Source organism: Columba livia, chromosome 2, assembly GCF_036013475.1.
Source record: "Columba livia isolate bColLiv1 breed racing homer chromosome 2, bColLiv1.pat.W.v2, whole genome shotgun sequence".
Classification (NCBI taxonomy): Eukaryota; Metazoa; Chordata; class Aves; order Columbiformes; family Columbidae; genus Columba; species Columba livia.
The window spans coordinates 112,236,475-112,376,332 of NC_088603.1; the positions used below are offsets into that span (position 1 = coordinate 112,236,475).

Consider the following 139,858-nt stretch of genomic DNA (forward strand, 5'->3'; position numbering starts at 1 on the left):
AGACCATTGAAATCTTCTGTGTCTCTGCCTCAGACTTTCTCTTTTCCTCAACTGTGGTGACACAAGTGTTTTCTTTGCCATTAGCTCACTATGTGGGAATTGGTGGCTTAACATGCATAACAGTACAGCTAAAATTTAGAATATGCTACAAAGCTTAATGACAAAAATATGTGTAGAATCAAATAAATCAAAATCTTACTCTTGGACTCGGTTTTGTGGGAAGAAGTTTGTTCTTGCATTTCATTTTAAAGCCTTCATTCATTCCTGTAATAGTAAGCTATCTGTTTTGCTTCTAATTTGGTCATTTCAAAAAGCTGTTCACATGTAACAGTCGATAAAAGGCAAAAACTACACTAACCATTAGATAATTGATAGATAAGACACCTCTTTACTATCTTGTTGCTTTATCCTGGATCTTTTTTAAAAGTATGTGATGTTTACAGTTGGACAGCAAGTAAAGTCTCTTACTCATCTTAGAGGGCTTAGCACCAGGGGGCCCCATCAAATGGGTGTCTCTTAATCACACAGCCAAGCCGCTAAGATGAAAAATATGATTCTTTTTAACATAAACTCACAAAAATATGTCTTGTAGAGGCCTCCTAATATGATGTCATACTAAAAAAATATAAACATGAGAATAATTCAGTGAAGTTTTGCAATCTTGACAAACTATTCATTATAAGATGGATGTTTTTCCTGAGAGGGAAAGTTAATCTTAGCATCAGAACAGAACCACTGTCAAACTAAAATAAGTGAAAAGGGGGCTGTATTTGTTCACAAGTAGCTCAAATTTGTATAGACCTTGAAAATGTTGCAAACAAAGAAAATCTGTTGAATTTTGCATCAACATGTAGAGAACTGCAGTAGAAACAGTAGGACTGGTATGAATGGAGCCCGAGTGGGAAAGTCAGGACGTGGAACCACTTGAAGAATCATCGCGAGGAGGTTTATGAGCACAACAGCTACTGGAGGTTCCTGGATTAGCAGCTCACGGAGACCTCAGCTGATGTGTGCGTGGCTTCCCAGGACACCCAGACTGGGAGACACAGAGGTGGGACAGACTGAAGTAACTGGAGTAATGACTCTCAACTCCTAGATGGTACAAAAGAGGCACATATAAGTCTCCAACTTAAGAAGAAACCAGGAGATGTGGAGAGGAGTTCATAGGTGGCATCCTTTGCCAGAGAGTCCCAACCAGACCACCTGGGTATTCACATCTGCATGCTTGAATGCAGCCATTTGGGTATATACCCCTCCTGGTGCTTGTCAGCATCAACGTATGGGCACAAGAGTGTGAATATGAGTGAAATTTCCTGAGTTTTTCAATAAAATCACCTCAGCCTTTGCCTTTATCTTTGTTAGGTCATTGCTAGTGTTGTAACATTATTTCCTACAGGTGCATGGGAAATTCTGGCTTTCTAATGACTTCGTGTGGTGCTATGAATCCGTGATCATTCTGCCACTCACTTGCAATGAGCACCGGCAGGCTGCAGCACAATTTGCTTCTAATATGGATACAAAGAGGAGTTACATATCCAAACCCATCATATGCTTGTTTAACTGTATTGGATTTGCACAGCTTTCCTTTCTCCCAATAAAATATGGGGGGGGTGCAAAAAAAAGGTAACCCTCTCAACATGAAGTTAAATCCTGGCTTCAACAAGACCAGTGTCAGATATCCCATGGACTTCAGAAGGGCCAAGATTTCAGTGACAGCTTCTGGTCTTCCAAGATGCTGAATGTGAAGGTTTTAAGATAAGGATGTCTGTAAAGGTGCCACCTTGTCAGACTCTCTAGAGCTAGCACCATCAGAAAGAGCAAAAGTAGGTAAAAGTGCTCTAAAGAGTGTCTCCCAAGAGCAGCTGAAGTTCAAGCAGATATTTAATAGCTTTTCAAGAACTAAACAATACCCACCACTATAAGAGATGAAAAGTAAATAAGATATTTTCTGTGGACTTTAATGGTAGCTCAGCCCACCTCTCAGGAAGTAAGCAGCAATATCTACATCCACATCTGCATATGTCCTTGAAATATATTAATTTCCTTCATACATAGGTTTTAATAAACTGCCATCCTGTCTTAGAACAGTACTTAAAATATTGGCAGACTTTTCCATCAAAATATTTTCCAATGCAATAGTGGTCTTTTCATCAAAAACAAACCATTTCAAAATAAGTTTATATAAATGAACTCCACCCCCAAAGGCTTTCAGCACAAATGTTGACTATTCCAGAAAACAGAATTCATCATACTTCATGAAACTTCATTTCGGCTTTCTGAAATTACATTCCTATTTGTCTTGTATTCATTTTAAAATCATTTCTATAACTTATGGCATGTTATACACTACTGCAGTTGGCATAATACAGCATAGTATAATATAATGCAGACTAACATCATAGCTGAAATACTTCATTCCCTTACTGGGTGGTAATGTCTTTTAAAATCATTACTGTGTGCTGCTATCTAAGACTGAATGAAACCTCTTTCCTTGATCACGGTGTCTCCTGTTATTTTTGCAAAGAACTGCTATATCACTCCTGCCCAAGTATTTCCTGTTTGTATTGGAACTGAACAGTCTGATAAACTGTTTCCACTCAATAGAAACAGTGGACAGTTACATTGAGAAGAAAAAATGCTTTAATGACTAATAAACAGAAGCCAAACTTAATGATTTTTTAAAATCATAGAATAAAATATAGTCCCTCTGAAGTCATAAACTGATTCCAAAATACTAAAACTAGCATAAAGTGATATCAATATAAAAATGTAAAAACATAAAATAAGAAATACTTCAAGCAGTTAAAAATCTTAGACCAAAATTTCAAACTAAAAAAAACATACAATTTTCTAAATAGACAGTTTAAAAAAAAAAAAAAATCTGTATCATGGGGTGTAGGGAAAATAGGTTCAAATGTAATTTCTCTTTTGATTCAGAAATTAAAAAAAAAAAAAATCAATGAAAAAAATCCCTGAACACATAAATTCTGTGTTTTGATCAGGACTAGTATTTACACAAACAAGTTAGAAGAAAATTCCTCTTTCCAAAAAGCATCACATGGCTATAAAACAGCATGAGTTCGAGCAAGTATTTAATAAAAACTGTTTAAATTCAGAATGGTATTAATAAACCATGAAGGAATTCAGTCATTGTTCCAATATCAATTCATACATCATCACCATGTAGAGTGTAAGTTTATATACAGATTTCTTAATAGCCAAAAATGCTGCCCATCAGCATAATCAGGAAGCACAAGTTGAAGTAAAGCCACGTGATTATATACAAACCATTTCAGTTCACTCTTGCCAAGAAAAACATTAACAAAAGTATTGGCTGCATGACCAATTAATGCCTGCAGAAGACTTAGCACATCAGACCATGACCGAGGCTCTTCACCTGCAATCCCTGAGGTTCCCAGCCCCACGCTGGCTGTGCATCTGTCCAGTCTTGGGTGTAAATGAGATCAGACATCAGTTGCTGATAGTTTATAGGGCAGTTAAAGACACTCAGTTGTCAGAAAACCCACGATCACAGACTATCAACAGGAGGAGAGAGTAGCTCTGAAGTCATTCAGTTGATTCGGTAACGCCAGGGTCTGCAACCAAGTGAATAGGCCTAAATATATCAGTTGTAAGGGTGTTTTGCATGACCAGCATAAAGTTGCCATAAAACTAGCAACAAGAGAGGCTATAATCTATAACTGAAAATGCAACAAAACAATCTACTCAATAGGGTTCACCTGGACACATACAGGTTATGAACTTTCAGCTTTCACATTCATTCTTTGCAGTTCTTAGTTGCAGTCTTGTTTTCACAAGACTCTTCAGATTCAGAGTCACCTTTTGGTAAGAACAACCCATTATGAGAACTGCCACCACCCTGAGAAAAGCTTCCAGTGGTATAAAATGCTGCGACCTACTTTGTTAGCAGAGCAGATCATATCCCAACGCTGCATTCTCCACATTTTGACCCCACCATATAAGAAATCCATTTCGAGATTTATAGTTTGGTGATCAGACGCCCACATAGCTACGTCAGTGGATGAGTTCATCTCCTGCATTATCACCTCCTACAACAGTTGTGTTTCTGGGGCAACTACCAAAGTCAGCAAAGAAGCTCCAAAGTTTAGAAAATGGAGGGCTCACAGGAGGAGTCTGCTTCTCGCTCCATGAAAGAAGTTGGGTCATGGCCGTGGCACGTAACTCAGGACTATGTATTGTACCTGGTGCCAGTGCAGGGACGATTTTCATATTCTATGGACTTAAAGTTGAATTGAGACTGGAATTCATTCTGAGAAGATATAAACAGCGTTACAGACTCCATATTTTTCCAAATAACTTATGCAAAACTCATGTTTGTGATTCAGCTTAGCCCCAACAGTTCCTCACAAGCACCTAGTGTGCACAGCAAATGCATTGCAATCAGTGGAAATTGGGCTGTTACTGACTTCAGTGGGACCAAGATGAATACCTCACCCAAATGAATACCTCAAACACTATAACAAGATAATTCATTTTGAATAAATATAAAAGTGAGGATTTACTGTATTTCCTTTTTTTTAAGCTTGGAGCCAAGATGTTAAGGAAGTGGGCACATGGGCAAGCCCAGATGAGGACCCAACTGTAGAGCAAAAAAGACTGACTTTAGGGTCCCATTGTTAATTGGGACATTTGTCAAAACAAGAACTGCTCTCCAAATGCTTATGCATGTTTAGAACTTGGCCATCCATCAATTCATCACAGTTGTCACTTTGAGAAGATGTTGAACTCTTCTTCTGAAATTGGAGGTTGCACTTTCATGTCCCTTTTCTTCACCCCAAAGGCTGTGAAAAGGTCTGAGGCATTGTGAAGAATTACCAGAAATCGCTGTTAGTCAGAAGGAACTCACTCCCTGCAGGAGGGGGAAGTGAGAGGTGGCTGCAGCTCAGCCAAGGCTCTGCTCACTGACTCGATTTGCTGGCAGCAGCTCTGTTCCTCTCAGGCAAGGTAATGTTTGTCCCTGTAGCCAGCAAATACAGCCAGTTCTCACCCTCATCCCGGGAGGCACCGAGCTGCTGCTGAATCAGGGTTACACCAAGATGAATGAGCCCAAAGGGAAGAGGCAGGGAAGCAGAGACAGCTCACACTCATAAAACGAGAAACACAGAGTTAGAAGAATTACAGAAACTATAAAATCCGTCTACACTTTGGAAGGTCCTTCTATCAGCAGAGCCTGGGAAGTCCTTCCCCCTCCAGTAATTCCTCTTCTATATCATCCAAACCTCAAATTCCTCTCTGGAAATGAATGTGGATGGGGCTATATTTCCCTGTGGTTATTGCTGTATTACTCAAAACTTTTCCTTCCCTTTTTCCTGTGGGACTAAGAGGCTACAACAACCACCAGCAAAATTTTGCATTCTGTGTTTCAGCTCTGTGAAAGAAGTAGCACCTGGGTCAACAGTGCATGAAAAAGGCTTTCTTTAATTGCAAACACAAGTATTAGCAATATGTAAAATAAAATACGATAACATAAAGTTAAGCTCTTTGACTGGGTTAAGGGAGGCTTGCAGGGGTAAACAGAAAGTGTATGGCTCCATAGCAGATCAGTTTAGATGTCCTGCATTTACCACAACATTTACTATTGCTTCTATGAGCTGGGCCAAAGCAAACTGCTTCAAAGCACCCTTGCTATATTGCCACAAACACCCCACACGTAATGTATGTTAACCTGGGGATGTTTCCAGTAGGTTCTTCTTACAAGTTGTCTGGTTAGGTCAAGGGAGATAAGACCACTGTCAGGACCGCCTTATAGTCTCCAAGCTGGACTCACTGCTGAATGTAGTAGTGTCAGCAGATGCAAGGCTGAGCAATGACTTCGTTGCCTTGGTCTTCACCAACAAGGTCTCTCAGGTCTTTGTGCCTAGCAGCAATGGTCAGAGAGAGGGAAAACTCAAAAAAGAGGCAAAGAATTGACTCTAGTTTCTTGGGAAACCTTGATGCACGCAAGTCCATGGAACTAGTTACCGTTTGTCCAAAAGTCCCAAAAGAGCTTCCTTATGTCACTGTAATATGTCATCACAAGTCTTCTTTGTCATCTCTGAAAGGTCATGGAGATCAGGGGAGGTTACCAGTGACTGGAGAAAGACAACTGTTGCACCAGTCTTCAAAAAGGGCGAGAAAGACAATTTGGGAAACTGCAGGCCAGTATGCCTCATTTCAGTCTCTGGGAAAATCCTTAAGCAGGTCTCATTGGCTTCCAGGCAGTTGAAGCAGAAGGTGGTGACTGGGGACCAAGGGTAAATAGTGCCTGACCAAACTCAGTGACCTGTGATGAAATGACTGGACCCAAGGATGAGGGGGCAGCGGTGGATGTCACCTCAATTTTAGGAATTCTTTTGATGCAGTCTCCCACAATATATTTGGATTTGAATGCAAGACAGGCACTTATGGTCAAGATGGGTGGACTATCAGATGGATAAAGAACTGGCTGGATCATCAGGCTCAAAGGGTAGTGGTTAATCATTCCCTCCTGCCTTGTCTGAAGACTAGTTACAAGTGAGATCAATCCTATTTTATACCTTTATTACTGACCTGAAGGAGATGATGTGCTGCACTTTCATTAAGCCTGTAGATGAAAACAAACTGAGGAATATATTCACTGTGCTTGGGAGCAGTGCTAGTACCTAGGCAGGCTGGGGGAATGGGCCAACAGAAATGTTTTGAAATTCAAGAACAAGTACAATTTTCTGCTTCTGGGATGGGCTAACCTACTGCAATGGGACAGGCTGGAAGCCAGCAGTGCTCCACAGCAGCTTGGCAGGTGAGAGCAGCTTCCCATGGGGAGGTGAGGCAGAAGATGGAGCTGGGCTTTTCACCGTGGTCCATGGTGGGTGGATGAGAGACAACAGGCATGAGTTGAAACAACAGAGGTTCAGACAGGATATAAGAAACATTTTCAGTCCGAGTACGTCCAGGCAGGTGCACAGGTTACCCAGGGAGACTGTGCAGTCTCCGTCCCTGGAGGTTTTCAAGACCCAATTGGGCAAAGCTCTGCACAGCTGACCCTACTTGGAAGAGGAGGCTGGACCAGAGACCTCCTGAGGTTCCCTCCAGCATAAATGACTGTGTGTTGTACTTTGCTATCCAAGTGGTTTTTGTCCTCTGATACTTCTGCATATATTTGGATATTTGTTTCTGTGCAAGTACTTTGACAACATCCATTTAATAAATAGAAGAATGGAACTTTATTACATAGACACTTGTCTCAAGGAGAAAGAAAGCATATTAGGAGCAGACTAGCTGCCTGTAACCAATTTTAAAGTATACTTTCTAAAGTCTAATGCAATGCAAAACTAGCAGCCCTCCTAAACTTAGGCAATTAAATGGCAACAGAAGAATCAAATCCTTCCATACTTAAACCTATAGACAGTCCCCAGGAACAGGTGGTGACTCTGATGCCTTTTCTTGTTTTCCTGACCCTGGGAATTGTTTCTTGCTTGCATGGCATATGGTACATGGGCTGAACACCGTGTCTACTGGTGCTCTGTGTTTCATACTCCTCCCTGCTCTTGTGGTTTTCCACTACCCAAGAAACCCCAGAGATCTTCCACATCATAAGGGAAAACTTTGAATGAACAGATTTTCATATACTTCTTTCATGGTTCATGCTGATTCTGACAGGTTTTGACCAAAAATTTCTCTGTCAACAAGCATACCTGGTTTCTTCCCATGAAGAAAACAGTATTACAAGTGACAGCATGAAAACTCTACACTTCAAAGCATTATTTTATAAATATCTAGCAGAACCTTTCCTTCTCTATCCCAGCTGTCCCTGCAGTAACAAGAGAGCTGGTGAGTAATATGGAGCTTTTGCTCTGTGCTTGGGCCTCTCTTGGAGGCAGAGAGCTGGCAGCCCCACTATGCTCTGTAGCAGCAGCAGATGTGCTGTTGCTGGAGCATAAGGGAGTTTTTTCAATCCTAATACTCCACTGTAGCACCTGCATTGAAATGGGTTAGTAACAGCGCTTGTTTGCTGAACGTGAAACTGGAGTGCCTGGAATATCCTTTACACATGACTCTGCAAAACAGCTGCACACTGAGCAGTCATCTTCCAAGTCAAGAAAAAGATGGTCTACATTCTGCCTGGGGACATCTGAGTGGCTGATGCTGAGCTTGGAAACACCAGCTGAAGGCTGTAACTCATTTCTCAGGTAGGATTGTTGGTAATTTTACGTGGAGCTCAGAAAGATATGGATGCACGTATGTCATTTCTCATAAATTTCTCAAGTAGAGAAAACTGAATTTTCTATTGAGGGAGAAAGCTTTGTAGGGCTTTTAGAAGACCTGACAGCCTGGAGTGACAAAAGAAAGGTCAAAACCAGTTTGTTCTCTTGTGTTCCCTCCATAGATATCTCCAAATACATTTTGGGTTATATCTTCCCTTTACAGGGCTGCATGATAGATGGAAGATAAAAATCACTGGCCACCATGGTAATTCTTTCTTCATTCCTCAACTGGTTTTGGCCTTTCACTAAAATTACCCAATACTTTCCATTATAAGGACCTTATAGCTTTGCCAAAGTTCAGTCATTCTAGCTGTAATTTGTCCTGTTGGCTGGATGCCTCTGGCTGATTTTGTTTGGACTTCTTTTGACATTTTTTTTGGAAAATTTTCAGTCATTTCCAAGAAAGAACCTAGGGGAAAATGTATATATTGTTGTCTCTGTCAAAAAACTTGTAGATGTTTTCTTTCAAAAACTCTCATTTCCCAGACTTTGGAGCACAGTCCTGAATTCTGGTGGGTAGATGATATTTGTGCCTGGAATGGCCTTTTCTCTTTCCAAGTGGAAATCTGCACAACATAGAAGCAAGATGTCAACCACAAATTTGTATAGTGAAGAAAATTTCAAGTCTTTTAAGATTTCTGCCTCACTTTTATAAAGGTCAGAGAAGAGGCTGGGGGATGGGGTGGGGCGGGAAGAAGTTCTTATTTTCAAAGCTAGTGGCTTCGGTGATAGATAACAAGACTCTGCCTATGTGATGTGAGCAACTGCGCTGGGTCTGGTTGAGTGGAGGTCATTTTCTTTGCATCAGTCTGGATGGTGCTATGGTTTAGATTTGTGACTAAGCCAGTGTTGATGACACACCAGTGTTTTTGCAGTTGCTGAGCAGTGCTTCCACAGCATCAAGGTCTTCTCTGTTTCTAACTCTGCTGCCCCAAGTAGTAGGCTGGGAGTAGGTAAGAGGCTGGGAGGGGACAGCTGACCCAAACTGACCAGAGAGATATTCCACACCATATACATCACACTCAGTAATATAAAACATGGACTTTTTTTACCTTTTTTTCCAAAGTAGCTGCTGCTCAGAGACTGGCTGGGCATCAGTCTGCTGGTAGGAGGTGATGAGTGGTTGCCTTTGCACCAGTATGGATTTTTTTATTATTTTGGGTTGGTTCTTTTTTCCTGTTCACTCATTAAACTGCCTTCATCTTGACCCATGCATTTTTGTCACTTTTGGCCTTCCAATTCTCTCCTTCATCCATCTGAGGGAAAGTGAGTGAGCAACTGGGTGGGGGCTGAGCTGCCACCGGCTGTCCTCAACCCACCCCAGCAACTCACCAACATCCAGCTCATCCTAGTTTATCACTACCTATGTTTTTTAATCAACAGTCCCGACAGGAACTCTAGAGTATCATTTGCAGAAGGGCTAGGTACTCACCCCTGCCATGGAAGTCAACGATATCTAGCCATCAAACATGTAAAATACCATGCATGACCACAGCTGGATCAATGGGTTTGTGCTACCAGCAGCACAGCAAATGTCCTGATCTATCACCCACATGAGGGATTTGGCTCAGAGGATGCCAGGGTTGCTTTTGCAGGTTTCATACACGTGGAAAGCAGAGAGAGGAAAGGCAGAGGCAGCATTGTATGCAAGCTGAGCCTTGTGGGGCTGTGACTAGGACTTTCAGCCAGGTTTGCAAAGTGGAAGGTACCCTTGGGTATGCAGTGCAAAGATCAGCTGTAACACTGGGTACCCTGAGAAATCATAGCACTCCGAGTGATTCACTTCTCAGGAGATGATAACTTTTAACCTTAATCTTCCTGTGTCTCAGTCCCATAAAATTTAGGTAATAATACTCCTTATGGCTTGCAAAGTTTAATTAACATTTGTGAAACATATAAATGCTGCCCTGATGACAGGCATAGAGGAAATGAATAATTTTGTCTTCAGAGCAGGGCATGAATGTTGCAGTGAATGGGACCTAGAGGAACAATGAAGAAAAGATAAAATATTGAATCGGTACTCACTAAATGAGTCCAGTCCCTTCTCTGTACTGGAGAAATGGAGTTACTGGAGAAAAATTAATACACTGTTATAAACTAAAATCCATATAAATATTTTTCTCAGTAGGGACAAATATGTTTTGTCAATAACTCCAAACATATGCAGTTGTGGGAAATCTTTCTCCTGGCATTTTCTAGCTTGTGAGTGCTCAATTTCACCACCTCAGTAAGGTTCTTTGACAACAATTATTTGTGTGTGGTATTTATGAAGTCTGACAAGATGAAAAAGACATGGGATGCCTCCAGAGCTTTCATTAATATTTGCAGTGAAAATCTAATGTCCTGTAATCTACCTGAAAGAAGATAGAAATTCTGCATCAGAAGCAACTGTTAATAATATCATATCAGAAGCAATATACAAGGGACTATTTATCACTACGTGTCTTTTGGTTCATTTGTTCCTTTTCAAGTCTGTTTACCATAAATGCAAAACCAATGTAAACCTGATAAATATGACTAAAAATACTTATTAGAGTGGCTATCCCTTATGGTCATTATAACCCAACAAGCAAAACTTCAAAGGTTCAACTTTCTCCATGAACGGTAATTTACATAAATTACAGATATGCTCTACATAGTGAGCAAAATACTTTACAATTGCAATCATGATGTTCTCTGATTTTCAAAGTTTTTTCTTCTGTACTTTTTGGGCCAAATTCAGAGCTGAAGACTTGTAATTTAATATTCCCCTGGACCTACTTACACCCACTTGTTGAAGCGTCAGGGAGTCCTGATGGGTGTAACTCACAGGCTGGAGAGCCAAAATATATTGCAATAATGTTAACTTAATCTAGGGAGGATTCATTTTCTTTTTACTTTATTTTCTGGCTGTGCCTTTCTCCTGTGGCCAAGCAGTATACACACCATACTCAGTCTCTGACTCTTAGGTCTATACTGCAAGGCAAGAGGTCAAGAAGACCATGTATGATGCATTTGGGCTTATCATGTGGATCTATAGTGCCATAACCAGCAAATTTGGGGAGCGGACACACCTGAACCAAGCCATGTCGGTGATATATATAGCACAGCATTGCCAGCCGGGCGACGGAGGTGATTGCCCCACTCTGCTCTGCACTGGTGCGGCCTCACCTGGAGCACTGGGTGCAGTTCTGGGCAACACAGGATAAAAAGGATATAAAGCTACTGCAGTGTGTCCAGAAGAGGACTGCAAAGGTGGTGAAGGGTTTGGAGGGGAAGCCGTATGAAAAGCGGCTGAAGTCACTTCGTTTGTTCAGCCTGGAGGAGACTGAGGGGAGACCTTATTGCTGTCTACAGCTTCCTCACAATGGGGAGAGAAGGGGCAGGTGCTGATCTCTTCCCTCTGTTGACCAACGACAGAACTCGAGGGAATGACAGGAAGATGAGCCAAGGAAGCTTCAGGTTGGACATTAGGGAAAGCTTCTTCACCCAGAGGGTGGTGCAGCACTGAAACAGGGTCCCCAGGGAGGTGTTACGGCCCCAAGCCTGACAGTGTTCAAGAAGAGACTGGACAACACCCTCAGACACATGGTGTGAACTGTGGGGTTGTCCTGTGCAGGGCCAGGAGTTGGACTCGGTGATCCTTGTGGGTCACTTCCAACTCAGGACATTCTGTGATTCTATGATTAGATTACACCAGCTTCCACTCCCTCTAGTGCCAGGTGGCCTTACAGAAACACGTCTGTGCATCACCTTAGACCTCAAGGAATTAACACAGGCACGCACAGAACATATCCAGTTGACTCTGAACTGGAGATGAAATGTCTGGCATGTAACAACAGCTAGAAGATGCACCTCTGGGCTGACAAAGCCCAGTTCTGGGTTCCTGCTTGCTGGCTCCTACTGAAGACAACTGGAAGTCGAACATCCTTTGCATTTGAACAGTCTCAAAACATGACAACATCTTGACTTCCTTCAATCAACATGAACCAAACCATCACCAGGATTGTTCTGATAGCACTCCAGCCAAAGAGCTGACATGGTTACACCTCCAGCAAGCAGAAATGATTTATGAGGAAATCAGAATTATTTTACTCTCTGTGTTGAAAGAAACACACACTATGAACAAACAAAACATTATTACTAATGTATAAAAATCTACTTCTGCAAGCATTCTAATAAAATCTGGCACTAACTATTTGATCTTGGTTTTGCTGTTTTCAACATTTAAGCACTCTAGCAGTAATAGAATAAGTTTTCATTATGTGATATTTTCATGTACAAAAGGTGAGTATTTTATTGGTTTAAAAATCAGCAGATGCAACAGCTACAGTTATTTTCAGTAATTTTGACAAAACATTGTGCAAGGAAATTGGTCTATAAATTGCTAGAATAAAAATTTCCAAACTTTCTGAACTTGAAATAATTGCCCTTTGTTCGAAATAAGAATAAAACCTATAATGATGTGTTTCATCAAGTACCAAAAACATAAAAGTGGTCCCTAAATATCATCTGCAGGTAATTGTAATAGCTGTTCTTTTAATTGCATTCCAGCATTTTGCTTTTCCTTAAATTTAGGGCTATTCTATAGTTGTCTCGTGTTATCCTTCCAAGAAATCCAGGTTCTCAGAGAAGAATGTCACAGCAATTGAAAGACAAGAGAACTGGTGCATGGGCCTTTGCATGATCAACATCCAAACCAGAGCTAGAACAATTCTGTATCTCTGAGTAACTCTGGTATGCTGAAAAGATAGCCAGCTGTTTTGCTGCCTTCAGAATTTCCTTCAGTTTCCCAGTTAATCAAAAAACAGGAAAGGAAAAACAAAACCCAAACTCATTTGTAAGAAGTAAGTCTAGATAGCTAAATAACTTCAAATTATAATGCTAATTACCCAGATGAAGAAAAAACTCATTGTGGATTTAACAAAATTATTAGTAAATAACTTCACCATTTGTTCAGGATCATTTACAAACTCATTACCCAGATCCAAGGATAATGTATTCTCTCTGGGCAGAGATCCAAAATGGTCATTAACAACAATATGAAATTGTTGTGGAGAAAAAGATTTATCATTAAAATATGTTATAATACTCAACTCTTACTTTTCAAATGTACATTTTGTATTGAACCCAAATGGTGCTTACTTCAGACAAGTGATCTCCCACATCTGGTTCCCATGTCACATGCAGTTCTCCTCAATGATGCATGCAATTCTTTTTCAGATTTTTTTAGATTTAATCATTGCCCTTTGTATCACATCTGGGCTCAGGCAATGAAAAGGCTGCCAGTCACAAGAGAATGCCATGCATACCTACCTCCATGTGCACGGGCTAAGGCTTCCTCCAGCATTGCTCTAAGACTCGCCAAATCACCGAATAGCTTTTGGTTGGAGAAGAGAGGAGCGACGCTGACACAATTTTGTAGGTTAAGATGTGGGAAAGAGCCAAGTGAGGGTAATGGTCCATTGTCAAGTTGAATCAAAGTGAACAGGAACTGTGCACATTACCTCTGTTTTCAGATCACTTCAGCAAAGTGCATCTAGGGAGATTAAATCTGCAACTTTTTCTTTTGGATTACTGCCGAATTTGAACGTGTTTTGCAGATTAAAAGTAAGTGTGAACCATTATAAATGAACTTCCTTCTTCAAGAGAAGACTGTAGCAAGGAAAAAATGAACAACACACACGGCTGGTAAGTGCTTAAAGTCACACTATGGCAGAGCAACAGCAAAGCGCTCACTTTGGTTCCTTATTTCAGCATTTGATGAATAAATGGTAATAGTTCCACATAAACAAGCCATATTAAGCCAATACATAAACATTTATAATCAACGATGTTTTGTTTGGATCCCATAGACCTTCTCTTAGCCTGAATCTGTCTGCAATGTGGCATCACTTTGTGACAGGCAGCACATCACAGTAGCAAAATGTTGTCATACAATTATTATTGGATAAAAAAAGGCCTCATAATGTATGTCCTGAACTAGACTAACAAAAAATTCTGCAAAATGAAGTTTGTCAGTGAAATTAGATTTCTCTAAAACACAATTTAAATTTTCCTAAAAATAAAAGAATATGAAAATATGCTTGAAGCTTTTTCTGAGATCTGTGGTTTTAACCAGAGAGGCAGTGTAATTGTGTTTGGCAAATCTCACTGCAGCCTTAAATGAAACTTGAAAAAATATAAAAAGTTCAAGCTCGTGAAGGTCCAGGACCTGGCATGTTAGGTGTATGTTGCACCCTGTGTTACGTCTTGTATTGCACCTTAAGTATGTATGTACTTTGTGGTTTGCCTGGCTAGTAGGAATATCTCTTGATCCCCATGTAGTAAGAAATGGAGATAAAGCTTAAGGTCCAAGTTTGGGGGGAGCTTGCATCTAAGCAGAAATAAGAGGAGAAGTCTGCAAGTAGCATCCCATTCAGATGTTCAGGGTTAGTATTTGTCTGAAACCCAGGCAATAGAAGGGTACTGGAGAGAGGCTGCTCTTGTTAGCTGAAATAAAGTATGCTGGGGTATCTGCACAGTAGGTAGGGCCAAAATTTGGGAGAACTGTGCTCAATTGCTTTTCAGGTCACAGGTTGTGTCTCTGGGTGGCTCCCAGTGTTCTTGTGCCCGAGTATTCTTGTGGGCAGAGCTCAAAGGGCACGAGAGGAGAAAGGGAAAGATGCCCAGATCGCAGGACAACTACACCATCTAGCTCTGAGCTGTCCCAGTAAAGCAATCTGGTTTCACCCAGAACAATAAATGGTTCAGACCTTGGGACCTGTGTCGCCACTTCCTCCAAAATCAGCCTGGAGAAGAGAAGGCTCCTGGGAGACCTTATTGCAGCCTTTCAGTACCTAAAAGGTGCCGGTAAGAAAGATGGGGACAGACTTTTTAGCAGGGCCTGTTGTGACAGGACAAGGGGTAATTTTTACAATGAGGGTGGTGAAACACTGGCCCAGGTTGCCCAGAGAGGTGGCAGATGCCCCATCCCTGGAGACATTGAAGGCCAGGCTGGACGGGGCTCTGAGCAACCTGATCTAGTTGAAGATGTCTCTGCTCATTGCAGGGGGGTTGGACTAGATGACCTTTGAAGGTCCCTTCCAGCCCAAATTATTCTATGATTCTAAAATACTCCTGGAAGGTTGGCTGGAAAAAGTGACACAGGAACTGCCGTGTCTCTGTTGTTATCACCCGCTCCAGTACTGTTCCCCCATACCTCCACCGTAACCTGCCCCAGGGACACACCAGCAGCATTTTGACTGCACCCCACAATCCACCTCCTGCAGGTAGGATGGCCTGTCAGAAACCAGGCTAAACATAAGGCAAGTCTCTCGATGTAGTGGCTCAAAACATCATTTGCAGAGCACTAATCAAACAAGAGCTGGAAATTTGGGGAGCTGTTCATACAGGCAATTGAAACAGAGGCAATGGAAAGAAGATTGGAGGGCTGGATCTATTTATGGATGGGAAGGGACACACTCTCACTGATTTTTAAAGCAAATATTTCTAAACTGTGCCACTCAGTGGTAGGGGTAGGAGGTGGGGGAGGGAGGATCTAGAATTCTCTTGTTCAATCAAACTCTTTTTGATGAAGACAGCATATGCTCCATAATATCAATAATCCGCTGATGTTCAGCTCATTAAATATGCTTGCTCAATTAACCTATGTCCATGAATCACCAACAATCTGTCTTTCCCTTCATTAATCCCAGGTTTGATAAGGGTGGTGACAGTGTTTAACAGCTATATTTTCATCTGGTGGATGGAGATGGCTCAGTGAGAAGAAGAAAGGAACACTTACTTCAGACACCAAAACATAAAATACTTGGTTTTAGAGGAAAGATTGAACACATGAAACAGTTCATGAGTTTCCTGAATTTCTTTAATAACACTAGATTTTTTAAGTAGTACTATTAGAAGCTCATCAGCCATTTAAATATATAATGTATTTATAAGAAATCTGATTGGAATACAACTTACATAATTAAAAGAAAATATAGAAGCTTACTTTGGAAATATGAAGTGTCTCACTAGATCCACAAATTAATAAATATTTTAAATTCACAAGAATGGAGGTAGATTTCAGGCCTAATGAATCGATCATAAACTGTATGAATTCAAAATACTAACTATCTTTCTTTCAATTAGTAAGGAACATGTTTTCCTTAGAGACAGCAGTTCACTCATCAGTATCTGCAATTTTTGGATACTAGCCTTCATTTCACTAAGGTTACTGACTGAAGAATTAGGAAAGTGTTATCAGTTACTCCTTTTGAGGAATTTTCTTAATTCCTGCAGAGGCGTGCTACTTACACATTCCCTGATGATGCAGGTTTAAAGTAATATTCTTCTTTCTTCTTCCTTTTTAAAGCATTCTTTCAGCATTGTGCTTTCAAACAGAAATACTTCTTCTTTGGAGAAATGGAGCTTCATTATTCATTTTGTCCAGTCTATGAGAATTAATGGAAAGATTTCTTCTTGAAAACATACTCATGGGCCTTGGATCAGAGTCTAGACAGTTTTCAGTTTGGGCAACTGAATGATATTGATTCTTCAAAACAAAAATTTTGAGTTAATTTAGGATTAAAAATAAACCACACAACTAAGCATTAATCCATTTTATAAACACTGCAAGAGCTGTTGTCCTAATCCAACACAACACTACAGGACATCCATAATTACCTGATGACTGTATTCAGATTTAAGTGTTTTACAATATTAACAACTTGTACCAAAAAAAAAAAACTATTCCAGCCAACTACCAGAGCGTAAACTAAAAGCTGAGTCAAGTCTCTTTGATATCTGAGCCCTCCTTTAAAGCAGCAAATGGCTACTGCAGCTGGTGTTCAAGTATTTTGGGTAATCCCACACTGAAGGTACTGCCTCCAAGTCAGCAAAACTCGCTCAAGCGGATGTCAACTCAAGTCATCAGACCAACTGAAGGAATTCCAGTTTCTGTTTTTTAACGTTTGCTCTACTATGGTTACTTTTTTTGTGGATTTAGACCTCCATTCCTTGCTCTGGTGTGATTGTACCTGACAGGTTTCCAAAGCTTTTTGTCTTGGTGTTAAACTAATGCCGTGATAGTGTGCCACGACCTTTGTGGTATTTTATGATCCTTATCAGAGCTGTAGGCCCCCTGTGTAGCATAACAATTTCACATAATAATTCAACAGACTGTGATACCAATAACTGCAAAGACAAAATCGTCTAAATCTCCTCTCTGTGATGGGACTTCCTGGTGCCTCTGCTACCTTGTTGGCCCCCAGAATGAATTGGTGCACATTGTATTAGCTCTGCTTAATCAGCACTGAAGTCAAGTCTGGGCACAAACAGTCATCACCGTCTTCAGTAGCCTTAAAGATGGGCAATTTGCAGGAAATTAAAGTGCGCCTTTCATGAAAAGAAGAGCTTGGAAATGTTTTCATTATTCCTGACAACATCCAGAACTAGAGAAATAGAAGACGACTGGCCTGTATCTCCCTAACCCCACAAATATTTATACACGTTCTTCAGTGGGTCCACTGCGCGCAATCCCATTGAATCCCACGGGCCTGCTCGGGGTTCTTCGTTCCACGCCACGGTGAACTTCGCATATCCTGCAGTCTCTTCCCATCTGACCGACACGCACTCAGAGCTGCGGGATCTGTCGCTCGGCAGACCGGGCTGTGAGACACGCTGCCCTGGCGAGCCCGGGCGGTGCGACACTCACGACGACAGCTTTAGCCGAACTCCCCCCCGTCCCGGGTGCCTGCCATGTGCGTGGGGAGGGCAGGGAGAGAACCGTTCTCCCTCCCGGCAACACCAGGTCCCACTCAAGCTCCCCGGTCACTGCGGGGTGCCCTGCGAGTCCTGTCCTGAGCTGCTCCCCACGGGCAGACCCTGCTGCCCACGGTCCCGCGGGACGCGGGGCAGCGCAGTGAGACTCCCACAGCCCCAGCCGCCGGCGGGGCCCCAAGCCCGCCCCCCCAGCCCGGCCCCGGCCGCGGCCCCTTCCCCGGGGCGGAGGGAGGGAGGCGGGGCCGGGCCGCGGCTCCGCGGGGCCGGGCCGGGCCGCACGGGGCTGGCGGCAAGAGCGCGGTGCCACCGGTGGCCGAGGAGCGACGGCGAGCGGCGGCAGCGGCAGCGGCCGGGGGTGCGCAGCAGGGCCCGCGGCGGGGGCGCGCCCGGCCCCGGCATGGCCCGGCAGTAGGCAGAGAGCACCGCCCGCCCGCCGCGCCCCGACCGTCCTATGCGACCCGCCCCGGCGCCAAGATGAAAGGTAGGGACGGCAGCGGGACGCCCGCTCCGCTGCCCGCACACGTGCACCGCCGGCACCGGGCGCCGGCAGGGCTGGGTGTGGGCAGGGCTGGGTGCTGGCGGGGTGGGCAGGGTGCGGGCAGGGTGCGGGCAGGGTGCGGGAAGGGAGCAGGCAGGTCACTATGCGGGCAGGATGCAGGGAGAGGAGATTTCGGGCAGGGCGCAGGCAGGACAGTATGTGGGTAGGGTGCAAGCGGGCTAAGCCGGCTGCAGGCAGGGTGCTGGCAGGGCACCGTGCAGGCAGGTTGCAGGCAGGGCAAGCCGGGGTGCGGGCAGAACAGGAGCGGGGCGCGGGCAGCTCGTGCCGGGAGAGGCAGAACGTGCATCTTTCCGGGACCCCGGGACGGACATGGGGCAGCCCCGGCCCCGCGCACGGGGATCTGCGCCGCCGCTTCGGTTGGTTCGTGTTGGTCAGTGCCGGTCCGGGGAGTGGAGTGTCCGGGTGTACGTGTCCCTGTCATTTGCGCGCTCCTCAGCACATTTTCTCTTGGCACCCAACTTCCCCCTCCCCGGCGTCCCAAGAAACAGACTTTTATTTCTCCCTAATTGTTTATTTTTTGCCAGCGTTTTGCGATGTTCTTGGTGTTGCTTCTAGACATCTGGCAGTGATTAGGTGCCAGTAGAGGCTTAACTGGCTTGTGAAACGTATTTGGCATATTTGTCCTCAACATCCACCGACTGGAAAATATTTGGTCTTTGCTTTGCATCTGTTAAAGCTGAAACCTTATTGCTTTTTTTCTCTCCCCCCCCCCACTTTGTTTTAAATGGGTGAAACATGCCACTTCTACTGGTTGACCATGTCCTACAAAGTTGTCACAGAGAGGTACTAGATAATACACTTTTAAAACCAAATAAAGAAGCAGATTGCTAAATTGCTACACTGTAACCTAGTAAATACCTATTGGGGGCGGGGGGGTGTTGCAAGAAAGCCTTCCATTTATGAAAATTGATAGCCTTACAGCAAAAGGCAGAGAATTTCCACACTGGGTAATAGTTACAATGAAAACATCAAACGACATGAGGGAAACTTTAGGAAGTAGTTGGGAGTTTGTGAGAGTCAAATCTAGCTTTACTTTAGAGGCAAAAATAAACTTGAAGGGTGGGAAGAAAAAAACCATACACACAAGAAAATTGCTTTTGGGCACCAGTGTGCCTGCGCTTGGATTGCAGAGTTTGGTTCCAGATGCCAGGAGGTCAGTAAACACCATGACAGTTACTCTTAGTTTCCAGAGTCTGGGACACCAAATGATGTGATTATTTATTCACTTGCCAGAGTAGCTGTCTGAAGGGAGGATAAGTTTTTTGGGGAGTTTTGTTCTTGCAAGCCCACACACACTATTTAAGTTACTTCTGGCACTGTGACATGGTGTATCTACAGAGCCATGCAACATATTAAAAATAATGTATTTACAATGTTCTTTATTTATAGGGTGCTCATGCCAAAAGTTTTGTCATCAGCTTGTCATTATCAGCTTAAGTGTAATGTGAGGAACAAACCAAAACAATGGGAATCCGGTAATATAAATCCATGCGTGTTATCACTGAAAGCCTTACACTCTATTTTTGTTGGGTCTGTGGCTGCACCAGTTTTGGGGGGAGAAGGGATGCAAAGGATAGAGGACGGCAACAACATATAATGCAACTTGCATCTCCTGTTCTGCCTCCATCACTTTTCTTTGCAAAGTGAGTAAGTGGCATTTGGAGGGAAGATGTTACTCCTGCTGGGAGCACATGTTGGTGCCCCACACTCCAGTGAGAGGGAGATGATTCACTCTGGTTGCAAGTCCTTACTATTCGGTTTCCCTAAGAGATATCACAGCCATCTTATTCCTTTCCCCCGCAGAGTTACGGAAATTGGTAATAAAACACGCAATGAAGAACCCTTCAATGACTGTGCTAATAACAAGCAAAAAGAGAGACTTTAAACAAATCATCACATCAAGTGCCATTGCCAGTGTTATGGAAGTTAAGAGAGCCAAACCAAATTTTGACTCTATGTTTTCCTTTTCTGGGTACAGACTTATTTTTTGATATTTTCTCTTTAAATTTGATGGTGGTGATGACTGTAGGACTTAGAACTCAGTGTAGTTACACATTTTTCTCAATAGCAACAAAATGATCTGTTGATTGCAGCTGTCTCTGTATCTGCCCTCTCTGGAGAATGGAGGAATATCTAAATAATTACATCACTAAATATCTGTAAGGAATAAATTATATTTTCCGTTGCTGCTATTTGTAATGTGTTATGTTTTAAATCAGTAAAACAAATTGAAGTTCATGTTTAAGATGCTAGCAGTTTTATTTCCAGCAAACTACACTGAGCTCACAAACTTTATGATACTTTTTAGTAATAATTCATGTGATTTATAAAGGGACTTGACTGCTTTAGGATCAGATATATCTTCATCAAATGATACTTCTAAGTTGTAGTTGTTTATTGGGTATGAAGCAGTATTTGTTGCCTGGGAAACAAATGAAAACAGCTTCCTCATAGTCAAACACCACCACATGTTCAAAAACATTGGCCCTAGTTTAAGACAGGGACAAGTGTTGTTAAAACTGAGAATTTATTTCTATATATCTGTGATATCTTTTGTAGTTATTATTTTAAACTGTATCTGTAATCACCACTGTCTCGGCAGTTCTGGTGATAAGTATTTTCAACTGAAATGTGGATATTGTTTGGGTAACGACTTCATACTAATGCCCAAAATCAGGCAATGACAAAGTCAAGGTGGTCACTTTGGGACAGTTGCTCCAGGATGACAGAGGAGCTCTGCATCACGATGCCCAAGGTAGCTCAGCTACTTCTTTCTACTGATCCTCCTCGTCCTTCTCCCTTTCTGCTGTCACAGGCACCTTGCTATGTACCACCTGTACAGCGATGGCGCCAGAGGATGAAATGTCTGGTGTTTTGTGCTTGAGGACTGGAATGTGACCAAATACCCTGTCCCATGCATTTCTTCTCATTTAATAAAAAAAGATGCTGAGAGTGAAGCAGTGGGACAGATTCATCCTTGAGTGTGCTCCACTGAAATCAGTGAAGCCGGCACTGCCTCAGGAATGGTCTAGTCTCAATGCCAGCTTTCTTAGTCAACCAGTTTGCCTCAAAGGCAGCTCTACATGCTTTGTACACAGAGTTTTCAGTACACAGAGTACATTGAGCTTTCATGGGATATGCCAGTTTACCTCGTTTGCTGTGCACACTTTAACAGACAATTAATGATGTATCACTTGCATTTCTAAAATCATCCATTCTGTGTTTTAACTTGGACATGTAATCTGCAGGTATAGCCTTTTTTGCAAGAGTTGAGTGTGCATGCAAATTCAGTTGCTCTTTCTTAGCTGTGTTGAAAAAGTCTTAAAATAAGTAATCTATTTATGTGATGTCTACCTTCTTAACAGATTTCATCTTTCTAACCATTTTGATGCCAGCCACCACTGTTTTTAAAGGATAAAAGATTAAACATTCTAATTTTCTAATAGTAGAGAAAAATTTCTCTATTTCTATCTTCATGTGCACAAAATCAAATTAATAGCCATCTGCAAATAGGTCTTTCCTGGATAGAAACTTCAAACTGCAAATTTAGAAAAATCCAGTCCATAGCAGAAGCCAGAAAGCATCCGAAAACCAAGGATTAGAAGTGGAGTGGTCCAGTAACCTTTACTTAGTCCAGTTATAACAGAGTTTATATGAATATAGTGACATAAACATGAAACACATGCAGGAGATCTGAGTAGTGTGTGTTGGACATGTCACAGGACCCTACTGCAGAAGTTCAAAGGAACGAGCAGTTATAATAAATGTGTGATACAACGCAGAACAAATCCCAAGCAATGCTACTATACTGTCAGTGTGTATCCTGAATTGGTAGCAAAGAGGATTTTAAACATATGGATGAGAAAGATGATTATGCATGCATATGTCAAAGGATATTCTTATTAACAATAAAGAGGAAAGCAGAGTGTTAAAAGCTGTGAAAACAAAAGAGAAATCTGTTATTGCACAGATCAAAATGTTACTGTACAGCTGTAGAGGATATTGAGCAGAATTAGCATATAAGCTATTTATGGCAGAAGCATTTTTGGTAAGAAGTTGTAATTGTTCGTCTTCACTTTCAATATTCTACTTTTCCCAGCCACATAGGACTAAGAATAGCATTGGTGAGCCTAGCCCTGTGAAGATGGGAGTTGTTTCAAATCTCTTGTGGCTCTTTCTTCTCCTACTTTGGATAACATATATTTATTCTAGACTGATTTCACTACAGATGAGAGCTGAACAGAGCCCTTTTTTGTCACAACCACTGAACAGTTTGCTTAGATATGCAAAGACTATTCTGCCCAGAGGTTCAAACACCTTTGCCTGCTAGGATAAGGAGGGAAAGGTAATCTTGACAGAGATAGAGCTGATCAGGCCTTGTAGAGCAAAACCAGAGTAAAATGAAGAGAGAGAGCTGGAAGAAGTGTCAAGGATGAAAGCAATTCAGTGCTGCGAAGGATGCGTGCCCAGTTATCTTCAGCTTCACAAAACATTCCTTATCCTGAGGTTCTGTGTGTCAAAACAGAAATTCCCCTCTTCCAGCCCTCCCCTTGGAAAGGAAAATAAAGACGCTTTTTACCAGGCACTGAAAGTGAACCTGATCCTCCTCATAATGTGAGTGTGGTCTGTACAAGTGATGGATCAAGCTAAGATGATTTGTCTTTAAAGGAGTTTCACTGCTTCCACCTAAAACTGCAGTCCCTTCTGTGCATAAATTTGAGGTGAGGACTGGGACGTCACTGGGGAACAGAGTGAATGAGTTATGGGACGTAATAGAGACATGTGTTGTTAGGAATGCATATGCCATTTTAATGCTGTTGTTAATTGCCTCCTCTAACATTTTTCAGTGCCCTAATGAGAACAGATCTGTTTGCTCTTAAATCATTACACTGAAATACGATATGATTTAAACTTTTAACTTCTAAGGGTGACCCTCTGTACCATGCAGCTGGTCCTGACCCCAGTGCTGTAGCACTGCTCTGCAGCACTTATGGGCAAACAAGTTTTGTTCAAGATACACCCTTATTTACTGTCTTCATTTTGTGCCTAAAAAGCAAAACTAGAGCTGTCATTCTTATAGCTCTGAATTTCTTAATCTCCTGTCTATTTTTTTTTTTTTTTGTGCATTCTTAATGTGAGCTTTCACATTTTTCAGGCATAGCAGTGGGGAAGTAGATCAAAACTGGAATATTAAAACGCACCCATTTGTCAAGATTCTTTGTTTTGTTTTATTCGCGTGTTAGGTGATGAGAGACACAATCCAAGTGTAAGATTATAAGTGTCAGGAGAGGATCTCCATTCTGAGGCCTTGCCTCCTGCTTTCTTGCAATACTGAAAGCAGATAAATTCCCTGATTAGGGGCCTTAAGGACAGAGGTGGGGAAAAGCCTCAGTCTTGTTGTCAGAATCCAGGCTCAAACAATATCCCAAAGGATGCTTCAGGACGCGGGGAGGTGGGCTCCCTTTCAGAATTGCCTCAGCTGAACTTCTGCCACAGCTTCCCTAAAGACCAGGTACTCCGTAAATGCAGAATTCGTGTAATTCCCATCCAAAGGAGCTTACTGCATGAAAAGTTGGACAAAGGACCAGGTGGAAAATATGGGTACAACACACAGAGCCAGCAACAGTGACATTGTGTGATGTGTCAGCTTGGGATCTCATCAATAGGGGAGGGGTTTAAGTATGGGGTAGGTTTTTATGAGGGAGGGCTTATCAAAATAGAAGCAGAGAGAAAGACTTGAATATGAAAAGGAGCTGTAAAGAAAAAGTAGCAGAGAAAGGCAGAAGAAGAATAAGACAAGTGAAACAAAGCATCTGTGAAGAGAGAGGGGAATGAACAGCCTGTTAGCACAAGTAGGAGTCTGTCCAGAATAAAAGCTATGAAAACCAGTGGAAACCAATTAGACTGATGAAGTCATCAACATCTGAAGGCCACAGCTGCTTGCTGTGCTTCTGCTGGCTCAGTTTCACCTCTAGGTCAGCACTTTGAATGTAGACCCAGTTAATGGTGACCAGAAATGCATATAAACCTGGTGGCTGCTCAAAAAGCTTTTGAAATGTGATATGAGAAAGATATTGGTGTTCACTGTTCTCATCTGTCTGAACAGTTGTTAATATTACAGAAACCTCACAAGTTGACAAGTTTGGCCTTTCCCTGAGAGGGCTGAGATGTAGAGAGGAGGCAGAAATCACTTTTTGACACTGCAGGTGGTCCCTCTGGCCAGATCCTGGATGCACTTGTTACATGGTCTGAACAGAGTTCTGCATCCATGCTGGCTTATGGATTAAAGAGACGAATATCATAACTTTCAACTAATGGGCACAGTGTCTTTTCAAATGGTACCAAAAAAAAAAATCTGTTCTTGATAATATTAAAATGAATTTTACAGAGTTGCACTGGGATGCAACTATATAGTTCCCACTAAGTCAGTGTCCTAAGGCAGGGTCCTAACGGTTACAGCTCTTTGAGAGAGAGATTTGTTTTAAAGGAAACTTTTACACTGGATGTCTTTGTTACTACAAATTAGTCTCATAGTCCTGAGTTACTCAGGGGTAAGTTCTCAAGTACTGTAAATTCAGTTTGCAGGGGGATTATAAAGTAGCTTCTAAAACCTGAGTTGAAACTCAGCATGGCAATTTTTAGTCTAGATGCCTCATTCTCTCCTGAAGCAGATTTTCATAGATTTTGAAATGCAGTATAGAATATTGATGTCTTTTATTAATTCAAGACTTCAAACAGTGTCTTTAAACAAAGACTTTAAATCCAGTTGACTGCACACCAAAGGTCTAGAAAGGATTGGATACTATGTGTCTGCAGCCACCATAGGACCAAACATCTCCAGTGGTTCTGAGGTCTGGTTCGCTTCATTAGTTAATTATGTTTAAGTGGCTGAGCGGGCTGTACCATTAAAAGGTGACAGCTGGACATGTACCTTAGCGGCTTTCTGTAACACCTTCTGTATACCAACAATGACACACAAAAAAAGGAAGGGGACAAAATGGAAACAATTTCCCAAAAATCACCTTGCACCAAAGGCTCCTCGGATCTGATGCTGTTCCAGCAAAGGGACTGAACAGTGTGGTGGTGATAGGTCCTATATAGTCCCAGGGCAGCTTTGGCATCCTTTGTGGCTTCAGGCCAGCTCTTTCTTACTTGACCTCAGACTGACTCTTAAGTGGTCCATGATTAATTTATTTAAGATTTAAGAACAAGAACTAGAAATTACACAGTTCTACTCCACAGATTTTTGCTTTGCCTCTAGCAAATTAATCAAATGAGAGTCTAATTTGTTTTAGATGAAATGAATTCCCTCTGTTCGCTGTGTTAATCCCCAGCTGAACAGCCTTTTTATAATTTCCACTCTCTTGAAGCATTGTACTATAACTTATTTAACTCTACAACTGTATTTATTAGAGGTGTTGCAGTAAAAAATTGTAACTGGAGGGCAAGCAGAATTTGGCATAGGTACTTGGTGGGGTGTGGATATTTGGATATTGCCAAAATATCTCAAAGGCTATAGCTAACCACTTGTTTTTAGTGGTTTGCTGTAAGCTCCACGTGACAATCCGTTGTAGCCTCCAAGGAGACTCTTGTGGTTACTCTTGTAAACCTGATGAAACGGGAAATCTCTGGTGGTCCTTCCCCTACATGGTTAAATACAATTGGTTGCTCACATGTGTTTCTGTTCTGCCCAAAGTTCACCTTTTTTATGGACCTTCCTTCTGCCAGAGCTCAGTAGAAGTCAGTGAAATAAGAAATTACATTTTAACCAGCTTTTCATGTTTCTTCATCTTTCTTATTCTAGATTTCCTCTCTTTTGGCACACAGCTGAGAGCTCAGTAGAGCAGTTCATAACTAAATTATACCTGTCTTTCCACAAGCACTAAAGAGTTAATTGCTCCAGCTGGGATGTAGTGGATTCTGCTTTATTATCTGCTTCAAGGATGAGTCTTCTCTTCATATTTTTCATCCAAGAAAATAAGCCTTGCCTATATGAAATAAGCCTTGCCTATATAGAAATGTATATGTATGTAACAGAAATATTGCATTAATTCCAGTCCTTTTTGTAAGTGAGAAGGGTCAGATTTAAACTGAAGAAAAATATTTCTAACTTACGGCTTTCATAATGTCAAACAAACTGCTCTTATGCCAGTTGTATCCCTGCTCAAGTGTATGGGCACCACTGATGTAAAAATACAAAATTTCCCTTTGTAATATCAGCCATGGTGCTCAAAACTCGTGAGTTTCTTCCACTCCAATTTCTGATGCTGCCTTTAAAAGTATAAGGCATAAAAACATGCTGGAGGTTTTCTTACTATTTGCTTTCCTACTTGGAGTGTATTTTCTTCTGTAATTCATCACAGATCAAATTTTCATCGTTTTCTCTAGAAAAGCTGTTTCCTTTTTGATGAAAACTTAAGTTGTCCTGTATTTTCATGATTCAAAGATATCACAAAGCTTTGAAATTTTTGTAAAATTTGTGACAAAACTTCATTCTTTTCAGCACTGGAAGGGGGAGCTGAGGGCCAAGTTTCTGTCGCCTCCGGTGAGCACAATACTGCCCAAAAAGCATGGGCGGAGCAGGCAGGGGCACATGGCATTGCCTTGGGACTTAAATTTATAGGCTTGTTTGTCAGCTGCACTTTTAATATTCCAAACACAGATTTCTTTTGAAGTAGGACTTTCAGCCCATCCTAATCTCTTTTTTTCTGAAGGACACAGTTCTGTTCATTTCTGAGCATTTAGTTTATATCTTGTTTTATTCATTTTTTTCTTCCCATCTTTATTTTCCTTAAACTTGTAACATTACCATTAATATTGTAAAATATTTGCACATGATTGGAGAAAAGTGCCTAGTGGCAATTGTGACTGAAAGACGGCCGAACTTAGTATGTTAAATAATTTTAATAGATCTCCCCTGGAATACTTTGCTGCCTGTTGATATATTGGCTCACAGTGATTTAAAAAAAGTTTGATCTGATGTTTTAGATTTTAGTGAACATGGAGCCAGGTCATCTGTTGACAAAAGTGCCCTTGCTTGTCTCCACTTCCTTTTTTGAATGCCACAAGCACTCTTCAAAATTAGGAGGTTAATGAATAGTTACAAAGTATTCACAAAATCACAGAATGTCAGGGATTGGAAGGGACCTCGGAAGATCATCCAGTCCAATCCCCCCGCCAGAGCAGGAACACCTAGATGTGGTTACACAGGAAGGCGTCCAGGCGGGTTTTGAATGTCTCCAGAGTAGGATACTCCACAACCTCCCTGAGCAGCCTGTTCCAGTGCTCTGTCACCCTCACTGAGAAGTTTCTTCTCATATTTAAGTGGAACCTCCTGTGTTCCAGTTTGTACCCATTACCCCTTGTCTTATCATTGGTTGTCACTGAGAAGAGCCTGGCTTCATCCTCGTGACACTCACCCTTTACATATTTATAAACATTCATGAGGTCACCCCTCAGTCTCCTCTTCTCTGAGCTAAAGAGACCCAGCTCCCTCAGCCTTTCCTCATAAGGGAGATGATCCACTCCCTTAATCATCTTTGTGGCTCTAAAAAAAGAGCTTAAAATAAAAGCTTAAAAAATCATCCCTAGCAAGCACAGCATGCACTGTTGCAAATATTAAAAAGGATATATATATTTTAAAAGTATACAAGTGTGTATATAAATATATAAATTTTATATATATGTATATAAAACATATGTATGTATATATATATATATATTTATATATATATATATAAAAGTCAAAAGAAACAGAAACATGACTATAAATACATGGCCAGAGGGCAATGCCATTGGGCTAAGTGTGAAAAAACAAACAACTTGAGAAGAGGCTGGGAGCCCAGGAAGAAGGTCTTGGAGATGTGGCGTAGGATGAACCTGCAAGATTTAAGCATGACCATGCTGCATACATCACATATGGATCAGATAAGCCAGGTTACAGCTCCTGAGAAACAAAGGAGGCGATTGTGTTACACCCCGATAGCAGGAGAGGGCAGGAAGCAGAGGGCTCTGGAGCTGATATCTCTTCTTGTGCAGCATTTTATCTTTTGTGCAAGAAGGGAAGATTTTTCCTGAGTAGCGCACTGCTGGGATGAGCAGCTCAGTTGTTGATTGTTTATGGTTCATCAGTATTTGCCATGTTTTGGCGGGTGACCTTGTCTTCAGATAACATTTGGTACAATTGTGAGGATTTATTTGTATTTTTTTTTTAAATTATTCTTTCAGCCTTCAAAATTAGCATGTTCTTGTTCTGCCTAATGAGCGTCCACTGGTTCCTCCATTTTTTAAAGTGCACTTCTGAATTTTGGGTCTAGCTTAAGATATGGACAGGAGTGCCTCTGGCTGTTTGCAAAATATATGTTACCCAGGGAAGAATTTGAGTTTTGAGCTGTTTTATCAAAAGTGCTGTGAGAGTAAAGAGTGACATTCTGAAAAATTATGCATTTCATGGACTCCTTTGCTTCTTCAAGGTGACTTCTCCCTCAGACTTCCATGTGTGGCACCTTGCAGGTTGGAAGGAGCAGGTCACGTTTGTTGCTAGATGTAAACTCAAATAATTTAGACTTTGTTGAGCCTGGATGAGGACCATATCTTTACTTCACTTTTGAAATGAAGGCTTTGTTGTGGCCTGAGATTGGTGCAGCACCAGTGAGCCCAGTCTTATGACACAGAGCAGCCTGTTCACACACGGTAAGTCTGTGGACAACAAATGTCTAACTGAGCACAGGCTTCACTCCATCAGATCTGTTTGTCTGCTTTAAGCATGCTTTTCCACCACTGCCCATTCAGTGTTCCCTTCTGGTAAACCCCTTGATTGGCTTTTGAGCTTGTTTCCTTCTCCCCTCATGCCACTGAAAGGTCTGGATTGAGAGGATGCAAGTGAGCGAGCTTCCTCAGCATCCCGTGCTGGAAGGGTGGCACAAGCAGCCACTGAAGTTCCCTGAGGTGCTGAGTCTGCCTCCCACCACTGCAATGCAAATGAAAGCCTGAGAGTACACAGGTTTTGGGGACGAGTGATTGCCATCAGTCCCTGGCAGTGTTTATCACAGCATGGAGGCAGGCTTACCCTTCCGCTTCTTCTTGGAAACACGGCAAAGGCAACATGATTCCCCAGCACAGTGGTGGCTGCGCACCACCAGCTGCCACTTGGGAAGCCGTATCCAAGGTCCTCTTTAAAGAGAGCCCTGTGGGGGCTTCCCCCTATGTGAAATGGTGCTTGTGGGAGGGGAACCAGGTCTCCTCTGGGGAAGCAGGAGATGGGCAGCCTGGGCTGTGCTGCCTTCATGGCCCCAAGCCTGACAGTGTTCAAGAAGAGACTGGACAATGCCCTCAGACACATGGTGTGAACTGTGGGATTGTCCTATGCAGGGTCAGGAGTTGGACTCTATGATCCTCATGGGTCCCTTCCAACTCAGGACATTCTATGATTCTGTGATTCCCTGGTGTGGAGGCTGGTGCTGTTGGAGAGGCAGGGCTCTCGCCTTCCCTGACTCAGCAGAAAGAGGAGTTATGTTGGTAGAAAGAGGCTGAACACACAAAAAAAACCATATCCTTTTCTAAAAAAAAAAAAAATCAAAAAAGTCGTGTATGTGTGTGTTTCTTCTGCTGATGCCAGCCTTTTCCTTTGCTGCTGGAAGGAAGTGGAGAGAAATTAGGCTTCCGACAAAATACATTTGTGCATATTAGCATTTTACTCCTTGCTACGTGGTGAAGTTGAGAACAAAAGGACTTAAATGGCTTTTATTTTTCTCATCTGTTTGAGATCCTCAGTTCCGTTTCTCACTCTTTAATCGGTTCTTGCCTCTTCAGGCCTAGCTAGGCCTGTGGGAGGTGGTGGGTGGACAGCCATCCCCTCTGACTCCTCTCGTTACTTGGCATAGCTACACATAGCACTTTGTGCAAAGAACCCAGCTGATGCGTGTATAACCTGAGCCTGACCACCCACACAGTGCAGGCAGAGGGTTGGAGTGAGTGCCATGGTCTGGGTGAGCCTGCCCAAGCAGCACAATGGTGATGATCATGGGCATCATTGTGATGAGGGACATGTCTGCTCCGTTCTATACTTTGGTGGCCAAGCAAGCCCCAAGACAGCTGCCAGGTGATAGAGTAGTCTGTATTTCTTCTGGTGATACTCGTCTTGGGGAAAGGCTCTGAACCGCTTTTTCTACCCAGGGACAGAGGTGGGATATGAGCAATGGAGAGGAAGAATCAGTAACATGCCTTACAAACTCATTCAACTTTCAAGTACATTAATTTAAGAACAAGCACCTATAAAAACTTCTCGTATTTTTCCAGTGGTAGTAGTAATATGTTCCTCTGTCTTTCTTTCTCCAGACGATTTTGCAGAGGAGGAGGAGGTGCAGTCCTTTGGCTACAAGAGGTTTGGTAAGTGGCAGCAGGTCTTTCAGCTTGCTATTGCATAGTGCTTTGGGTAAGTCAAACATTTGCTATGAAATTCTCTCTTGCCGGCAGCTTCAAAACATACAGGTACAGTCCCTTTATCCACTTTAGTCTAATATCTGCCCAGAGAAAGGTGTGATTTTTAGACTTGGTTTATTTTCTTGGCAAATTTAATGCTTCAGAAAGAGCCACAATCAGAAACAAGAAGTAGTTGATTTCATTACTTGGTCATTTTCTTTATTAAAATGAAGCCTCAACAGAAATGAATGTGCTGACTGTTAAAAAGGGTCCACGCCTCTTACACGTCCTTTACCCAGCTGGGCTTTCCTTTGGCCCACAGACCAATGTGCAGTGAGGTTTATAGGTACTCCCAAGAGTGGTGGCATGGGACGTCCTGCAGACTCACAGAAGTTGTACTGACAGCTGAGCCAGGACATATGTCATACACTCCCCTCAAAAAGAAAAATTAATACAAGGTTGGTCACTTTCTTGCCATTTTTTTCAACTTTCTTTCCCTTTTTGATGTTTGTTCACTGAAAATGCCCTTTTCATGGGCAGAAGACACTGCCACACATGGCACTGCATGGAGCGCAGCAGCTTTCAGGCTCTTTTCAAGGCCCTTGTGCTCTCTTTCCCTCGGGGAAGAGTTTCAGCCTCTGCAGCTGATGGCTTTGGGGCAGGCTGACTGCTGTCCCTCCAGCCATGAGGAGGTGACATGGTGGCCTCAGAGCTCCCACAGCACTGACTCTGTCTTGGTGTAGCCAAACAGGTTCATCATCCAAGCCACTAGCTGCCTTTACAACTGTAAGCGATCGGGATAAAAGTTCACCTTGTTTTTTCTCTCCTGGGAAAGTGGCTGAAACAAGAGTCACCTTCAACAACCCCGCTTGGCAAACAGATAGGAAAGTCAGGCTGAAAATAAAAAATAAGTCAACAATTCCATCCATCCCAAAAGGAGGAGGGGGAGCAGCGTAAGAAGATGCAGCGTCCGGGAGGTGGGGATCACATTCGCATGACCTCTTCTACCCCCTGAACTACTCCACCGCTCCCTGCTGTTGCGCTTTATTTTGGATAGGTCAGCCAGCCACAGAGCCAGCATCTGTGGCTTGGAAAGTCCTGCCACAAGGCTGCACATAGGGTTTTTTCCTACTCCTTTTTTTTTTTTTTTCCCCTTTTCTGGATTAGGCCCTGGAATAGCAAAAAAAGAAAAAAAAATCTTGAGAAATGGGAAGAAATGCTAGCTCTTCATTTCTGTCACCTCCAGCTGAATAAAAAATATTAAGATTTATTAACACCTATAGAATAGCTTCCCTCTGTGTTGTCCCCTACCTAGCTATCTCTGGTCAGTATGCTCTTGCAGTGAACTGCAAAAAGTTTTAGCAAGGAGTTGGTACCCCACTGTTGCTACTATCCCAATAGTAAGTGCACTGTTGTCACACAATGGGATTTTTGCATGTTAACTTGCTTTAATTTCTCTCCTTCTCTTGGGTAATGTGGTGTTACCAATGTGAGTCATGTCTCCCCTTAAAAATGCAAGTTTTATCTGAGGTTTTTCAGAAATGCTTGTGCTCTTGTACTTCATGGGGTGGTGAGAAGGGAGGAGAGGGCCAGCAGTTTGATGGTGGCAGGAGGAGGAAATTTCACCACAAAATGAGGAGGCAGTGTAGTTCTGCCCTTAGGCAACAACCATAACCCCCATGCTCCTTCATGAAAACAACATCACTGTGGTGAGGGAGGTGTCCCAGATGTCTGTAATACTTGAGAGTTAAACTCCAAATCATTCCAAACCCTTCCTTCCTTTGCAAGAGCCTCATCAAAAGGGGGAATGGGACCATGAAGCCATAGCAATGGCACTGGTGAGAGTTGTGGAATTCAGTAGTGTCTTGATCCCAGAAGCCTTCTTTGTCTGCACCACTTTTAAGCCCGAACTTCCTCGCATACCCCTCTCCTCATCCTTAGGGCAGCACAAGGAGGAGCTGACCTGACCTGGTTTCCATATGTTCCTTCACCAGCGCCCGTGCTGTTTGTGGCTTTTGTGGCCCCCTGAAGGGGTTATTTCCCCTTCTTCAGAAAACCCAACTTGGTGTGTTCCTGTTTCCACAGTTCTCGCTGCATTTCCAGGCAACCTCTGAGCAACCTCTGGAGGGAGTGGGAGCCACGTGCCTTCAGCAGCACTGGCTACTTCACCTGGCAGCAGGCTCCTCCATTCAGGAAGGTGACATACACGTCTTTGCAAAACCACAAATTCACTGGCCAGCGAGGCTGGCATTTCCAGTGAAGAACCAGAGATTGCTCTTGGGGCTGAAGTGCAGCTGAGTATTTCAAGCTCCTGCCTGACCGGTAGGAAATGTTATGCCTGGTGGTCCCTCTTTGCCCTGTGTCCTCACTGGTGAGAGAAGGCAATATGGGGGAAACCCAAGGTGAGAACCAAGTTTTGTTATACAAAGCCTTGATGAAAGGTCATTTTGAAAGGACTCTTGTCCTGTCTGCTGGCTGGCGCTATGGAACTCCCAGCACTGTTCATGTACAGCCTGCTGGAGTGGGCAACGATAACAGCAGCAGTGGGTTTTTTGTTTCAGGAGCCATGGTGTAAGAGCAGTTGTGTTAATATATTGCGCCCAGAACAGTCCCTGTATGCCCTGTTGAGATGAGACATGGTAGGAGGACCATGACTCAAGTGCCTTCGGCTCCATGGTTTGGAAATGGGAGTCTCTGTTTGGAGTAAAACGTGCTAAAGTACGACTGGTTTGTAAAAAACATGGCTTATGGTGAGTCACTGCTGGCAGCTGGGAACATGTGTTGGTCAGCACTTGGCAGGCAAAGCCTTGACCAAACTGCTTTCCTAGAGTTCAGCTGAAGAGTTTATTATTAGTTTCCTTGTTGCTGGAGCCTGTAGTTTGGTTCAAGGAAGGAAGAGATCTGCAGAGGGAGGGAAGGAGTCTTTCTCCAACAATTCTCATTTTGGGGAAGAAGCTTTTGAAAAGAGGACTGAATACGTGCTTTCCTACACCACTTCCCCTTTTTCGGAATCTTTCTGTCTCTCCTCCTCAGATAAGCTGATTTCAGAGAATGTATCATGCTACTTTATTTTTTAGTCAGCAGAAAATTAACTGGTCATATTAAGCCAAACACACTAAGCATATCACACTAACATATTAAATAACAATGAATACAGATGCAGAGAACTCCAAGATGCTAGCAAAAATACACACCAGCATTTTTTCTCTTTTGAGCTTGGGACAAATTTGCTGCAGGGGATCAGGAAGGCTGAGGAAAAAGTTCGTTCCAGCTGACTGATGCTGTTTACTTCATCTCAGTGGATGCTACAGATGTGCAGAGCCGCTGCCAGAGTTGGGATGCTCAGCTGCAATGCCTCCAGATCGCTGCAGTGAGAAAGCATGTGAGGAAGCGTGTTTCTTATCACCATTACTTCATGATTAGTCACTGCTCAGGCTGCTTTGAAGTTATCTGCTCCAGATAACAAGCTGTGCCTCTCCACTGGTTTTCCTCTACTGGATTGCCACTGATGTTAACTCTTTCGTCAATCAGTGTCATTGGTCTGCGCTACTGCACATACACCCCACTTTGGGAAAGAATGAATGAGAAAAAAGCAAAACTTGCTTTTCAATATTACACAGTTTTGGGATGCTAAATTCCAGCCTTGAGAGCTCAGACTGGTTTCTAGGTGGTAGATAGCAGAATGAGATCTCTTCATCACAGGGTTTTGACTCTCAGATCTGGGCTCCAGGTGTAGCTGCAGGTAAAGGAACTGAAGGGAACTAATGGACTCTGAGGTGGCAGTTCTGGTCTTTCTAGCTTGTGGCACTCCTGGGTAATACATATAGAGAGCATGGTGAAATTTGTTTCTTTATGTTAATGTTCTAGAACTTAAAACCTGCACTTTACTGAATAGTGTGTTTAATGTAGGAATTTCAGTGTGAAGTTATTCATTGCGTAGTTTGAAGCTATGGCACAATATGGAACAGCTGAAAGGAAAGGGGATGGTCGTTGAATGGTTGCCAAGCACATTTGTGTTGTTTTAGAAAATAGGCTTCCAAGAAATGAGCTGAAAGCCCTGCTGATGAAGAGAAACCTCCCAAGGAATCAAAAGATAGGGCCAGTACACTACAGATAAGTAGGAGACTAAACAGCTTGTATAGGATAATTACCCTTTGCCCTTGGCAGACACAGCCAGAATTCGAGGCTGTAAGCCTGTCCTCTGTAGTACAACCTGTCTCGGTCACCCCCCTGCTCTAGATCATGAGTCAGGATCCTCCCCACCTTCACCTTCCCACTGCCACGGAGCTGAGCCATCAATAGGGTATGGTCCCTCATGTCCCCAGGTATCTCCAGTGCGCACCAAGGCAGTGGTTCTCTGGCCTTCCCCACACCATGTAGGTCAACAACTGACAGGAGGGGGAGAGATGAAAGTTACTTTGGGGACCTCTCAAGTAAGGTAGGTACTTTATTAGGTCTCTTCCATAGGGTATGCAAGAGATGCCTAGGTCAGGATGTCACTTCTGTGCGCTTGTGAACAACCTAGCTCCTGAGCATCATTCCAGGTGTAAGGATTACACCTAGGTGTTTCTGGGCCAAAAACAGACAAATCATCCTGCCGTGCAGCAATGAAATCTGCTATACTAAAAGGAGGTGGGGGAAAAAAAGTACTGGTTTCAAAACATATTTGGAAAATATGATTTTTTTTCCCCTGATGAGTGTTTTGGTAGCAGTTGAACTTGATACATTTAATAACTGTTTTCTCACTATATATAATTTGTAGTATTTTATACAGTGACAAGCTATATGTTTTGTCTTCACCTTTGATAGGCTGCAACTGGGAAGTTTTAGGAGTGTAACAGTTGATAAAAGCTTTATGAATGGTTTACAGTGAAAAATGAAAACTCTGAGATATAAAAGGGTTTAAAAAAATACATTCTTTTTCTGCCCATAAATAACAATTCAAACACGATCATGGTAAGCTCTTCTTAAAACCCATGGCCTGGCATTTTGTGATAGTTTATGAATAGTGTTTATTGATTAACACTGCAAAGATAGAATAATTTTAGTCCTCATCTCTGGATAAATCCAGGCCATTATTCACATCTATAATAACACACACACAAAAAATGTCTGGCATCAGTCTGGTGTTGTGCTATATCCACACAAACCTTAAGCTCTTAATAAGAAAAATAGAAAAAAATTCTAAGCTTTAGAAATTTGTGAACTTTTCTTTATGGTCTGTAAATGACCAGTGAGGGATTTCAGATGCCACATGCCACATCCCTCCCTGGGCATTCTTTCACATGTATGCCTGCAGCATGTAATTGTACAGCTCAATAAAAAGTCACAAGGTCACCAATACTCACAAAGCCAGAGGAGAGTCAGGCACATTGCTTCCAGTTCACTGGCCTGGCTGTATTTATCAGATGAGGATATTGTCTGCTGGCATCCTGGGGTAATTAAATCCACACTGAATGGCGGTGCCTGTGTGGCTGTTCATTTTAAGCTGAGAAATTTCATCTGGAGTGACTCTTTAATTGCAGTGGTCAGTAAGGTGGAAGGGGGCCGAGCCAGTCCCCTCCTGAGGTGAGCCCTGAGCAGTGGAGATTGCCCAGCACCCTCGGGGTTTGTGTTGGGGCTTCAGTCCCATATGTCAGGGGCTGCATGTGGAGGCACTGCCTATGTAAGGGTTTATCTTTGTTATCTTTTATTTTCCAGTACATATTCAGAGTACTGAGGCAATTGGCAGGGAACTGAAGTCTTAATAAATAAATAAACACTGACATGCGTGCAGTTGTTGCCATTGCAGAGGAGCGTCAAGGTGCTCACAAGCTGTCAAGGTGCCTGCGTGCCACCGGCTGTGTCCCTCCTCTGTCAGTAGCTTCTGTCTCTTGTGATGTAAAAGGCATGGGTGATAAATGGATTATTGCTGATACATCCAAAACACAAATTTAAAACCACCAGTCTTCCTAAAGATGGAAAATAGTTGGTGCACCCTGATAAATCGATCAACGTCAGCAGTAATAGCGAGATCCCAAAAGTTGACAGATCTGTGTGTCCTGTGCTAACTTAGGAGCTGTAAGAGCCCTTCAGGTCTGTGGGTTTGGAGCTGCCCCTCTCCAACCTGTCCTGCTGTGCCTGGCTAAAGGCACTTTTCATTCTAATCCAAACCCAGAAATAGGCCTCTTAGCAGTGCTGTGCAGACTAAAGTCATTCCAGCTGTGTGCTCTTATGTAGGCAATCTATTTTCTCTTAGTTATGGGTTTTTCCTATCTAGTACAATTAAAATTCTTGACATGTTTCTTCATATATTGCATTTGCACGCTTGGAGCAATACCTGTTTGATCAATCTCAGTCTTTTATAGCAGTGCATTGAAAGGTGGTATGGTCACCATTATGTGTAGATTTTGCTCTCTATTTTTCATTAGAGCTATAAAATAGGTGTGTGGGCTGAACAGTGTGTTGTATTTACTAATGGAATGAAAATTATTGGCCACACTGTAAGCAACATCTGGGGATTTTGTATTTATTTCCCTGTACACAAGCTGCACAAATAATGATGTTTGGTAAGGTCAGCTTGTTGCCAAAACACCTAAGCTGCCTTATGGGCTGTTTGACATCATAGCAACATTACCTGTGAAACTGATGTTTTGGAAGGAAACTTAAGTGTTGTATTTTCAGCGCTTGTTACTATTACGTTTCCATGCAAAGAAGTAACACAGGAAAACTGTGAGAGAAATGAAAATTTCAGATAAGAAGCCATCACAAGAAGGAAGAAAAAATAGTTGGAAATACCTGTGAGCAGACTCTCCCTCACTGCTGTGAGATTGTGACACACATCAGCATTACTCCTGAGCTCCTCTTCAGCTTTATTCAAAATACAAGTCTGCATCTGTAGCCAGCTGCTACTATACTCTGCTCTTTACTGCATGCTGTTAACTCTAAGGCTGCAAGTCCTCAAATGTGTCTAATTGATCTTTGACTTTTCCGTACCCACTTTGGAGTCTTTCCCCATCAGAAAGTGCCTGTGCTGTGCTTACTGCCAGCGACAAACTGGTGTCTTGTGAGAAAGGGGGTGCTATTTTCCCTTGAAATTATGTTGTTAGATGTATCTAAGAACACACACAAATAAAACACATATCTGTCAAGTGCTGCTTACACTGGTATCCTAGATTCCTTATAATTCTTGGTAATTTCCTCAAAATATCCCTGAGCTCTAACACCAATGTTAAGTGACATGGCAGAGGTGACATCCAGTGACCTGATTCTGCAGGGCACTTAGCCCTTTGCAAATGCTACTCAGCGTCCCATCAAGTCAGACCCTCCAACGTGCAGTCCACATGAAGCGGTGCTGCTGCCATTACTTTATCAGCAAATTTATGAACAACAAGTATGCTAGCAGCCAAGAGCTGCATGTTTTAATTAGCAGCTACACAGATAAATAATTGGTACAAGTCAACTTGACAGACGTGTTAATAAACACCTGTGCTACCTCATACAATACACTCCTTGCTATCAGATTAGGAAGTCTCTCCTTCTTTGGCCGCCTTGCTCAAAAGCCCCTGTAGTCATTCCTGTTTGCTACAGTCAAAGGAGCAGCCGTGTCTCCTGCTGTCCACTTCAGCAACATCCCAGAGAAGAGGAATGATCAGATTCAATTTTTAGTATGGTATTTTGTCTGCTGAACTCTCAGAAGCATTAGAACGAAAGTGCCAAGATGTTTTGACATAGGATGTCATTTAATATTACATCAAGATTTCCCTTTGTTTGGCTAGAGCCACTGCAAGAGAGGTAAGAAACTTCACCAGCTTGGCTCAGACCCAAACCTGGACATGTACCTGGACCTAGACACAGACCCAGCGGTCTCTGCTGTCCCCCACCCATCACACTCAGCAGCTCTGAGCCCGGCCAGTATGCTGGGACAGGTGACACCACGAATGCGGTACATCATGTTGTAGTACTTGGCAAATTTCTTGATGATTTTCAGAGAGAAAATTTTACGTCTGAAGATAGACTTCCATGTGAAATCCGAATGTAAGTTTTAGCATGGGATTAGTTCTACCTACTTTTAGGGAGCTTAGACATCTACCTCTCTAAAGACACCCATCCTTAAAATGGCAGTAGCAAGGAGAGGCTGATGCTGCATGAAGAGGCTTCCATGCTGAGTGAGAGCTTTGCTTATAGTCATTTTGAGTTACTACATAGAGATCTTCAACTCCAGATCTCTGTATTATGTCCTATATAAATGCTGGGGAAGGCATATAAATGCCTAAAGAAGCCTGTGAGAGAGAATGGTAACAGGGATGGGACAAATAAAGGATCTACAAGAATTTTAGGCTCATTTTGCCTGTTGCAGACACTGACAAGGGACAGTATGTTGTTTCGCTAAGTCAAAACCAATTAAAACTCCACTGTGCTGCAGTACAACAGATTAGCCAAAGGAAAGCTGGAATAAGATTTTATCCAGTCTTGATTAACCTTCTGCATATGGGTAAACTGAAGCGAAGCAGCCAGGGAGCTGAGAAATTTCCATTTGTCCTGTTTCAGCCTAGGTTAAGTGAGTAGGCTGAGATTCTGGAAAGTGAGGGGGGTCGGGAGGGAGGCGTGAGCGGGAAGGAGCCTCGTTCTGTGCCTGGAGCCGGCACGGACAAATGTTGCGCAATGAGTGCATGGAGAGGTTTGTGTCCTGAAGATACTCTTCAGCCTGGTCAGGAATGCATCTGGAAAATCTACCCAGCCAGAGAGAGAGATTGATGCCTTAAATAAATAAAAAGTGAATGTGTTATTTTTGTGTTTCAGCTTGTGACTCCTAACGGAGGCAGCTGGAGGTTTTGTAGGAGACTGAGTGCAAGACACCAGGACCCACTTCTCTTCAGCACAGCTAATGCTCATTAGGAGATTTTTGTGTTAAAAGTCTTGTGCAGACATTCAGGCCAATGTAACAGGACTTTGTAGCATCTTTTCTGGCAGCTATTTCATAATGCTACAGATTCATGGCAGATGGAATCATAGAATTACAAAATCACAGAATGGTTTGGGTTGGAAGGGACCTTGAAGATCATCTAGTTCCAACCCCCCTTGCTTTGGGCAGAGACAACTTCCAGTAGACCAAGATGCTCAAAGCCCCATCCAGCTTGGCCTTGAACACTTCCAGTGATGGAGCATCCACAGCTTCTCTTACAGCCTGTTGCAGTGCCTCACCACCCTCACAGTAAAAATTTCTTCCTAATATCTCATCTAAATCTACCTTCCTTCAGTTTAAAATCGTTGCACCTCACCCTATCACTACACTCCCTGATAAAGAGTCCCTCCTCACCTTTGGCTGCTGTAATGTCTGCCCAGAGCCTTCTGTTCTCCAGGCTGAACAACCCCAACTCTCTCAGCCTGTCCTCACAGCAGAGCTGTTCAAGCCCTCTGATCATTTTTGTTCCACTTAAATATGAGAAGAAACTTCTTCTCAGTGAGGGCAACAGAACAATGGAACAGGCTTCCCAGGGAGGTTGTGGAGTCTCCTTCTCTGGAGACATTCAAAACCCGCCTGGACGCCTTCCTGTGTAACCTCATCTAGGTGTTCCTGCTCTGGCAGGGGGATTGGACTGGATGATCTTTCGAGGTCCCTTCCAATCCCTGACATTCTGTGATTCTGTGATAGAGCCAAAGGATATTTTTCTTCCTTCCTCCCTTCTCCCTAGAAGTTAATTGCTTCAGGTGGAAATACAGCATATAATACCTCACGTAACTGATGATTTCGTTTTAAATCTGACCTGTAAGACCCAGCTTTGGGGTGGGAGAGCTCCTGTCCTTAATTAACATTTTAAATGGTCTGAAGCCAGAATAATCTGCACACCTGCTGTCAAGGTTTTAACACAGCATCTGTGCAAAACTAAATCCACTTGTCCCCAGAAGTTATTGCATGCCACTGCTTGTGTGTGCAGGTGTTTGTATTTAAACCTGTGTGCTCCGTTTCGTATTAATACATCCAAATTGGATTTGGGTCAGTGTGTTGGACTACATAACAGCACGACTTCAAATATACAAAAACCAGACCCATGGATATTTAGATTGCATGTAGGTTCCATCTGGAAATTTGTACTTTAAATGTGTTCCCCAGTATATTGTTCCCTGGGTCTGGAAAGCCAAAAATCTGAGAGGTGGTTCTTGCCCTCAACCTGTTCCAAGTCCCCAGTCACAAGTCATCGTGCTCCCCTAAACAGTGACGCTTCCCTAAAACAAGCCAACTAGTCATTGCTCCATAACTTGTCTCCTTAGGAAAACAGGTTTCTGCTTGATTAATGATACTGCATGTTTAACCTCTTACAAATTTATAAAAATGACCACATGCATATTTCAGTATTAGGCAAAATTTCCGTACTAAAAGTGCCTTGCATAAAGCAGGAGAGGCAAGGACTGGAGAGTAGGTAGAGTGGATCAGTTTTAAAGGGAAGCAAACAAACTAACATCTGGTTCTTCTGCTCATTGCAGATGAGCTGAAAAAGCTTTCCAAAATATTGAAAACTTTAAAATTGGTGCCTTTGTAAATAGTTGGTCACAGTTGATTAAAATAGGAGAAAACTTTGTGGTGTCAAAGTAATGAGTTTGGTGTGTGTGAGGGGCAGAACCAACTGAAATACTTCTGGAAGAGGAGAATTACATGTCTTTACTGCCTCTCTTTTGGGTTATCAAACAAAACCAAAGTAAAGACCATTTTTCAGAGGGCTATAATTCAACCTCTCTTTGCTCCATCCCTGCTGGTCTTTCCTCTGTCACAGGTCAGACACATCCTTTCTGCAGCATCCAAAACAGCACATGAAGACACACCCGTGGCTGCTTTGTGCCATGTTCACAGTTCAAGTTTTAGTTCAGGCTGCCCAGAGAGGTTGTGGAGTCTCCTTCCCTGGAGACATTCAAAACCCGCCTGGACGCTTTCCTGTGTAACCTCATCTAGGTGTGCCTGCTCCGGCGGGGCATTGGACTAGATCATCTTTCGGGGTCCCTTTCTAATCTCTAACATTCTGTGATTCTGTGATTTTGTGAATAAAACAGTGTGCTTTGTGGAGACACTGGTCTGTGGTACCATAAAGGAACCCCGTGTTTTGCCTTTTGTTTTCAAGATGAAGCAGGAGCAAAGCAGAGGTGGCTGCAGTCCCTCTTCTGTTTAGCGGAGACTCTGCTCCTTATTCCCCCCATTCTCTTTGCCCATACAGGTTAAGTCTGGAGTAGTCCAGCAGAAAGTAAAAAGCACATCTCAGGCTTAGTACTGAGCCCTCCAAGAGGACACAGCAGGGAAATTTGGTGCCTGCAGGACATGCCTGCCATTGTCAGAGAGAAGTCTGCACCCTGTAAACCCTGTAAACTTCACAGGTTGACTCTTGCTTCAACAAAGCTGTGGGCCAGGAAGAGACGAAGAGAGGGCATGAGTTCTAACCCCTTTATCCAGCGTGCTACTGCTGTGCACCCTGACAGGCAGGGTGGGAGGATGTCAGCTGGGGCCCACCATTGCAGCAATAGCCACATCTGCTCCTCTGCTGCAGATCTGACTCCTGAGAAACTTGTATTCTTGCCAAGCTGCTTTGTGAAATACAGCATGGTGGGGCTGGTTTTATTCTCAGTCTATGCAAGAGGTTACTGTGAGTAGTCCAGTGTTTTAATACAGAGAAGCGGAGCTGTATTCTCCACTACAAGCCCTTTTTATTATGCTTGGTTTTAATATCAATTGAGCCTCTAATCATGTCTCCAATGGAAAGAAGATTCCTTGTGAAAGCCTTTCATTTGCTGCAGAGAATGAATTCTCGCATGCATGAAACCAGATTACAAAAAAAACCTCACAAAATAACCATAAGAGCTACCAAGAATATGTGTTTGTTCAAGTTGGCCTAGAAGAGACTAAGTGGAAGTGTCTTTGTAAAAGGAAGCAGAAGAGCTGACTGTGAAATTAAACAGCATCTTACGTCAAATACTTAGGTCACTGTAGTTCTCTTCATTTTGAGCTTGCGGATTGAGCTGATGTGGCACTATAATAATTTTATTTTATTTCTCCCCCTCTGGGAGTTTTCTGAAACAGTGTTTTAGAAAGAAAAGTAAATAATCTGTAATGTCTTCTCAGTTGTTCTTCTGGGAAGACTTGTGGTGAGTTAAAAGAAAATACTAAGTGAAGCTGTGAATGGGAGACATTTCCAGGGTGGGTGTGTTTTGAGGTTTGTTTGGGTTTTTATGCTACTCTACTCCTATGTCTTTTTTTTTTTTTTTAATAGTTTTCATGTGCTTTTAATACAGTGGAAACTGAATTAGGAAAGCCTCCTTATTCTGCCAGTTGCAGGAGCTTTGCAAGGGAGGTGTGTTATAGGACTATCACCACCTTTGCAGATGTGCCCTTCAGACAGTTCTGCTGGAAGGAATCTGTGATCCCACTCTAGTCCTGCAGCTTTTACTTGGGCAAATTCACAGCAAGCATTTTTGGCTCTTCTTTTGCTATGGGAATCGTATATGAAATGGACTCATAACCTCTAAGTGACTGAGGTTGAGCTTGCTACTTCAAGAATGTCTGAGCTCCTAGCAGCAGCAGAGGGTAGTGGTGTGCTCATTACAGTCTAGTGAGAAATGTCCTCTTTTCACCAAACACCTTCATTTGGAGACCACATAGCTAGCTCCTCTTCTCCGTCACAATGGGCAACACTTTGCATCACAGGCAGGACTTGTTCCTAAAGTACTCTGCCACAAAGTGAAAAACCAACACCTAAAAGCAAATCAGTACTTGGGTGGAATTGGTGATGTGTTTGCACAACTTTCCTCAAGTTTTTTTAAACAAAATACTCCCAGTCCTGCAGAGCTGATCTGTTTGATGAAAGACATTCCCCCTCCGATGGAGACATTGCATTAACTCAGCCACTGAAACCCAGCAGTTGAGGGCACAACTGTTTTTTTGGCACTGGAGTCAATAAAACTGCATGAGGTCAGCTGGGGTTTTCCTCCTGCCCTGTGCTGGAAGCAGCAAAAAATGCAGAGCCAGGCTGCAAAGCAATGGAAACGTTCTGTGGCTGCGGGGAAGCTCGAGCCCCAGCGGCAACCTGGCAAAACCAGGCAGAGCTGGCAGGGAACAGCGGAGAGAGGGTCGTCCCAAAGCTCAGCCGAAGGACTCCGTCATGAGAGCTTGACTACTATCATTTGGATGCCGTTCAGCAGGGTTCACATTTCCGAGCCCATTCACAGAAAGTGATGTAAAACCCTTTGGACTGCTCCGACGGGTCTCTGTTGGGACTGTTCCTGCGCTGCATTGAATTGCTTTCATTTAATGTTCCAGGCTCAGCTTCACCAGAGCAAAGCATGCCACACGGGTGCGTTTCAAGACAGGGTTAAAACCATCTGCAACCTGGAAAACCGGCAGGATCCCTGGAGAGGGTGTTAAACCCCCGGAGTGCTGATCTGTTTCCTGCCTTTGTTATGATTTCTGCCCTGTAACCCAATCTCCCCCACAAACCAGCCCCAGCCCCAGCCCCAGCCCAGCTGTGTCAGCAGGGCACAGACCGCCACCGCTCACGTCGGCACGGCCAGCCTCCAAAATCCCGGCCAAGGGTTTATTAATTTGCTGCTTAAGCCGTGCCGGGTGTGCCCTGAAATCGGTGGCTGCTCGCTGCCTTCTCACATGTGCTTGAGAAAGGAGAATGAAGAGGGGGAGAGCAGGGGGTGGAGGGGGTGCTAACCGGTCAGCTGCAGTTACATGCCTGTCCAGAAGGGATATATAGGGCTATAAACATAACTCATTACTTTTTATATGGGTCCCCACACAGCCCTTTAGGAAAACCCCATAGAACATGTGTACGGCATTCAAGACTCTGTGTGGGGACTCTTTTTTCCATGTACACCTCCAAAGCTTCTGAAAGGTATCATGTTCTTAAAGAAAAAAGAGCATTATCCGTGTGCTTTCGCGCATTTTTAGCACAGCACAGTCTGTGTAGTCTTGCAGAGGTGAATGAATAGAACGGCATGTGGTACAGTGGGAGCAGGGAGGGACAGCCATGCCACAACAGCCATGGCTCGCACTTGGCACAGCCCCACGGTGCTTCACCTCCCACCCTGGGAGACAGCCAGGCCCTACGTGTACATCTGTTACCCACCTCCAAGAAGGGCCACCATCACCCTGGACCCTATTGCTGTTCAACAATCGAGTTAAACCCTCACCCAGGCTTGCTTGCCTTCCCCAGAAGTGGCAGCCCCAAGAGGAGGAGCGCTGCAAGGAAAAGCCCGGCTGCTGCCACAATGAAGTCCCATCAATCAGTGTGGGGAGGGGAATGGGGCAGTGGTCCTCCTCACTCTGTGGGTACGGGCCCCACAGCAGAGGTGCTGCGTTGTGCCCGGGAGCCCTTGCATGCAGGTGGGCAGCACGGAGTGATGCACAGCAAGAAAATCTCATTTTCTCATTTTGTTTGTTTTCTCCTCTTTCTTGCAAGACTGATGTGAGCTGCCCTGCCATCTGATCTGCTTTTGATCTTTTTCTAGCATGGCCTGTGTGTTTTTTAAAGCATTTCGCTGCCAGCACTGACCACTACTAAGAGAGCGAAAAAGCAGTCAGCAGACTTCCCCGTTTGAAAATGCACTGGTTTAAAGCTTTGCAGATTACATTGCTTATTTTTCAACCAACTCATAAGGACGTTGCCAACAGATTTCCAGTAAACTAGACATTCAAGTTGAAGTGGCTGCTTTGAAATATTTGAACAGTGGTGTGGGCAAGGTTTCAGTGAACGATGGGGCGGAGGGGAGGACAATCTGTAATTTGTCTGCAGCTCTGCCTGGTGCAGATGAGATACCCATAGCAAACCGTCATTCTTTTCAGGTTATGGTTTGTTATGAGGATTTGGGATTTTCCATGCTGATTTCCCAGGCCTTAGAATACTGATTATGCATTTCAGCTGTTATACAGTAGGCAAATAAATGTTTTTTTCTCGGATTTCTTCTTTCAGGCTCCTTTTGAAATTCATGGGAGCCATCTATAACATAATTTCCTCATAATAATATTATATGGCTTTTAGAAATATGAGGGGAGCAGATAATTTTCTGACTATTTCTGACAAATTACATTCCTAGGTCACAGACAAATATTCTGTAAACAGGTACAATTCCACTGAGTAAAGCAGCGTTGTCTCCACTGGTGTTGAAGTATGAAGTGACTTGACTATATTTGCATCATCCCACTGTTATAAGACAGGGGTTAAATTATACTTGTTTAAAATCCAGTACTGGATCTTCTTGCTGAGTAATAGTATTAAAAGAGTCTGTTTCCCTTTAGTTATTTAATAATTTGGTATTTACTGCAAGTTGATTTGAGATAGACATTCCTACATTCTCATTGTTGTATTATTTTTTTTAATGAAAAAAGAGATGTGGAATGTGGTCCTAGATGACTGGGTAATAAAAGGGCTAACGGATAAACTTGGTTTTATATTTTATGCTTCAAAATTATATCCATCTTCGTCTCTATTTGGTAATATATACTATCTCACTCCGTATGTTTCTCTTATTGGGGAAAAGGTTATAAGAAACGAGCCAGGTAACTCAGAGCTTGCCACCTTGCAGCTCTGTTCTCTGACACTCCTTTATTTCTTGCTGTGAGTCCAAGAACCATGTTGGTTACTTCTTGTTATGCCCCAACTGATTTACAAATATATACTAAAGGAGAAATAGCAAGAACGAGGCTTATCTTACGTCCTCTATTTTCCTCAAAAAAGCATCAATATTCACTCAGCTCCCTTGAGGCAGGCCTCTGGCCTCATCTTCATTTTAGAAGAATGTTTGTTGCTGCTTTTATGTAACCGCCCCCCTGGGCCATGTGCGCATCCCTCAGTGGATGAGCTGCTGCAGCCGTGTTCGCTCTCACATCCAAGCAGTAGCGTCCCTCTCAGTCTGCAAAGGTACATAACACAAAAAAATGAAGAGTGAAGCAAAACAGGAAGGCCAAGGCTTGCTTTTAACATGAAATGCAGTCATGGGTATCACTGGCCTCTGTGAATCGTGAGCTCATACCGATTCCCTCCATGGCATTTCCACAGCGCTGTGAAGAGACGGAAGCACCTGCTTTGTCCCCCGTGCTGCTCCGTGCAGGATCACCATGGGCTGGGCTAATCAGAACCGACAGCAATTAAGAGTAATTGAAGTAGTCTTTCTAGTTCAGTGATTTCCCTGTAGCTTTTAATAAGGAGAAATCAGAAGGAAAAACAAATGCTGTTGTTCACTAAGCTCTCACGAGCAATTTCGGATTGTCTCGGGATTCGACAGCTCATTAGATGGAGCGTTGGCAGCACTCAGTTTGAGTAACACCAGTTTTCTGCATGTCTGTGTAATGACATTTTTGTTTACATTCTTTAAACATGTGGAATGTTAATTTTTCAGTAATTTTTTTTTTTGGTCTTGGTACAGGGTTCTTGGGTTATTTTCAGCCCAAGCTTGTTTTCTTCTATTATGTAAGAAGTCAAGATAATAGGAAGTGTGATGTTCTTTCCTCTCATGATACTGCAGTTCAAGGAACTGCAAAGGCAGGACTGGCCAAACAGGATCCTTGTCACAGACTTCTGGTCACAATAAATCACCACCTTTGGAAAACATATTAATAATATGGGGGGGGTTGTTTGTTTGTTTTATAATGTTGTCTGCATTTAGCATAATGAGAACAAATAAATACCAACTAGATTGCAAAGGTGAAACATGTTTGTGGTGGCAGCAGCCCTGGCTGAACAGCTGCCTCACCTGCAGCCTGTGTGCAGGGACCACATTTGACATACCAAACCCGTGAGCAGTGGCTGCTAGTGGCTGCCAATGAAAAGAAAAAAATGTCAAGAGAAATATTTCTCCCTTATTCCTGCGTCTCAAAATCTGTGTTTGTTTTCTTTTTTGGCCTACATTCAGGACCCCAGAGCAAAGATCGCAAATGGTTGGTGGGAGGGGGCAAAGAAGGTTCCATGTCAACTGCTTGACCTGCTGCCTACGCAGCATGGAGCTCCTCATGCCCTCCGGTCAGAGGATGCCCTTGCCACACCGTACGTGTCGACAGATCTTCATATTCACGTGTACCTGTGAACTGGGGTCCTCAATAGCTTCTCTTTGTAAAGCGTAGCTAAAATGGTGAATCCTCTACCGAGTTCTCCTCTTAAACACCAAACATTTTTTTTATCATCAAGCCATTCTAGCATAACTTGGGGTCAGTGATGAGCTGTGGTAGAGAGTACTGTAACAAAGGGGAAGATTGTTGGGAAAATTGTACTAATGTAAATAAGCTTTTCAGATATAAAGAGAAGGCAGCTGCTGATAAATTCTTCTAGTGTACCATAGTTTGTCCTAGAAAATTTGCATTTTTCACTTTCTTGACATCAAATCTTCACAAATAAAGCCTTATAAGCTGGTGTCATCATCAGATACCCGTCAGGCAACTCAGGTATTGTATCAGAGGGTCCATATACTCTCAGTCTATTTGTAAAAAAAATAATATGTATTTATCACATCTCCTAGAGGAAGCAAATAGAATAAAAGGTCTTCACCCAGATTAGTTACTATTTTGAAAATGCCTTCTTAAAATGCAGTTTTTGTGTTTAAATAAGAAACTGTCATGTTCTTTCTTCTAACGCATTACCTACCTCACCCCAATATTGATGTGCATTATTCCTGTCATCTGTGCAGTAACCATCATCTTTCTGTACATGTTCATTACATGCTCTGAGTTTGGTTTTCCAAAGCCTGATTAAACCGGCTCTGTGGCTCCCTGTAAAACTGGAAGAATCAGAGATTCTTCTTGACTGATGTATCAAATACGTGAGGAAAGCTTTAACTGGGCAGTAGTTGATGGTTTAAAGCAAGTCTGTGACCACAAGCTAAACCTGTAGCCATGGTGGCACAGAACACCCAAGTAACAGGAACCCCACTGGACCCCACTCTTTCAGTGCTTGAGTACCTTTTTGGATACCTAGGAGCATAGAAACACAGAATCACAGAATGGTTTGGGTCAGAAAGGACCTTCAAGAGAAATCTGGTCCAAGCCCCCTGCCATGTGGAGGGACAGCTTTCACCACATCAGTTTGCTCAAAGCCCTATCCAACTTGACTTTGAATGCTTCCAGTAATGAGAAATCCACAACTTTTCTGGACAACCTGTCCCATTGTCTCACTACAGTTATCATAAAAAGTTTCTACCTTGTGTTTAATCTAAATCTACCCTCTTGCCTCTCATCCTGCCTTGGTAAAAAGTCTCTCTCCTTCTTTCTTGTAGGCCCCCTTTAAGAATTGAAAGGCTACAATAAGGTCTCCCCAGAGCCTTTTCTTCTCCAGGCTGAACAACCTGAACTCTCTCAGCCTGAGGTGTTCCATCCCCCTGACCATTCTTGTGGTCTCCTCTGGACCCAGTCTAACATGTCCGTGTCTTTTTTGTACTGTGGACACTGGATGGACATCCAGAACTGGATGCACTATTCCAGATGGGGTCTCACCAGTTTCACACTGGTTGGTACAAGTAGGTATGTCATCACTTTTAGCAGTTAATTCAGGAACATCATGAAAGACTGGGTGGAAAATGTATTTTTTCAGTGTATTTTCACCATGATTAGTGGTCCATATATTTCTGATACAGAAGTTTCTAAGCACCAAATAATTCTATAATTAAGATCTCTTTTGGGGGATTACATGCTACAAATATGACTGCATTGCACAGGGCTGAATTTTTTCTTAAATTCCAAGTACATTGATTTGTTTTTATTCAGAAATACTTCTATTCAAAGAGAATGCAATGCTGATGTGTTGCTGTAATACTAGAGCTTGTCAATGACTTTTTACTCTTTTGTCCCAGAGAAAACTCCAGTATTCTAACTTTTTGCTTTGTTGCCCCAAATAAAGGCAACATATGTTTTGCTCCTCACTCTCCCCACCAACAAGGGGCAGTTGTAGAAAGGATCATCTTGGAAAAGCCTAGACTGCTTTATTTTGAAGTACAATTTCAGAATTCCTGAACAACAGAAACCACTTTATTCTAGTTTGATTTTTAATTTTTTATCTTTGTTTCAAGAGAGAAACAGATCAGATAAATTATGTCTCAGTTTTCATCATGAGGCTGGGCTCCCTAGCCAGAGATCCATGAGGTATCACAGTAATTTATTTAGAAATACTGTCCAGTTGTTTCCTTTTTTTGCTACCTCAAAATAAACACATTTCAATTGAGTTCTACAATTTTTCGGTGTTACGGAATGTTTTGATGCGTGTTCATTACAATTTGTTCTGAGTTTAAACATTATCCACAGCTTATTTTAGCTTTCCTTACAGAAAAATCTGAAAATATTTGTAAAACTAAATCTTTCAAATGGAATTGCCTTATTTCATAGTCACAATATTCCACTGGGTTTAATTTCCCCAAAAAAAGTGTCACATTCTTCACTATGTTTGAATCAGCAGCGCCCTGCTCTAAAAAATATTACAGACTGCCTCTCCATTTACAGAAACTATGTATTTCATATGTGCAAAAAAATCTGAGAAGTGACTAAAATGTTTCATGCTTGCAATGAACAACTGTTCCCTTTCCAGTTTCTATTACTCATGGTGCTTATTTCAGTAGCATCTGCTGCTAACCAAAATTCACGCCAAGAACCGTGCAGGTACCAAGGGGCTTGTGGTCTCAGAATTTGAGATAAGCAAAGTGGGTAATAACCAGTAAGCCAAGGGAAGGATGTGATAGCAGCAATCAGCACATCAGCTCTGATGGCTTCTAGGCTGGAGACCTAAACAGAGTTGAAATATAGATTGGTAGAGTTGACTGAATGTTGAGAAAGCATTTTGGGAGCATCCGTGTTTCCAGGAGAGCCTCCCTGCTGAATGGCTGAGTTCTCGAGCCTTTATGAGCAATAAATAAATTAATTCTTCTGTTAGCTGTCATATAAAAACATGTTTTTATTTATGTTGCTTTCCACAAAAAATATTGTGAACAAACAATTGCTTCTAGACCTATTTGTAAACAGCTTGTAAACTGGAGGCTGAAGTATTATTCAGGCATAAAGACCTCTTTTATTTGTTTGTGTAGTTTCATCTAACACATCTAGGTCTCTGCTGGTACACGCCAAGGAGGTTATTTATGTGTGGATTGTCTTAATCTCATTTAAGCTTTGTAATCTGGAATCAACAGAGGGACATTTTAATAGGAGGTTTCCAGTTACTTTTTATTTTTTTAATTTGCGTATCAGAACACAATGTGAGTTTATCATGCACAGTCAAAAAATCACCGAAAGAATATGTAGTACAGCTCAAAGGATGGTTTCTAGATGCATCCAAAATATGCCTTGGATGATGAAAAGCTCTCCAAAAACTTGAAGAACAGGGCAGGGGGACGGAAGATGAGGAGGGGTGTAGAATTCCCATTTATTTTGATCAGTTCATTAATGGTTTAGCATCAAGTGATGTGGTTGTGGCTACAAAACTGTTCAGCTTCTCACACAGATCAGGACAGTATTTGCCCCAAGTGGTATTTGCTGCAGGAGAACTTGTTGACAGACTCCTTGCTGCAGCAGCATCATGGAAGGTATTACAGCTAATTCAGAATGGCTCTAGCAGGGGTTAGGCAAGTTTGAGGCTTCTGTGGTATCACTGTTACTTCCACATTGGTGTCTGTGAGAGCTAATTCGCCTCTTTTTTATAAGCAAATATAAACAAACCAGTTCAAGTTGTACAAATTCCAGAGGTGGTAGCAGTGCCCACAGCTGTGGCAAAGCAGAAGCGTCACCTGTCCAGAACAGAGGGATAGTGGTTTTGCTGGAAGGCTCTAAAGGCAGAGAAGATGGAACCTGCTGAAAACACATTTTTATTCTGATAAAAAAACAACCATCACATTACTGCATTTTATTATATATTTATATAATATATATATTATATATACACAATGCATATAATATATATAATGTTGTGTATATATATTATATTTTTATATATTTATTATATATTTAACTTACTATACATTTAAATTTTTTTGTTCATCATCTAAAATGATGACATGGGCCGCTTTTTATTATTGTAGTATGTGTTTGCATCAAAGAACAATTTTTCATGTGGTTAGATCATTTTCAGCAGAAATAAAGAAACTGATTTTTTAATGACTGAATAGAGCTGCAAGTGAGATCTGACTCTCATGCAGTTCTTCCTGACAGAAAACCATGATATTCAATTATACCTTTGTTCTGCAACTGTGGAGACAGGCATGGTGCCCACTGAACCTGATGGAACTCTTTCCTTGGGTTAATCAGGCAGCTGAGTCCATCAGCTCTGCCTGTTTTTTTTGTCTCAATTGGGTTGAATGTGATGCAGCCAGGTATAGTGAAGCAAGCTGTAAAGGTCATGATTCTGTAGGATGCATAATTTATCAAACTGATATTCAACAGGTTTTTTTAAGACTTGCAGCCCATCCTGCTGGATGTTTGTAGGTGGATGCATTTTCTTTCTTGGAGAAGCTGCTATGAGAGCTTCAGCTCCACAGAGGGAGGTCAGCATTGAAGGTTCCTGTGGCATGTTACAGAGCGATCCAGGAATCGGCTGTGAATCTCCAGTGAGCTGCAGCATTATGGCTGAGGTGTTGCGTGCCCCAGCTCCCAAAACGTGTAATGTGAACAGGATGAGTATTTTGCTTTTTCTGTTGAGGTGTGGAAGGAGTCTGGCTGACCTGCTCTGTTGCTCTCCAAAAGCTTTTGGACAATGTAGAGGAGCTAGGGAATGGCCAGAGGGGTCAGGGATTAAATTGGGAGGAAAGTTTTTAGAAGCGGTTTAGGGTGTGCTCACTGCTGAGGGGTAATGAAGTGTAGCTGTCCTTGGCTAAGCATGTGGTAGCAAAGGAAGGGCTGATTCACCCTTGGATAACTTGGGGGGATGGAACTCTTCAGGGAACAAGAGCTACCTTGTTCCCCAAGGTCCTGGGGTTCCTTGAGCCTTTGCACCCTGGTTTCTGCCAGCAAACATGCTCTGGGCTTGTGCCAGTAGGTGAGAAACCTCCCTACCCAGCATGAGCACTTACAGCTCACTTTGGCCTTGGGGCTTGCTTCCCTTGGTCTCTTCCATCTCCTTCCCAAGCTGCAGCACACTTTTTCATTTACCCTATGGACCAATCCCCTGTAAATTAAACTGCTGTTGCCTCCCCTTGTGGAGTGTGGGGTGGTTTGGCACGTGCCCTTTTCTATTGAGAGGACTTTCAGGGTGGTCATAACACTTCTGAGCCTTGCACAGAGTATATACATCCCAGGCGGTATTCAGTGCATGGACCTCTCCTTCAGTCCACTGTCTCCAGCTCTGGATAACATGCTGACCAGGTGGGTGGAAAACTGGCCACCTCCAGCTTAACCCCTCCCCATGCCTGCGGTCAGCAGTGGGGATCCTGGAGCTGTGCTCCTGGGTCTGCTGCTGGGTTTGACTCCTAACACTGTCAAACTAATGAATTTTCACTTGATCCATCTCACCAATGTAACTTGTCCAGTATCAGGCGCTTATGCCTGTTGATGACTTTTATCATGGCTATCTGAATTATGGGGATATTGATGAGAGAGAATTTTGTGTCCTGGATTCCCTATGAACTATTACATAAGGATGACTGTGAGCTGCAGACTTTTTCCACTTTTCCCCAGTTTTCACAAGGATATCTCTATTATGAGATTAAATAACCTTCCTTGGGATGTGGAAAATGGGGTGAAGGAAACAGTCATTTGGAAGAACGATAAAGCAGCCTGGAAATATATGTTAATCTGAGCACTGAAAGAAACTGGATTCTTGAAAATGTTTTGCAGGGACCATCCCAAAGCCCATGTAGCTTCAGTAATCCATGATCTATTCCAGCTGTTACCATGAGCACCACAGCATAATAATCACCTCTGTGTGCATTACTCATTCTGCATTTTATGGTATCTCTACTTATTAGATCATTGACAGAGGGAACAAGCCATCCGTTGAAGAAGACCTGGATGTAATTATGCATAGTTCAACTGGATCCTATTAGTGTTAAACAACAAAAGATGTTACATATAATGCAAGTTAGTAAGCTACACAGAGTAGTAGAGCAGAATCAGGAAGACAAGGACCAATGCTTAGCAGAGACGGCTGCTTGCAGAGATATAGTCCTGATGATATATTAGCCAAGATTCATGTTAGTCATGGCTCATTAATTTTGGCTTAACGTTCTCTCCAGGTATAAGAGAGAAACACTGAGATTACACAGGACTAATGAGAAATAAAACCTGCCTGGCACAGCAAAACAAGGGACTATTGTAGCCTATAGTGAAAACATGCCCAAAATAAGAGAAGGCAGAATATATTTCAGGCTGGTGCCTTTGCATTGTCATAGGAATGGCTGTGAAGGTCCTGGGGAATCCTCTGGCCCTGTGTAACAAAACAGTTGGAGCCAGCCAGACCACTGTCAGCAGATCCCAACAGGGACACCCCATCATGCAGGTGGCTTGCACTGCACTCACAGGTCTGCTTGTGTAACTGTGGTGCAGTGCCTGGACTCACAAACACACATTAATTAGCACCAATGGGATCTGGGGTAGTGCTGCTCAGATCCAGTATCTGAGGCAGGTTATTTAATCCCCACCCCCCCAAGCACCGAGCCTGTTTTCTGACTGACCTGCATCCAGTGTGTGGTTTGCACCCAGGCTCAGATTGCTAATAAATTCAGTCCGCTGAAGTGCTCTTAGAAGGGATCAGTTTTAGGCTCTGGCTAGATGTGAGTCTTGCCAGTGTAACTGGGCTCAAGTACTTAATTTTGCACAGATTTCCTCTTAGCACTTGGGAGACCTATAAATGTGTAAGTTGAAAGGCTGGGGGAGAAAATCCCTCAAAAGTGGAGCACTTGATTTGCCACTTAATGTTCCCAATATCATTCCAATGCTGTGGGCCAACTGTAGAAGTTTTATTCCACCATAAAAATGATTAAAAGGATACAATTTTCAGTCAATTGTGCAAGGTTTTCTTGTCAATATGGTTGTTAAAAGGAGCTTCCTGATTTTTTAATAAGCAAGAAACAAAATATCTGTGGAGTTTAGTTTATACCCCACGTGTTCCAACACAGTGAAACAACATAGGAGTTAGGGCTAACACACATAAGTACTGAATGCAATGATGATGACAATAATACTAGTAGAATTAGGGACATATCCTGATTTTTTTTTTCTTATAATTATTGTTTCACCAGAGGTCATTATGCTACAATTTTTCTCTCAGAACCAGATTTCAAAATTAAGTGATTTTCTTTGCCAAGCCATACTTCAGATGATGCCATTCCCACAGCATATACTTAAAGAGGAAGATGCTCAGTTACATCTTGCGTATCCATTTGACTTATTAAAGACATCTGAAGCCAAAGAAGATTTTTGCTAGCCACTCCTCTTTTTTATTAGAAAAAGAGCAATCACTCTGTCTTCACCACAAATCTTTTGGTTTCTCGTGTGTCGTGTTATCGATAAACTGCATATTCATCAAAAAGGTGAGGAGAGATGAAGAGTTTTTATGAAAATCTTGTCCTGAACAACAATAGGAATTCACTGTTCTCACAGTGATCATTGATCTTTTCAACAGTGGAAATATGCGTCATCATCCTTTTGATACAGGAGGGGAGACTGAAACGGAGGCAAGGAATTTGCTAGCAGTCATGGTAGAGCAGTGTTCCTGAGGAACCTGTGGAGCAATTAGCAATTAATTTGAGCTCTGATATGAGGCAGCAAGAGAGTCAGGACATACTGATGATCTTCTAGCTCTAGTGAGAATGCCTGTATTGTGTTGGGAAATTAACTTCCTGATCATCTGAAAAGTTAAGGAGGAGAAAATACGCTTAGCAGTGTTTGTGTGGTTCTCCACCTCTTAGAACAGCAAACCACAGAGCTCAGGAGAAAGTGAAGGAGCTGGAGACAAAGCAAGGCCGGTCAAAGGCATCTAGTTAACTTTACCCAAATATATCTCAGATCCATGATCCCAGCATGGAAATAAAACACAAAACACATTGAACAAGTGATTTGTAGCCCAAGAGATAAGAGCCAGAAGTTTTGGGACACTTACTAAAAGCTTAGTCTTACTGTGGGAGGTTCTTAAATTGTGACAATGGTGGGGAATGGCACTGTTACAGGTTTGTCTAAATCCTTGGATGAAAAGTGGCACAGCAGTGTAAAATATCTTTCAAAATGTAGCTACAAGAAATAAGAGAAGTAACTATATGGCCAGCTTGTGCTGTGGCTAAGAAACTTCACAGGACTAAACATATCACACAGGTCTTTCCGGTGTATGATCCTTAGTAAGACTCCCCAAAACGTCCTAGGCCCCATAGCACAGTTTCTTGGTTGTACTTTAATTATGTAGTTCAGAACAATGTATTTTAATTAAATACATAACAGCTTCTCTGGAATACATCCTTTAGGAATTCTTCCCTCTTTACCATTTTGTATTTAATCCATAAATTTGGCCCCATGTCTCAGCTGATGGCACATTCAGAATGAGGAGATGCCAGTTGTACCAGTGCTGGAGATGAGTTGCATCCAGCCAGAACCTGTAGGAATCTCAGCTCTACTGTGTTTCAGGAAGGAAAGATCAGAGCTCAACTCTAGATCGAATTTGACGTTGTGATCTTGACTCTCAAGTAGTTTCATATCTGGGAGAAATCTGCAGTTTGCAAAAAATTACAACCTTAAAATGGTAATTGTTCTTGAGAAGTTTCTGCCATTCAAAATAACTTGTAATCTTTTTTTTTGCACCCAAATAAGAACACAATTTATTTGTAAATGTACCAGTTTCTCCAATCATCTCTAGTAGTGTCTATCTGAGGTAAAGGAAATTTTTCACTGCACGAAGTAAGCATAGCCCAGTTTTCTTTTTTTTTTTTTTTTTAAATGAAACTGCAGAGCAACTACACACTCTGTACCAACTAAAAAAGTCTGTGAAGAAATCACTTAAAAGGGATTTGCTGTTATTTTCAGAAAATCCATAGTGTTATTTTCAGATAATAAGTCAGATTGTAGGAAATAAACACAAACCTCCCAAGCCCTGTGCTTGAAAGGTATCATCCAGATTGCAGGCCAGTCTGTTAGAAGACAATTTGGCCTACCACGTAGGCCCACAGGCATTGTCCTATGTCTGTGTGTTACTTCACTTTTGGGCAGAGACAACTGGTGGTTCACAAGCAGCTCCTGTTTTGCTTCCAAGCCACGTTGTAGTAGGCAAGTTAAGTGTTTGTGCAGACTGAGTTAGGAGCAGCTTTCAGCTGGTATTAGTACCTGCTGAAAGGCAGAAAATTACATTTGCAGATGTTTTATAAAAATATTTTATGCAGAACCTTTTGTAATGATAACAGTAATGTATGTTCTTGTTTACTGCAATGCTGAGTTTTTGATACATCACTTTCCCTCCTAACCATTGCACAGTACAGGGGTTTGGAGACACTGATGAGCTCACCTGGATCAGGAAGGCTTTTTTGAACTGTGCATTTACTGTAGCTATTAGTGAGGAAGATAACCCTGAGTCTGGTAACCCACTTCCCATATTGCTAGTTTGTGCTGTTTCCCAACCCTTTCCTGCAAATGCTGGAGCTGCCATATCCATGTGACTGGAGTAGTCTAATGCATGGTCTCCAGGTCAGTGGAACAACCCCCCAACCAGATATATACAGGACCTAAGATAGAAAAGCAGTCACTTGAGGCAGCAAGGAAAGTGCAACTCTTCTTCTGCTGGTGGCTGAGAGAATAAAATTTGTCTTTAGACTGGCAAGGATGAGATCCAAGCTTTTTGGCTCCCCTTTGACAAGGGTTGTCCTCTTATTAGTTAGTGTTCGTGACTCTCCTTAACCTTGGAGAAGCAAAGGGAAACTTTGGAGGAGAGTTTCATCTGATGAAATGCTTGCTTGCTGAGCTGGCTGAGCAACATTTGTTGCTTGTTGAGCTCAAGATGTATCTTAGCACTTCATGAACTGTTGAAAAAAATGCCTTACTGATGTTCAGCCAAGGTGGCCGTAGAAAAGCTTGAAGGCTTGAAGGGCTGTCATAATTCCTGAAATTGTTTTAAACACCCCGTGCTACTGTGGGCGAAGTAGCTTCTGAAACAATGTGCGTCCTTCATGGTCGTGTAACCTGGGGAATCTCTGCTGCAAGCTGCTTTGGAGGCTGCACTTCTGCTGGAGAGGACCATACGGTATGCCAAGGCTTGGCGCTGCCATGAGCTCAATGAGAATGTCGCCGCCCATGATGCCAAGAGCGAGCTGAAGGGCTGTTTTCCTCTTTGAAATGAGGACCCCAGAGCAGAATTTACTGGTTGCACAATAAAATAATAAAAATGCTAGTTTAAATTTTGAATTAGTAAAGGACTATTTTTGGCTTTCTCAGAGACAGCATCTGTAAATAATCAGGCAGAAGCCTTTCCATAAAACAACACAGAAAAACCTCAAAGAGCATTTAGATTCTGCAACATTTAAACAAGATTTTTAACCCATGGGGAAGCCAAAATCAACACAATGCTTCCTGCACATAAAAGCATGGAATTTCTTAGCAGTGTGGGGGCAATAAATGACTATCACATTTCCCTCCTTTCTAAAAACTAAATATTTTTCAATGGAAATAGTAATATTGATGGAAAAAGAAAAGAGGACCGTGAGTTATGTAAGAATTTATTTAAGCTCTGAACCTCCATACATTGCAGACTGGAGGCTAATTAAAGAAAAACTTAAGCTGTTCAGTTTTGCTCTAATTGTCCTCCAAGTGCAAGAGATCAAATATACTAGCTGAGATCCTTCTTATAATCATCCACATTCATGACCAAGGTTTCAGGTTCATTCCTGCTGCTCTCAGCCAGGTCCCTCCATAATGCAAACAAAAGAGCTAAATGATATACTCTTAATTATGTCCTCTACAAAGATAGGAGAACATGATGACTAACAGCTATACATATATATGTTCCTAGCAACCTCTGACCACTGTGTTTGCCCACAGTGTGTGTGAAATCAGAAATTCATCCATAACCAACATATGGATGGGTTATTTGCTAAGGAAAAATGTAAACATTGCCCAGTGTAAAAAAAAAAAATCAATACTTATTCAAGACACTGTTACCTTGGTTTCTTGGCTCTTGTAGGAAGATTGCTGTTGACTTAAGGGGCTGCCAATTCAGGGTCTTGTGCATTTGAATGGAAAATTGTTTATGAACAACTGGTAACATTTCTGGTCATTAGGTTGACCTAGCTGAAACCTATAGATCCCCAAGCTGTGGATGAATGAACAAGTAAATACCAAATTTGAGACAGAATGACCAGTACAGGCAAACAGAACTGAGAAATGCTACGATTTAATACGTCTCCGTGAACAAACTGTGTGGTTTCACAAACCACCCTTGGTTTGTGAACCGCTGCTAGAGAAGGGCTGAATTAAGCATTTATTTCATCTGTGTGAAACTCTGGGTAAAGAAACAAAAATCCCAGTCTTGCAATTCCTGTTTACCAGTCTGGTTAGGTTTTAGCTGTAGTTCATAAGTTGTTATTTAGAGTGACTAATCATCTAGCTTCCCACAAAGGATGGATTTCTGTCTTTTCCCAGATGAGGCACAGTTTTGAAAAGTTATATAGTAGAGGAGTCAAGATAATGGCATGCTAAACTGTGCCTAAGTCTGTTTTTCTCTGCTAAATGGTTTACTCATTTTGATATTCTCAGCAATGCCAAAGCAATTTCCCAAAAAAACTAGTGTTTGCTTCATCGGACGCTTTCAGAGAAAACAAAATGTTGTGGTTCAGGCATAGGAAAAGATTGTCGCAGAGATACTGAGCTTACCAAAGTGCATCCATTGTAATGAATTCCCAGGACCCTCAGTAATGGGTCAGTCAGTGTTGGTGGGACCTGGGAGCCTGGCACAGTTGTATCTCCTGGCTGAACCTTGTCTTCTGGACTGGCACACCTGTATCTCTTGGCTGAACTATGTCTCCTGGCCAACTCCTGCTTTCTGGCTGCCCCAGGCAGGTAGTGACGGAGCACAATGTGCGTAGAGCTGCGCCCCTTCCCAGACTGTGCATGATCTCAGTGGAGCTCAGCAGTGACATTTCCAAAGGGACAAAGGACATCTAAGCTGGTTTGCACCTTTGAAAATCCTAGTTTGGTCTACTAACATATGAAAATGCTTTGATTAAAGTAAAATATGAATGAAGAGAGACTCCATCTTCTGGGGCTGGAAAGGTTTAACTCCATCCCACAGTAAAAATTTCCTCCTTTTTTTTTTTTAATTTTTTTTTTTAATTATTTTTTATTTTTTAACTGTGCCAAGCTTGAGAGCATCACAGATTGGCACACTTTGATCATGGCACCATGCAGAAACCAAACATTTGTAGTGTAATTACCTTCTCAGTGTAGCTTTCTTTTCAAACCAACCTAAGCTGCCATCAGAAGAACAAAAAGCCGGCGTGCAGTTTGTTATCATGAGACTGATAGACCTGCAGTGATGGAAGTGTTTGTCATCCCCTATGTGTTGTCTACATATTTGTTTACTTGTTAATGTGATTTTTGGCTTTTAACATTTTTTCTTTGACTATAGCACTTGCAATTTAAGAAAGATACACTGTAAGATTCTCTTAAGAAAGATACCCTTAAGAAAGATTCCCCTGTGAGTGGGAAGGATGCTGAGCAGAGGAACTCATGGAGGAGAGAACTGTCAAAGAAGGGCAATCCTGCAGTTCTTCAAAGTAGAGTAAGAAAGTGTCACTTAGCTGCAATGTGGCTGATGGAAAGGTTTATTAAATTGGTTAACACATGTATCTTCAATATACGGTTTTTCAGATAGTGTAAGCTGGTGATGATAGATTTTTTAATACTTAGATTGAAGATATAAAAAGCAGAAATATTTCCTTAAGTTACTTGACCATACTTGTCTTATGCTGCTGCATTTTCATGCAGGTCCTCCACCTTTTTGCATTAAATGCAGCACCCATGCATGTCACAACTCATGGTATTTTTAATGAGTACAGAAAGTCAAGGTAGGAACACAGTTGATGTAGTCTCATAGATCAAAAAAAATGAACTAGATCATGCTGTTCAGGTATTATGAAACATTTTCCATCATCTTAATTCAATAGGTAATGAGCGCAGCACAATCAACACAGAAGTAATAGTATACAATATTCTTTTGCATTTTTTGTTCATATCTTACCCATTCACTGTCTTCATACCATGTGGGTAGCAAACAGATGTATTACATTATACTACATTAAATCCTGTGGAGGCAATAGTCTTAAGTGCTGCATCAAATATTTATAATGTGGAATTATTTTAGGACAGGAGCCAAGTGCAATATGGCATCCTTCATAGCGTCTCTCTTGTCTTTCTAAGAAGCGGAAGCTCAGCTACTGCTTTACAATTACACATCTTCTCTAACCTTCAACATCTCCTTTCATTTGTCACCATCTGAATATGTTTTAATTATTATCATATATTGGTATCTCTTTTGCTTTCTTTATTAGCTTCAACACTTAAGCTGGGAAGGGCAAAGTTTTCAAGAGCCCCTTTCTTGCTCTACCACCCATATGGGTGGGCAAGACCCTGCTCTCTTATGCCCGTCAGGCTCAGCACGTGTGTGGGGCACATATCATGGAATCATAGAGTCACGGAATGTCTTGAGTTTGAAGGGGCCCATATGTATCAACTCTGTGCACTCCAGCAAGCCCATGGCTATGGACCAGGTTCTAGGAGCGGCTGGTTTGTGAGTCCCCAGTGCGGTCTGAGCACGAGGTGATGCCATAGCCCTGGACATGACCTGGGTGCCGGGACTCAGCTTATTATTATTCTGGCCTATGGGCAAGTGTGCAGGGTGTGGGGCCCAAGAGAGATGGGTCACAGCAAATAAGCCTGGCACATCCTGCCACCTGTTTTGCACTTTATGCATTGTAGAAGGTTTTGCTTTTTGAGACTATTTTCTCTTAGGTGCACAAGACACTAATAATTTCAACAGCATGAGATATTTCCACTCTTGCATCTGCTTTATCTGCATAATGCTGTGTTTCTAGACAATGTCTTGCTTTTCTTTTACTTTGCAAAAATGAAGACCCTGACCACAGCAGCCCATCCTGAAAAGATCTAAAATATCTGCAGCTATTTTCTCTTCAGAAAATAGGGACATTAAATGAATTTGTTGTTCATCTATAGCCATGTGTCTTCTATTTATGCATCTGTTTAAATGCCAAACATTTGCATGCTTCTTTTACTTCATTTGACTTTGAAGCTTATCCAAATCACGTTTTTTATGGAATTTACAGGTCAAGTTAATAATTAGAAATTCTTTACTCAGAAATATTGGCAGTATTTTTACTCTTCATTCAGAAATGTTTCTCTCTGAATGCATTCATTAAACGGCTGTATGACTGACTTCATAATTGAATTATTCAGTTCTTCTGACTTTTTTAATAATTTACCCACACATGCAGGGTCCCAGATTCACAGTTTGACATTCAACAGGAGAACATCCTTTTGTTTGTAGATGATTTTCTGAAGGGCTTAGAATGTTGTTTTTTTCATGTAGGTGAAAGTTTTGCAGCATCATCCTTGCCTACAGTTATTCTTGGGGTTTGAGTTTGGTTGCAGCCAGAGTCCATTGCACTGTCTCAGTTTGTGGAGCCAGCTACATGCTGACCAAGACACTCCAACATAGTCTTCAGGTAGAGCCTACAAGCAACCCACAGGCTGCCCATGTAGGGGCAAGTTCAGCCTGCCTTATTCACACCCATTTTTCTTTGCTGTAAAGATGCAGTCTTGAATAACCCTAGGGTGGTTTGTCTTCCTCTTACCTCCTCTTTGTGGTTATGGGTTTCAATGTTGAACTTGTTGGAAGATGCATGGGAACTCATGGGTCAGAACTTCCAAAAAAAGAACATTGCTCTTCATAGTGTGCTGCCTTCAGCCTGCTGTAGAGATCAGTCCTTCCCTGTGTGCATGGCTAATGTAGCATGGAGGATGCCCAGGCATTTCCACAGGGTCGTAGTGAACCACCTCAGTCTCACGAATAGGCACATAAGGAGGACTGTTGGCCATCACTCTGTCACCTGAAGGAAGACTTAACACTGATCAGAACTGGTATGTCTGTAGATGAAATACAAGGAAAGACTGGGATGGGATGGGATGATGAGATGAGATGAGATGAGATGAGATGAGATGAGATGAGATGAGATGAGATGAGATGAGATGAGATGAGATGAGATGAGATGAGATGAGATGAGATGAGGAGATATGGCTTTATTTTGTACAAAAAAAAAAGTGTGCCCTTTGCCAGCCGTTTTCTGACCAGAGCCAGTCCTTACCTCTCCAGAAAAGCCATTTCAGTGCTATCAGTCTGTTGGAAATTTTATCCAAATTAGGAATCTGGAGAATGTATTCAACTACATCTTGTTATTTAATCAATATTTGCTTGCCTTAGAGCTGAGTTCCAAACTAAAAACACCAGCTTCTCTATCCGAATGATTATTGCAGTATGAAGGGGGCAGCTATGAGCAGTGTGTAGCAGGGAAAATGAGGACAGCCTCCAAGTTTCTCTGTAAGGGCCCTCTTTCAATACTTCCAATCCAAAATCCTGATGTGAAAGTACCATAATTCTTATCATAGCATCTTGACAACCTTAATCTACTCTGCTAGCACAGGCTGTTGCTTACCCTTTCTCCTGTTTGAAAATGGTTTCAAGGAAAGTGGAAGCAACTATCTGCTGTTACTTTAAAAAGGCGATTTAAACATAAATATCTTGGCACAGAAGTCCAAGTCAATATATTTTTTAGTTTCTCAAATTCAGTGCGGCATTTTCTCATTCCATATGAAAGGAACGCTGTCTGAGGTTTTCAGCTTCTCTGGGTGGGCTCTTGAGCCAGTGAAATGGAGGGGTGTTTTCTACCAAGCTTGCCTTGGGTCTTGTGTAGTGTCTTGGGTCTTGTATAGCAGCTCATAAACACTGTGATTTGCATAACCTCTCCAGCATCTGAGGGAAAGAGACTGTCAGTCAACACTTCTGGCATGTTAGGGTCATTCCGAACGCATTTGATCTGAAAGGGCACCAACAGGGTGAACTTCATCTCCCTCCACTGATGTGACCCACATACCATCCGAGACGGGGAATGATGTTTTCAATCAAGTCAAGATGAAGATGACTACAAACTGAGACCATTCAGTCTCTGAGCCTTTTATTGAACAAACTTCATATGTGGTATTCTTGAAACTATCTAAATTTGCAGGTCTCATTGAGACATAAAATACCCAAGCTGTCCGTCTGGTTTTCATTTGCACTCCTCCTAGCTCTGCTGTAATTGAGAGCAGGCCTCATCCAGTCTATCTATAGCTTCCATATACCTCTTTTTTGCTTCCTGGTTTTGTACAGGGTACATTAGAACAGCAATAAGGAACAACTTTGGGAAAAAATAGAAACTCTAGAGAATATATTTTGCTTTGACAGGCTATTTAACTAGAACTTGAAGAAATTCTGCATTTTTAATTATGCTGGCTTTCAATGTTGAAAGGTGATGTTTTTTACTTGTCTTTTAATGCTTCTTTGATTTCAGCAAGATTTAGTTGTTAAGGCACTTTTTAAAGTCACAGAAGGTTTGCATCTGCATCTTTAGATAATATAGTGCTTTTAAGAGGCTGTGCCTTTATGACTTGCTCTGAGCCCCAGTAGAAGCCAATGGAAGGACACTGACCATTCCAAGCCAACATCCCGGCTCCTAGGCTGCTTTTCTTTGGCTGTACCAAGGAAATGTGTGAGGTACAAGAGGGCAATGGGAAAAATTTAAATTAAACTATTAAAAAAAAATAATGAGGCGAATGACTGTGAAAATTGTCATGTCTGGGTCTGAATCCTTCCTTAAGCCACCCTGTATTTCTTAGGGCACTTAAGAAGCATTTCAGTCCCTGAGTAACTGGAACTCCTGCTTTCACGCTGAGCACAGTGTTAAGTACTATTCCTCTCCTCCTCTCAGCAGGCTCGAAGGAGGGAATTCTTTCAGTCAGGCCTTCTGAGGGTTTATGCACTGCCCTATTCAATGCCTGTTGTGGAAAAGAAATCAGCTTCATTCTTTACATGTTTCCTCACCATTTGCCTGTCATTGTTTGTTAGGGTTTTTTTCTAGTTCACTTTAGACATAACAAGTGATTGGATGCTCTGGTATATTTTGGTATATGTTATCCCTGAAGTCCATTTAGTGCCCAGTGTTTTTCCAAAGTCTTTATTTTCAAAAGCATTCAGACTCTGCCTGTGATGTCTTTGATAGATTTCCATCTTTCACATCCACATATGATGACAAAAGTAATATCTGAGTTGGAGATTTGTACTTTGGTCTTTTAGCAATAGATGTTTGCTGACCATATATTGTTCCAAGTGGTAAATGCAGCTGTTGTCCTGCCAGTTTGTGGCCTCACTTTGTTTTCTCCATCTCTAGGGGGATAGTATGTGGTTTCCAAGGTATGGAAGTGATTTAATTTCTGGTAATCATTCTTATTTCCAAGTAATATTTGTACTAAGATGTCACCAAGGTTCTCATCAGATTTTTTTTTAATAACCAACTATTAATACTTTGGGTTTGTGATGCTGAATGCTAGTTAGATATTTGCATGTTGGGTGGGCTGTCACTTAGAAGAGCAGGACTATCAGCAAAACTGAGCTTATTGTTGGTAAACTTTGAGAGAGCTGTATTATGGACCGCCCCACTTCTCTTTCCCCAAGAGCAAAGTGCACGTCAACTAATGGAGATGGATGTGGGGATATTGCTCTGGAAAGGCACAAGGTGCTGGGCTTGGGAAGACTAGGGAGGGTGCACACCCTTGGGGGAGTGCTCCACGCTCCCACACAAGTTTGTCATGGCTTTATTGAGGAAATACTCTTACCCCAAGATGTTTAGTATGATTAATAACAAACATTGGATTGGATGTAAGAAGTTGAATGTGCTTATAAAATTAAAGCCATATCCAGCTTTGGATCAGTCTGTGATAATGCCTGCCTTTTGCAAACCTGATTTTATTAATAAATGTAAAAAGAGACTGAAACGCCACAATGATGAATATCATCTGAAGAGAAACAGTTAAAGTGGAAGGGAGTTCAAATGCACATCCTTCCTGTTCTTCATTTTAAATAACTTATTTTGAATAAGGTCCAAATGACAAAATCAGATTAGCTTTCTGGTGCTTTTTGTCAATTGATTTTACCTCTTTTTGACAGCTGCATCCCTGTGCAAATGTAAAATCTGAGCTCCCCACTGAGCCCCAAGTTTGGAATAATTTAAACCTCATCCGAAACTCTTTTTCCAAGCTTCAGTGCTGCCATTCTTTGTATATATATGAAGTGCAAGCCTTTTTTTTACATTAAAATGATTGAAAGAAAATTTTACTTAACTGAAGACTAGTTGAATAATGTTTAATGTATTTAATTCCAAACAATTAGTTCCATGCGGGCTTATAAAATGCTTTGCTTTGCAAAAAAGTGGGCGTATTTTTATTACAATTTTATAATGCAAATACACAGAATGATAGAATGTCCTGACATGGAAAGGACCCACAAGGATCACAGAGTCCATTTCCTGTCCCTGCAGAGGACAACGCCAAAATTCATGCCATGTGTCTGAGGGCATTATCTTTCTCTCTCTAAGTGCTGAAGACTACGTGCAGCTCATAAAAGTACTAAAAAAGGTTCATGTATACAATGTGTGTGTGTCTGTGTGTGCATACACATAAAACATACACGAATGTTACACATATCTGTGTTAAGTACTATCCTATAGATTTCTAGGTACATCATGTGCCACAATTATGTTGTTTAAGGTGATGGTAGGTTTCCAATCATATTCTGCATGTGTCACACTGAGAAACGATGAGAGCTATCCAAAATAGTTTAAATTCCTTATAATTATTTTAGCAGCTGTGGTTTCAGTTACCTTTAATTAGTTCCCCCTGCAGCTCTAAATAAAGAAAGGCTTCTGTTAGATGCAGTTATTCTCTTCTGCAGATGGAGTGGTAAATTGTGACTACCCATAAAAGGAGGCTACTGAACACTACATGGCAAACTTGGAGCTGTAAAGAAATGTGATTATTAATTAAGGACAGTTTCTACATGGGTTATTCATGATTTCCAGTCACCATGGTTTTAGATCAGAATGGTCAGCCCTAGATTTTATGCCAGCTGACATTTCTAAACAGTTAGCTTAGATGCTTAGGAGCTGGTGAGATAACCCTGCACTATGGAAGCAAATGGTGCTTTGACAGTGCCCTATATTCTTCCTAAATCATTTACTCGGTTCAGTGACCCCACCGCTCCTAGAGAGTGTGGCTCGATCTCTATTAACACATGTTAAGCAGATGAGAAAGTCTCATAAAGAATATTTCTTTATCTTACATATAGGACAAGTTCTCAGACCCTGTTCAGGCCAATATGGTTTTAAAACATTTCAGATGGAAACTGTAGGGATGCATTCTGTTTCCATGGGACTCAAAGGTACGTGCCTACCTGCATCCATAGAAGCAAACACAGGCACTACTTCTTTCCAATAAAGATTTCCTATCCTAATTTCTTAGAGAATCATTGAATTTCTAGGCTATTTCAAGGTATTTCAAGTCTATAAACTTTGCATCTCTTCTGTCGTATAAACAAAAGCCACATGAAGCAAAATCAGGGTTCACAACAACACAACTTGAGTTTTAGGGGTTACATTTTAATTTTTTTTAAGGTAAAAATAAATATACTTAAATAAATATGTCTGATTTGTATTGCTTCTGATTGACAAGGAAGGGCGATATCAGAGTTATGACTATTCCCTGAGAGTGAGCTTCAGCCTTGACGGAGCTATAAGATGTAGCACAGCAGGTATCAGTGGGCAGGAGAGCTCTGCTGGCTTCATTCTGCAATTTCTGGATCCTTTAATTAATTAAAGAATTGTTTCTGTTGCAACCACAAATGTTCCAGTTTGCACTGTTACCCAAGGTCAGAGCTCGCCTGACCTCCCTGGCAGAGAAAGAGAAGAGTAAGGAAATCAGAAAAACAGAGAGTAAGTAAATCCCTTCAAGGAAGCCTTGTTTCTCTTACTCCCAAACCCAGCAGAGCAGAAAAGGCTGAATTGAAAGGGAAAAGGGCTAAGACTGAGATTGATTAAGAGAGGTCCAGCCTGAAGACAAGGCAAAGAATGGAACAAGTAAGACAGAGAAAAATAAACTACATTAAGAGTGAGCTTGGATGAGAAAGTCGGCCGCCAGCCAGGAGGGAGCAGCTGTGGCAGGAAGGCCCGGATCCCATTGAAACAGAAAAGGGGCCATCTCTCTGCTGGAATGAAAGGGAAACAAAAAAATTATTCACCTTTAAAGGCACAGAAATGGGATTCAAGGCTAGAGGAAGAGCAGAGAAGAATGGGAATTTGTGAATCAGAAGTGTAGCTGTGTGTTGTTTTTTGTTTTGGTTTGTTTTTTTCTGAGAGCAGCGCAATGGCTGTTAAAGTCCTCCCAGAGAGCTGGGTGATGGCACAGATAAATCAGAGCAGCCAGGGTGAGTAAGCTTCTCCGAGCAGCTTCATGTTGCGTTAGGACCGTTGAATGAATGCTGAGCATCAAGCAAATTTCCTCATTTTTACCAGGGGAGATGAGGCAGATGACATACCATACTGATGACATCATGCCTTGCTCCAGATGTGAACAAAGAGGGAAGATAGTATAAGATGGATGTTTCACCATGAGCCAGAGTAATCCTCAGCACTGAGGGGGAACATGAGATTGCAAATCTCAACACACTGAGGTTAAACAAAATAAAGGACAAAAAGAGGCAAAGCAAAACCGTGGGCAACTCTGAGTGAAAATTAAAGGTTCTGGCAACAGAGAACGGGACATCTTGAGTTAAATATCTGTGCCTACTAGAAAAGACACCAAATGAATGTCGTCAGTGTCACAACAAAAAGTTACACTGGACTGTGTAAATCCAGTAATTTAGGCGTAGGCTGGAGGGGAAGCAAAGGGTGTGGAGACAGCATCTCACCTGAAAGTGTCCGCAAGAAGGTTAGCTAGAAAGCTCCTGTGGTTTGGGTGTGTCAGAGCTCTTACCTGCTGTTAAAAGAAAGAAGGCTGTTGATGTCCCACTTCAAGAACTGTTTCATCAGTACTTATCTAATTAATGTAGAAGCAAAATATTCTCTTTAAAAGTCTGCTGGACTGCAGCTCCTAACTATCACAGAGCTCTTCAGACTCTCCCTTCCTGAACTTTCCTGTTGATTCTTGCTATATAAGATACCAGACCTTTGCTTCAGGTGAACCGTGCTATCTCCAACCAGCCTATGGGAAGGTTGAGACTCTTTTGTGTGATGTATCAGCAAGATTGACAAATCCTGGTGGGGAAAGGGACAATTTTGTAATATATATACTAAAGTATGGGGAATATAGCATCTAAACTCAGCTCAGGACACCTTCAGAAAGGACACTTGATTATGGGAAAGAATGGAAATATAGCTGTAAATCCTTCAGTGATGCAAATACTGTGTGGGGACATAACCAGGAGAGTGATGCCTCCTCATTTTCTTTTTCTTGATCTCAGAACTTCTTACAAATTTTTTTTCACAATGGTAGAAGTTAATAGTGAACTTGTTTGAATGTCTTGGTTTTGTTGCCTTTATCTTTGAACAGATGATTTGTTTTCTGTGCTTGATACTACAAGAAGTCCCAGCTGCACCAGAAATCGCTGTTTCTCAGCACCACATAAATTGTCCCAGATTTATACTGACCAACTATGCAAAGACGTTCTGGAGTTTTGCAATATTATAATGCGTGTTAAAGCTCTTCTATAAACTCTAAACACTAGGTTAAAGAATGACTGCCATTTCTGCTATTTGAAACTTTTGCAACGTTTCCCCAGCTCCCAAGTACTGTTGTAAACAAACAAACAAAGCCACAGGAATGACTACGATTAGGCAGTATAAACGGGCTGCATCCAGATCAAAACAAGGGCTAGCTAAATTCAAACAGTTATGGTTGCATTCTTATACAAAAGAGGTTGGTTTGTAGTCTCAAAAACCCTATCCCTGCTTAGTTATGCCAGGCATTCCATTCTGGTGGTTACTGTTAGGAGCTGCAATTAGGTGAACTGAATTATAGAATAGTTTGGGTTGGAAGGGACCTTCAAAAGGCATCTAGTCCAACCCCTTCCAATGAGCAGGGGCATCTGCTAGATGTTGTTGAAGATCAATTTGCTCAGAGCCCCGTCCAGCCTGGCCTGGAATGTCTCCAGGGATGAAGCATCTACCACCTCACTGGGCAACGTGCCAGCATTTCACCACCCTCATTGTAAAAAATTTCTTCCTCATGTCTGGCCTGTATCTCCCCTCTTTTAGTTTATAACCATTACCCCTTGTCCTATTGTAACAGGCCCTGCTAAAAAGTCTGTCCCCATCTGAAAGTTAGAGCACATCTCTGAGAATCTGTGCCTTAGCTTTAGCTCTCCAGTGTCTGGCATGACACCTCCCAGATAACTACCACCTGGTATAGACCTTCCACTTTATAAGGTGGTAACTTAATACAATTACACCTGTATCCCTGCCCAGCCTGGTGCCTTCTCTGAGTCATATCCTGATTTCCCAAGGTAATGTACAGGCAGCCTGAGCTACAGATCACCAGCTTCTACTCAGTCCAACGAGGCACAACTCCGAGCACAGTGCAGCACAGGTAGCCAGCTCTGCAGGGTCATTAGTTTGCATTTTATCCTCATGTGGCAGAGACCCAGCAAGGACAGATGGCAGGAAAGCATAGTGCTTACCAGAGAAGCCTGACAATGAGGTCTGTGCAGGAGGCAACAGGATGATCTTGGAGTAAAAAAAGCAACAAATGAGAGGGCAGGATCAGTGAAGTCCAGCTCTAAAAGGCACTGTGCCCAAAAGTGAGATGCTGCCTTAGCTTTGTGTGGATACAGCCTTTGGTTTTCCAACCTAAGCAAGCTAGAGCAAAGACACCAGCTTTCCTGCATCTCAGCTAGCCTAGATTAATGAAACCTTGATCATAAGCGATGCAAATCTGTACAGTGTGTTGAAAGAGCTGTTGTGACATGTTGCCTGTGGTGAGCAATTCCTAGCAAGTGGGAAGCCACAGTGTGTGGCAGCTGTTGCTTCTGAGTGCGCTTCAGGGGTAGTTCCAAGCTTGAATGCATTGCAGTAATTACATCTTGAAGAAAAATTAAATGGAAGTGGAAAGCTTTGGTTAACTACAGCAGGACCAGGGTGTGAAGAAAAAGTTGTAAAGCCTTCAGTGATGTAAGTACTATGTGGGGACCAAACCAGGAGGGTGGTGCCACTTCCAAATCATGAGCTTCTTGCATGAGAGGAGAACGACAGTCTTCAAGAACAGCAGAAACAACCCCTTCCAGTTACTCATTGTCTTTCCCTCGTGTATGCCAGTGATGTACACCTTTGCAGTTTCAGCCCAGGTCAAGCTTCAGCAAAAAGAATCAGTCCAAGCCCCTGTGCAAGCCAGAAACTGGAGAAGTAAAGAAAACTGTAATGCAGTGATTTGATGAAGGCAGACTTGAAATACACATTTTGGTTCCGAATAATGCAGCAGCCTCCTAGCACTCACTGAACTGGAGCAGTGGCACTAGGATGGGTAAAATAAATTGAAAACACATTTTTTCATTTCTCATTTGATTTCTTCAAAGTCAAACTGCTGTGGAATGTTTAACTAAAATTTTAATACCTATTTACATAGCAGAACAGATATTTTGTATATACTTATTGCCTCTAGACTTTTTTTCCAGTGCCACACTGCAATGCAGCTGAAGCATTTTTTTAATCCAACCCCAAGTTTCCATGGTTTTCTCAAGTTAAAGCCAGAAACTGCAGTCAAATTTTATACTAGTCTAGTGATAGGAAATGAGAATTGAGGCATAGTTAAGTTAGACTTAGCTTTGGTTTTGACCTATCTGTACCCAAGGACTTTCCCTCTAAGCTTTTCCAGTTCTCTATATTGTGTTATTAGAGAACATAACGCTTGTGAGTGGATATATAAACATCCCTCCCACAGTGTGAAATGAGGCGGCGTGCAGAACGTGTGGTTGAAGTTGTCAGCTGCAGACACTTCTCCACATGAAGATATGGAAATCTCAGTGGCATTCAGCTGTTTTCAATCTGCTGAAGTATTTTGGTTTGAGTTTTGTTTTTTTGGTGTTTTGTTGGGTCTTTTAAAATTCTTTTTGGGTTTTGGTTAAATTAAAAAGATGACAGACACCTTATAACTTCTTTATAGAATTTATAGTGGATGTCTCTGTCTGTAATTGGTACATCACACAGATATGCTACAGTAAGTAGCTTCAGATGAGTTTTCATATGCGTACTGTATGACTTGGAGTCTGGCTTTGTAGGTGCCTTCTCTGTACGTCCCTTCTCCGAAAGCAGTGAAAACTCCAACACCCCTGCCTGATGCCGTTACTTTTTCAAAACATTCTTTAGCAAAACAAGACAAGGAGGCAGTTTTGGGATCATTGATGTTTCTTGGAGGCTCACTGAGACTGTAGAAGATCTTTTTTTAACTTGTTGAAACACTTTTAGGTAAAAAAAAAAAAAAATAGCGGTGGATCACTACTGAAAGTACTCATTGGAAAGCAAAAAACATCGGGATCTGTTTTGACTCATAATCACTAAAAGCTAAACGCAGGGCTAGCCCTGCACAGATTTTCAAGAGGGCTAAGAAGAATATGAAGAGATTTCCCTTCTTTGAGCAAGGAGAAACCAATATGCTTAGGTCTTTGCTCCAGAATCACAAAAGTCTGGATTTGATGCTGGGAATTTTCTCTCTGCTATAATAAGGAGCAGTTGCAGGCTGGATACGGGTTGTGAGATCAGACTTCTAACTGGCTTTACTGAATACTGAACATACTGAGCAAACTTGCTGTCTCAGCATGGTTATCACATGGCCTGAGCTGGATCTGAGGCTCTGAACATCAGTGGAAGCTTAGTCCTGCATCAAATTTCATGCTTCACAAAAAGCAGGCTTACTTTGAGCATCCCGTAGTGAAGTAGCTATTTATCCTGGTGCTAAGAGAAATATAAGGTTTGTCTGGACATCTAAGCAGAAAGGCCCTGGAGGAGTTTTGTGCACACAATGATTTGCGAGAAGCAGACTTTGGTCTCATGAGGACATATCATCCTTCCACATCACTAATCAATCAGCATTTTTAGATGTGCATGCATTTGCCCAAGACCACTGGCATCTCTTCCTGGCCCCTCTTTGTTTTTCACCACACACTACAATTGTAAAAGGGTGCAGCTTTGAAGTTCCTATGCAGGAAAGTGAAAGCTTTTTATTCTCTTGAATAAGAGTAACCACATGAGGACTTAACTTGCTTTAAGTCACATGCAACGTGCTTCATATGTCTAATTGATTTATCTTAGCTTTCCCACATGTCCTCACACAGGCATGCCTCAATGCAGCTTGAAAGGAGGGAGTGCAGCCTTATGGCTAAAAAGCTGATGGTAAGTAATTAAACCTAGCAGCAGTGAGAACCCCTGAGACAAAATCTTTGGCAGTTTTCTACACCATGTAGTGAGCTTGGGTCACCAAGGGCCTGTAAATAGCATCATAATGACTGGTTCCTCAGCAGGGATAAACATGTGCTTTGAGTTTTCTAAATGATTCAAAGGCGTGCTGTGAGATAACTACTGATAACAAGCAGATGTGAAGTTTGCTTTTCAAGACAGGGAGGCTGAGGGGGAAAGTCAAATAGATTTTGGCTTATGGTTGCCTTGGAAAGCCTGATATTTGAAGATCATGAAAGCTTTTTTTTTTTTTTTTCTTTTTCCTCCGGGGAGGAACTCGGTTGTATCTGATGAAGGTAATGCTGTTTTAAACCAGTTCTCTTGAGGTCTAATGAGATACTGTAGGCAAAGCCTTCTGAGAGTTTGAACCTGAAGACAAAAGCAGTATGTTATTTTGCAAGATTAGTAAAGTTGTAGAATTTCAAAATCCATTTTACATTATGCCAGTGTCTTTCCAAAAGCTTTCTCAAAACCTGCATATACGTAAGTCCTTTTTGCTTTAAGTGGTGCCTAAGTGTCAAAGAATGTGTTCCATCCTACCAGGCAGCAGGACATGAAACAAAGGTGCTGAATAATGTGCCCATACTGGTGCAGTGCCACTGCTCAGTGGTATAGGTGCAGTAATGCTGTGGTACTGTGAGCCCAGGGACGGGTTCAGGGTTATCTTGGAGCTCTCAGTGCTGTGTTTCATGTTAGCAGGACACATACACGAGCAGTCCTGTAGGATGATGTGTTTGTGAGGTCTCAGAGGAAATCTGTTAGTGTCCCAAGTCAAAGGCTGTTACTAACAGGCCACCCGTTCTTTCTCAGGGAGGTCTGGAGTTTTGCTAATACTGCACAAGTGGAGTAAAATAAATTATTTAAAAAGCCAAAGACCATGTCAATATTCTCCTCAACTACAAGAGTTCCCAGCAAACTGAACAGTGAGGTGAAAACTCTTTTGGTGTTCAAGGAGAGAGTGAATCATTTAGTAAGAAAAGTGACTGCAGACATCACTTATCCGCAGTGACCCTTCTGTGGGGATGGATTTTTTAAAAAAGCAATTTTTCTGTATGTTGTTTAAGACTTCCCTTTTAAATGGCTTACCCTGATGGCACACAATACTTAAAAAAAAAAACAAAAAACCTTTATCCTAGAACAGCAAAGGAAAAGTTTCTCCCTGCTCTTTTTTGAGAGGCTGGAGGAAGAGAGAAATGAAAAAACATGACCAAGTCACATTGGGGCTCATCAGTTGCCATATGTACCTGGTGCCTCTTCAGTTTCTGTCTTGTCCCAGGTTTCCCACTAGGAATCACTGATTTCTTCTGCGCGATGCCTGCTGGTCTGTACTGTGATGTTAGCATCTCGTTTGAAGGCTGGACCCCCAAGTGCCCTGGTGATACACACTGCCCATGTGGGATCTCATCCCTGCTTTGAGGGTGGAAGGGACCAGCCAGGTTTTCAAACTGGGAGGCTCCAGCACAGTGGGGTTCTGGTGACACTTGAGTCCTGCATGCCCAGGCAGCTGAAGGTGACCGTCCTGACCCACCTGGCTTTGAAAACACGAGTCCCAACTCAAGCACGGTTACTAAACGTGAGAGAGAGGTAGCCAGAGTGACAACTGGTGCAACAGGAAAACCGAGTTCAGATAAAAATCTTCAAATGCACAAAGGGAACAAGCACGATATATTATTAGTATTTTCCTTCCTGATCTCCTTCTACCCAAGGAAGAAGAATCCAGCATGGCTCCTGCAGCATCTGTGCCCTCAGGGAGCCTTTTGCACAGACATCCATGTGTTATCTATGTGTTTGCTTTTGCAGTTGATTCCATTTCCTATAAGGATAGCAGCTGGTTACTAGCTGTTGCAAGATACCCTCTTCAGCCTCTCCATCTAGACAGTGACTCATTTTTATAATCATACAGTTTGGTGGAATTAACTGTTTTCAACAGCTTAGAGTGTTTTAAAAGTGCATACGCTCGTAACTTTACAACTAGAGGGGACCAATTTGATCTCGCAACCTGACCTTTTGCATAATACAAGATAGAGTAATTGCTGGATGATGCCCATATTTTTTTTTTTCTGGAGCTAAGGCACATCTTTTAAAAAGACATCCACTCTTAATTTTAAAACTTTATGTGACAGACAATCCATTAAATGTCTTTTCCATTGCTTCCCATTGTTAATCATCCTCTCATATAAAAATCATCAGCTTGTGTCTGCTAGGAATGTGTTTAGCTTCACTGTCCACTACATTGGCTCTTATCTTGACTTTGTTTACTGGAAAGCCCTGTATTATCAGAAAGGGTTTCATTTATGAACAAAACACAAATAAATCAGCTTAGCCTCATCTTTGATAAACTCAGTGAAATGAGGTTCTTTAACCTCTCATTTTAAGGCAGGTTTTTATTATCCTTTGGTCTATACTGTCCAAGCCATTGCTGCATCTCAGTTTTTCAATGAGTGGATGCAAAAGTGATATATGTTATTCCAGGAGCATCACCAGACACAGTTGTGCTGTGTATCTAATCCCACTTACACACCCAGCTATTGAATTTGCTCTCTCTTCAGATACAGGGTTTCTTTCTGTCAGGCTCTGGTGGTCACCTGCTCTGCCTTCGCCTGCTTGCTGAAACAGTCACCTATCCCTCCCATATGACTAGGTTTTTTTTAATATATATTTATTTGGCAACATTAAAAAAAAATATTGGCCAGGTGAAGCCAATTGCCCCACAACCCAGCTGCTTTGTAGACCTGAATTATCTGTATTTTTCCAAAGTTTGTGTCCTCTGGTGGCATTTTGAGCTGCAACCCACAGACTGGGGTGAATTCTGCTAGGTACCCATCACAGTTGCCCCATACTTTATGCTGTACAGACATATTCTTCATATCCTCATGCGTTATGTTGGAGATCATATTGCCATTTGAAAGGACGTGGTGCTGAATATGGGTTTTGCATCAGGCTGTTTCTGGCTCGGCGTCTCTTTGATGTGTTCTCTTTCAACAGCCAGGTGGGCTTGAGGTCAGTACTAAAGCCATTCTGACAACTGCAGCCTTCAGATAACCAAGTTTATCAGCACAGTGGTAACTGTCTTTTGATATACCGTCAACATCTGTTTCTGTCACAGCCTCCTTACGTGACATATCATGATTTGGGGAAAGCAGACAATCCTCTGAGCCTTCATTGAAGTGGTATTGCAGTGGAAATGGGTACATTACTGTATCTCCTGCTCTTTCAGGGACCGAGGCAGGGGGATGTTAGAGAGGTTTATTTTTTAACAAATTTTGCTCTCTAGTGTTTCAAAAGCTCTCACTGTCAAGACTCCAGGCAGAGTAGCTATAATACTATATTCACCGAGTCATTTATAATACACTTTAGATTGCACCATTCAAACTGTAACATATGCAGTAGAGTCCTTACCCAGAATTGCTTCCAGGATAAGGACAGGGGCATACACTACGAGAGCAAATCTAAAAGGTGGCCAGGCAGCAGATGCCTGTGCAATGCAACCACTGGATCTTGAGGGCACCAAGAACTTCCACAGAGGAGTAGGGAGGAAGAGGAGAAGGTGATAGAGCAGGGCTGGGGCTTTCTGCACAAGGAGTCGGTGCTGCTTGGCTCACAGGAGATGGAGAGACCAAACTGCCTGCTCCATGTCAGTTTTACAAATGAAAGGAAGGGGGTAAAAGACCAGGGTGTGAGGAGAGAGACATTAGGAGTGGGAGGATGGCTAGGAGTGGACCTACGGAGCAACTGACAGGCCCGTGTGTGTGTTGTGGGGATGGAGAAGGGGGACATAGCAGAGGGATGCAGGAAATACGATGGAGATGGATGGGGGGAAGGAGGTAGCAGCCACCTTGAATCTCTTCTGGAGGAGGTCAGAAAGAAATGCAAGGAATCCAGTGGCAAGGGGATTTAAATCATTGAGTTCAGAGGTGGCCAACCTGGGGTCCAAATTTCTAGCAGAAAGAATGTGGGGAAAGCTTGTTGTAGAAACTTCTGAAGAAAGAACCTGTAAGATTTAATGACAGCTTCAGCCTGATTTATTCATAAACCAGCAAGGAATGAACCACTGACATGCTCCCTTTTGAAACAAGACAGAAAATTAGTACGTTGTTGTAAACACCTATAAGAGGGAGTTCTAATCTCATGTTACGCAAGGCTTCAGCTATCACAGGAGGAGCTAGAATTGCTGAGGAGGTGAGAAACATCCTGCACAGGTAGGCGGGATACCAGCACAAGTGACGTGTAATGTCTAGCTGTATATATATATATATATATGCTCATACAGTGGAAATTAGCTGTGCGATACATACAGTCAGTAAAGTGTCAGAGACCTGTAAAGCTCTCAGGGTGTTCATGAGGGGGGAAATGGGGATGTGTGAAGAAGACTGAAGATAACTAAATAGTGAGTTATTGCACCACATATGAGTCACTAAATTTTTACCTAATCTGGCTAAAATTCAAAGTCTGGTTTCAGATGGCTAACTTATCCCAGCCTGGTTCCTGTTCCTCTGGTGTCTACTGAATTGACTATCTAAATTAGAAGCAATGCCTGGGACTGGAGAGCAGGCATGTGAGCTGGGATTGCATTAATCTTAAACCTCACACTTTCATAAGTGCTCACTTAGCTAAATAATGTGCTGTTAATTATGAGGCATTCTGAATGCAGATCACTTTCTAAAACTGTTAAGTGAGCCTTTAGATTTTTCTCATGTATAACTTGCATAAAGGAGGAAGATAATATAGGTACAGGAGACATTACAATTGTGCATGGTGATCTTGCAGAGAGACTCTACTTTGCATTAATTGTTCCTAATTATATTATTCCCTACAGCCTAGACTTTATATTGCATGTTTTCAGAGTTCCCAAGGGTGTTCATGGAAGCACTACCTTGACAGGGAACCAGAAGAGACTACAGAAAGACTTGGTCCTGGGAATACATAAGCTGATTTTGAACATAATTTTTTATGTGAATCAATGACCCCTCTTTTCAAGTCCTTTTGGATATTCCAGAAAGTATTTTACAATGACAAAGCCAGAGCTTTTGGAAATGGCTTCTACAGTTTATTTCAACAAGTAATTTCTTAAATACATCACACTGCTCTGTTTTCACTTATACCAATTTAAATCCAGAGTTACGACCCTGGAGTTACCCTGGATTTGCATTGATGTAAAAGAGTTGGGAAAAAATTTGCTCAAGAAGGCAGCAAATTCCACGGAACACCTGCAATTATAACTTTCCTCAGTTGTCCTGGTTTCAGCTGGGATAGAGATAGTTTTCTTCCTAGTAGCTGGTATAGTGCTGTGTTTTGGATTTAGCATGACAAGAATGTTGATAATACACTGATGGTTCTGGTTGTTGCCAAGCAATCTTTATACCAAGTCAAGGACTTTTAAGCATGAAGGCTGGAGATGAATAAGAAGCTGGGAGGGGGCACAGACAGGACAGCAGACCCAAACTGGCCAAAGGCATATTCTATACCATATGACATTGTGCTCATTATGTAAACTGGGAAAACGTTAGCCAAGGAATCGCTGTTAAGGAACAAGGCTGGGCATCAAGAGGTGGTGAGCAATTGCACTGTGCATTACTCATTTTGTATATTCTGTTATTAGTAGTAGTAGTAGTTTCATTTTCTGTCCTATTAAACTGCCTTTATCTCAACCGAGTTTTACATTTTTCAATTGTCTTGCCCATCCCACTGGTGGCAGGGAGGAGTGAGTGAGCAGCTGCATGGTTCTTAGTTGCCAGCTGGGGTTAGACCACAAATTCAGTGTATCTCATCAGAAGAGGGACTAGATATTTCAAACTACTGCCTGCTGGGAGTTAATTTTTGTTCCTGTGCTATTAAAGGTAAACAGTAGGACTGACAGTTTGTATTTATAGGACAAAAGCTATAAATACAGAAGAGCATAGTCAAAATTCCTCTGACAAACATAACAGAATACTGTAGATTTGGTCAAAGTGGCATATTTTAGGGCTGAAAATCTAAATCTGAGGCAAAAATTTTGTGACTAAAGCAAAGAATTTTCTGTTGGAAAAACATCAAAATTATAGAAACAATTTATTCTGTTTTCTGTTCTGTGGTTGCTGAATCATGGATTTTTTTCCCATTAATTCACTGTTTGTCTCAAACATGTAGGTTTCTTTTTCAGAGATTTTATTTCACCCTGTCTACTTGACCAAAATCAGGAACTCCGGTCACTTTTTGATTGACAAAAACAAGTAAGGAAGTGGGATTATTCCAGAGTTTTCAAAACAGGGACCTTGGCTATGGAAGTACTTGCTAAATAATAATAATAGACCAAATTTCAAACGAGATGAACCACCAGCAACCTCAGTGAACCTCCTACTCATGTATTTAACCTTAAACTGTTTCCTTGGTGAAAGGTCCCAATTTCAATAGGAGTTGCCATGTAACTTTGAAATTTAGGCTGTTTATTTAGTAACTCCCCCAAACCTGGAAGTGCTTTACATTCTTGTGGCGCGAGAGCATCTCTTTTTCATATTCCACGTAGAGCCAAACGGTGCATCCATACTGAAGAAATGCTCGCTCTGCTGACCAGCATGTCAGAAGCAGGGGAAGATATATTCAAAGAAACACAGGACTAGAAAAACCCAGTAATTTCCACTTTCTCCTCATTTTTACCAAGAGTGGTGTCTTTTGCTAGATATTCTGAAACTCTGTATTATAATACATCTTTAAATAATCTGTTCACTTGAAAGCCAATACATTAATTGTATCATCAAACAATTGCAGATTTAGGGACAAATCGTGCTGATTTCCAAGTGCCCACAGCTGCAAGTGAGTTGGACCATCTGCAAAGCCATATGAATACCAGACTTGATTTATGAGGTGAATTTATACTACAGAAAATTATCCTGATTCATTATAATAATCCTTTAGAGCCAAGTTTCAGTCTGTAATAGCTGCTAAGCAAATTCAGTCTGTCTAAATAAATGTACATTCGTCAAAGAAAGTCTTGATCAAGCAAGTAAAAATACAAATTATAGAAGTGATGTCTTCAGTAGCATTCTTTGTTCCACACAGCTGAAGGATGGGCTGCCCTCTTTTTTTCTGAAAAGCAGAGGATGGGCAACAGTCAGCACATCAAATTTTGGTCTGAGTTTTATCTGTGTGATGACATTAACTCAGTGGGGCTCCACTGGAGCAGGTACAAACATAATGTGGCCTTGCTACTGTAAGAAAGTAAAATAGATTAATCTGCAACTTATCTATCTTGAAGAGGGAGCGAGACAACAGGAACTGGCACTGAATCCAAACACTGAGTCTTAATGAAAATTCAAGGCATTGGTTTTCACTTTGTAATGTTGCCAGGTGCTATTCAGATGAGTTAAGAAGATGAAGACCCTCAGTCTTTCCTTCACAACACCTTAAGCTGAAATGCAACGCTGTTAATTTAAGGCACCCCCAGCAGTACAATGCATTTTATCTGTTAATAGGTGTCAGGCTGGATAATATGTTATGTCTGCGTGCTCAGCCTTCCATATTTTGCTCCCTACCTAGATGAAAAAGGTGAAAAGAACAGCAACAGACCTGCAGGCTGCAGAAAAAATATGAGCATGAACATGAGCAACCTTTGAGCATGTAGCCCTGAAGTGGAGGTGGCCACACGCTCTTGGCAGTGACTGTTCCCCACTGATGATGGAGTCACTGCCATGCTGCAGATTCCCCAAAGTGTGCTTACCCCTTCTGGCACAGCAGAGTTGTGGCTGGAAGCAGAGAACAGCTGTCCCCGGCTGTGACTGACGTGATGAATGGTGCAAGTTACAGCTCACAGGGAGGCAGGTTTCTTGGCTGTAAGGGGCTAATGCATTGATTACCCATTATGCCATGAAAAGCTAACCAAAAAAAAGAATTGCAAGCTGCAGGAACCTTCCAAACAGATGCAGATAAAGGAAAAATTGCAAGAAAACTGGTTTTAATGCTTTAGCCTTCATGCATAGTTGTCCAGTATTTCTAGCCATCTTCCAGTATTGGATTTATTATAGCATTTGTTATGCTTTTTTGGTTGTAATCAAATCGGTCTGAAATGCAGCATTTAATTTTATTGCCGTAAGTAAGGGGTGCAAATACAACAAAGTATGCTCAGAATAGGGACTGCAGGGACTGGTTGCATGTCGGTAGTTATCTGTGGATATCAAATGAGTTCTGTCTTACAAAGTACTTCAGTAAATAGCTTCTACAAGCCTGTCAAAGTTAGCACTTTCCAGTGTCCTGGAGAATGCTCCTGTTTCACATCCTGCTCCTAAACCTTTACTTTCCATACCGTGCCCCTTAGTAGTCACTAGCGTTGTCATCCGATTTTCATTGATTTGTGTAGTCATTATATGTGTGGTTTAGTACTATTGCCTTTTCCCAGTTCATATTAATTGACTGAAATGTTCTTCTTCCCTCATACTTTTCCATATGCTTTGTTGCACTTTGACAAAAAGAGCTTACCTACAGAATTTGATGAGCAGCTCTGAAAAACATCCTGCAGACCTTCTTCAGGACTTTGATTCAGTATATTCATTTAGAGGGGAAAGAAAAAAAAAAGGGGGGGGGCAAGATGTATCCTTTCACCTCTGGGTAGGAGATACATACTTGCCTTGGTGGTTGTCTCTCCAGAAGAATACCCAAGCGCCAGGAGATCCTGGCTGAAGACAGTGGAGATGGTGCCTGCTCTCAGGGAAAGCAACAGAGTGATTTCTCAGTGGTGTTTAATGAACAGGACTGAAGATATGTCACTAAAGCTCTCAGCATTTTCTGGCAGTATTACAGGGCCATGATTCAACAAAATGGGCTGTCCCTGAGCAGCTTCTCCCATTGTATTGTATTAATAGAAACAAGCTTTTAATTAGTCTCCAGCCTTTATTCCCTTTGATTGACTCTATTTTGTTTCTTGAACAAACAGACTTACTACATGTTTTATAAGAAACAAACAAACATAAAAACCCAAAAAACAAACCTCTGGTGTTCCAGTGGACAGAGCTATGCCGACCCTTATCATCTGCTGTCCCCATCCAGTGCTATAAAACATCTGGGAGGGTTATCTGCTCACTCCTTGTCTTAATTCTGAGCTCAGCTGGATCCGAAAGGCATGTCCCCCTCAGGTCAGTAAGATGCCTTGTCATCACCGTTAATTTCCCCTCAAGACATGTATTTCCTGTGCAGCAGGCCAGAGCAGACACACCTATTTCCATTTGTAGGGATTAGAGCCAAAACACTTAACTACTCTGATCTCCTGTGTATGATAGGCCATACAGTTACTCCTGTATGAAGTCCAATGATTTTATTTTTGGCTAAAGCATATCTTTTAAATGAGGAGTCAAGCTTGATCTAAAGACATTAAAATACAGGGAAACCCCTGTGATGGTAATTTGTTCCAGTTGTAATCACCCTCACTGCTCGAATTTTTGCTTTATTTCTAAGAGGCATCTTTCTACCTTCAACATGCAGCCAGGGGCATATGTTACTCTTTATGTCTTTCTGTAAAAGTGCCCTTTAGTGCTGAGGCTCCATTAAAGTACATAGAGTCTGCAGCCTAGTCTTCTGTTTTTGTGGGGGTTTGGTTTAGGTTGGGTTGGGTTTTTATGTTTTCTTCTGAGTCAGAAATGCATTTGGTTCAATTAAAGCCTCTCACTATAAACCTCAGCCCCCTGGTAAGACTCATAGTGGAGGAAATGCCTGGTAAAACTTGCAGCCTTCCCACTGTAGACATGAGGATCGTTAGCTTGATTGCAGCTTCATCTTGTATGTGCTACCTTGGAGCCAGTGTCCCTGGAAGCTCTTGACCCCACCAGGAGTTGCTCTTGGTCACCAGTCCCAGGAGACCTTTTGTCTTGGTCTTTGCATGGCTGCCCTGGCCCTGAGCTACTGAGCTTGTCTGAGGTTGCCCAGGCTCTAAGTTCTGTCTCCAATATGAGAAGGCTGGAGAGTCACAGCCGTGGGTTGTGCTTTTGGAGTCTCTGTGTTGAACTGGCTGCTCATCAATGCTGCGATGCCCAAGACCTGTCCAACTGGCAGCTCATTGCAGCAAACTGAGAAGCTGGAACTGCCCTTTAGGCCTTAACATCATGATGGAAACATTCCAGGCCAGGCTGGACAGGGCTCTGAGTAATCTGATCTAGTTGAAGATGTCCCTGCTCATTGCAGGGGGTTGGACTAGATGACCTTTGAAGGTCTTTTCCAAGCCAAAGTATTGTATGATTCTATGGAAACTCTTTGGTAGTGTCTTGTCTTCTCACTCATTACCCTCTTTGGAAGCACCGTTCTCCAAGCACAGCACACAGGGCTTGTGGTTTTTTTTCCCACCATGCTCTCAGCTACATGAATGTTCACTTTCTGTAAGTGGTCCCAGCTTATCCTATAATTCAGCTTGCTTGAATGTCTGCCCTGTACTCATCATTAGTTGTGCATTAAGTTTTGTGTTCCTTTGGAAACCTTACAAAGTTTGTGTCCAGGGCTGATAGAGGCCAAAGAAGGATCTCCCACAAAGCTGGATGCCATTTTCAGACAGTCAAAAATATTATGGAGCACCTAAGCAGTTTAGTGACTAATGAAATAATGATTAAAAATTAAATGCTCTTCTGTCCTCTGGCTTCTGTCCATGTAAAGCAAAAATTTGACCTGAGTTTGCTCATGCACCTTGGCAGAACACTTAGAGGAAATTTCTGTGAGTGCCTTTAACTTTTCTTTAACAAAGCTCACAACAAAACAAGGACTGGAAGAGAGAAGAACCTGCATAACAAATTGGACTGCACTTACAGTTTCTACAGGAGCGTAACACTTCTGCTGGGCATATCCTCTCTTGTCTTTTGATAAAGAGCTACCAGAACATCTATTAAGCAGTTTAACCTATTTTAGGGCTGCATTAGTATCATATGCACAGCTGTGCAACAGCATCCTCTAAAATTGTACAGACATTGATCCCACCAGTAAAAACTAGTATTCGTGTAATAGGATATGAAGAAGCGGAATCCATTCATTCACCTTAAAAACACTTTTGAAAGTTTTTGGGTTTTGCAGAATTAAATAAAGTCTTATTTAAGCTATTTAAATAGAGTAATGCATCATTCAATTGAGCAAACAGGATGCCACTTTTCTGGTGAATCAGGCAAGAAGTGCAGAACAAAAAGAGCATGCGAAGTCATTAAAACCATTAGTCTCTTATGTGAAAAGGTTACGTCTTATGTAACGTCTTATGCTTGTGGAGGCTTGAGTAAGATTCAGTCAGAGTACCGGGAGGTGATGTGTGAAGTATGCTTAGCAGATCAACTGTATCTTTCATGAAAGATGTTCTGCTCGCACTGAAAGCTCTGTTTTTCATGGTTCTGTTTTTGATGTGTGCCTCTAGGTATAGTTTATGGTTTTCAGCATTTCCAGCTCTGCTTTTCAGGAGTATATAGTTCAGCCATGGAAAAATTCATACTGGCTGAAATTTGGCATACAAAGAACCGGCCAAGAAATACATGTTCTAAATCAAATAAAACTGCTCAGAAATAGACATTTTTAGAAAATGTTTTTACTCTTAGTACATGAAAATTATTTGTCAGCCTATTATTTAAAAGTCTTAGAGCAGTACTGGGACTCAGTGCCTGTGGACTCTGAAGACACAAGGAAGAGTTATTTTGAAGTTTATTGGATTTTCCTTAAATAGGTTATAGTGCTATGTGTTAATTTTTTAATCCAAATTTTCCATTGAGCTGCAACTTTGGCTGCTTCACTTGCTCTTCTACTCGATGCTTTTAGCTAGACATGGAAGAAAAGATATTTTCCATCTCCCTGCTTGAGTGGTAGACCTACACTGATAAAAATTGCATGTAACACTTTGGAAGTCAGAGAGGTTACACTTGTGTAACTGAAATTGTGATAAGGAACAAGAGTGTTTAGTGCAGTTTAGTGCTGAAAACATTTGACACTTGCATTGGGCAAATAAATTATAGTGTCTCCACACTTAGGTTGAAAGACTGTGGGTCAAGGGTGTGATGTATTTCTGTGTTGGAGTTCAAAAGGGCAGCTGCAGAGCATGGCATAAATAACAGCCAATATTGACTTATTTGGGAGCGAAAAAGCAAGATGTATTGACCCTGAATTTAAACACTGACCCCAGATTTACTTCAGTCATTTTTTTTGCTTCCAAGGACCAAGAATCTTGGTATTTGGAAAGAAATGGGTTGAAAAACAAATTGAGGCTTAATACAAAAGTGTGGAATTCTATTAACTTTCTAAGTGTTTGCCACCTTTTACAATAAGTAAAGGACCATTTTCCTCATATTTTCAGTGGTATATCACAGCACAACAGGGAAACCTGACTGTTACAGCCATTATTTGAGGACTTCAGCATTCTTCAAATAGTTAAAGATATGATAAAGTTACAAGTCTAGAAGAACACTGGAAACCAATGAAAAAGTTACATAGCAGCTATTTAGGTTTGCAGTCTGAAAGTCTTTAGCATTAGCTTCAGGAAGAATAATTTTTCAAAAAATATAAAAATTTACACATATTGACTGTCTGAATTCATTCAGTTTCCTTCTTTCTTCTTTCCTGAACTGTTGCCCTCAAAATAAGTAAACTTTATTTTCCACTACCTTGGGATTTCTTTCACTGAAACACAAGCTAAGATTTTGGTGTGGTTTTTTGTTTGTTTGTTTCTTTTGTTATATGGGAGTGTACCTTTCTCAAGAACTTTTAATAACATATTTACATATCAATTAAGGAGAAAAAGAACACACAAAAAAACCACAGAGGTCTCCCTTACAACTTCTCTAAAATAAAATTTTCCGAATTCCAGGTTGTAGATACAGTTTTGTGTTATGCCTTCTGCCTCTTAATTAAAATGTCCTTTAGTACCTGGGATTTTCTCTTGATTAAAGCACATAAAGTTTATACTGAAAACTTCTATTTTTTTATTTATTCTTCTGGATAAGAAAGCATTTGGTTCCCCTGATAAGACTTGTAGGAATGAGCCCTAAGCATCTGGAAAGCCTTGAGTCATCCATCTGCAGATGTGGAATCATATGAGTCCCATACCTCATGGCAGCCCCCTCCCCTACGTGCTGCTCTGCAGCCAGAGACCCTAAAACTCCCTGGTTCCATTAAAGAATATTTTCCAAATACTTAGTTTTCCCTTATTTCATGAGCTATCAAGCAAAGAATTATAGATGTTCTTTATAGCAAAATCAGCAAGGGGTATATGTTTCAGGAAGATTATAATTATTGCAGTTATTGTTATTACTATTGTTGTTGTTACCACAGCAACATGTTTAATTCTTTGTTAGGGGGTGGTCTAATGAATTTCCCAAGATATAAAAAAAATGGCAAGTTGCTACAAGGCGTATGTACACCCAACAGATTTAGTAGGTTAATGCTTTTAATGGATTTGTCAACTTCTGTTGTTTCCCTGATTGCAGCTGATTTTTCACGTACTTAACATGGTGATGGCACTGACATTAGGAAGGCAGTAAGTAGGTAGGTGGTATGTTTGTTGGACTCCTGGATAGTCCCTTATCTTGTCTGTGACTACAGCACTCTGGATGCCCTTCTGTGTAGCTTTTCCTCACTTGTAATAAGCAGATTTAATTCAGCAGTTTCCACTGTTTGTCAAGACAGTGTAAATTTGTGTATTGCTTTATTAGAAGGAAAAACATGGATTGCATTCATCAACCACATTTCCACCTCGGTACAGAAAACTTCTTTAGTAATTTACAGAACAAAAATTTCCTTTCTTGATGCATGTGAATATTAAGTAGCGGAAAATCACAGAAACTGTGATGGTATTAGGTGGAAAAAATCCATTTATCAGGCCAGTTTGCTCTTTACATTGTACAGCCATTGCACGTTGGCACAACTGTGTGAAAAATGTTCTGATTGCCTGAGAAATTAATTTTAAGTCTGCTTTTTATCCAGGAAACTGTGAAACTGTGAAATTAGATGCTAGTGAGGTGTGTATCAGCCAGGATGTGGGGAGAGCTTTGAAGACAGAGATACTGCAGGACAGAGAGAAGACAAGAGAGAGGAGGAAGTGGAGAACAGAATGAGAAAACTGAAAGGTGGTAGCTGTGCTGGGTCACAGTCCTTCCTCTCAGCCTAGAGATCTGGATTCACAGAGGAAAAGTTCTATCTTGGAAAGATAAGATTCAGGAAAAGGAGGCAGAGACTGAGGTGGGTTGGGGGAGACTGGCTGGGTTGGAGGACGGGAATGGGATTTATTGTCCCTGCCATCCAGCCTGCAGTATTTCTGAAGAAAAAAGCCCTACCTTTAGAAAGTGGTTTTAAAAGGGCAGTGAGGTGAAAAATAAATCCTAGCCCTGCCAGCCCCTCTCATTTAGAGGTGATTTACTGCCGTGCCTTGATTCTGCCGAGGGGAGTCAGGCAGCACACTTCCAGAGGAGCAGTGTTTATACCTGGACATAATTTCTCTCCTCTAGTTGAACATGTAGCCTCAGGAGATTAGGGATGAATTTACAGCCAGTGGAGTTGTGACCATGAGCTATGTTCGATGTGGTGCCTGCGGGTAGCCTTTCTGTTCTGTTCAGGGGTGGTGTCCCAGGCAGGCATTTTTGATGTCATTACAGAAAAGGCCAGTCAGAAGTGACAATTTGCAGTCATAGCCATAATTAAATGAATGAGTAAAGCAGGCTTCCGTAAATGTACTCTGTTCTCTGGACTCACTTTGTTCTGTGAGGTCCTACTCTGTTCTTCCTCGTGACCCTCTTCATTTTTGGAGTGTAAGTCCAGCTGTGTGACCACATTCCAAATAAGGTGCCTGTTGTTAAGTATCCAGCACTAATAGAAACACCTTCACCTCCTCTTTTACATGCACGTAAGTCCTTTAAATTCAAAATCATGTCCTCAGATGGACCTTTCAGTTGGAAAATATGCAAATTTTGTATTAGAATGCTTCTTAATGAAGGCAAGAGAAGCCGTACCACTAAGTCCAGCGAAGGTTGGGTAGAGGTCTGTATATTAATTTGAGGCATCAAATAAGGTTTACCTTTCTTCAATTCTGCTAATGCCAGCTTTTCCAGCATCATAACTGGAATATGAAACAAAGCCTGTAGATACAACTTAAATCTGCATTTTAATGCTAACAAATCACAGTCTTTATAACTCTCAAATTTTTGCTTTTCCACATGAAGCTGTGCATACTTGTTTGTAGTCTACAGGCATTTTATTTTTCCTGCTGAAAGCCTCATCAAAAGCAGATCTGTATTTTTCCCTAATGGAAAAAGAGAAATGCAGTTTTCCTGCCATCAAATATGGTTGAAACTTGATGTTGTTCTACCGCAGCAGATAGGAGAGATTGAAAAAAAAATTACAAATGAGAGGGTCATCCAGTGTGTTTCCAACTACCTAATGAAAACTAATTTAGATTCATATGAGTTAGAATCATAGAATAGTTTGGGTTGGAAGGGGCCTTCAAAAGGCATCTAGTCCAACCCCTTCCAATGAGCAGGGACATCTTCAACTAGATCAGGTTGCTCAGAGCCTCGTCCAGCCTGGCCTTCATTGTCACCAGGGATGGGGCATCTACCACCTCTCTGGGCAACCTGTGCCAGTATTTTACCACTTTTGTTTACCGCTTTTGTTTAAAAGCACACTGTGTAGAGACACGTGGGACTTTAAAATGCCCTTGAATGAATTACTGCCTTGACTGCGTTAGAGGTGCATGCATGCACGTATGTACCTGCACAGAAACATCCGCAGAACAGATGGTCTCCAAATATTCCAGTTTGACTTGTGCAGGTGCATTTCAAAGTTTAATTTCTCTAGATAGCTGGAACAGCATTTGCAACAGCATCAGCGCATACAGAAATGTTGCGTTGTTGTGCATGGTTGCAGTCTTCATTTGGTGAGGGCGAGCTTTTCTTTGGTCTGTAAAAGAGTGATCCAATGTTTCCAACATTATCCTTCGCATAATGTTAAACGTTGCAGAAGTTAGTAAAACCAAGGGTGAAAGTTTCCCCTGAGGAGAATGGCTTTTCCACCTGTTCTCTGGACAAATTTACCATGTCCCCATTGAGTCGCTCTGCAGTACAGGTGTCACTGCCAGTGGTGTTGGCACCTGCCACACTCCCAGCCCCAGATGAGATCATGTTGCTGTCTTAAAGAAATGTATCTCAAAAGCCACAAAGCACAGAGTTATTATTTTTTCTACCTACCAGTCAATGTAACACCATTACTAGGGTCACTAACACCAAAATCTGTGTGTGTGTGTGTGTGTGTGTTACCTTTTTTCCTCCTTTCAGTCAAATGTAGTTTGAATTAAGACTAAAAGTTTTGTACATTAATAATCAAATTATATCATCTTAATTAGGAGCTATGTTTCATTAAGAAGGTTGTTTATTTAAGAAGGGAGGGCCTGGAGTTAGACATAAATGGCATTACTTTGCCATCTGGCTAAATGCCATAACTCTGAAGGATGGATAACTTCCGTGACTTTGCTAATGCTTTGTTCACTCTAGTTTAAATTAACTAATTGGATGGAATATCCTCAGGTTGTCTTAGGAGTCTGTTGCACAAACCAAAGATCTGGTTTTGATCTCCCTATAGATCTGGCTGTATATCTGCTTGAGAACTAAATTCTTCTCTGTTGGAATACAGTTTGGGAGAAGCACTTTGCTGTGATGTATCATGGCTGTCTTGCCTGTCATTTAAGAGGTCTTTAGTTCATACGTGATTTTCATCTTCTTTTAACTGTTCTAGTTTTTCTCTCATCTTCTGAACAGCCTAATTAGATTTTTGGGTTTAGTTCCAGGGACGTGCACTGAGTGATCTCTTGCTTGATTTTCAGTAACTGACGGCAGGCACATCTCTCTTTCTCCAGACAGTTACTTTAAAGCACCAGCACTTACTGGTTTTTCTTCTGGTTTGAGTTAAGCTCTACATGTGTCTTTACATCTAATAGTCTATCGGATGCTGGTGTGCGTGATATTCTTACCGCATTGCTATGGCTGGACCTTAAACCATTGTAAATCCATGATTTTTCTAAAAATTTACCACTCTAGTCCTTCAGTTCTGCTCATAAGATTTGCCCAACATGCAGTTCAGATACTCAGCAGTCTTTGCCTAGCCTGTGTTGTGGTTGGGTTTTCTGTATCCTTTCAATTAAGATATTTAGTGTTTAATCACAGTAGGACATTGTTTGGTCATACTATATAATTAAATGGTGATGGTTGGTGAAGTGTATCATTAGGATTTCTGACAATTCATTGTGAATCTCTGGTCTACTGTGAAGAAGAACAAAGCCAGAAAGAAAATGCTGGCTGGGTTATATAAATAAGTAAGAGATGATGGTCAGGCTGAAAATGAGGGTTCTCCCCTCCTTTAATGAAAGGGTTTGTGTACATTAAATAGAATAAAGTATTTCTTAGGCTGAAAGCTTTCCAGAGATAATAGTGTTGGCCCTCTGAGGCTCTTTATTATGTCAGATGTGGGATTTGGATTTACGGGAAGCGGCCGCTGCCTCCGACAGACTCAGTCTGGTGGAGGGGAATTTGCCCGGTCTCTCCTGCCTGCAGAGCTTCAGGCTGCAACCTGTGGATCATCAAGGGTAGGTTTTTTTCCAGGGTGTCCCAGAGAAGGAAACTCCCTGTTTCCACTGGAATATCTTGGGCTCTTGGGAAAAAGTGTCCCCCTCCAGCTTCTGGGGATGAGGGACATAGTGAGCCCTGCCAGCCCCAGCCCCAGCTCTCAGTGGTGAGAGTAGCTCTTTTCGGGGCAGGATTATGAAAAATCCTGTAAATGGTGGATTCTTCTATTGTCTTGAGCCTTAAGGAAAATCTCCTCCCCACGTTTCTTTTTTTGAATCTCGGAATATGCTGTTCTCCTAAAGTGCAAGCTGAACGACTTGTAATTATATAGCTGCAAGAATCATAGAATCATAGAGTAGTTTGAGTTGGAAGGGACCTTGAAAGTCTAGTCCAACCCCCCTGCAATGAGCAGGGACATCTTGAACCAGATCAAGTTGCTCAGAACCCTGTCCAGCCTGGCCTGGAATGTCTCCAGGGATGGGGCATCTACCACCTCTCTGGGCAACCTGGGCCAGTGTTTCACCACCCTCATCATAAATTTAAAAAAATTCTTTATATCTAGTCTAAGTCATCCTTCTTTTAATTTAAAACCATTAACCCCTGTCCTATCACAACAGACCCTGCTAAAAAGTTTTTCCCTCTCTTTCTTATAAGCCCTTTTTGAGTACTGAAAGGCCTCGTAAGGTCTCCCCAAACCCTTCTCCAGGCTAAACAGCCTCAAGTCTCTCAGCCTGTCCTCACAGCAGAGGTGTTCCATCTCTCTGATCACTTTTGTGGCCTCCTCTGGCCCCTCTCCAGCAGGTCCGTGTCTTTCCCTGTACCGAGGGCCCCAGAGCTGGACACAGAACTCCAGGGGGGTCTCACCAGGGCAGAGGGGCAGAATCACCTCCCTCGACCTGCTGGCCATGATGCTTTTGATGCAACCCAAGATATGGTTGACCTTCTGGGCCGCAAGTGCACGTTGCCGGCTCATGTCCAGTCTCTCATCCACCAGTAGCCCCAAGTCCTTCTCTGCAGGGCTGCTCTCAATCCTTTCATCCCCCAGCCTGTATTGATACTAGAGGCTGTCCCAGCCCAGGTGGAGGACCTTGCGCTTGGAAAGGAGCACCAGGGTAATCAGCATAAAATCACAGGAACTGGCATCACTGGTCTTGGCAGGAGTCACACAGCTTCTTTGAGCCATCAGTTCACAGACCAGGCTTTTGAGGTGTATTTTTTCCTCTCCAGAGGTTATTCGTACAAGCTGCCAGCTACATAACAGGGTGATCGGGTTATGCAGGACCATGTAGCAACCTGTGAGGATGGAGTGGTTCAGGGTTGGTCCATTTATTTATTAATTTATGAAGAAAGAAGCTGTGTCTCTTGCAGTGTTTACTTGAAATATAGAGTGGCTGTTTTGGCCTCTGTCTTGCTGCTGTGTTTCATGATTTTCCACCTGGCATAGGAAACCTGGCACAAGTTAGGTGAGTACATACCCACCGCTTAGATTTCAAGTTTTGCTTCTTTAATTGCTTCCTAGTACATAACCAAGAAACCTTTTCAAAACAAGCATAGCTTGCGTATATCCCTGTTTGATTACAAAACCAGAAGCAAAACTAGCAGATTCTGGAACAAATGACAGCATGTTTGTGCTAAATATTTTTTCCAATGGCATTGTGAAAATCTGACAGTGAAGTTAAGCAGGCTGTTGCAGTCCACCTGCCCGCAAGGCTGCACCACCTGGGCAAGCAGGTCCATTGGCATTGGGGAGACAGGGCTTATGAAGACTGTGGATGTGGGAGGAAGGCTGGCACTCATGTGCCCTCAGGGCCGAGCAGAGAGGAAACCATGGGAAGAGACAAAGAGCGAAGGAGGTGGTAGCAGCCACAATTTGGTAGTATCTCTTCTGGTTTATGATATGCAATGAAGGGCCTTAGTTTCCCTGGTCTATAGCTCTTCTCAACAAACCCTGGGGATGGATGTGTACATGCAAGGATGCCGTGGCGTGAGGAACAGCTCAGTTCAAATGAAGGCAGCAGCACGGCTCCTCCAAACCAGGTGCTTCACAACTGCAACCTGAGGGCTTGGTGCTCCCCTGCAGACTGGTTGTGCAACAACTGTGATGTTTGCTCCTTTAGGCACACTTACCCCGAGACGGGCTACTCAGCAGCATTTAGATCGCAGAGCCAGAGAAGGGCTGGGGGCATCGTGCAGCAGCTGGAGGGGCAGCTGCTCGGAGAAGCCCCAGTGAGCGCTGCACTGCTTCCCATGCCTGCAGCCTCACGCTAAATGCCCATCCAGTAACTCAGGGATGGGCACGCACCTTTATACATTAGCCAGGAAAAATTTAGAGCGTCTATTTACAACCTAGCTCAAGCCTTTATAGTATAAGACCATACTCTAAACTGAAGGAAGGAGATTTATCTCAAAATAATAATTTTAAAAAGCATAAAACAGTCTCAGTTTTTGCAATTTATAACAATTATAAATAACTATTGCTTTCTGAGCTGTGTTAGTCATATGGAGCTGTCAAATCATCAGTTTTGCTGACTGCAACGAAACCATTCATGGAGGATCACAGGAATTGTTTTCGTGAAGAGTATGTTAATAACCTGTAACATCACACAGAAGAGAAGACAAAAAATCTCATTTTGAATTTTGTGGCTGGATGGATCCAGTAATCTCAAAGCTATACAGAGTTTATTGTTGGTGAAGATGTGTCTGCTTTTGATTTGAGTGTGCTAATGTAGTATGCTGGGTTTGTGTCAGTACAAAAGCTTCTTGTAAAAAACATACACACACATATGTATTTGAATATGAATATATTTGAACATAAATGTGTGTGTGTATGTATATACTTATATGCCTGAATTTTAAAATCCTCTCTGTCCTAAGAGGCAGACTTACTTTCCTAATGCCTAGGCATGCATATTAGTAAAAAACAAGCATTTTACACTTGGGTGCCTGAATTTAAGCACTTACAGCCAGGTTGTTCAAGCGATTTAGTTATTTAGACCTAGAGAGAGCTCCTCATGAGATCATCTACATTTGCTAGTGAGTTAGGCTCCCACTGGGAGCTGGTTGCATTTCTGCATGGTTAAGTACCTCTCAATATTTAATTCCTACCTACGTGTTGAATCATAGAACCACAGGGTGGTTTGGGTTGGAAGGCACCTTGAAGATCATCTAATTCCAAGCCCCTGCCATGTGCAGGGACACCTTCCTATGGCAGGGGGGTTGGAACTATTAATAGATGTATGCAGTTTGCTCAGACCCCTTTAAATACAACGATTACATTTACTGCTCATCAGTTTTGAAAACATTAGCATTGAGAAATTTATCATTTGAAGGCTGCAAACTAGGCTTGCAATCTTCCTTCCGAAATTCAAGGGATATTATCTCTTTTCAATGAATCACACTGGGGAAAACCCCTCCTGTCTAATGTATGTATTTTCATTTCCTGTGCTACATTTCTTCAAGTATCTTATCAGCATATTTTTTGTCAGGGTTACAAAGGGAACTTTGCATCTTTGTCAAAACTGATATGCTAGCAGAAATATTAAGAGACCACCTAATATACTGCAGCAACAGCCAAGAAAAGGACACAGAGGCAAATGATTCTAAAAAAATCATTCAGGAAAAAAAGTATTCATATCATATTTGACTGTTCAAAGATGTGCTCCTGAAGTATAATATAGTTGAGGAGTCAAGCATTTTGTAAGGTGGTTACTCTATGTCAAAAAGCAAAGATATTTAGTCTCCCATTAAAAACACAGAACAACAACAACAACCAGAAGAAGAAGAAAAAAAAGCAACAACCGAAAAGACCAGCTTCTCCCCCAGAAAGACTTGTGCTTATCTGGAGCCCCAAAGGAATCTGCAGATGTATACCCCCTGCATGAGAACAAAGTCTTCAGTTGCTGGAATGCAATGCTTTAAAAACAAATACTACAAAGCTTGATAACAGGGGGATGTCTCACTTGCATATTTTTTTGTGACTATCTTGGTTTGCAGAGAAGGGGGTCCCCAAAGCATGTGAGTCAGCAGGATCCCTTTGTACTGGGTCGCTGTCTGTTTGGCCAGATGTCTTCCCAACAGTGAGACAGAAAAACCAGAGCTCTTATTAAAGTTAGTGGGGGAAAGGAATGGAAAAAAAGCATGTGTCCAGCGAAACGAGGCACATTGTGTCCCATCTGATATTTATTAAACATTGATCAAATCAGCAGTGAGAAATGCACATCATGCGGAAGTGACCCTGGCTCCCCGGGTCTGGAAGTCTGTGACAAATATCTGGGAGCAAACCAACATCGAAAACACGTGTCCAGGACACAGAGAGGAGCAACAACAACAAATGGAGAGGGGCTGACTTCAGCCCAGAACCCCCTTTTGCACGTTTGACATAAGTTCTATCGACAGAACTAAGGTGTAGGGTCTTTCCCAGCTTTCTAGATGAGAGGTTACACGTCTCCTGGAAGAACACTGCATTTTATGTAAGTCATGAAAGCAAGCAGTTGACTGGGTATAAGTGGGCAGTTTTGTCAAACTAAAGGCAAAGCATGGGCTCCTTCAGGCTTGACTCACATCTTTTGTGATAAACCTGCATAACTTTATGCTAACTTGCTGGGTTTTGTGTAATCACTGTTGTTGCTTAATGTTTTGGCCATCAGGTCTTTTCAGAGCAACCCCTCAATAAAATAAGTGTCCTCATAGCCCAGATTAAATGCATCTCCTATATCAGAACCATCTTATTTGGGCTTGGTCCTTAAACAGGATAGTGGGGAAGAACAACAGAGCAGGTCAAAGGCAGGTTTCCTGCTTGGGGAAGTCGTGGAGCCCTGATTATAATGTAATTCATCCTTACACAGAGAAGGTTGCATTCCTGGCTTTTACCTTTGCTCATAGCCTGGATTATTTAACTACACAAAAAGACATCAGAATGATCCTTCCAAATCTTTTCTCCACAGTGCCTCTACCTTTAGTAATTTTTATTTCTTTAATAAACTAGAAAAACAGCTGTTATTAATACTAGCAGCGGAGTTAAGAGCTATGTATTCCCACTAAAGAGTAAATTTAATAGCTTTGAAAGACTTTACTGTGTCCATCTCCAGGCAAAGGAAAATAAAGGACACCATTAAAGCTTCCTGGGGCAAGTTACATGAGGGTAGTGGGGGTTCAATGGCAGTCAGATGCAGTTTTAAGCTGAGAGGCAGAAAGCACCAGCAGGCAATGCAATATACAGTTCCAGCCCAGCTCATTTAATGGAATCTCTCCTACCTATATGATCACTGTGTTTATGTTATTGAAACCAACAGTGCTGGACTGTTAAAGGATGGAAAGGTCTGGCTTTTGTTGGGGTGCTGTTCTGATGTCAGTTTGAAATACACTGAAAGTAAAAGTTTTGAAAAGCCAAAGTGCTGTTTTATTGAACGAGCGATAGAGAGGACTGAGACAAGTGAAACAAGATCCTAATGAAGCGCTGGAACATACATGATGCTGGATGCTGAACTGCAGTACATCCAGTGACATCAGTGAAGTTTCAGCTCATTACGCTGCACAGGAAGACAGAGTACAGTGACAGAAAGCAGGTCATGTCATAAAATGAGTAATCTTAACATGAGATTGTAATCAAGTAAAACTTTTCTATGTGCAGTTCCTGTCGAAGGTTTTGTTTTTATTTCTGCCTTTCTCTGTGCTTTGTACCTCTGCAGTCTATCAGTCTTCCCAGTTATGGACCTGGTCCTGCTTCCATTAACATTAAAATAGGGAGGCCTAAGCTTACTGTTTTCTGTGGATTTAGAAGCTGAATGTGATGTGCTTTTTGCCCCAAGTTTCTCATGAAGTTTTTTGATATCTGGGATGTTCAAAGATTTATGGGATTGGAATCTGAATTTTAAATCTTTCATAGGAGGAACCTTGCATTTAGTGCACAGGAGCTCAAAGGGCCCATTAGTACCAGCTAACAGCAGCAAAACACCATGAGTTCCCACGGTGAAATAGTTTCAGTCTCTAAATACCTACTGCAAACTTTTAGAAACTCCGCTTTCCCTTTCTAGCTTTTTTCAGCAAGCAGAGCTTGTCCACTATCAAACTCCTTGAGACTTGAAACCAAACAAAGAAAACCAGCCCACACCTCAGGATCCCTAAGCAAACTTGGCTAATGAATTATGGAGCCTTCACTTTTTCTTTCGTAGTGAAGCGGTTGTCAGTCTCCAAAATCCAAGTCACCAATAAATGGACTATACAACTGCCCGTCTCTGTGCCAGCTCCCTTCCTTCCCGTGTACACAGGCAGGAGAGAAGCCTTTCCCCTCTGAAATTTCTGCTCTTAGGTTTATGCTTACAAGTCCCTGTCTCATTTTCCCCTGATGCTCCTGTCCCTGAAAAAAGAACCAGATGTTCCCAACTGATCTCAAGCCTAAACCCCAAGGAACCCAAATCTGTGACATGGCTTTCATCACATGGTAACAGAACATGACATCACAGCTGACAAGTTTAGAAAACACATGAGATGACATCATGTGGAAAGTGGGCTGAGCTGCGAGAGATGCATTTCTGCCTTAGCCAGCTAGCATATGTGCAGAGGGAACTGAGGAAAATACCTTGTCAAATAAACTTAGTATAAATACTCTTCTTGAGTTTCTCCAGTATAGTAACCCCTTCTTCAAGTACCCTGGGCTTAAGGAAGTCACTGGAAAACACTGTTCTTTGAGAGAGAAATACAGTTGACTTAACTTGATATGTCGGTCACCCGTGCTTTGTGAACCCAGGGGAAGTGGCCTGTGCTTTCCTCTTAAAAAAACGAAAAATAAAAAACTGCTCTGCAGAAGGTCATGACTTGGGGAAAGTATAATCAGCTGTGGGTTAGGCCTCAGGGGAAATATAAGTTACTCATAAAAAGCTACGAGCAAGTTTTGATTAGTTAAGTAATCTGGTACACAGAATTTATTAGAGCTTAAAGCTTTCCTGTGGGACTCCCCTAATAGTACACAAATAGAGTAAAATATCAAAGAAATGCGTTTTCTGACAGAGACAGAAAGCTGCATTTATCCTGGCCTGCTTAATGCACATTGGAAGGAGGAATAAATCCCACCATTTGTTCCAGCACAGTGGTCCAGTTTTCATGTTTTTACACGTTTGTGTTTCTGATTAATTTCTTGGTAACTTAATCAAAGCTTCCAACACTCTCAAGCTGTATCCAAGGAGCATGTCAAGAAAAGAGGAATATTGCTTCCCTAATAGACTCACAAATGAGTTTGCAAAAAGCTAAAATGTAAAAGAGTAAAGGCCTGTTCTCTCTCATCAACTTGAGGCCCTTTTTCTTGTCCACAAGGGAAAATTCGCCAGCATTTTTCTGTTGGTACAGATGTATCACTGGCTTTACCAGTATAGCACCTCTTCTTCTCTTTGCAAATAGTACTCTTCAGACCCCCTAAAAATAAGAAAAAAAGTCTCTCTCATTATGGAAAGAACATGTTCACATGGTAGCCATTTGTGGTAATGGTGGCAAAGCAGGACAAGTACTCCTACCAGGTTTTCACAATCATTTCTGTATTTCCTTCTGTCAGAGCACTTACTGTCTCCTAGGGAGACTGAATGCTAAGAAGGAGCTGCTGCAGTGTGACACCTGCCAGAGGAGATGCTAATAAACATTTGACTTCCAAAGGTTACCATAGTCTTGTTAGAACAATCAGAAAATAGTCCTGTCTCTCAGGAAAGCCACAGATTTTCCTATTTCTCTTCCACATGCTAAAATCTCAAAGTGATTGTATTGATAAGCTGATGCTTTAACCGCCATGGAGTCTATCCTGGCAGAACAGGCAGATAGGCACCTATATTATCATCTGCTTACATAAATATTTATTTCTTTCAAAAATGGAGGAGAGGAAATGGGGAGACAACACTAGAAATGTGTTCTTTACCATTGTTTTGAAATTCTTAAAATCTTCTTTTGCAGGTATTCAGGAGGGGACGCAATGTACCAAATGTAAAAATAACTGGGCACTGAAGTTTTCCATCATCTTATTATATATTTTATGTGCCCTGTTAACAATCACAGTAGCCATTCTGGGATACAAAGGTATGTATGCATTGAGCACAACATTCCACTTTCAGCTAAGCATCCAAGCGTATTTACACATATTAGATAGACAAGCAGTTTATCACATTTTTACCTTAAATATTAATACCATGGCAATGTTATTTGTTCTACACACATGATCATTCTTCCACTATGAAGGAGTACTAACCCAAAGACTTAAAGCTCTTTCTATACCTTGATTTCACTGAGCTCTTTTACATATATCACACCTTTCCAGAATAAATGTCCTCCTTAATGGAACAGCCAGAAAGAGTCTTACTAACACAGTATTTGTCATAGGCGCAAAATGTAGGATCAGTATTACTTTGAAAGATGTGGCAGAAAGATTGAACCAGGATGTGCCAATATATGGAGTTATCTACAACTACTTTGATGAACAAAGATGCTTAGACACTTTTGACAGTTATCTCAAAGATTCTGGTAGTTGAGCAACCCAGAAATAGATGAAATGTCATTTGTGCAAGTCATCAGTTGGGCACATTGGAAAGCACAGCTGAAAATTCCCATACATCCTCAGCACTAATTATCTGTAGCCACATAGGCATTTTTATGAATGGGTTCATGTAAATGTCTGTTTGTTATGCAGTCACAGACATCATAAGTTAAACAAATAGGATGTGAGTTTCTGGTAAGAAAAAGAAAGTGAATAGCATCATTGTGAGTGTTATAACAGGACATCGTGGCATGTTGCGGAGAAACCCAAGCTGGCTTTAAATGAGCTGCTTGAGTATGGCTCTGAGAGAAGCTTCAAACCCCTCCAAGAAGCTGGGTAAATATTCATGTGATTAGCATGCAGTGCGTCCTGTGCCGCCAACAGCTGCGCTTGTAGTAGAGCTGACATCACCTCTGGTCCTTTGCCAGTGAAAGAAAAGGAAATTGTAGAAATAGAAAGGGATAAATGCTTATTTAAGAGGATTTGGTACAGTTTTGAGCAGGAAGAAAATTAAAACTGCTTTGTTTGGATGGAAGATTTAGCCAGGAAGATGAGAGAATGTGAAGTACAGATAGAGACATGTTGGTATTCCTTTTTCATAATAAAGCAGATGAAATGTGGCAAATCAAAATCAAAAGTAAATAAACGCAATACATACTTAACTGGTCAGACATTCTCCTGAATAATGTGTAACTGGTCTCTGGAGGTCCGATTCTGAGAAAAAAAATCTTTCCGGGATTCATAAACTTGTTCTTGATCGATAAAGATAAGGTCACTTGGTTATATGGCCTAGGGGAGGGCAAGATTAGGCCTTTTGCAGGTACAAATGTGCAGAGGTCTGCTTACAGCAGGGGAAGATGGATCCTTCTAGGCTATAACCCAGCCATTAAATGCCTGAGATTTAGCAGAATTTTCCTCAAGAGGGTTTTAAACAAGTTCTGGGGCTCACCAGAAGACTCAGGCCTCACTTGACATCACAAATAGCATATCAAGTTGGAGGGACCATTGCTCTATATCTTGTTTTTGCACGTTTGTTTGTCTGTATGTATGAAGCAATAGCAATATGAACACTGTCTAAAAGATCTCTTTGGGAGAGGGAGTTTCTCTTAATTGTTTCAATTCACAGTTTTCAAGCTTCTTTCTCCATGAAGGCTCTAGCCTGTCTTTTCCTCAGGCTTTGCTCTCATCTTGAGGCCTCATCTTTCTATGCTCATTTCCAAACCTCCTTCTTACACTGAGTAATCATTTGTGCCTGACCAGGGACTGCCCAGGGAGGTTGTGGAATCTTCTTCTCTGGAGGCATTCAAGACCCACCTGGACACCTTCCTGTGTAACCTCATCCAGGTGTTCCTGTTCCATCGGGGGATTGGACTAGATCATCTTTTGAGGTCCCTTCCAATCCCTGACATTCTGTGATTCTGTGGTCTTTCTGTCATAGCAGTACCGAGACACCTCTATCCGGGGAAAGGACAAAAGAATTTATTTTTCCACACCAAAAAAAAGGGGGGGTGGGAGGGGAAGAAGGGGAAGAAGACTGTAGGAAGGTGAATAATGCACATCTTACAGACCTGAAGACATCTTGGTGACCACTGCTCCACTGCTCACCAATTTGGTGACCGCTCCACCTAAATGCCAAGGGAAAGAGGCATATGCTGGAGTAAAGTTCAGTTTAGTCCAAGTCATCCCTTCTGTAATGCCAAGCAGCAAATGGTCTAATGTCAGGCATTAAGTTTGCCCTTTGTCCCTGCAGATTAAGAACTTCATCTCCACAGTGCCTAAGTTCTGATTTGCATGACATGAGTTAGACAAAACCCCAGTTGACAGTACATATTTAAAGGAATTATTGCAAAATTTTTGTTCATTGGAAGGAATTAGGAGTTAGTGGAGGAACAAAACTCAAAACAAAATTTTATAGAGCTCTTGAACTCTGCATCAGAGTTTGGCTTGTCTTTTTTTATTGCAATATTACACTGAAAGAAGGAATTCTGCTGGCATCAGGGATTCTTTCAGTCTCTTAGCTAAGTTTCCATTAAATTTGTCTCCCACACTTATGTTTATAAAGCCCAAAACAACTCTTAAAACTTTCATTTCCTACGTGGTATTTAGATATCCTTTGTGATTTAAGATGTTAAAACTACTGATCAGTGGATTAAATATGGCAGGCAGAAAAATAACTCAATGGGAGGCAAAGTCAATATAGAGCAAACCTCCAAACTGGTGGTAAAAATTACATAGTAGATTGGAGAAACCTGAAACCAAAACATGAATTAAACATCAAGGTCATGAAGGAATAACAAGCTGAGTTTACTATTAGTTTGCTTTGAGAAGACATATTAAATTATTGTTAAAAACATTAATAAAGCAATCTGTAATTTTTAATGCATACTTTCTTCAATTAGAAGAAAAATACAATGCTAAAATTTTTCTGGCAGCAGCCAGTGTCAGATTAGCTGATTGAAGGTGAATGATCCTCCTGGGACTCACACCAGTGAGGGAATCGAGCATGCTCTCAGCTTGAATTTCTGGTAGCTTTCAATCTCTGGTTACTCCTTGTTTTTAGGTGTCTTGACTGATACCCACCATGACTTTCATCTACTTCTTCCATCTGTCTCCAAGACAGAGTTTGCCTGCCATCACTTAGGGCCAACACACCCTGCTGACATGGCTCATTTTATCCCCATTTCTGAAACAGTGGCTCAGATGCAGACAGTCCTCACTGTTCTGGTCAGCAGCTACTTGAAATTTTGGCTTCTATTGGAGGTTCTTTACCGTATTTTCCATAGTCACCTTGTCAGAAAGTGAACGGTAATGTAGAGAGATTTAACCAAGCTGAGAATTCAGGTGAAGGTATCCAAAAGCAAGCTTAAGGCATAGACAGACTTGGCATTTTCAAGAGCAGCAGCGTGGCCTTCATAAGGGTATTACGGCTGGTCTGCCTGTTTTGCCTTTGCCTTTTTCTGGAGAAGATGGAAAGCAGCTGTTCGAGCCCATGGCACTCCCCAGAGGTTCACTTCCACTCCTGAGAGTGCTCCGTGTGCTCACCATCCAGAGATGGTGGTAGGAGCTGCTGCTGGAAAGGCATTCCCAATAATAGGACACCCATCCATGTGACCCCTTTTGACAACAGGAGCAACAAAATCTACTTTGGCCACAGCTCTCTACTCATTCTCCCCAGAGTTCATCCTTTCCACTTGCAGAGCTGTGGCAAGAAACTAAATAAACTACAACTTGCTTGTGGAAAGAGTTCAGTCATATCAAGTCCCTTAGGACCGCAATTTGTTTGAACACGGAGGTAAAGTTCCTTCCCCTGTACAAAGCAAATACGTTCATTGGTTTGTCTATGGCATGACAAAGTTCAGCTTAGGCTGCATCACTGAGAATCCTTGAGCTAACCCTGCAGTTCATGTTTGCAGAGACCACCCCTGTATTTGCTGCTGGAGCCGGGTGGTTTGAACTTGGCTTTGGCCTCTGTCCTCTGCTCTTCGCATGACAGGGCTGACTTGCCCTCTGAAGGGAGACAGAAATAAAATAAAGGAAATGGTTTGCCTGATAGAGATAGCCTGCACTTTGCATCAGTTAATCTGGGTGAGTCATCGCCAGCTTGGTGTCAAATAGACAAAAATACCTTGCATATTTGAAAGCAGCCTTTTCTTTCTGGCCTCTCTAAAGCAGCATCTTCCAGCTAAGTGTCATGCCAGCCCTCCTGATTGCAGGCTGTTGCCTGGCATCCACTTCCATGCTAAAATTATTATAAAAGCTATTACTTTCTGTAGCAGACAGGCTGCTGGGACTGAAAGACCTTCTAACAGTGCTCATTACTGATCTTTCAGACACAGTCCAAGTATGGTCTGCCCCAAATACTATGGTCAATTGTCAATAATACCGGTAAGGCTTCTGAATAAATCCTGCTTCAAGAAATTTTTGGGGTGTTCCACACAAAGAGTGTCCATAGTTACAGACCCACTTTGCTCTTTTTTCTTGTGAGGTGGGATTATTTTGTACTTTCAGCAATGAAAATACCATATGCTGTTGTATCATAGAATCACAAAATAGTTTGGGTTGGAAGGGACCTTCAAAGGGTATCTAGTCCAACCCCCTGCAATGAGCAGGGACATCTTCACCTACATCAGGTTGCTCAGAGCCCTGTCCAGCATGGCCTGGGATGTCTCCAGGGATGGGGCATCTACCACCTCTCTGGGCAACCTGGGCCAGTGTTTCACCACCCTCATTGTAAAAAATTTATTCCTCTTGCCTAGCCTGAATTTCCCCTCTTTTCATTTAAAAACAGGCCCTGATAAAAAGCCTGTCCACATCCTTCTTGTAGGCCCCTTTTAAGAACTGAAAGGCCATATCCATCCAATCTCATCTAACTGTCATACAGGCAACTACATATTGATAGCATTCCTACTACTTTCATTTGCTTTGGACTGTTCAGGGGAATATTTTAACCCAATTTCCAGTGTTAGATTTCATTCAACCACGAAAACAATTTTGTTATTATAGGACAGCATAAGATCTCAATTTCACAAACTTCAAATCTGAAGTACAAACCAGTATGCGTTTGAACAGCGAAAGGAAGAGCCTACACTTTTCTTTCATTATTGATAATATTTATTTTCACTATATAATATCTATTAATTTCCCAACTCCAAGTGGGGAAAACGGGTGAATATTACACTAAATCTGAATTAGCAAGACCCGTAGGTGATGTGACATTGCTTGTCAAGGCACAGGTGAAACAGAAGCATTTGGAATATTCCTGCTTTTAAAATCCAGATAGTTTCATGAAGTCAGCATCCTCACAGCTAAGCTGAGGAGGTGTGGTCTGGACAATAGAGTAGTGAGGTGGGTTGCAAACTGGTTTAAGGAGAGAAGCCAGAGAGTGGTAGTCAATGGTGCGGAGTCTAGTTGGAGACCAGTATCTAGTGGAGTGCCTCAGGGGTCAGTACTGGGGCCAATAGTATTCAATATATTCATTAACGATTTAGACGAGGGAATAGAGTGTACTATCAGCAAGTTTGCTGATGACACTAAGCTGGGAGGAGTGGCTGACACACCAGAAGGCTGTGCGGCCATCCAGCGAGACCTGGACAGGCTAGAGAGTTGGCCGGGGAATAACCTAATGAAATTTAACAAGGGAAAGTGTAGAGTCCTGCATCTGGGCAGGAACAACCCCAGGTTCCAGTATAGGTTGGGAAATTACATATTAGAGAGCAGTGTAGGGGAAAGGGACCTGGGGGTCCTGGTGGACAACAGGATGACCATGAGCCAGCACTGTGCCCTTGTGGCCAGGAAGGCCAATGGCATCCTGGGGTGTATTAGAAGGGGGGTGGCTAGTAGATCGAGAGAGGTCCTCCTTCCCATCTACTCCGCCCTGGTGAGACCACATCTGGAATGTTGTGTCCAGTTCTGGGCCCCTCAGTTCAAGAAGGACAGGGAACTGCTGGAGAGGGTCCAGCATAGGGCAACGAAGATGATTAAGGGAGTGCAGCACCTCCCTTATGAGGAAAGGCTGAGGGAGCTGGGTCTCTTTAGTTTGGAGAAGAGGAGACTAAGGGGGGACCTCATTAATGTTTATAAATATATAAAGGGTGAGTGCCATGAGGATGGAGCCTGGCTCTTCTCGGTGGCAAACAATGATAGGACAAGGGGTAATGGGATCAAGCTGGAACACAAGAGGTTCCGCTTAAATTTGAGAAAAAACTTCTTCTCAGTGAGGGTGACAGAGCACTGGAACAGGCTGCCCAGGGAGGTTGTGGAGTCTCCTTCTCTGGAGACGTTCAAAACCCGCCTGGACATGTTCCTGTGCGACCTCACCTAGGCGTTCCTGCTCCAGCAGGGGGACTGGACTAGATGATCTTTTGAGGTCCCTTCCAATCCCAAACATACTGTGATACTGTGAAGTCCTGTCTAACTGCCCAGAGTAAGCCGTGTCCTTTGCAGTCACTACCCATAAGAAAAGCAGACCACCACAGACTGAGCAAGGAGCTGCCTAGAGCTAGCCAGAAGGAAGAGCCAAGTAGGGTCCCCATGCTCACTGCATGTGATGCATAGGTGTATACATGCATCAGTGGAGTGTGAGAAGTAGCTGAAGGAACTTTGCTGATCTGGGCTCCAGCCTGGAAGAGAGTTGGGCAGGACAAACAGAGAATCAACTCTGGCTTCATTTAGAAAAAGTGCTATATGGCTTTTTTGGCAAGTAACTTTAATGGGCAAAAGAACCAGTGAAGCATTAGTGCTATACTGGGGGGAAAAATGCCTTTGAAAGTAAAGGATATTGAGCAATGGTCCTCCTGAAAAAGCAAAGCCATTATTGTAGCTTAGATGTGATATTGAGCAAGCCATGCGCCATCGTCCCAAACAGAAAGCTGCACTCTGACTATCTTTGTGTACACAGAAGTCTGTGTTTTACTTGTTAGCAGTATAGAAAGGAACAGGCAGGTAATTCACCAAAGGATGTCTGGTCTGTCTGAAAACCTTGAGACTTTTTCTCTGTTGTAACTCCATTGACCTCAGTGCAGTTGCAGCAGAGATAATCTTGGTGTGCTTTTTCTCCTGTTAGTTTTGGGGAAGCAATAAAAGTCTGCTATGTAACTGTGGTACCCAGACTCAGAAAAACAAGGGCAAAAGTTAATGAAGGAGCACTTGGTGGACTACACTTTAACAGTCCAGGATTCTTGTGGTTGCTCGTGAGCAGCAAAAGATTCCCTAAATTTCCACCTCTAGTAAAAAGCCCAGTCTACATAGCAGCAACTTCTATGAGGCTATTTCCTAGCTGCAGATTATCTCACAGACAGAAAGAATTAGTGGTACCCTCTACCCCGCACAGGTTTACAGAATTGGCTTCACTATCTCAGGACATTGGAAGCACCTTATTTTTTCTGTTTGAAAGGAGGGGCTGGCACAATAACTTGTATAGCCTCTCCCAGGGTTGGTTCAGATCCATTCTGCTCCCAGTGTAGCAAAAGGGCCAAATAATCTTTTGATGAGAAGAAATTTCTGTCCCTTGTTGTGGCTTCAATGCAAAAGCCTATTAGACAAGGTTTGGTGTGGAAGATGAAGGCTGCCTCTGACCTTGCAAGCATTTCATGTTTTTTGCCACAGAGCCACCCCTCATTCTTTATTTGTTGCTCTGTTTTTTCCATTTCCATATCAATTCCATCAATAATCAGATTGTCTCAGTGACAAGAAGATGACTCAGACATTAGTAAATAAAGACCACATCAGCCATAAATCTGTACTTGCTGAATGATCATCCTTTCAATGGGGCAGAATTGTTTCAAGACTGTTTTGAATGATCTGCACCGTTATCAAGATGTTTTAAAGCTGATTCCCAGAACATTTAGTAATTGCATCTTCAAACTGCTATCTCAGACCAAAGTTTGCTAGCCAGGTGGCAATTTTTAATGATTAAAAGGCACAGGGAAAAAACAAACAAACAAACCAAAAAACAATGTTATTTTTAAGGAGAAATGGCTTAGAGTAAAATAAAAGTATGTCTTCTCTGATACGTCTGAGCCTTTAGCAATTAGTCTGCCTTTTCCACACCGCAGTACGCTTGGAGCATGGAAATACTGTTCAGAGAAAAGGACTTAGTTCATGAGGAAAACCCACAAAGAGGGATTTCCTCATTCAGGAGAGAGATTGCTCATAAGCAAAAAAAGTTTGGGGACTGTTGTCAGACTGAAGAACTGGAAGAATTCTGGGTCCCACCACCAGATAGGAGCTCATCCTTCCAACATTTCACAGAGCAGGAGCAAAGTATAGTGGCAAACAAGGCAATTTTAAAGTGGTTTCTTTTTTTGTTTGATGGTAGCGGTGTTTTATTTGTTTGTTTGCTTTATTTTTTACTAGATTTTTTTCATAATTCCACTTTTCTTCTTTCCATAACGTACTGTTCTCTTTCCCCTAGTTGTAGAAAAAATGGACAATGTGACAGGTGGCCTGGAAACGTCCCACAGAAGATATACAGAAAAGCTCACAGAGGTGGAGAGTGATCTGAAGAAATTAGGTAATCTACACACACGCAAAGCCCCTTTGTATTATGGCTTTGGGGTGTTCTCCTGGCAGATGGTGGCAGGAAATTTATCTGAAAAATCTCTGGCTATGACAAGATACAGCACTTCTATTCCAATTTCTCAAGTACTTGGGAAAGCACTTAAAAAAAGTTAAGATCAGCTCTACTTAGGCCAGCATTTTAAGTATACTTAAATAGTTACGCTTCCCACTGAAGTCACTCTGAAATCTTTTATACTAAAATAAACAGACACTTAAGGTTGTCCTCAGGAGAGGGTCTTCTCTGAGGCAGAGATGTAAAACATAGCAGAAGCTGTTCCACAGCACAAGAGACTCTACATAAAATGAAAATCGGTCAGCCAGTCATTCTGATGCTGTTTTAGCAATTACGATTCAAAACTGAATGACATTTTAAGGGGTGCACAAATAATCAGCTGTTGAAAATTCTTATGTCTGAGGCAAGTTGATTACTTCCATAAAATGTTTCTTAATCATCTCAGGGAATACAGGACACAAGGTTGTTAAGAGTTCAGGTCTCCCAAGTGCTATCACAGTTCTCAACTTGCAGGAAGACGGAAAAAGATCATGGATAAGGGTTCTACTCACTAAGTGCACTTTTCTACCTTTCTTCCTTGTCTGGAAAGGAAATGGAGCTGTTTATTATCAAATGGTATATACATAGACTTATAGTTTGTATAATTAGTTTTTCTATGAATATTAATATACACATAATTCATGTCCTTCTTGAAATAATTTTTTTTAGCTTCATAGGAAAAATTACTTGCTTGCAGCTTGATCATAAATTTTTACAACTTTTTCCCCTCAAAAAATAGCTGGATTCTGAAGTATTTGCAAACTGCATTTAATTCAAAGACGTGGCATAATTCAGAGGCATATACTTTTACTGATACATATACAGAGGTAAATCTTACACCTTAAAGCACATGCAACCTTTTGAGTTATATTTGGGATATTATGCTGATGAAATTTTCACAACTTGGAAGACCTTTCATTCATTCATTCACACCCACGCATTTTTACACACTGCTGGACGGATGGCCGGTGAGATGCTCGGGACAATCAGTTCCCATTTAAGAGGACTTGCCATGGAATAAGTTAAAAAATTTATGGGGTAATGTATGTGGGAGGCATAAAGGTAAGAGAAGTGCTGTAGGGCCAGAAGGATAACAGTATGTGGTGAATCAAAGACAGGCCTTCAGGGACTAGCTGTATGTGGACCTGGCAGTTGTCAGAGCTGTGTGAGGAACAAAATACAACTTGAGCTATAACTGAGAAGTAACCAGAGTCAGAGCTGAGAAGATCCTGGATTAAGACAAGTGGCAGGTAGAGGAACTGTGCTTGGGAAGATGTCCATCCACAAAAGACTCCTTAAACACTTCAGACTGAAGTCTCACAAACCACCATTTGATGTTCACCATCATGTCTCATTCAGGCACCCCAGAGGAAAGCTCTGTACACAGCTATATTCACTGTAGTTTATGAAAACCATTCTGCCCTTTCTTGGAGTCATCTGAAATTATAGTCTCCAGACTGCGTAATTCATAAATATAGCTACACTTAGATGAGGACAAAAATACATGGACTGTGTGTGGAGAGGGAAGTGATTGAGGTCAAGAAAGGGAATCTTCCCTGAAAATGAGTGTTGACTGCTTATTTCCTTGGTTTCTGTGTCCTGGCTGATGAGCTGTGCAGCCTCAAAAGATTAATCATACTCGGGCAGGCTCCCAGAAGTATACTGTAGGGCAGTGTAAGTAAGAGCAGAGATGTTCCTCTAAGATTACAGGTTTCGCCTTCCTGAAACTCAGAACATGAGGAAACAATAACAGCAAACTAAATGTCATTAAAAGCAATAGTAGTATGTTAGAGAGTAAAACAGAAATACATCATATCCTGTCATATCTGAAGTAGCCTGCTGGCTAAACTTTTGTCTCTAACCCAGATTGTTTTAAAACAGGTATTAGAACTTTTCAAAAACTAAACCAAAGATTTTAAAAAATGGAATGATATGTACTAAATCTCAATGAAGATATTCTGCCTGCCAGGAAAAGGAAGAAGAAAATATGAACAGCTAAAATTTACCTCTGAGCTTTCAGCAGTAGCCAATTGTAACGTCAAAACATAAATGTAGTTATACCTCTTTAATACTTTGAATTCTGCTTACCATTCAGTTTTCCTTGAGAATACAAGAAAAACTTATATTCATCAGTTTGTAATGGTAATTCTTCCTGTATATGACAACAGAATGACCATTTTGTCTTCCTTGGCAAGATACAAGGTCTTCATCCCTTTGATTTTTTCCTCTGTCTAGTGCAGAACTTTACTTAGGTGGTTTCTCTTTTCTGGAGTAGGTAGCATAGAAGTTCTATTGACAGAAATTTTTGACAACCTGACTGTCCTTAAAATAGACTATGGGTTTTTATACTGTGTTTTATAAAACTCATCCTAAAGCCTTTCCATTTTTTTCCTCTTCAACAGATGATCAAGCTGGACAAAAAGCCATGAATACTAACACTGAACTGTCTAGCTTCAGAACTGACATTCTGGCTCTTCGTCAGCAGCTTCATGACATTGCAGAGAAAACTACCAGAAACAAAGATACACTAGAGAAGCTACAAGAATCTGGAAATGTATTAGATGATAGACAGAGCCAGATGAGAAGTGCCTTAGATAGTAACTCTTTCATGATCATCAGTGTCAATAAGACTCTTCAGGCATATACTGGCTATATCAACAATCTTCAACAAGACACAAGTAATATTCAAACAAACTTGCAAAACCAAGTGCATTCTCATAACGTGGTCATCATGAACCTGAACAACTTAAACCTGACACAAATACAGCAAAGAAATCTTATCAGTGCCTTGCAGAAGTCAATGGAAGACACAAGCTCAGCTATTCTAAGTATCAAGAATGACTTTCAAAATTTGCAGCAGGTTGTCCTTCAAGCCCGGAAGGACACTGACTGGCTTAAGGAGAAAGTACAAAATTTACAGACTTTGGCTGCCAACAACTCAGCACTGGCAAAAGCTAACAATGATACACTTGAAGACATGAACAATCAGCTCAGCTCCTTCAGTGGGCAAATGGAGAATATCACCACAATTGCCCAAGCCAATGAACAAAATCTAAAGGATCTCCAGGAGCAGCATAAAGAATATGAAAACAGAACTTCAGCCAAATTCAACCAGCTAGAAGAGAGATTCCAGGTCTTTGAAACTGATATAGTCAATATCATTAGCAATATCAGCTACACAGCTCATCATCTACGGACGCTGACTAGCAATCTCAATGAGGTCAGGACAACTTGTACAGACACCTTAAGTAAACATTCAGATGAGCTGATTTTTATGAACAGCACTCTAGCCAATATTCGCTTAGACTCTGCATCTCTCAAGATGCAGCAGGATTTGATGAGGTCAAGGTTAGATGTTGAAGTTGCCAATTTGTCAGTAATCATGGAAGAAATGAAACTGGTAGATTCCAAACATGGCCAGCTCATCAAAAACTTCACTATCCTACAAGGTATGCAGCTTCTCTAATAATGCTCGTAATCATCTGTGCTGAACTCCTGCTTGCATTACTTCTATAGTTCCGTGGAAGTTAATTAGTGCATGATGATACAGAGTTTTCTATTATCTAATCCTAAACTTTGGAAATGTAAATATAGCTTGAATATTCCTTACTAATTTCCCTATGTCTTCTCTACATACCTAGAATGGGCATGTTATGAAATAAGGTTCTGACTTAGCAAAAATTCGTTCTGAGTGAATGACTGACTGGATCTGCTTTTGATTTAGTTTCTAAAATAAGCTAGTGAAGGTGTGGAACCTCAAGAAACCAATCCCTGCTAAGGAGGAAATGGATAAAAAATATACATTGGACTATTCCCAGGAAGGTCCACCCTTACTGAAAAACAAGTTGCTATTTCACTTTAAGCCAGTTTTTAGTCTGCCAGAAAACATCCTACTTCGCTTAGTTTTAAATCCTGGGATATTTTATTTTCTCCAGAAATAAATAGCATCAAGTTTAGGAGGTTTCTCCCAGCCAAGTGTTATCCCAAATGAAAAGAACACTTATATTTCCAACCTGATATGAGCCAATCAGGCCAAAAATTCTAATCACAAATATAAATCCATTGCTCCGAATTAACTAAGGCTGAATTAGAGCCAAGATTACATGTCAGTAACCTTCACTTTTCTCATTTCAACCAGGCTTAAATTATTCCAGTTTAGGAATTTCTCTCTGGAGGAGTTTAAATTATGTAGATTGGCTGGGGGAGTGGGTATTGGCAAGGCATTTGCTCATTCATGATCAGAATTCAAACTTGTTTTGTTGTTTATTGTTGTCACAATATTGCTATTTCTTATGTTGGGTATTGTTCCCTTTCCTGTTATAGCTGGCGAGTTAGCAACTAGTACTTCTGGTCTTTCCCACTGTTGGCCTGTTGCTCACTATCCATTGTGTTGTCTCTTTTTGACATCCATTATTGACAGAGCAGCAAACAGGGTCGTTGCAGGAGAAGAGTCCTGTAGTCTAAGAGTGGGGAGATGGGGCTAGAAGGAAAAGAGGCTGTACAAGAGTGAGGGAACAGGAGCATCAACACGCAGGACCATGTGTGTCAACAGCACCGAGTGTGTCTGGCTGGGACTGGCACCTCAGCCGGTCACCTGGGGCATGGTGTCACCGTCTAGTTCACAGGACAGGGTGCATCAGAATGTTTTCTTCTGTACCCTGTATTTCATGAATGCTGAGGAAAGAGCTATGGTATGTAGTGCCTGAGGGGCAGACGTACTTTTACAAGCACTGATCGAAGTAGCTGTTAGTCCAGTTTTCACAGTGCTGAGTATCCTGTGTTGCTGGTCTGAGATACACTAAACAAGGACCTCACATGGGCTTTTTGCTTTGTTTTCTGTCCATATACCCACTTTGCATGCTTGCATTGTTTCAGGCCCTCCTGGTCCAAGGGGACCTAAAGGTGACAGAGGCCCTCAAGGTCCTCTTGGCCCTGCTGGCCTAAAAGGACAAAAAGGAGATAAAGGAGAGCCTGGACCACCAGGACCTGCAGGAGAGAAGGGCCCACCTGGGCCAGCTGGACCACCAGGAGAAAAAGGAGGGAAAGGTTCAAGAGGATCGCCTGGCTCCAAAGGTCAGAGAGGTTCTCCTGGCAAGACAGGTTTGCCTGGACCAAGCGGAGACCCAGGGCCACCGGGTCCACAAGGCAAAGATGGTCCACCTGGGCCACAAGGCCCACCAGGATTTCAAGGCCTGCAAGGAACTGTGGGAGAACCAGGGGTACCTGGACCTCGAGGACTACCTGGGCTACCTGGAGTCCCTGGGCTACCTGGTCCAAAGGGCCCACCTGGCCCACCAGGGCCACCAGGTCCAGGAATGCCAATGGCACTACAAAGTGAACCTACATCGGTGCCTGAGACCAATGGTAAGCATGCATCTTTTACTGAGATACAAATACATCTAAGCACAGGGTGCTCACCGCTTAGTTACTGGTTCAAATAACCTCTGCTACATTAGACTAAATATCTTGGATTTACTGTAAAAAGCCCTTTTAAGTGAATCCATACCTGTTGGTCTTCTTTCTGGTGGCCTAAAATTGTTTTCAGCTAAAGTTTAGGGCTAAATAAAAGGTGGCAGTAGTAAGAGTAATTAATCCCCTTGACCACACAATTTATCCTTGATTTCACAGAGTCAGGATCCTAATAAGTAAATTCCCAAACTGTATGTAAGTAGTTCAGGTGACAGCACACTGTAAATGGGTATGGGATCCACCACTTATTATTGTCCCTATGCAGAAAGTTACTGCTGGCCTATTGAGTTATCAATAACTGGCTTAACATAAAAAATTCACATCACAGGTTGTTCTCCTCATTGGAAGAACTATACAGAGAAGTGCTACTACTTTTCAATTGAAAGAGAGATTTTTGAAGAGGCAAAGTTATTCTGTGAAGAGAAGTCATCACGCTTGGTTATCATAGACAACAAAGAGGAGCAGGTAACTACCTTCTCTTTTCTTTTCAAGGGGAGGGTTTGAAGTTATTGCACATGGGGAAGCCACAAGGCAAGTGGGAAGCTGAGAGCATCGTGAGTTCATATAGTGAAGCAGATGCAGTGATTGACTCCAGTTAGCATTTTGTCTACCCTCTGCCTGCTCAGCAGCTTCTCCGTGTGCAGAAGGATAGTGTGAGCAGAGCTGTTGCTGACCCTGAAGGTGGTGAGCATGGAGCCACCAGAAAGGCTGGTGAGAATTGTAGTTTTGGACCTTTAAGGATGGAGTCAATTATGCTTTGCATATTGTCCAAAATGTAGTTTTTGCTGTGAAGAATAACATTTAATTTTAAATTGTCTAATTTAATATATGCAGCCTAGGACTACTGTGACCCAAAAGTGTTTTTAATCTATCTATGCTTTTAGTACTGTTCAACATACTATGTGTTGCATAATTCTATAATTATTTGGTAGCTACAAAGCAGTGGGGAAATCAAGATACAACTGCTTGTATTTTTTTTTTCAATTTATGTCTATAAGACATGGGCTGTGACTTTACTTCAACCCGATTTTCATGCCTAGCTTTCTCTACCTTGCATGCAAACTCTGCTATGGAGTCTAGTGTGGGCAAGGTGTCGCAAGGCCAACTCCTGAAACGTATCTTCAGCTTAGGAAAATTTCATTTGCCTTTCCTATTCTGATAACAAAGATACTCATGAAACCAGAGTAGCTTATTGGCTCCAAAGATGGTTGTGTGTGTTTGTTATGGACTAAGATCTTTCTTCCACAGCAATGGATAAAAAGGCAGATTTTGGGGAAAGGCAGCTTCTGGATTGGACTAACAGATTCAGAGAAGGAAAATGAATGGAGATGGCTGGATGGATCATTACCAGTTTACACGTACGTAAATGAAAAACAATGGTGTTTATTTTCTGCAGATGCTACCACTCTTGCTGACACTTCTAAAAGCAGCATCTAGAAGTAATCCAATGAATCCAGAGCGCTGTAGATGCCAATGAAATAATTCATTACTGAGGGTGCTGTTGAACTCAGTTTTTTCTCTCTCCCTTCTCCATGCACAAGGCTTTCTTTCCTTGCCAGAAAGAAAACTGAATGTTGAATGAAAGAATCACATAACTACATAGCACAGTGTTTCTTGCCAAAACATTTGCTTGTGACTTTTATTACAAAGTAGAGATGGAAAGCACAGACAGTTTTGCTGTCTTGGTTTAATTTTCCTTATTTGCATTACAACTGACTATAAATAGAGTGCTCGTTCTGATAAAAAATGACCAGCCTTTAGATAAAGCCCAAATCCAAGTGGAAAGCATTAAACATAAGGAAAATGCATGAAAAGGGGGTGTCTAAGCTTTGGACAGATGAGAACTGAATTGGCAGCTCTCCAGGAATCCTAGGGCTACACCTAATTTGTCCTAAATGGAACAGATTGCAACCACCCAAATATTTAATACTGAGGAGTGGACTAAAGAGTTTATAGAGCTGAGTATGCTGTGCGCCAGAAAAACATGCTACAGTCAGTCAGATGTTACAAAATGATTAGCTGTGATCTCATTGGTGTTCATTTTGATGAGAAACATGGAAAAAGTCAGATGTATTTCAAATGAGCTGTAGTAATTTTCCCTTTTTCTCCCTCCCTGTTTTCATCTTTATGGCAGCACTGTGGCTGATTCCCACTTCAGCCACTGCTTTCAATAGGTTTCCACTACACCATGGGTTTAGGTGCCCTGTCGTAACCTCAGGGCTGTCAAGTTACTGATTTCCAAAGTATTTCATTACTTCTGGAAAGCTGTGTGTCCTCCCAGGTGCCTGGTCAGACGCTCTGTGTCAGGCAGGCATGTTTTTCAGCTGAGCACAGACCATATCAGCCAGCAATCACAAGCTCCCTTCAAAAACCTGTTTCTTCAGGAAAACAGAGCTTTTAAGTCCCAAGGTTGGAAGCGTTTCTCACTCGTTAAACAAAAACAGGATGAGAAAGCACTTGCTGCAAGCTTTTTACGTGCTGCGTTAAGTTTCCCCATCAAAACTAATGATCTGAGAAGATAACGCATATATATACTTTGTACATTCCTTAGAAGTCCAAAAGTGCACTTCCCATGCAAATATGGGTCCGTAAAACAGATCAGTCTTTGCTGTGCCTCCGAAGAAGCACACCCTGGTGTGGGCAGGGGTCTGAGCACCTCTGTGGTGAGCGATGGCAAGGTGCTGACACCCTGGGTAGCCCTCAGGAGCCCGCGGCCCTTCTCAGTCCCACCCGCTGGCAGGAGCACAGTGCGCGGGCTTTGCAGGATTGGAGCGATGCGCACGGAGCACGGGACACTCCCACTATATGTGCATGTACACTCAGAAACTAAAATAAAGTTCATCAGTCTAATTTTAGGTCTCTGAGTTTTGGCAGCCCAAGGCCAAATAGATTCCCTGCTCTGTAATACATCTGTTTTCCATTTTCAGCAAGAGTCATGTATTGTTTGTTTCAACGTGTATTTCCCGTTCAGAACAGAGCTCATGATGTTTTCGTTAATTTCTTGCGGTGAAAAACTGTCATGTGTGCTGTGTTGTGCAATCATATATCTCTTGCTTTTTGGTTGAAAGAAACTGGAAAGCTGGGCAACCTGATAACTGGAACCATGGGCACGGGCCAGGGGAAGATTGCGCCGGGTTGATCTATGCTGGGTTCTGGAATGACTTCTACTGTGAAGATGTTAATAATTTCATTTGTGAAAAAGACATGGATAAAGGTAAGCAAGGTGCTTGGTTTGATTATTTCACCCTAACAGGGCAAATTCAAGTCAATTTTCCACAGCTATGGGGGAGAAGGTTGAGGCATAAGGCCAGATGCTATGGCAGTGCCTCATTGAGGAAGAGGAGGAATCATACATGGAGCACTTCTACTCAGATGCAGCCCAACATGGGTTTTTCTAATACTCTGCACGATGTAGATGCTGGATTTATTGTAATAAGTCTTGTGCTCTTGTGCTCTTTCACCACAAGACCAGCCTTCAAGGTGGTTGTAGGCATAGCATGCTCTGCATCTTGACCATCTCCTGCAGAGTTCAAACACGCCTGACATTTCAAGCACAATTTGGCACATGTGCTCCAGACCCTGGCTGCACCAAAAGCTGGTTTTATCAGCTCAGTGGCCATGCTGGGGGGAAAGCTGGTCTTAGGATGTCTCAGGGACCAGCCTTTAAAAAGCAAAAGGACTATCTTGAGAGTTTGTGCAACAGGAGGCACTTGGTGACTGTTGAGGAGGTCTTAAAGTCCCCACTGCTGCCAGGAGATGTCCCATAGGGCTGAGAGGCTGGGTCCACAGGCCGTAAGCAACTCATCTGTTGCGGTTGGTGTGGAGGACTCATCAACTGCCAGTGTAGCCAAGCAGTCACCCTTGTGATTGCTACGGGCATCTCTTTCTGGTTATAGAGGCATTTCTGCAATGGCAGCGGGCAGGTTGTTCACATGGCTGCTTGGAAGCTCGCCCTGTCTTCACAGAGCTGGGCGGTATTTGTGTTCATGGTGGGGCTCTGCCCAAAATAGTATCACCTCCTCCATGCAACCTATTTAAACATTGCTTTGCCAAGGGTGCCTCCAGTTGCAAACATGTAAGCTGAATTTCAGTGAAGGCAGATGGAAATGTCAGCTAGAGCCAAAAATTATATCCTACCCACAAAAAAATGCCCCCCTAAACCAAAACAAAGTGCTGTATAAGCTTTGTGTGTGTATAACTCTATCTGTCCAGAGTAAAGGAGAGTGTGTAACAATGTAATTTGCCCTCCTTTTCCTACAGACGTTTGTTAGTTTAGGAAAACTTCATGGTTTACAAATATTTATCCTCCAGGACTTAGAGGATCTGAATATAAGTCCTCTTAAAGTTTTAACATACCTTGATCTTTTTGGAAATGCGTTTAATCTTCACAGGCTTTTTACATCATTTTTTTTCTCTTTGTTTTTCTTTCTTTCTCTCACACCATAGAGCAAATATTTGGAGTGTAATAGGCTGTGACTTTACAGATACCTACATATTATGGAAATTTACTTAAAGAAGAAGAAAATCCTGGCAGAGAGCAACATTGCCTACCAAAATTGGGAAAAAAAAAACAAAGGCAAGCACTGAAAACTGGTTTAAACACGTAGAGGAATTCAGCAGCAGCTCTTCTCCAGCATCCTTCAATTATTGGAGGCCTTTCAACCCACAGCATCAGGAAATACTATTGGACTAATTCTGATATAGATTTTTTTTCCCAGTCGGTAACTGCATACATAAGCAACTTCTGTCTTCTGAGAAAAGACATTCTCTCAATCTGAGTAAGACTGTTGGTCACTCATATAGAAAAACATATAAAGCAACTGTGTAAACAGTATGTTTCATTTGCTAACATCCTAAATGTAGGAAAATTATACAGATACACGAATATATAGATTTTATATAAATATATATATATAGTCCAACTCCTATCAATAATATGGAATATACTTTTAAGAGCTTTTAAAACTTTGTATTTTTGTACAAAATATTTGCTTTTTACAACTGTTCTCTTTTTTACTGACTTTTTTTACAAATATAGTGCACAGGGGCCAAAGAAAACAATAAAGGTACTAATAATTCATTAAGGTTTGCTGTCAGGCCTAGCTCAACTATAGAGAAATATTTTTCCAGTTAGAAATATTTGTACTTTCCCAGATGATTTGTTCTGGTTAAATAACTTTTAAAACAGATTTTAGGTAGTGTTTTCCTTATTATATGCAGTCTAGTCTGCGTGTATAACAATTAATTTGACTAAAGACTAGATACTCATCATAGCTCCGATCACAGCCAATGTTTCACCGGGGCACTATGCAATGACCGTGTTAATAAAAGCTTTTCCTTATTTCCTTCCTTCCTGCTTTCCTTCCTGCCTTCCTACCTCCCTGCCTTCCTTCTTTCCTGCCTTTTCTGCCTGCCTGCCTTCTTTTACCTGCTTTTCTGCCTGCTTACCTTCCTTCTTTCCAGCCTGCCAGCTTTCCTGCCTTCCCACCTGTGTGCCATCCTTCCTTCCTTCTGCTCACAAGAAATGCCACAGAAGTAAATCTCCACATTTTTAGAATGACTTTGAAATTTTTGTGTTCCTTCTCCCTTCTGGTGAGGAATTCTACCCCGGTAGGTGCTACCCACATTGCAAGTCAAACCCAGATGAAGGATTTTAGGAAAACAGAAATGGAGCTGCACAGACTGAAATATGTTTCTTTTTAAGACAGATTACAAAATTTGGTAAGAAAAACATGCCATACTCAGAAAAGTCTGATCAATTTGCACTTCTCCAAAGTGCTTTGTAAATCAATCTCTCTGTTTTCTTGGACCAGTACTTACTTCTCTCCCAAACAAACTTGAAAATAAAATATCCTGCAAAACAGAAGGCAGTGTGGCTAATAAGATGATATCATCACCCAGCCAGTTTCCTCCATGGTCCCATGAGCCGTTGTCTAGGCAGCAGTGCTGCTTATCAGGAATTTTAAAAATTAGCAACCAGTTGAAGTTCATTAGCAGAAATCTTGGTTTCAGTTCTCAGTTTTGATGTTCTTCATGGCCACATGCTATACCACGAAGGAAGTTGTTTTGCCTTCTTGGGAAGGAGGGTTGTTTTTCCATTGCCTCCTGACCTGCCGTTTACCTTGGCTGAATGCAGATAAGTTTGTTGAAATACTCCAGCTCTGTTGGAAAGAGACAGGATTTTGTACTTGAGACTTTCAAATATTGCTCATAAGACCAACTAATTAAAGACTGCTGCTGTCCTACAGCCCACACTCCCTCCAGTGTTCATTTGAGACATGGGGTGGCTTTTAATTTTAACTCTAATTTTCTTAAAGAAAACACACAAAGTGTTAACAATTGAGAATGTGTCCTGTGGTACATACTAGATATGAGACAAGAACAACATGGAAATTGCGTATGTTTAATTAAAAGGGAAAGGTCTGTGTATTTCAGCTGCAGAAACCATGTGTTGCCATCTTGGAGGCTGGGGTTTTCTTCAGACAGACTGTATTTCCTGAGACTTTTATTTTGGCTTTTTCATCAGGTTTTGAATACATGATTCTGCCACGCACCCTGTCATGCTGGACCTAGGAGCTGTGTGTAGATACACGCTGTAGTGTTTACATATATATTTACACAGTGCCTGTGGAGATAACGTTAAAGTGCTATTTTTGGATAACAAGGTACAAAACTATTACTTGGCACACCCAGAGATCCTCACAAACCCTGGGAGTGAAGATTCAAAGAGTCACACTGAGACAGAAGCACTGCTGCCTTTGGTTTGAATGTTGGCTTATTTAGGTGAAATAAGCCCATTCTGAGCATCTGCCACATTAAATGAAGTTCTTGCTTTTTACTGATGTGATAGACTTATGTCCACAAAAGTTCATGAGAAACCTGTGTAAGCCCCAGCTGTACTGTTTTCTTGCCCTGATTTAATCCTTTTCTTCCTTCAGCAATAGCAGTGATGGTACATTTCAAGGTGAGATGATCCAAGAGTCATCTAGTGTCCTCCACTCCCTCTAAGGAGGTTTTCTGCACCGTGGTGATCAAGAGCTATGGCTGCACTTATGACCGCATATGGTGACAGAAAGGGTTGTTTATCAGCAATAGCTGCTTATCTTGTTGAAAATGAGCACAGCAGCTCTGCTAAACTATGGGCATTTGGGTGGCCTTAGCATAGAAATAACCGTTGAACAAGGACAGTGTAAGGATGCAACATGTTTATGAATTAATTACTCATTTCAAGGTGAATTTCAAAGTTGGATTGTAATTATCTATAACAATGCTCTAATGATCTACCTTCAACTGAGAAGCGAAACGTGCCTGGGCGCAAGCTCTTCGTTCACACATTTGAAGCAAAGTCTGCAGTTGTTCGGCAAAACTGGCTAGAGAGGGATGCTGCAGTTGCGTGCCTGGTGTGTTCAGTCATCCCTAAAATCCGGCCTGAGCAGCCAGGCAGGCTGAGACAGACCATCTTTCTGACCCAGTATTCCTGCAGGAGGGAAATGGAGGTGTCAAATGGCGACCAAGATGGAAATCACTGGGAGGACTGGGACACAGCTCAGGAACCCGTCACAGAAAGGAGAGATTGGCAGGGATGCAAGCAGGACACCAGGAGGGGCCAATAAATTGTCATGAAAGTCAGAGCTGCCGCACGGGGTCTGGAAAACATCCCCGTTAAATCTGCTTTCTGTATGGTTTGAGCGATAACACAGGTTGTATGGAAAGTTTTAAGTGATAGGAAATTATTTTGTCCCAGCTCGAGTTTTGGCCTTCCTTCTTATGCACAAATACTGTAACTTGGCACACTGAGTACACATTTCCATCGTCCTTTTTCTTGTTTTACACCAAACTAAACGCAAGTTCATATATGCTGGCAAGCATTGAGAATGTTACAGGAAGGGGAGGGGAAGGCAGAGAGGGTGCAAAGTCATTGTGATTTACATCCAGTGCTGGATTTCTTAATGTCATTTCTGACTCCCTTCATTTATTTGGAAACACCTTCAGTTGATTAGAGCATATAAATCTCTAACTCTCATCCCCCTTGGTGTCTATAAATAATACCTGCAAATGTTCCAATAAAGGGAGCAGAGACATGGAAGTGAATGTTGTTTACTCTGTGTGTGCTTGTGTAACCAAGAGAGATGTGGAGACCGGAGAGATGTGAAGCCAGAAGCATTCGTTGGTATTAAAAATCAAATGGATGGAAATTATTTTCATTAAAGCTTTTCTTCTCACTTACACCATCCTGTTTCTAATAATGATTGCAGCTATTTTAACCTGTAATTGCAGTTTTACTGTATTTTTCTTGCAGCACCTAGGTACTAGAAACCTGGTTTTAAAGGTCTGGGTTAAACAAGACCTTTAAAAAGGTCTTAAGAAGCAAGAATTCCCTCTTGCAGTTCCCTGTTCTAGCGAAAGCAGGCAAAGCACCTCAGATGGGCCCCCAAGTGAAGGATGTATTGAGTAGTGTAGGATCAGTCCCTAGATAAGCCATTATTGTGTCTAGCTTAAATCAGCTGTTTATAACAGCTGATCTGACCTTGCTGTTTCTGGTGAGGGACCAGGAGGCAGCTGTAGGGCTCCTGGTGCTTAGCCACATGCACTCAGAAGTGGTTTGGGTATCTAAAGATGGGAAAGCACAGTGCCTTACGGACAAAACCCTTGTTCCCCGGAAACCAGGCCTTCCTAAAACGAGAGCCTATTTGTACATTCACCTTCTCCACCTCACTTTTTCCATGCGGTTTAGTGAAAAGGAAAAAAAAGAAAAAGAAACTTCCCTAAAAATTTTTTTTAAAGTTCTCATGTGTTTTCTTTCTTAAGGCGGAATACATTTGTTTTTTCTTTCCATCTGGCTCAGAGATGAAAAAAACATTCTTTGATTTCTTTTTCAAAACAAACTCAGTGTAACAGTCCAAAATTTGTGTCGAGATTTTTTTTTTTTTAAATATCAGAACAATAAAAGCAAATAACTGGGCAAATAATGCTCTTTTTAGAGAAGATCTTGTACACGATGGGGGTTTTCTTACCCAAAGGGCATCCCAGAGGCATGTAAGTATTGACAGCCCCATTTTGTGATGGGAGGAAAAAGGTTTTCAAGTGTGTGATTCATTTTGATGTCCTTGTTTTGGGGGATCTGTTTTTGTATGTTGGGGAGGTGATTTTTAGAGGTGATTTTTTTCCAGGGAAGCCAACATTGGCACAGAGCAAATTAGTTTTCATACACCTCAGTGCAGCAAAGGTGGGTCTTTCCAGCACTAAACTAAACAGAATGGCGTGTCTCCCACAACACCGTGTGTGGGAAGCAGCCGTTACTGCTGTTTTGGAGAGCAGAACTCAGTGTCATTGCACCAGAGCATCACCAGCGCAGCAGAGAGCAATGTCTGGTGTAGGTAAGAGTTAACAAATGACTCTAAGTTACCGAGAGACCCCTTGACAGGAAGGCAGATTAGAGGACTGCTGAGACTACTGAGTCCTCTGCAGCCCCCAATCAATAAATCCTCCCAAAAATGTCTCAAATTCTACTTTAAAGATAATTAGGGGTTTCTTTGCCCCTTTAATCATTTTGGCTGCTCTTCAAAAACTTCATTAAGAACCTTCTTTTAAAAAACAGCATTAATGTAATTATGTCCAGTTTAGACACATTTTTTTTTCTCATTGCAGTGCTGTTCTTTAGCGTAAATAGCACCTCTCCTGGGGCCATAATGCAATTGTAGTGGTCAGTGTGGAGCCATTTATCTTGAGACGCAGTAAGGGCCGGTTGGGAACAAACACATCGCTCTGACCAGCCGGGGAGCCCTGACAACAGAGTCTGGCTCTGGTCCCACCGTCCAGACCCACAAGGGATTATCTGAGGACACGGGAGGCTTCTTGCTGAATGGTGGAAGTTTCCATACTCTTTTTCTTGTTAGTATTGCTAGAGGACAGGGAGCAACAAAACAAGGATAGAAGATGGTTTCCTGCTGAATTAGAGTAAGTTATGAGTGCTTGGCTTTTTGTAAGGTAGTGCTGTGTTTTATAAGGCGCTTGAGAAATTAGTCTGTAGGTCCGAGATTAAGCACACTTGTTCTGGTTTTACACCAGAGCAGAATCTAAGTGCAGGTCAGACTTAGACCCTTGATCTTCAAGAGATTAAAATCTCCAATTCAGAGGTTAACATGTGACTTCTACTTTTTCTGGTCTATCTGTCTTGCCAAGGCACAAATCCACGGTTCAGGCATCAGTGTGGTTCCAGGCTCTGAGAGTTGCTTCCAAACTCCCCGCATTCACAGTCATGCTCCTGCCAGCCTTGCCAGAGGTCCCGCTGGTGGAAGCTGCAAGTCTGAAACGTGACTTTGGAAGAAGTTTGTTCGGGAATCCCTCTCATTCAGAAGTCTGGGCATATTGCAAAGACGACATTTCCTTAATTCCAGCTCTATTACCCACATTCATATAAAACAGATGATGAACTGTTTTTTCTGAATGGTAACAATGTATTTTTGTCCACTTTTTTAAAATGTCAAAAAGAAATCCTGGAGGTGGAAATTTGACAAAATATCCCTTGGCATTGCAGTATCCCACTGCAGCAGGCAAATAATGTTCCTGGATTAATGCCTGTGAGAACAGCAGGAACTGATATTTGAACAGCAGACAGCTTAGTGCTATCTGCTTGTGGAGGCAAACTAAATTGCAGGTACAGCCTTGTCACTGGTCCATCTTCTAACGGATGGGGGCAACCCTGCATGCCTGCAGTGTGTTAAAGAAACTGTAGAAGAGAGAAAAAAAAGGTACAGAGAGAAGAGCTGAGGACAGAAAGGGAACAGAGAAAAAGAGAAAGGGAGGAGAAGAGAAATAGATGGAGAAGAACTGAGGAGGAAAATGAACCATGCTGTTCTCATCATGGTTTCTAGTAAGACCAGCCACAGTGGAGCTCTCTTCTCAGAAACAACATAACAGGGCACTGTCGTGGTTCTCGTAATTCCCGGTTGTGAAAAGAATACCTCCTTGGCTTGCGAGAGAAGCATGTCATTCAGTTGGTGCCTGAAGTCATGAACTACTTTCCCAGCACAAACAAAAATTCCTGGTGGCTCCAGGTCTCCGGGGAGCTGGTTTGGGGCTTTTGTTTTGGTGGTTGGTTGTTTTTTCCTACACGTCCTTTTCCTCCTACACAAGTTTTGAAACACAGAATATTTTCTAGTTTTGCAGCTGTATTAGAAGTACAGAGCTCAACTGTGGAAGAGATTAAAGTAAGAACATACAGCAAGTCTCCAAGCAACAAAACAATGTGTGCAGTGGGAAAAAGGTCCACAATAGTATTTGGACTCATAACTTCTATTTCTGTACTAAACTCTCATTTGTATCTGCAATTGAACAGGTGCACTTTATGAACAGTCAAACAAGAACTTTTAATAATCATAATAAACAGCAGCAGAAACGTACAGATGTTGAAAAAGAGGAACCTTTGAAACAAAAATGAGGTAGTATGGTTTTAAAAAACAGGTAGACAATTGTTGAATTTGAACACGAAGAGTTCAACTTCAAATACCCAAGTGCTTTTCTTGGGTAGGGATTTTAAAGGTGGCATTTTTAAATGAGTGACTATCAGCGTTCCTCAATTTTTAACTTTAAGGTGCAAAACCTGAAGCCTCCTGGGGACTCTCAACAATCACTAGCAAAAAAACTAATTTTAAAATCAGGTTCGATTTCTGCATCTCATTTTATCCAGATTAACCACGTTAGGAGAGGGAAATTGGCCAAAAGCCTGGTTCAGGGCACTTCACTAGCTGAAATCAACTGAAATCAACTCTTTCCTTCTGTGTGTTTTGCAATGTTAGGTAAGGAAGAAAGCATTTTAAACATAAGTTTCACTCAAGTATCACTGGGACACTTTATTTATTTAGCAGACATCACCGCAAGGTCTCCTAGTCTGTGTCCATCTCCTGGCATTTTACATATGAGAAAAGTCTAAAAATAAAATAAACCAAGAAAAAACACAGGCAGAACAGCTGGTGTTCTACCCAGACAAAGCTTTGAATGAAAGCCATTATGATGGCGCAGACTCTGCAATTGAAAATCCATTTACATTTTCAAGTCCGATTCCAACTGTAAATCTTTGGTTATATATATGACAGATTAAAAGACTCTGGCCCCACTACACTTCTCCCTGGCAAGAGAAAAACCATCTGCACAGCATCACTCGTGGTTGCTTCGACTCTGTAGGTACACATTTTTAAATGACATGGTGGTATATTTTTTTCGTTTCCCTTCCCTTCGTTTTCGCATGCAGCAAAATGACATACACGGCATTTTCCCCAACTCTGTGGTAGTTGGCACGGTGGCTAAGGAGACTGATGGGTGTTTTGATTTGCTCTTTTCCCTCAATTTGAGGGGCTACTGCACTATTTCCTTTGTAATCACACTAGCCGGGGTAAAATCCTGTACAAATATAGGCTGTGAAAACCAGGCAAAAAAGCCAGGAATTCTCCTCTTTTTCCAAGCACAGAGAGAGAGTGAAAAAGAGCATATACCATGTAACAGGCTGTGCAAACCCACCCAGATCTGACTCCCACAGCACTCTGGCTGCGCTCCGGGCCCCATGCTCCTCATGCCATGGGTAAGGGATGAGGGATGAGAGTCCTTCCACAGGAGAGCCAAGAATAAAGTTCCCAAAGCCTAAGCAAGCCTTGCTTTGACAGTTTAAACTCCAGCTGAGAAGTGCACAGCCCTTACACCGCAGCTGTCAGAGGGGAGCTCCCGCCCCACAGCCGATGCTGCAGCCAGAGGTGTTTCCGTGTCCAAGGATCCCCATGAGCGCTGGGTCAGCTATTTCCCAATGCACATGTGGCAGCTTGCAAGGTTCATATATTAAAAGGAAGATGTAGAAACCATGTGAAAGATCTGAATTTCTGCTGGGAAGAAAAAACAAATGAGTAAACAAACAAAAAAAACCCTAGAACAGGTTAATTCTTTGATCATTAGCCAAAATATGTGACAAGTAGAACTTAAGGAAAATATATTATTCATTGTTATTCATTGTTGTTGTGATGAGAGCACTGGAAAGGAGCACACATCATGTGTTTCTCTTCCACATGGGATGACACATCCAAGGGGTCACAAAGTGTAATATCTGTGGGAAGGAAGAATCAGGCCCATTGCTCCTGTTCAAAAGAGAGAGAAAACAAACCAAGCAGCAAGGGATGTATTCAGCCACTTACTCACAGGTGCTGAGTACTCAAGGCCATCTTCTCCCACTTCCAAGGGCATGATCTTGGGCTGTGTCATATATGCCACCCTTGTGTGAACATCTCAGCTACACCACAGCATCCAGTACCTGAGGTTAGGTGACACCAGAGAGTGCCTGGAAAACATACCACTAATGCTACACAGCACCACAAACAACCTTGGCCTGGTTTAGTTTGGTTCATATAATAATGAGTGTATAACGGCATAAATAGATTAAATTCTAGAGCATGAAGAGCGTACATTTGAAAAAAAAAAATTAATTAAAACATCAGCTAAAGGATTTGCAAGTTGGCTTCTAAACCTCCAATTAATAGAACAGGCCAAATTATGTCATTTACATGCCAGCCAGAGAGGGAAGAAAAAAATTCAATAGAGAAGAGCATTGCAGTGAGTGTAATACTTCAGCTCTTGAATTTGCTGGAGAAGCGGTTGTTTCCAGTAGTGCTCATACTGAGCAGCTCTGAGTGTCACCATGCCACAGTACAGGAAAAATGGCAAAATGTGCTCCAGGACTTCGATCAGGTGCTATGGGGTGGGCAGGGAAAGCTCCGTTCTTCCTTTGGGGAAGAATAAAAGCAGGAGATCTAGAATCATATTAATTTCACTAGCAAATTGAGAGACCTGGTGCCCTTGTAACTAGAGAGATGTATGTGGAAGGAAGAGTACTGATTTTAGGCTGTACCACACCTAATAGGGAATCACTGAATGTTGTTATGGTTTAGGCAACAGCATCTATAGATACTTAAATGTTTTCCACCTTTCGGGAAATTAGGTCAAATCTGCCTGTTGTTTTAACAACCCTATAGCCTGCCAACAGAGGATTTACCAGGAAGACATCCATCCCTCTACCTCACAGATTCTCTGCAAACACACCCAGTCTCTAGGGTCCTTCCTGCAGGGGAGTCAACCAGACCAAATCCCACCTTGTACCACTGTTACAGGGGTCTTCCATGTGCAGCAGTCTATCACAAAATCAGTCCATTTTTATTCCCAGTTTATCAGATTTTTTTACTAAATTAAACAGTGGTTTGGTATAATAAAAGCCTGAGCGTAGCAGCACTGTAGGAGAGATGGGTCCTATTCCCAATTTTCTGGATGACATCTGGCAAAGATTTGAAGGCCTGATGTGGCAGATCACTTAAATATGTGCTTGGCTTTAAACAGATCACGAGTCCCATTGACCGATGTCTAAATGACTCATTACCCGTTTCTCTCAGATGCTGATAAAATTTCACTACAGATGCTCATGAAGTTTGCCAAACAAATAAAGGTTTTCACAGAATCACAGAATGTCAGGGATTGGAAGGGACCTCAAAAAATCATCTAGTCCAATCCCCCTGCTGGAGCAGGAACGCCTAGGTGAGGCCGCACAGGAAGGCGTCCAGGTGGGTTTTGAATGTCTCCAGAGAAGGAGACTCCACAACCTCCCTGGGCAGCCTGTTCCAGTGTTCTGCCACCCTCACTGTGAAGCAGTTTCTTCTCAAATTTAAGTGGAACCTCCTGTGTTCCAGTTTGAACCCATTACCCCTTGTCTTACCATCGGTTGTCACCGAGAAAAGCCTGGCTCCATCCTCATGACACTCACCCTTTACATATCTATAAACATTCATGAGGTCACCCCTCAGTCTCCTCCAAGCTAAAGAGACCCAGCTCCCTCAGCCTTTCCTCACAAGGGAGATGCTCCACTCCCTTAATCATCTTTGTTGCCCTGCGCTGGACTCTCTCCAGCAGTTCCCTGTCCTTTTTGAACTGACGGGCACAGAACTGGACACAATATTCCAGATGCGGTCTCACCAGGGCAGAGTAGAGGAGGAGGAGAACCTCTCGGGACCTACTAACCACCCCCATTCTAATACACCCCAGGATGCCATTGGCCTTCCTGGTCACGAGGGCACAGTGCTGGCTCATGGTCATCCTGCTGTCCACCAGGACCCCCATGCCCCTTTCCCCTACACTGCTCTCCAACATATTGTTCCCCATCTTATACTGGAACCTGGGGTTGTTCCTGCACAGATGTAAGACTCTACAATTGCACTTGTTATATTTCATTAAATTTTTCCCCACCCAACTCTCCAGCCTGTCCAGATCCCGCTGGATGGCAACACAGCCTTCTGGCGTGTCAGCCACTCCTCCCAGCTTGGTGTCATCAGCAAACTTGCTGATAGTACACTCAATTCCCTCATCCAAGATGCGGATTAATATATTGAATAATACTGGCCCCAGTACTGACCCTTGAGGCACTGCACTATATACAGGCCTCCAACTAGATTTCACCCCATTGACCATGATTCTCTGGCTTCTTTCCTTCAGCAAATTCACAGTCCACCTCACTACCCAATCGTCCAGACCACACTTCCTCAGTTTAGCAGCGAGGATGCTGTGGGAGACTGTGTCAAATGCTTTACTGAAGTCAAGGTAGACCACATCCACCACTCTGCCATCATCCATCCACCTTGTCATGTCCTCATAAAAGGCCATGAGGTTGGTCAAGCACGACTTCCCCTTGGTGAAGCCATGTTGACTGTCCCTAATGACCCTCTTATCCTTGATATGTCTTGAGATGGCACCAAGGACAAGTTGTTCCATCACTTTCCCAGGGATGGAGGTGAGGCTGACTGGCCTACAGTTACCCAGGTCCTCCTTCTTGCCCTTTTTGAAGACTGGAGTGACATTTGCTTTCCTCCAGTCCTCAGGCACCTCTCCCATTTCCCAAGACTTGGCAAAGATGATGGAGAGTGGTCCAGCAATGACCACAGCCAGCTCCCTCAGCACCCGCTGGTGCATCCCATCTGGACCCACGGATTTATGGATGTCCAGATTGCTTAATTGCTCCCTAACCCAGTCCTCATCAACTAAAGCAGACTCCTCCATTGTCCTGACTTCCTCTGTGAGTATTCCCACAGCAACACCTGCAAAATACCTTAAGAAAGTTGACTGGAAGATGGACTAGAAATATTAACACCCAGAAAATTCAACTAGTTCAGCAGATATTTGTAATCAAGTAACTCAAACTATCATTTGCCTCATTCATTATATCAAATAGACAGCAGCTGACTAAATCAATTACAGCTTCTCCTTAAGTAAGGCAATGAATGAAGAGCTCATCCTGAGCAGGCAGATAGAAGCTATGGCGCTGGATTTAGGAGATGCTTTGAGATCTGGCAACACTGACTAGTTGCGAGCAGCATCACCACTTCTCCAGGAAGGCTGACCTTGCCAGCATCTCCTAAGTTCCCCTGCAACAAACGTCCCCTGCTCAAAAAGCTGGGATAAGATCTGTGCAGACTGTCTTCCCTACTTCAGATGGCCTTTCTTGTGAAGCCTCTCTCCCTGATTTACACTTTTCTCACATGAAGGAGACACAGAGGTTTTAAAACATTTTTAGACGCAGAGCTGCAGCAAGAGGGTGGCCCTACTGGCTGCTGCTGAAACAGAAATTACCTTTCCAGGGCTGAATTTTAAAGAAAGGGCCCCCGTGGCTACTTTTAGTCTGTCCAGAGCCAAACAGATAGCTGGATAATCTTAGGAACCTTCAGGTGAACACTTTGATAAGTTATTACTGTTCCCTTGGGTACCCCAGAAAAGTAATTCGCATCCGAAATTTAAGCAGGTAAGTTATTTATTACAAGAAAAGGTGTGATTGATAGAAAGCTGTAGCCAGGTTTTACTTTTTGTCATTTGGATATTTTATCTTCAGGTTAGAAACCGCACTGTTAGCTGAGCATCCCTGCTGCTGTGCAGCACAGAAGCACCTCAGATTACTAATCCTACTTTAAAGAAATTATGGGGAAACATATTTTTCACTTTTTTCCAGTGAACTGACTTTGCGTGGTTGGCAGCTCTTCGCATGTATTTCTCCATGTAACAAGTTCTCCATTTTCTTCTCCTGCTGCTCTGATGTGAGAGAAAAACAACTTGAAAACAATAAGAAAATGTGCCACAAAGTCATTTAAATTGGCAGTTAGAGTCAAGGGCAAGTAAAGAAAGGACTTCCAGTCCCTCCCAAACTTTTTCTTCCCCCATGAGCTTGGGAAACTCTCTCATGTGCTAGCAAATGCTCTTCTTTGGCTGCTTACCCAGCTCTCAGATCCTGCAAAGCACAGGAACTTTTCTTTGGAGGCATCTGCATGCTTCAGACGGTACTTAAATATTTGCTTGTTTGCATCAGACTCTTGGTTGCAGGCTTTAACTTTTCAGCTTCCTCAACCTATTTCTGAGCAAAACAAAAACCTAAGCAGACTTTATATTAGTAAAAGTGGATTAGTGAAACCTAGTTTCTGAACTGCTTTTATGAATCTGTTGCTATCACAGCCCTGAGCACAAGCTCAACTGACTGGTTTAAAATCAAAAACCATAGCTCAGTGGCTCAGAGCTTCTGATGCTGCCATGCAATCATTCTCATTTTAATTATATGATTGGGAAATTCCTCAACAATAAAAAATCCAGTGGTTGGTCACCACGCCAAAATATTAGAATAGTTAGAGAATTTAAGTCTCATTATGAAGAAAAACAAGAAGCCAATACCAAATGTTGTGAGGAAACCGAAATTGCGAATAATTTGATTGTGAAAACAGAAAGAATACAGACTTGTGAGGGAGTCTGGGGAATCACCTAACCAATCACAGTGACACTCCTGGTACTACAGTGCTAGATATACCTCTCAAAACATGAAATTTGCCATCAGTTTTCAAGGGAAATTCTCTGTTTTAAGACCATGACCAAGTTCCAGAAAAAAGTGAGCAGGCTGATCAGATTTTTCTTTAGTTTTGTATAAAGCACCCAAAGCAAGCAGACATCTGGAAAAGCAGCAGATCTGAGATTATCTTGAGTAATTCAATGTAGCCATTATTTCTAGGCTGCAGCCTGAAGGAAGGGTAAGTGTGTGCAAGGAATGAAAATCATCCTGCCAGTATGCTGGTGTGCTCCACTTGCCAGTTAGGCATACAGCACAAGAGAAACAGGGGAGATTATTTCTGGGGAAATAGGGGAGATTTATTTCTGTCCTTCAGATCCATCCCACTTAATTTATGGTACTTAACAGAGTGCCTAAGAGAGAAGCCTACTTGCCCTAGGCTCCCTGTAAGGACAACACACCACCACAGCATCACACATCCAACGTAAACCCTGAATCACCCTCAGTTTTATCAGAAGAGGTGCTCAGGAAGGCTGTCCTCCTCGTCTAGGCTCCACAGGCAACTGGGATCTGTGCCGTACTGAAAGAACAGAGCTAGCTATGAGATATATGAGTACAAATTAGTAGGTCTTTTACCCCTCACTTTCTGTCTTCATAATGTGTCTGAGTCCACCATTCCCACATCTTTTGTGGGAGCGATGCTCAAGAGCTTGGCTTCAAGGTTTTTCATCTAAAAGGGACCCCAGAGGAAAGCAGCCTGTTTGCCACTCTCCCCAGGGATGACTAGGGGCATCTTTCAAGCAGCCTCAGAGCCAGACAGAGCTACCAACCAAAGCCATTTTGCCATTGTGGGTATTAGACTTCTCTTTGGTCATTTGTTGTCACCTAGCCTGATTCACCTGCTGGGAGTCTGGGGAAGACTTTCTATAATGGAGTCCCAGAAACCTGCTCAGCACATGTCATGGTCATACAGAGTAGGAGGAGCCCTTGGAAAGGTGCTGGGTTGTATCACCATAGTGGGTTGCACCACGGCAATGACACTTGATCCTCTGGGCCTGTGCTCTTTTTACACCTAGAGGAACAGCTCACCTGAGTGAAGCTAAGAAAACAATGTGCATAGATGTGCATGTCAGAGTGAGAGGCAGAACAGGTTTGCTACTGTTTGCAGCGTTAAGGGACAGGGGGCCTCTTCATGAGCTTTTTCCAGTACTGTGTGACATATGAGGCTGCCTGGAAACAGGCGACTTCTACTAGCAGCAAGCACTTGGAGATAACTGACAAGAATGTAAACACCGTGCTGATTCCAAGTCTGTTCAGACATTTTGATTGAACGCGATACACTTCCAGATGCTTTTCCATACTTCAGTAGGTGAAACTGTGCTTTAATAGTTAGATAGACAGTTGCATTAAGACAATGTTCAAAACAAGAAATCCTCTGGGGCATTTATTTCATGTTGAGGCATATTGATGTTGCAGGGCTTTTAAAGTGATTGGATTCTCTAAAACAATAAGAGTTACTAATTTCCCTTTCAATGAATCCACATATGTTCAGCTTTCATGTTTTGAAAGGCAGCCAAAGCGACATTCTTTCAGGCTTTAAGTTGATATAAATAAAGCATAACAGAGAGCCCCGATAGCAAAGTTTATCAATGACACATGCCTTAGTTAGAACTTACACATGGACACGGCTGGATTTTCTACTTTGTCTTCAGCGGGCTCTTAAAGAACATCATCCATTCCCATAAGCTGGCAGTTTCAAGACACAATCTGTCTGAGAGGGTGACACGAGACCCCCACGCACAAACAATCTACAATGTCACTTGGAGAGCAGCAGGCTGAGGTGAAACACAGGTCCACAAAGTGCAAGGTACTTTACAAACCTCTGTTTCGGCATGGAGACCTTATGGATTTCACAATATAAAGAACCAGATAAAATAGAAAGGGACATACTAGTGAAGTGAGGCAGAAGATGCGACACTCACAGTTTGCCAGTTCCCCTTCTGGCCCTCCCGTTGTTTGTTTTTGTCGTTTATTGTTTGTTTGGTTTTGTTTTCTTTAAATCTTAATAAAAATGTTAGCTGTAGACCCTACCTTTTTTAACATATTTCACTGAACTCCACTACAGTTTTTAAAATAATGTTTTTCCGTTCTTTCTTCATTCTTTGGGGAAAACCAACACATAAGAGCAGCACGTAGAGATGATGCAGCACCTAAGCGAGAGGATCCCTTCTCCTAAATTGTGCCTTTTGCTGAAGCACAAGAGAGAAGCAGCACCTGCCAGAGCAACAATTTTTGATCTAAAGACTTTGCCCAGACAGCCTGGGTAGATTTTGGGATTAATTCCTCCTAAACAGCCTCAGCAAGGCTTTTCAAGACTGTATTCCTGCAGTTTGAACTACAAGAGTTGATTCCTTCTTTTCCACTAGTCCATCCATGTGACAACGAGAGGGTATCTGGACAGGATGAAGCACTGGTTAGGGGTCATTTCCTCATCACTCAAGCCTCCGACAGAGCCACTGGGCAGCCAAACGACAAACAATTGCAGCACGGTGGATTTATTCAATTTCAGGGCAAAGCAGGCTGACTGTTTCAGGTAAGGTGGGTCTCCCTGCCTTTAGCTTCTCTCTTATTCCTCCAAGGGTTCCTTCTCTCCCTCTCCATTGAGAACAAGCTCATCCTCCAGGTCGTCAGGGCTCTGACTCTGCCTCCCTCTCACATCTTTTTAACTCCCACTCTTTTCCCAAATGTCTTTCTGGAGGCCTCACTTTCCTGTCTTCTTCCATCCCACCCCAAACCTGGAGTGCTGAGTGGCTCTATTCTCTTACTTTGAATTAATCCTCATAGAATAGCTCATTTGCAAAATGTCGCAATCGGCACTAGCTGCCTACCTCTGCCACTGGCTTTTGTAGTTTTTTATGTGAATGTTTGAACTAGACTTCAAGTTCTTTGGGGTGGAGCTGTATTTTACTTGAATATTGACAAGGAAGACCAAAAAGAGGATGACAAGGAGGAAGGAATGACCTTCAATAGTGTAATTACAGGACCTGAATCTGAAAAAATTGTATCAATTTTGAGCAGCGTAATCACAAAAAAACAGCATTCTTCAGAATTCATACCAATGGCAGATGTGAAAGTAAAGAAGTAACCCCAGGCACCTGTGATATAGAATCATGGGTATGTGGTCCAGAAAATGCCTTCCTGCATTTTTTAATAACCAAGCCTGACATTACAAGGCACTCATGAATAAAATTAAAGGGATCCATATCTCAGTATGCTCAAAATGAGAGGTCTGTTGCAAGGAAATTCTAGCTAAAAAATGTCAAGTTAATCCGAGTTTTCTGCTGAACTCACAGTAGTTTTATTAGGTTATAATCCAAAAAATATTACCGACTGAGGGAAGGAGCTGTTGATAGCACGATTATTGTGAATAGCAGCCAGATGTGTGACACCTTGCTTTTGAAAAAAGCCAGATTTCTGCAGTATTAGTAGCATAGAGATATAAAGTTTGGTAAATTATTTTGGCAACAAAAACGACATGTTCTCTGCATTGGGATAAAACAATATATGATAACCACTTCTGCAAACTGACACTCAGGACATCCAGATCACAATGATAAATTAGACAAGTACAAAAGAGATATTTAAAGGTAGCAAATAATACTATTTGACAACATTTCATTGACTTTTATTTCTGCACAATATTAATATTTATGTACAAAAATTGTGTATGTTGATAATTATGATGGCAACACCAGAACATATAGCAATAGTGCAAAGTTTTAGACATGGGCTAAAAAAATAGTCTTTTTTCCTAGCTCAGTCATTCAGCTCCTGGGTTTTGGGCCATTGCAGGTATCTATTAATAGTTACAGTACCTTGTCTGATCATCATCTCTTGTTAGAATAGTAGCTCGTTTGGCTCAACGAAGACGGAAACAATGGATTCTAGTTTGGGCAGTACCAGCCCGTAAGTGTCTTTAGCATATTGCAAGAGCATACTCCATGCTCTCAGCTTCCAGTGACTCCCATTTTCATCGTACTCTAACATCAAAACCCTGGTCTTGATCATTAAAGTCGTTAAGGGGTCAGACCCATTTCCATTTGTGATCATATTTCCATCTATACCTAGACTGGCAGCATTCTAGGACAACTGTCAGTAAGTCGCAGATGTCCCAGATGAAAGATGAGTAGAAAACCATTCTCAGGTACACATTTGAAACAGTCTTCTAGGTGAATACAGGTAAATGAACACCTTTTACATATCCTTACCAAGTTATTTGAAAAATGCCACCAAAAAATATTGGTGAAACATTTCAGCTGTAACTGGCATGACAGAATGGGATCATATGGCATATTTTCCCCAGCAATTTATTCAGGAAATCAAGAAGAAACCCAGAAAGTCGCAAATGCAGCAAAGCATCATAATGAGATTTAACAAACATAAAAGTTATATGTATGCTCTGGTGAAAAGTGTAACACACTAATAAAAGTTAGAAAGATTCTCTGTTACATACTTGTTTAAAGATGTAATTTGAATTTTCCTGAGGGGCTCTTTTTTGTGTTAATCTAGTTTCTCCTTCATCAGTCCACACGTTATTAATTGTATCTCACAGTCAGTAACAGCCGAAAGCAGCTGGCAGGATGCCACCTAAAAATTAAGTACCAAAGGTAGTACAGCTTGTATTCATGATTGTTGAAAAGCTGAAAGCATCCTGTGCAACTTCCCATGACCGGTTTGGAAATAACAGATAAGCTACTTAAACTAGGCTAATAAGGAAATTTATCCACCTTTTGTACCAGTCCTTCTACACTGAATGTTGTGCAAGCTTGTCCAGGGAGGGAGAGGGTTGAAAAGAAAAGCTCTTGAGCACAAGGAAGGGCAACAAAGGAGGAGGCACCAACTATACCGTTCTGTAGGAATGACAGCAGAAGTTAAAATGGAAACTCAGTTTGGTCTTGGAACAGGATTTTATTCAGAAATATAGCATCTGGTTTAGGTGAAGATTTTTGTGATTCAAACTACACAACCTATTGACATAAGGTAATACAATCGCTGCTCTATCAACTGCTCTCTGAGCACAGAGATGTTCTGAGACACTGTTTTTGTTAATTGCTTTCATCCATCTGGGCTTTCAGCTGGTGACAGCATTTAAATCTGGGCTAAAAAGCGATGTTGTTTACAATACTTTCAAAGAAAATTATATTAACTTGTTCGTTTTACCCTTAGCTTCCCACCTAGCACATACTAGAAGACATAGGCTAATTGATGCTGTACTTCTCTAACATATTGCAAGCTAATTTAGGACACTGACTACTGCATCAAGAACAGTTGCAGCATTTTATTACTGCCTTACAGATATGCAGCAGTACTCCTCTGACTGAATTTCTGATCTCCAAAACGGAATGCAATTTTTACCTGCCAGTTCAGTGCAGTTTGGCATCTCTGCTTAAATCATTGATGAAAATGGCTTTAAGCAAAGCTGTCGAATTTTGCACTGTGACAACAACAAGTGGCAAACAGAAGTGACATGGTGCTGGCACTGCTGTGGGAACAGTAGTCTCTGCCAGGGGTGCACAGCAACTGCTGGGGTGCCAACATCTGCAGTCACTGTAGCCAGCCAGCTTGCTAGACTCATTTGTCGATATCCCAACCATGAGCACTAACAGCTCAGCATTGATTCCCTTTTCGCATGAGATCTATGGGAAGCTAACACTGTTCTAAACAGAGGAAAAAAACAGTATCAAAGAAGAAGCGGCTATAAAATGCTATTAAATCACAGTGGTGACATTGTTCTTCATCTGTTCCTACACCAGGAAAAAATGTTTTTGTCTATGCTGTACTCACTAACAATTATACTGTATTGCTTTTCAGCATGCTGGTGGTCCTACTCTCTGTTCACGTATAACATCAGTCTTGGCTTAAGGAATATTTGTATTCTAAAAAAACTCAATTTACTTCGGCAGTATCTCCTTAGGAAAATTGCAATTGGCTTTCTACTTCCTTTGTAAAAGTTTACAATTTAAAAAAAAAAAAAAAATCATATTCAGAGAGCTGTTTGTATATCTTTCGTATAGCTAGAAGTGGGGACTAGAATAACTCAAATTATTTATTTAGAATGGCCGTTCATTCAGCTGATAATATGGTTTAATTTATCAAAGTAAGAGATGATAAATAGTGAAAAAGCCTTGTAAAAAAACAAGTAAAATTTTTTCCAAGCCAGAATGAACAATATTAATAATGTCTTATAGCATATGCAAGTAAGTCATTCAAAATGCTAAATCAGGTTCAGCCTGTTTTCAATGTTATGAAGCCTCTTTCCACATTATTTGAAATGAATTAGCATGGCTCTGACATATTTTGCATTTTTTAAGCAATGTCAAAGAACGGTTTCATTGATAGATGAAGTGACAAACTCTAGGCTGGTGGCACGTTCCCAGCTCCCTGCAACCGGAGCAACGCCAGCACCAGCCACCCAAGCAAAGGCCAAGTGTCTCTCACTCTGCACCTTCGTTTTCTGGGCAAACACCTCCCTCTCCTGGTACAAAAACCAACTACAGCCACACCACACGCAAAACCAATTCCCTCTATCCTTTCATACGTTGCTTTAAATATTTGCTTTTAATAATAACAATAAATTTATTTTAATACGATTTGCCTCTTCCAATATGAACACCATATTGGATGTCTGAGCTTTTTCCCACCTATGCAACAAGAGTCTGGCAGTACCTGAGCTTTTTGGCCAGACACCAAACAGCAGGCTTAGGAGACCTGGGAAACCATGTCAGGGCTTGGCTTTCTCACAGTTCTCTGAATTTACACACAGGTTTGGCAGTCCTTTACCCTACACAAACAAACAAACAAAACAAAACAAAAAACAAACAAAACCAAAACAACAACAACAACAACAACAACAAAACAAACCCACACACAAAAAAAAAGAGGAAAACTTAGCAACAGTGGACATTTTCTAATGCTGTCAACAATTCTGGTCATGCCCTCCCCTTGCGAGCAACTTTGCTGATTGAACGGTTCTCTCCTGCCTCCCTAAATGCACGTTTAACCCCATGCTGCCTTGGAAAGGGTCCTGGGAGCGACGCAGACACGCTGAGCTTGCACAGACCCTGGGCAGGCATAGGTGAGCTGACGCACTAGCCCAGCTAGCTCAATCCAAAGTATATGTATACGTAACCCCTTCCTCTGCCAGGAAGGGGGTAAAGGCTCATCCCAGCCTGGCTGGTGCATGGTGGAGAAAAGCTGGAGCTTCCAGTCCACAAAGCTGGATGCAGGAAAGGACTTCAATCTCAGAAGAGGACTTCTGCTCTTCACCTGTTAATAGAAATCAAAGCAAATACTGGGGCACTGCAGGCCACAACATGGGCCAACCTCAGCTGAGCATGTTCCCTTCAGGGATTCAGAGACAACAGCAGAAGACAACTGCTGAAATACTCAGGCGAAGAGCCAGAGATGGGCAGAAGGGCTGCCCACACATGCCATACGTCGGATGGCATAACTGACCAAAAACCTGAGGTTACAGTGCTAGAAAAGAGCAAGATTCATGATATGGAGGGCTTCAGTGCTGAGCTGAATTCCTCACACTTACCTAGCAATTTAAAAGATAAATGACTACTAAAAGAGAGTCAAGAGGAGAAGAAAGCAATTGGCTGGTTAGTTATCTACAGTGCAGATCAATTCAGCAGCTTTAAAGAGTTACAAAAACGGCCAATATCTCTCTTTCCTGAGGCAAAAAACTACTACTTGTAACTCTACTGAAAGCAATGTTCTTGCTCAAAATACAGTCATTTGTAGCATCTGAAAACAATATTCCTGCACAAAAAAGCGGTCATTTGTAACTCTGAAACTCAGAAGCAATGTTCTCATTCCACTGGGAATTTCCTCAGTATTGTTAGGCTAACATATTGTTACTGCCTTCAGCGTGATACCATACCTGGGTAAGGAAATATATTGGTTATGGTTCTCTGGCCTCTGCAAGTTGTTCATGCACTTGATGAGGGTGGCAAGGTCAACAGAAATAAGAAACATCTTCAGCCTTCCCAGGAGACCATCACAGCTGCATGACAAAGACAGGCCACTGTGCTTACCGTGAGAGCTAGCTAAGAAAAAAATATGGAATGAGCTTCTTTGTATTTGGATCAGGGCAGGTTCAGCCTCTCCTGACAGCAAAAGTAGGAAGGGACACATGAAAATTAAAATATTTTCCATGCTATTCAGCAGAACAATTTTCTGTGCATATTTCCTACATGTTCTGCACAGTGTCAACCCTATGCTGTCTTTACACACAGGTATCATCTAAAAACGGGAAAACATGTCACCTGGGGTAGAATTCATCTCACCCAGCCTTAACGGTCTAAATGAGACCATTGTGGTGAATGCAGAAACAGCCATTGGCAAGGTGATATTCCTCCTCTGCTTTATCCCAGATGCTTAAACTGGGGCAACTTGTGCCTGAGAGACGAGTCTCAGCCTCCCTCTCCCCGTAAAGTACAAAGGACAAGCCTACAAGGCACAGAGGTGAATCCCACCATTACTTTCCACAGATGCAATTCAGGTGTCTCATGCCGATTCAGTCGTGGAAGGGCATCCCGCCTGGCCTCCAGCTGCTGCTTCAGAAGGATACAGGCCCATCTGTCGGCTCTCTGCAGACAACTCCAATACCCTGAGATATTTTATGTGGCACTGGGCACCCTTCTTTAGGTACCTGATTTGCTCCCTGTACTTCTAACTGTAAAGGAGAACAGGCTGGGGCTTAAAATCCTATTTTCATTACGAAAAATTGGATAACTAATGAGAAACTTTTGGTCTATTATATATTCGGCGTGGGCCAGAGATAGGAGGTTCCAACTCAATGAGACAAAGCTTTCCTCATTTAAAATTATTGGGGGGTTTTAATTTTTCAGATTTAAAACCGTCAT

The 139,858-nt window shown here is 42.0% G+C and overlaps 1 protein-coding gene across 2 annotated transcripts; it reads left to right on the forward strand.

Moving 5' to 3' along the window:
* Window positions 1–18,249: 18,249 nt before the first annotated feature.
* COLEC12 (collectin subfamily member 12) lies at window positions 18,250–121,317 on the forward strand. 2 transcript variants are annotated; one of them, XM_065053278.1, is made up of 10 exons: window positions 18,250–18,489; window positions 30,904–30,954; window positions 98,934–99,056; window positions 107,423–107,521; window positions 110,023–111,069; window positions 112,496–112,984; window positions 113,418–113,554; window positions 114,338–114,447; window positions 116,158–116,303; window positions 117,536–121,317. In XM_065053278.1, exons 1-10 carry the CDS (start codon window positions 18,483–18,485, stop codon window positions 117,553–117,555), a joined length of 2,229 nt encoding a protein of 742 aa, XP_064909350.1. In that variant the 5' UTR covers window positions 18,250–18,482; the 3' UTR covers window positions 117,556–121,317. The 2 variants fall into 2 exon arrangements, with proteins under 2 accessions (XP_064909350.1, XP_064909349.1); XM_065053277.1 differs by lacking the exons at window positions 18,250–18,489; window positions 30,904–30,954 and adding an exon at window positions 34,208–34,369.
* Window positions 121,318–139,858: the final 18,541 nt, after the last annotated feature.

Excerpts from the sequence above, each read along its gene's own strand:
- COLEC12 (XM_065053278.1), top strand. Across the intron at positions 99,057-107,422 it reads AGCCATTCTGGGATACAAAG|TTGTAGAAAAAATGGACAAT; the intron begins GTATGTATGCAT and ends TCTTTCCCCTAG. Across the intron at positions 114,448-116,157 it reads GGATCATTACCAGTTTACAC|AAACTGGAAAGCTGGGCAAC; the intron begins GTACGTAAATGA and ends TTTGGTTGAAAG.